Source organism: Phalangium opilio, unplaced genomic scaffold (genome assembly GCF_054372755.1).
Source record: "Phalangium opilio isolate 3A_F unplaced genomic scaffold, DU_Popi_V2 ptg000352l_1, whole genome shotgun sequence".
Taxonomy (NCBI): domain Eukaryota; kingdom Metazoa; phylum Arthropoda; class Arachnida; order Opiliones; family Phalangiidae; genus Phalangium; species Phalangium opilio.
In genome coordinates this window covers 4874258-5006390 of record NW_028324228.1, presented here as the reverse complement: position 1 = coordinate 5006390, position 132133 = coordinate 4874258, and the positions used below count along the sequence as shown (strand labels likewise).

General features: G+C 38.2%; 7 protein-coding genes and 1 long non-coding RNA gene across 17 annotated transcripts; 5 read left to right on the top strand and 3 right to left on the bottom strand.

The window, feature by feature from the left end:
* Positions 1-33589: 33589 nt before the first annotated feature.
* Positions 33590-36034, top strand: LOC149607110 (uncharacterized). The gene is made up of 3 exons (XM_089860426.1): positions 33590-35624; positions 35717-35980; positions 36027-36034. The coding sequence occupies exons 1-3, from the start codon at positions 35315-35317 to the stop codon at positions 36032-36034; spliced, it is 582 nt and encodes a 193-aa protein (XP_089716552.1). The 5' UTR covers positions 33590-35314.
* On the top strand, positions 35880-39674 carry LOC149607109 (uncharacterized). The gene is made up of 7 exons (XM_089860182.1): positions 35880-36867; positions 36931-37072; positions 37131-37446; positions 37502-38229; positions 38284-38796; positions 38856-39137; positions 39195-39674. Exons 1-7 carry the CDS (start codon positions 36043-36045, stop codon positions 39656-39658), a joined length of 3270 nt encoding a protein of 1089 aa, XP_089716308.1. The 5' UTR covers positions 35880-36042; the 3' UTR covers positions 39659-39674.
* A 563-nt stretch (positions 39675-40237) lies between these two features.
* Positions 40238-41545, bottom strand: LOC149607108 (uncharacterized protein F54H12.2-like). The gene has a single exon (XM_089860425.1). The coding sequence runs from the start codon at positions 41543-41545 to the stop codon at positions 40238-40240; it is 1308 nt and encodes a 435-aa protein (XP_089716551.1).
* A 4241-nt stretch (positions 41546-45786) lies between these two features.
* Positions 45787-69842, bottom strand: LOC149607107 (uncharacterized). 10 transcript variants are annotated; one of them, XR_016377077.1, is made up of 11 exons: positions 66460-66645; positions 52885-53040; positions 52787-52843; positions 52269-52347; positions 52039-52164; positions 51308-51946; positions 51116-51236; positions 50722-51053; positions 50472-50640; positions 46568-47870; positions 45787-46489 (listed from the first exon to the last, which is right to left on the bottom strand). XR_016377077.1 is itself a non-coding variant. In XM_089860507.1 (4 exons), the coding sequence occupies exon 4, from the start codon at positions 46486-46488 to the stop codon at positions 45790-45792; it is 699 nt and encodes a 232-aa protein (XP_089716633.1). In that variant the 5' UTR covers position 46489; positions 46568-47870; positions 50472-50640; positions 50728-50860; the 3' UTR covers positions 45787-45789. The 10 variants fall into 10 exon arrangements, 7 of the variants coding, with proteins under 7 accessions (XP_089716633.1, XP_089716632.1, XP_089716635.1 ...); XR_016377078.1 differs by having other exon boundaries at positions 52046-52164; XR_016377076.1 differs by having other exon boundaries at positions 51308-52164.
* A 1347-nt stretch (positions 69843-71189) lies between these two features.
* On the top strand, positions 71190-73302 carry LOC149607106 (uncharacterized). Its single transcript, XR_016377049.1, has 3 exons — positions 71190-71698; positions 71915-72108; positions 72748-73302. It is a non-coding gene; the product is annotated as an uncharacterized LOC149607106 (long non-coding RNA).
* Positions 73303-78505: 5203 nt separating this feature from the next.
* Positions 78506-80395, top strand: LOC149607105 (sterile alpha motif domain-containing protein 3-like). Its single transcript, XM_089860424.1, has 5 exons — positions 78506-78774; positions 78833-78926; positions 79143-79316; positions 79404-79607; positions 80357-80395. Exons 1-5 carry the CDS (start codon positions 78506-78508, stop codon positions 80393-80395), a joined length of 780 nt encoding a protein of 259 aa, XP_089716550.1.
* Positions 80396-85823: 5428 nt separating this feature from the next.
* On the top strand, positions 85824-104968 carry PIG-K (Phosphatidylinositol glycan anchor biosynthesis class K). The gene is made up of 8 exons (XM_089860433.1): positions 85824-86131; positions 86524-86684; positions 90663-90798; positions 96556-96667; positions 97750-97846; positions 99788-99905; positions 102268-102378; positions 104584-104968. The coding sequence occupies exons 1-8, from the start codon at positions 86054-86056 to the stop codon at positions 104821-104823; spliced, it is 1053 nt and encodes a 350-aa protein (XP_089716559.1). The 5' UTR covers positions 85824-86053; the 3' UTR covers positions 104824-104968.
* Positions 104969-112910: 7942 nt separating this feature from the next.
* LOC149607103 (eukaryotic translation initiation factor 3 subunit G-like) lies at positions 112911-123275 on the bottom strand. Its single transcript, XM_089860415.1, has 8 exons — positions 123115-123275; positions 120193-120233; positions 116878-116966; positions 116735-116794; positions 115723-115827; positions 115254-115667; positions 113121-113227; positions 112911-113025 (listed from the first exon to the last, which is right to left on the bottom strand). Exons 1-8 carry the CDS (start codon positions 123126-123128, stop codon positions 113007-113009), a joined length of 849 nt encoding a protein of 282 aa, XP_089716541.1. The 5' UTR covers positions 123129-123275; the 3' UTR covers positions 112911-113006.
* Between the last annotated feature and the right edge of the window lie 8858 nt (positions 123276-132133).

Genomic DNA, 132133 nt, shown 5'->3' with positions numbered 1-132133 from the left:
AAACTTTTTATTACGGGTTGGAGGGAGGGGCTCTATACTGGGCTATGAGTCGGACTGAATTAAACGCTAACCGTTCTCGAATCCTGCTTCTAAAATTAAATCTATCTCTATTGAGGCTTAATAATAAAGCCGACCACAACCAAAGCATGGGCAAAGGCGTATTTCACAACTGACGTTCAAAGCTACCGATGGAAAAACCTAAAAATTAAATGAAAAAAAAATGAATGCCGGTAAGAATGATCACAACTGAAAATAACAGCTAACAGCTAAAACGAACCCGAACGGTAAACACTTGAAGTTGGCTCTCTGCGCTGCTGGTCTGCTACTCCTTTCGTTTATTTTCTATGGCAAAAATACTAACTTTGGGAGGTATTGGGATATTGGGCCATTTGTGTTTTAACTTTTTAAGACTTTTATTGTGTAGGAAAGAAAAAAACGACCCTGTTTAAAGAAACTTTGGACAAAATTTTAATATTTAGTTAAAAGTTGAAATATTTTTATAAAATTTGGACGAAAATATTTAAATAACAAGACTTCCTTTGAGTTTCAAATTGAAGAATGTTCGTGTGCTTTATTGAACTATTTTTTACAAAAAAGACAGTCACTTTCAGTTTCAATTGTTGCTTTTATTGGGCATCCCCTAGTCGTTAAAGGAAGGATGAAGAGGAAAAATAAAATGATTTTTTGATCGATTTTTCTTATTATGAGACCATTATATGCACAGTGAAACATCCAGGAAATACAGTCTCCGAATGATTTTAAAATTCAAATTAGGTTCAGATTTTAAAGATAATTTGAAGTAAGCACCACTGACTAATAGCTTAACGCCCTGCCTTCCTGTTAACAAAATTTCCGTTGCACGCTCTATATCTCGCGCCACGATAGTCACATCGCAAGCAACTTTTATTAAATCTCGCGATAAATTTCATTCGGCATGGAGCGTGCCACGAGAATTTTGTCAATAGGAAGGCAGGGTGTTACGCGATGGGTCGGAGGTCATTATTTCAAATTTTCCGTAAAATCTGAAACTAATTGGAGTTTCAAAACCATTCGGAGATATTTTCTGGATGTTTCACTATGCAGAATGGTGTTATAATTAGTAGAAGAATCGATAAAAAATTATTTGATTTTTCATTTCACCCTCCCATTAAACACATTCTTAATCGTATTCTAAAAGACAGACATAAACTCTAATGAAATTAGGAGGTAAAGCATTATAATATTAAAAATAGAGATGCGCCCTGTTCGCTGGTGTTTTTTCTCCGTATGAGTAACCAGCACACGTCGTGACCGGTATTAATATTAATAACCTGATAGTTATTCTTGACTAACTTAAAACATTGTTTTAGTGTATGGTTTCAGGCTCAGCAGGACAATTGTCCAACTCATACGTCCCGACTCGTTGCAAGATTTTTGGAGAACGAAGGAATTAACGCTTTGGATTGGCCCGACTTGAACCCGATTTAGCGTTTATGTCTGTCATTTAATAAAAGATTAAAAATGTGTTTAAGGGCTACGGGAGGTTAAGTAAAATATTAAGCTACAATTGAAACTGAAAGTGACAGTCTTGTTTGTAATAGATAGTTCAAGAACGCAGACGGTATTTCCTGGATGTTTCACTATGCAAAATGGTCTTATAATTAGAAGAAGAATCGATAAAAAAATCACTTTATTGTCCTCTTCATAGGGGATGTCCAATAAAATATCAAGCAACAATTCAAGCTGAAAGTGAATGTCTTGTTTGTATAAAATAGTTCAATAAAGCACACGAGCATTCTTCAATTTGAAACTCGAAGGAAGTCTTGTTATTTGAAAATTTTCGTCCAAATTTTATAAATATTTTTCAACTTTTAACTAGTTATCAATAATGATATTAATAGTTATCCAAAATTTCTTTAAAAAGGCTAGTTATCTTTCCTACACAATAAAAGTCTTAAAACACAAAATGGCCTAATATCCCAATACCTCCCAAAGTTAGTATTTTTGCCATAGAAAATAAACGAAAGGAGTAGCAGACCAGCAGCGCAGAGAGGCCAACTTCAAGTGTTTACCGTTCGGGTTCGTTTTAGCTGTTAGCTGTTATTTTCAGTTGTGATCATTCTTACCGGCATTCATTTTTTTTATTTAATTTTTAGGTTTTTCCATCGGTAGCTTTGAACGTCAGTTGTGAAATACGCCTTTGCCCATGCTTTGGTTGTGGGCGGCTTTATTATTAAGCCTCAATAGAGATAGATTTAATTTTAGAAGCAGGATTCGAGAACGGTTAGCGTTTAATTCAGTCCGACTCATAGCCCAGTATAGAGCCCCTCCCTCCAACCCGTAATAAAAAGTTTAAAATTTCAGATTAGCTCACTTAAACTAGGTTTTTATGACGTTACTGACGGGATCGGCAAAAAATACGTTATTCCTTTTTACCTTTGTCGTTTTGACACGCCTCTTCTTTCATGCCCCTCCTTTCCGTGGAAGGGGGTCCGGGAATTTGACGCGTTCCTAGATTACTCTATTCTCTATTCCCACTTCTAAAATTAAATCTATCCCTGGTCTCACATTTGCGCTAAACGCGGGAGGCTATAGCCAACCTCAGGCTCCGTTTAGCGAAGCTCAATCGCGTAGCGAACATTCCTAGCATAGAAGCCCTCTCCTCTGAAGTTGTTTCTTATTTGGAATAGTCGAATATGTCTATTTGAAGGGATCTCGTGAAGCGCATACGCCATCATGAATGAGATTTTCTCTTGGCTGCAATGAATCGGGCTGAAGACCTAGACGTAATTAATATGTGTTCTAAATATTATGATATCATGGCCCATAATAACAAAATTTTCAAACCGCGCCTCCTCTTCAAAAGACGCGAGTTTTCTCTTAAAGGGAGTGGGAAGTGGAAAATAAAGTGATTTTTTATTGATTCTTCTACCAGTATGCATAATGAAAAATTCAGGAAATACCTCCCATTGATTTTAATATTCAAATTAGGTTAAGATTTTAAGAATAATTTCAAAAAAGGAACTCCGACCAATCCCGTAACGCCGTGCCTTAATTTTCGTGGCACACTCCATGTCTCGCGCCACAATTGTCACATCGTGCAAATTTTTTCAAGTCTCGCGATAAATTTATTCAACACGGAGCGTGCCAAGAGAAAATTGTTGATAAAAAGGCGGGGCGCTACGCGATTGGTCGGAGATCCCTATTTAAAATTATCCATGAAATTTCAAACTAATTGTCGTTTAAAAATCGTTCGGTGTTATTTTCTGGATGTTTCACGATGCAGATTGGTCTTATAGAAGAATTAATAAAAAATTACTTTATTTTCCACTTCACCATCCCTTTAATGAACGTCTGATTTGTTTCAAAGTATTGCGCCAAAAGACCAATCATATATATATGCATAAAGTGTCATAACATCTAACAAGCATTATTACGACAAAGATTCGATACTCGATTATGAATTATCGCCAATCTAACCAAGTTTGCCAGGTTTTGAATAAAGGCTGATTACTCGTGACCTATTCATCCGAATTGAATTTGGTGAACACTTTTCAAATATGAATCGACCCCAAGGATTCCGAAAATCGCATTTATATCCTCGAGAATCCAATATTTTCAAAGTTGATAATTTTGACATTTCCGGTTTCCGGTATAAGTATGCAAAGGACAACTTTGGAACGGGTAAAATATGAAAGAGAAATGCAAAACTTTTATAACGCACTTTATTCCAGAGCGCTAGCTTGAATAGTTTTTGAAATATAGTAAAATATGTGCGAAAAACGCAACGCGCAAAGACTTTTTTAACAGTCTGTACTGCAAAGTGACTAAAACGCGCCTTTTATGATCCTGCAAAGTATCTGAATCGAGCCTGCAATGATCCTGCAAAGTATCTGAAACGCACCTGCAATTATCCTGCAAAGTATCTGAAACGCACCTGCAATTATCCTACTAAGTATCTGAAACGCACCTGCAATTATCCTACAAAGTGTCTGAAAAGCGCCTGCAATGACCTGCAAAGTACCTGAAACGCGGCTGCAATGACCCTGAAAAGTATCTGAAACGCGCCTGCAATGATCCTACAAAGTATCTCAAATGCACCTGCAATGATCCTACAAACTTAGCTATTTCTGACTGTAACATGCATACAATATAACTGGAAAATACCTGTAATGACTCAGCCACGAACAACTTGATTTCTAACTGGAATTGCTGTCTCAACTCTGTTTTCCAGCTATAAGGTAGCTATTTATGACTCTAGAGTAGCTAAATTTTGTATGTATATTAGCTGTACTGAGTTAGCCAGCGGCAGCTATTTTTTCTGCAAAACTTCTAAAATGTTCTGCAGTGCTCTCTGGAATTCATCTAAATTTTGTCTGAAGTTAAACCTTTTTCAGGTATATTCCAGAATATTCCAGTATATTTGCAATATTTTGCAGATTCTGAATAAGCTACATAAAAGCAAAATTCAGCCATAAATTTTTGTACGGGCACGCTGTGCTTATTTGACCAAAAAATTAAACTTACTATATTTGTCAGTTGGTTTTTTCATAAATTGATAAAGCAAGCAGTGTGGCGTAGTGGTAGCGTGCTGGGCCCATAACCCAGAGGTACGTGAATCGAAATAAGGCATTGCAAATTGAACTGACTATTATTGAATAAGTTAGTTTGATCATCATTTGATGTTTCAAGCAATAATGTCAAGTTTGTCGTACCCAGGATCGAGCGAACATTAAGACTAGTACACCACATCCAGTACCAAGCAGACCATGGGAAACTATAGGAATGGATCTCTTTCATCAAGATCAAAAATCAATGTTGTTATGCGTGAATTACTATTCGAAGTTTATCGAGGTTGATGAATTGCTTACAACAGATGCCAAATCCGTGATAAAAGCATTAAAACCACATTTTGCACGATATGGAACGCCCCAAAGAGTTATTTCGGACAATGGTCCACCATTCAATTCTTCCTAGTTTGCCCTATTTCTTATGCAGTGGGATGTAGAGCACGCCACATCAAGTCCCCACTTTCCACAATCAAACGGCATGGCGGAAAGACGCATAAGAACTTACTGAATAAAGCGAAGCAAGCTGGCGTTGATCCCCATTACGTCCTTCTTGAGTACCGAGTAACGCCTCTTCTGAATCTCCCCGCGCCGTCAGAAATGCTCATGGGTCGTCTGATCCTAACACCAAATGTTACTACAAATAAGCATTTACAACCAAAATATCCAACCAATTTAATATGCGACAACTTGGAGACCCGACGTCATCACATGATCAATAACGAGAAACATCGCGAAGAACATGACTACCAAATTGGGACCCCTGTACGGTATTATGTAGCACCTAGAAGATGGCTACCAGCCAAAATAACAGATCTTGCCGGAGAACCAAATTCTTACATAATTACTACACCGACTGGTGCAATCTAACGCAGAAATAAGTTTCATCTTCGTCCTATGATAGATGACGACAAAGCAAGACTGACAAGTATCAAAGATACTAGGAATAGTCAACATAGTATCGGTAACATCCCGAAAGTACACACTCGATTCACAAGCCTGGAAGACAGACCAGCTTGTGATGTGAGGATTCCGATTAATTATGAACAGAACGAAGAGAATCAGACCCGAAGAAAGCAAACAACACTAGGACGAACCTCTTCAGTTCAACAAATGGAACAACATGATTCGCAACTAGCGCAGTCCCCCAGCCACATAAATATTTTTCAAGAACAGTCCATAAGTAACTCGGGACTAGACCGAACATCTCATGCAGCAGACCCCAAAAGAGGATCGCAACGATACTGTCATGTTCGCATAAAAAAACATTACCTAGCTAGCGTATCTAATTTGACCTATTATTGTTATCTAACCTACTATGACCTACTATGTAGTATATAAGCTATAGCCACAATATCTAATCACGTCAGTATCTCGGTATCATTGTATCCTGTTAGCTATCTTTTGATAATGTAACTCAACGATCATAACTCATGTAATAAAGTATTTTAATCGTATACCAAGTCGGATTATCGTTACTTGTTGGAAACACAACAAAACAAGCCACATCTCATGATTCAACAACCAGTACTTGCTCGAGACCGCGTCGAATTATCACAAAACCAAAACGTTATGTCGAATAAAAAAAGGAAACATGTTACGTAATTAACACTATTTTATTGTTTAGTTTTTTATCTCATTTAGTTTTATATAAATGTATCACCACATGCGGGGACCTTTAGCTTAGATAAGATAAGAGTTTACTTGATACCAAAAATGTGCAAGACCAAAGTCAGTTAACTAGTCGCACTCAATAAAGGAAGTTAATAACAATTCTTCTTTATTCAGTTATTCTGACATAACATTGGTCAACACCCATACTGTCACTTTTATAACCCTATCAGAACTTGGAAGTTGGAACCTAAGATTATTCAACCTCCTTCTTAGTTCAACTGAAACTCTGAGAAGACCCGAAGCTTTTCAATTTTCAAACAAGTCGATACTAGCGCCGCCTGGCTACCAGCGCTGGAAAGCCTTGCATGAAAAATAAAATGTACTGAACATAAGAAAAGAAAACTCGACCGTAGCCAAGGTCTATAATAGAGTTGCCGCTATGGACCATAGCGCGGGTTTTTTTTCCTTGTGTCCAGTACATTTTATTTTTCACGCAATGCTTTCCAGCGCTGGTAGCCAGGTGGCGGTAGAATCAACTTGTCTACTTTTTAGTATAGGGAGCTGCACATCCTATAGAGCGACGAATGTTTCTCACGTGCATCTTTTAACAATGGTCACGCCATCAAAACTTCGGAAAAATTTACTGGTCAACCGTCCGGTGACCCCTTCAGTTTTAAATAAAAATTATGGAACATTTTAAATATTTATTGGACAATGTCCAGTGCCCTGTGCTTATTTACGGCCCTGAGATAGTTTCACTTATCCTGACCTGGGCCGGAAATAAAAACAGCACACTGAACTTTGTCCAAAAAAATTTTTAAATGACCCATAATTTAGAAAATCGCGTCAGGGATTTTCTATTTATACTCAATCCTAACTCTTAACGTTAATCTCTATTACGACGTGAAAAGAATTTTCAGAGTTAGACCCAAGGTTTCGCAACCAAGGGGGTGCACTTTTTTCACAACAAAACTTTACAGCAATTGTCTCTCTCTCTGAGGCACATCTCTCAGTGTAAAGTTTAGTTGACCTTTTTGTATAGGTTTAAAAAAAGTTATTTCTAAACCATGCGCCAGCACGCGCACATTATTTCTTTGAAAGTTTGTTATTTATGAATTTTCCCTTCTATATACAAAGAATCTTCATCAAAAATAGACGAGTTTTCCAAGACTCGAACCTGCAATGTTTTGCCACGAATGCAAACGCGTTATCCATTACGCCACATAACCGTACTTCGTAACAAAAACAAATTATCCAAACATTGTATTTATAGCATTATTTCTTTTATGATGTATAAAAGATTTGTAAAAATAAAAACAGAGCTTGCCAGGACTCGAACCTGCAATCTTCTGCTCCGTAGGCAGACGCGTTATCCTATGCGCCACAAACCCGTTGGAGGCTGAACAAAATGCCATGCAAACAGTGTAATATATGTAACGGTTTTACCATGATTTATAAATTAGATTAAATAAAATAAAATACTTAGGCTTAATTGTTCCTAATAAAACTTCAGAAGTTCAACATTCCATAGTTGCTTGATAATTCAAAAGTGTTCCGAACCTTAACTTCGCAGTAGTTTCGGAGTTATTCGATGGAGTGGACCACCAAAAATCTCATGCTTTTTCTATGGGACGCTAAGCCTAAAATCTGTGAATTATGTCTTTAACATTACGAGAGGGTGTGGGTTCTTATCTAGAAGGGCCTACCGGCCCTCTAGAATTTCACACGTAAATTAATTTATATTATCTTTAAAAAAGCATTAATAGGAGCGAAATTCCTAAGTCTGGGCATGAGTGAATCATATACTAGCTCCCTATAAGTTACTCAGTCACACTGACCTAATTTATCCAGCATTTTCTTCCGAATAGTCGAGAGGAGGGGAGGCGGGTGAAAGTGATAGTAGACGGTAATGGTATTAACGGTTTTGGAGGTTTGACTTCTTTGTGTCACATTCATTCTTTTGCTTATTGAAAAATAATTTTGGTTTCACAACAGGCTTCGTTAAAAATGGGTTGGGCCTTTCTTTAAGTTTTTCTATTAGTTCTTTAGACGCATCATTAAAACGTTTAGTAAGGTTTTCGAGATGACTATTAAGTTGTTGTTTAGCTCTTATTTTAAGCCACATCGTATGATGTACATCTACGATGAGGCTCTGCCCTGTTGTAGTAGTAGGGATGTCACAGTCCTGCCTTTGGCAGTATCAAATATTTCGTTCGTCATTTTTGAACGTCGAGAGAAAATATTTTCCTTTTTAGTTAACGTTATAGTTCACAGATGGAGTTTTAAACTTAATGCAGGGAAGCAATTATTATTTTTAACTTCCTTTCCTCCACGGAGAATCGAACCGCGGACCTTTCACTTGCCAGCCCAGTACTATACAGCCTCGCCTAAAGTCGCTTGTTAAGAAACGGTCTCGAATAAAGCGCTATGCTCGGAGAGAGAGGTTTGTCACAGGCACGGTCCCCTTCTCTCTCCCTCTATCTCTTCAACTAGGAGTCATGATCTTATCCGAGGCCAGGAGATATAACTTCGCGGTTGGAGAGGCAAAAGCATATTAAATAAATTTTTACCGACCAGGCAGAAGTTTTTATCACTGTTTAGGGTAGGGCATCGAGGGGCTATTCACTCTGATTTTATGCACGGTAAATCATTTAAGCATTGTAAAAGATAGCGTTATTCACTCATTAGGGTAGGTATAGAGGGGCTATTCACTCGTACGATGTGGCTACTATTACGAGCCCTTGGGTCGTCTTATTTGATAAAGTTTGGTTCTCTCACCGTAAATAGTTCCTGCCTCTGAATGTTGCCTACGGAATAAAATTTTTTATTCCGTAGGCAACGCTCTGAAGTCTGAATTTAAATGAGTTTCTATCATTTGGGCTTTGCCAAAAAATATCCAAAATTCTGCCATTTTAATGCGAAAAAAATAAAACTTCCTATTTCGCCAACCCTAATCCATTAAAATAATTTCAAAGATAAAATACGGCTCTGAACTGTTCGCAAACAATCACAACATTTCTAAAACGTCGTATGCTTATACTAACTACCTTTCAGTTCAAAGTTTCATTGGTTGATCTCCTTTCCGGTTTTTTACCGGAAATACGTAAGCGCCGGGAGAAGTGTTATTTTCTCTCACTGTAGGTCGCATATAGGTAACCCTTTTTTGGCGGGAAGAAAACGCTGGATACATTAGGCCAGTGTGGCTGAGTAACTTATAGGGAGCTAGTATATGATTCACTCATGGTCTGGGGTAAAATAGGGATTATTCGGCAAGAGTTGAATTTTCGATTAAACATTGATATTTATGGAAACTATTTATCGAATCTCAAATTATAAGCTAAATCTATTCTGCCGACCCACAAGCCAATGTTAATTACAACTTAATTAAGTATAATTAACGTAAAATTAGACCAAAAACCTACATTTTTGGGAGAGAAATTAAAATAACTTTTAATTGATATACAGAATTAAGATCAAAACGAACCTAGAAGTTGGTTTAGCCCCTTTTTTACTATTAAATTAATTTATAATATCTTTAAAAAATATTAATAGGTGCGAAATTCCAAAGTTTGGGGAAAGATATGGATTATTCGGCAAAATATTATGGGGTGACATGAAAAAATATGCCGGGCCTTTGAAGAAGCGCGAAATTCAAAAGTTTGAGGTAAAATAGGGATTGTTCGGCAAAGATCAAAACTGCACTAATAATTGCAATTAATTTTTTTTAATTATTTAATGAATCTTAATCAACACCGCCGAACCTCAATCCAAGGTTTATTCCATCTTATTTACGTGTAATTAACGTGAAATTAACGCAATTTTTTTGGGTATGGATAACTATAAATAAACTATCAAATTAAAATTAAAAATACACTTATCTTTCACCCAGCCGCCATTTTCCTTTTTATTTTTCCTTTCTGTTTTCTTACTGTTCTGATTATACAAAGAGCACGCTCACCTTTTTGGTTAGGGCTTTACAATAGCCAATATTTTCTGGCGCCATATAGACGGAAACCATTGCCTTCACAAGACTACCAAATTTTTCCATGCTGATAAGACCGATAAATATAAGTAGAAGGAGACGTCGCACTGGACGGCACCTCTTTTCTTTAAACAGCTTCATTGCCCATTTTTATTTTTACACACGACATCTAGATGGCGTTTGCAAAAATGTTACTCCATACGGAAAATTTGACGAGGGAAAAGCCACTCTGTAATGAAGTCTTTCTGAGGGTGTACGATGGGAAGCGTATTGCGCCGTATAACGCGGAAATACACTCGGGATTACTTTTTACTGTTTTTATTTCAATATTTGAACGGATTGTAGGCATATCACCCAAATTTACGCCATTTAAACCACCAAAGAGGGAATACCCGGGGAATACGCCAGTGTCTGATCCCTCGAACGGTGTTCGCTTCTTGTTGACGAGGGGAAAGCCACTCTGTAATAAAGTCTTTCTGAGGGTGTACGATGGGAAGCGTATTACGCCAGTGCCTGATCCCTCGAATGTCGTTCGGGGCTCGCGTCGTGCGGGTTTGCCTAGGCACCTCGCTATCACGGCGATTCGATATTATGTGCGTAGATAACCAGATCAGGGGTGTCGGAACCTGGGGTGCTGATCCCCCTCAGAATTTAGGCCAAAAAAGTAGTAAAGTTAATTGTTGTGATTGTTTGTTAACGCAAGTAAAGTAATTTCTTGATAGTTCAAAATCAGATTAACACTTTATTAATATCTTACTGGCTTGGTTAAAACTATAACGCTTGTCGTATTGTACTGTCCTAATTCTCACTCCGAAGTGCCCCTCTTCCTTCTCCCTAACCATCTGATCCCCTATCTTGCCAATCTCGTGTCGCCCTCTCGGGTCAGCCCTAGCAAACAGATTTTGGCGCGTTATACAACTTTATATACTTCAATACCTTCCCCCTAACAATTTTTTTTTAAGTTATAACATTGTCAAATCTGTACCTAATTTATCAAAACTGTCTTTGTACACAAAGACGCGAAAAAGTAAGAGATAAGTGTAGAAAATTAATTGTTTGAAGTAACAGATATTCAAATTTTCATTTTTGAAGACGTGATTATAAAACATCAATTATTTGAAAAAATTTCTTATCTTAGTTTTTTTCACCAAAATTCCTTAAGTAAAATATTTTATCCTTAAACATGTGCATCATTTTGCAAATAGAAAACGTATGCATTTTATTTTCTTTTTAAAATTTAGAGTTAGTTTGAGTATTCGGCCTATAAGGAGAATAAAATGGGCAGAAAATTGTTGATAGCAGACAAAATAAAACAAGCATGAAAACTTAACAAAACGTGTTCGTTTATTTTAAAGATTTCGAGGTTTCAAAAATTGACGTGTTGTATATCTCTCAAAGCTACAGATCCTTTTGACTCTAATAACTACATCACAGTCAAAGGGCGAATGTAATTTTCGGTTCGCAATATTTTCAATTTTGAAATATAAAAATAAATACTAGCTCTATTTTTCAGATATCCGAGTATTTGAACTTCCTCGAAGCAAATGTTTCTCGAAAATAAACAGTAGTATCAAGGTAGTTTCTCTGAAATTTTTGTGAAAAAAACTAAGATAAGAAATTTTTTGAAATAATTGATGTTTTATAATCACGTCTTCAAAAATGAAAATTTGAATATCTGTTACTTCAAACAATTAATTTTCTACACTTATCTCTTACTTTTTCGCGTCTTTGTGTACAAAGACAGTTTTGATAAATATCTGTCACTTCAGTCTTAATATGAATTAAAACTGTTTAGAAACTTGTATTTTTAAACGTATACTGAAAAGCAGGCGCTCCATTTAAGTCTTGTGGTGTTGCGCGTATATTAGTTACCACGTTTGAACTAACAAGGCCCTAACCATCTATTATAGAAGTATTAATCTTGATTGCTTCAACGCCCAGTCCAACTCAAATTGCCTTCCCGTCGTTTTCACGTGCAAAGCACAGTGGATGTAATAATACAAATAGATTCCGAAGACTTAGGCTAAAAAATTATTACGTAGACCTGTGTACAAAATCAATCTATACACCTGTGCACAAACATATTCCGTAGACCTGCGCTGGGTGACCACATTTCCTAAATTTTATAATTTTTCCTATTTTCGGATGTCTTCCTATTAGTTCCTATAATTTCGATAATTTTCCTATATTTTCCGATTTTTTGAAATTGTAGATATTTTGTGCGCTCTCACTTTTGGTTTTGTTATATATCACCAAAGCTATGGAAGCCTCTAAAAATATTTGTCAGGGAAGTCTGTGATGTTTTAAAGTTATAGCATATGTTTCTAAGATTACGTTCCATAAGTATGACACTTCCTATATTTCGAAATGCTAGAGACTTAATGAGAGCTAGTTCGAGAACGACGCGAGAATTGACTACACGCGATTTTCTACTCCATCTTCCTATTTAGTCTGTACTAAGCCTTTGACAGGGCCTCATCAGGCGTCGCTTTACGAGAAGCTATGACGTTTCATTTACGTCACTTCGAGACAAGCTCTCAGTTTCCAGTGACAAATTTATGTAACATATCTTACGAACTTATGGTTATAATTAAACCAAAGCTCCTTTGTAAATCTTGTCTTATTACTTTCAAAGCATTTGCAACCTATAGTTTGCTATTTTTTCAAGAGTAGTTCTCTTGTATTTTCCTGTTTTTTTAATTATACATCTATATCTATATAAATCAAAGTCCTGACCGACTGACAGACTGACTGATAATCATCGCCGAGCCCAAACCGCTGGCCCCAGAAGGCTGAAATCTTGGAGGAACGTTACTCGTAAGTAGTAGGCGCGTACTAAGAAAGATTTTTCCAATCCGCCGCCATCTTCATAAATGGCGCCCAGAAATGTAACAAATCTTCTCTTTGTAAGAAAGTCCGTGAGTTTCAACCGATTTCACAAATATTTAGTACACTGGATTCCTTTAACCTATAGACGGGCTATATGGTCTTTCGGGATCGATTTGTTGCCATCATTTTAAATGGCGGCCAGATATTTAAAAACCTTTTTTTATAGAATGTCTTCGTGTAAAGTAATAAAAAATGTCCCGACGAGCTGATGGGCGACGCCGAGTGCCTTCGCTCCTAGGATGCTACAAAAATATTAGTCGAATCAGTAAAATGTACCCATACTTGATGGAAGTTCTTGCTACACTCAAGCAATGCCGCGGGTAACAGCTAGTCTCCCATAATTTCCTGTAAATCAATTGTAAATTTACTATTTTCCTATAACTATTACAAGGTTATTTGTGGTCACCCTGAGTGCACAAACATATTTCGTAGATAACATAGACTTATGAAAACACATGTCATATAATTGTGTACAAACAGATCCCGTAGACTTGTGCACAAACAGATCCGTTAGAATTGCACAAACAGATCCCTTAGAATTGTGCACAAACAGATCTCTTAGAATTGAACACAAACTGATGTCATAGACTTGCGCACAAAATGATGTCATAGACTTACGCACAAACAGATGTCATAAACTTGTGCAAAAAGAGATGTTATATACCTGTACACAAAAAGATTCCATGGACCTCTGCACAAAAACATTCCATACCCCTATGCTCAAAAATATGCTCAAGAATATCTCGTACACCAGTGCACAAAAATACTGCATATCCATTTGCACAAAAATATCCCGTATCCATTTGCAGAAAAATGTTCTTTAGACCTGTGCACAAACAGATGCAGTGGCCTTTGCAAAGACAGATTCCTTAGACCTCTGCACAAACCGATTCAGTAGGCTTGTGCACAAAAATATTCCGTAGACCTGTGCACAAAAATATTCCGTAGACCTGTGCACAAAAATATTCCGTAGACCTGTGCACAAACAGATACCGTAGACATATGCACAAACAGATTCCGGATACTTGGACACAAACGGAAGTCACAGGGTTGTGCACAAACAGATGTCATAGACTTGCACAAAAAATACATCATAGACTTGCGCAATAAGAGATGTCAAGGATATGTGCACATCAGATTCCACGGACTAGTGCACAAACAGAAGTCTTAGACTTGTTTACAAACAGAAGTCATAGACCTGTTTCCATAAAGATTCCATACCCATTTGCACAAAACAATTTCATACCCATTTGCACGAAACGATTCCATACCCATTTGCACAAAACGATTCTATAGACCTGTGCACAAAAATATTCCATAGACCTGTGCCCAAAGAGATTCCATAAAACTGTGCACAAAACAATATGCCGTAGGCCTGTGCACAAACAGATGCCGTAGACCTGTAAGGAAACAGATTCCGTAAACCTGTGCACAAACAGATGCCGTAGACCTGTAAGGAAACAGATTCCGTAAACCTGTGCACAAACAGATGCCGTAGGCCTGTGTACAAACAGATTCCGGAGATCTGTGCACAGATTCTGTAGCCATGTGCACAAACAAATTGCGTAGACTTGTGGAAGTCACAGGCTTGTGCACAACAGATGTCATAGACATGTTCAAACCAGATTCCATAGTTTTGTGCACAAACAGAAGTCATAGACATGTGCACAAAAAACATTCTATAGACTTGTGCACATCAAGTTTCCATAGACCTGTGCACAAAAGATTTCATGAAGATGTGCACAAAATATTTCATGGAACTGTGCACAAAACATATATGCTTGTGAACATAAAGATTCCATAGACCTGCGCGCTAAAGATTCCATAGACCTGTGTACATAAAGATTTCATACCCATAGCACAAAACTATTCCATAACCATTTGCACAGAAATATTTCCTAGACCTGCGCACAAAACATTTCATAAAACTGTGCTGTGCACGAAAATATTCCATTGACCTAAGCACAAAATATTCTATTGGCTTTTGTATAAACATATGACATAGACCTGTGTACAAAAATATTCCATGGACCTGTGCACAAAAACATGCCTTGGACCTGTTCAGAAACATTCCATACCCCTATATGCTCAAAAATATTCCACACCCATTTGCACAAACATTTTCCGTAGACCCGTGCACAAACAGATGCCGTAGACTAGCGCATAAACAGATTCCATAGATTTGCGCACAAATATATTACGTAGACTCGTGCACAAATAGATTCCACAGACTTGTACACAAACAGAAGTCACACGGTTTTGCACAATCCGATATTATAGACTTGTGCACAAACAGAAGTCATATGCTTGCGTAAAAAACTGATTTCATAGACTTCCTCAAAAAGAGATGTCATCGACATTTGCACAAGATATTCCGTAGACTTGTGTACATAAAGATTCTTCAGACTTGTGCACAAACATATTTTGTAGACCTGTACACACAGATACCATAGACTTGTGCAAAAATAGATGTCAAATATTTGTGCAAAAACACATACCTTAGACTTTTGCACAAACTGATGCCATAGACTTGTGCACAATCATATGTCCTAGACCGGTGTACAAAACATTCTATAGATTTGTGCACAAACATGAGTCATATACCTGTACACAAAAATATTCCACGGACTTCTGCACAAAAACATTCCATATAGCTGTACACAAAAATAATCCATGGACCTCTGCACAAAAACATTCCATATCCCTATGCTCAAAAATGTTCCTTACCCATCTACACAAAAATATTCCGTACACCTGTGCACAAAAATATTCCGTACAATTGTGCATAAAAATATTCCGTACACCAATGCATAAAAATATTTCGTACACTTGTGCACAAATAGAATCACAGGCTTGTGCACAAAGAAATGTCGGAGGCTCGCGCAAATAGAGATGTTATAGGCATGTGCACATCAGATTCCATAGAGTTATGCACAAACATTTTCAATGCCCCTATGCTCAAACAGATTTCAAACCCTTATGCTCAAAAAGATTCCATACCCATTTGCACAAAAATGATACGTAGACCCGTGCTCAAAAATATTCCGTAGACCTTTGCTCAGACAGAAGTCACTCGCGTGTGCACAAACAGATGTCATAGACTTGTGCACAAAGAGATGTTATAGACTTGTTCACACAAGGTGTTATAGACTTGTTCACAAGCAGGTGTTATAGAATTGATCACAAGCAGGTGTTATAGAATTGATCACAAACAGGTGTTATAGACTTGTTCACAAACAGATGATTTAGACTTGTGCACAAACAGATGCTTTAGACCGGTGTACAAAACATTCTATAGATTTGTGCACAAACATGAGTCATATACCTGTACACAAAAATATTCCACGGACTTCTGCACAAAAACATTCCATATACCTGTACACAAAAATAATCCATGGACCTCTGCACAAAAACATTCCATATCCCTATGCTCAAAAATGTTCCTTACCCATTTACACAAAACTATCACGTACACCTGTGCACAAAAATATTCGGTATCCATTTTCACAAAAATATTCCGTACACCTGTGCACAAAAATATTCCAAATCCATTTTCACCATAATATTCCATACACCTATACACAAAAATATTCCGTACACCTGTGCACAAAAATATTCCGTACAATTGGGCATAAAAATATTCCGTACACCAATGCATAAAAATATTTCGTACACTTGTGCACAAATAGAATCACAGGCTTGTGCACAAAGAAATGTCGGAGACTCGCGCAAAAAGAGATGTTATAGACATGTGCACATCAGATTCCATAGAGTTATGCACAAACATTTTCAATGCCCCTATGCTCAAACAGATTTCAAACCCTTATGCTCAAAAAGATTCCATACCCATTTGCACAAAAATGATACGTAGACCCGTGCTCAAAAATATTCCGTAGACCTTTGCTCAGACAGAAGTCACTCGCGTGTGCACAAACAGATGTCATAGTTTTGTGCACAAACTGATGCCATAGACTTGTGCACAATCATATGTCCTAGACCGGTGTACAAAACATTCTATAGATTTGTGCACAAACATGAGTCATATACCTGTACACAAAAATATTCCACGGACTTCTGCACAAAAACATTCCATATACCTGTACACAAAAATAATCCATGGACCTCTGCACAAAAACATTCCATATCCCTATGCTCAAAAATGTTCCTTACCCATTTACACAAAACTATCACGTACACCTGTGCACAAAAATATTCGGTATCCATTTTCACAAAAATATTCCGTACACCTGTGCACAAAAATATTCCAAATCCATTTTCACCATAATATTCCATACACCTATACACAAAAATATTCCGTACACCTGTGCACAAAAATATTCCGTACAATTGTGCATAAAAATATTCCGTACACCAATGCATAAAAATATTTCGTACACTTGTGCACAAATAGAATCACAGGCTTGTGCACAAAGAAATGTCGGAGGCTCGCGCAAAAAGAGATGTTATAGACATGTGCACATCAGATTCCATAGAGTTATGCACAAACATTTTCAATGCCCCTATGCTCAAACAGATTTCAAACCCTTATGCTCAAAAAGATTCCATACCCATTTGCACAAAAATGATACGTAGACCCGTGCTCAAAAATATTCCGTAGACCTTTGCTCAGACAGAAGTCACTCGCGTGTGCACAAACAGATGTCATAGACTTGTGCACAAAGAGATGTTATAGACTTGTTCACACAAGGTGTTATAGACTTGTTCACAAGCAGGTGTTATAGAATTGATCACAAGCAGGTGTTATAGAATTGATCACAAACAGGTGTTATAGACTTGTTCACAAACAGATGATTTAGACTTGTGCACAAACAGATGCTTTAGACCGGTGTACAAAACATTCTATAGATTTGTGCACAAACATGAGTCATATACCTGTACACAAAAATATTCCACGGACTTCTGCACAAAAACATTCCATATACCTGTACACAAAAATAATCCATGGACCTCTGCACAAAAACATTCCATATCCCTATGCTCAAAAATGTTCCATACCCATTTACACAAAACTATCACGTACACCTGTGCACAAAAATATTCGGTATCCATTTTCACAAAAATATTCCGTACACCTGTGCACAAAAATATTCCAAATCCATTTTCACCATAATATTCCATACACCTATACACAAAAATATTCCGTACACCTGTGCACAAAAATATTCCGTACAATTGGGCATAAAAATATTCCGTACACCAATGCATAAAAATATTTCGTACACTTGTGCACAAATAGAATCACAGGCTTGTGCACAAAGAAATGTCGGAGACTCGCGCAAAAAGAGATGTTATAGACATGTGCACATCAGATTCCATAGAGTTATGCACAAACATTTTCAATGCCCCTATGCTTAAACAGATTTCAAACCCTTATGCTCAAAAAGATTCCATACCCATTTGCACAAAAATGATACGTAGACCCGTGCTCAAAAATATTCCGTAGACCTTTGCTCAGACAGAAGTCACTCGCGTGTGCACAAACAGATGTCATAGACTTGTGCACAAACTGATGCCATAGACTTGTGCACAATCATATGTCCTAGACCGGTGTACAAAACATTCTATAGATTTGTGCACAAACATGAGTCATATACCTGTACACAAAAATATTCCACGGACTTCTGCACAAAAACATTCCATATACCTGAACACAAAAATAATCCATGGACCTCTGCACAAAAACATTTCATATCCCTATGCTCAAAAATGTTCCTTACCCATTTACACAAAACTATCACGTACACCTGTGCACAAAAATATTCGGTATCCATTTTCACAAAAATATTCCGTACACCTGTGCACAAAAATATTCCAAATCCATTTTCACCATAATATTCCATACACCTATACACAAAAATATTCCGTACACCTGTGCACAAAAATATTCCGTACAATTGTGCATAAAAATATTCCGTACACCAATGCATAAAAATATTTCGTACACTTGTGCACAAATAGAATCACAGGCTTGTGCACAAAGAAATGTCGGAGGCTCGCGCAAAAAGAGATGTTATAGACATGTGCACATCAGATTCCATAGAGTTATGCACAAACATTTTCAATGCCCCTATGCTCAAACTGATTTCAAACCCTTATGCTCAAAAAGATTCCATACCCATTTGCACAAAAATGATACGTAGACCCGTGCTCAAAAATATTCCGTAGACCTTTGCTCAGACAGAAGTCACTCGCGTGTGCACAAACAGATGTCATAGACTTGTGCACAAACTGATGCCATAGACTTGTGCACAATCATATGTCCTTGACCGGTGTACAAAACATTCTATAGATTTGTGCACAAACATGAGTCATATACCTGTACACAAAAATATTCCACGGACTTCTGCACAAAAACATTCCATATACCTGTACACAAAAATAATCCATGGACCTCTGCACAAAAACATTCCATATCCCTATGCTCAAAAATGTTCCTTACCCATTTACACAAAACTATCACGTACACCTGTGCACAAAAATATTCGGTATCCATTTTCACAAAAATATTCCGTACACCTGTGCAGAAAAATATTCCAAATCCATTTTCACCATAATATTCCATACACCTATACACAAAAATATTCCGTACACCTGTGCACAAAAATATTCCGTACAATTGTGCATAAAAATATTCCGTACACCAATGCAAAAAAATATTTCGTACACTTGTGCACAAATAGAATCACAGGCTTGTGCACAAAGAAATGTCGGAGGCTCGCGCAAAAAGAGATGTTATAGACATGTGCACATCAGATTCCATAGAGTTATGCACAAACATTTTCAATGCCCCTATGCTCAAACAGATTTCAAACCCTTATGCTCAAAAAGATTCCATACCCATTTGCACAAAAATGATACGTAGACCCGTGCTCAAAAATATTCCGTAGACCTTTGCTCAGACAGAAGTCACTCGCGTGTGCACAAACAGATGTCATAGACTTGTGCACAAAGAGATGTTATAGACTTGTTCACACAAGGTGTTATAGACTTGTTCACAAGCAGGTGTTATAGAATTGATCACAAACAGGTGTTATAGACTTGTTCACAAACAGATGATTTAGACTTGTGCACAAACAGATGCTTTAGACTTGTGCACAAACAGATGTTTTAGTCTTGTGCACAAAGAGATGTTTTTGTCTTGTGTACAAACAGATGTTTTAGTCTTGTGTACAAACAGATGTTTTAGACTTGTGCACAAACAGATGTTTTAGGCTTGTGTACAAACAGATTTTTTAGACTTGAGCATAAACAAATGTTATTGACTTGCGCAAAAAGAGATGTCATAGAAATGAGCAAATCAGATTCCATAGACCTGTGCACAAACAGAGGTCGTAGACCTGTGAACAAACAGAAGTCGTAGACCTGTGCACAAACAGAAGTCGTAGACCTGTGCAAATAAAGATTTTTCACTTGGACAAATAAAGATTCTTCAGACTTGTGTGTGCACATAATGATTCTTCAGACTTGTGTGCACATAAAGATTCTTCAGACTTGTGTGCACATAAAGATTCTTCAGACTTGTGTGCACATATTGATTCTTCAGACTTGTGTGCAACTAAAGATTCTTCAGACTGTGTGCACATAATGATTCTTCAGACTTGTGTGCACATAAAGATTCTTCAAACTTGTGTGCACATAAAGATTCTTCAGACTTGTGTGCACATAAGGATTCTTCAAACTTGTGCAAATAAAGATTCTTCAAACTTGTGCACATAAATATACCATAGACCCATGAACAAAAAATTCCATAGACCTGTGCACAGAAGATTCCATACTCCTATACTCAAAAGGATTCCATGCAGATTTGCACAAAAACATTCCGTAGACCTGTGTAAAACAATATTCCATAGGCCTGTGTAAAACAATATTCCAGAGGCCTGTGTAAAACAATATTCCATAGGCCTGTGCACGAAATGATTGCATAGGCCTCTGCACAAAGAGATTTTATACTCCTTTGCACAAAAATATTCTGTAGGTCTGCGCTTAAACAGATTCCGTAGACTTGTACACAAACAGATGTTATAGTTTAGACTCGTGTAAAAATTTAATTACCTATAATTGGTAATTATCTTTAATTGCTTATTTTGTTTAATTATATTTAATTGCTTATTTTGTTTAATTAAGTTTAATCCGTACTTCGCAACTAAATTAGTTGGACGCGCAATAGTTATAATGACAATTAAGCTAGCTAATTGCCCTACCAATTTGATTATCCGCAGTAAAACGACGTAAGTCCTAGAATGACTTTCTTTATTACTTAACCCAAGCAAAAAAGTCTTAAGTTCCACAGTTTAAAGGTAAACCACGTAATTCGGAGCAGGTACTTAAAACTATTAAAAACAATACTTAAACTTTGTTTTTCTTAATGAAACAAAAATTGGCGCCCACTTTAAAAATGGGGCTTTCATTTAAGACCGTTTTCAAATCTATCAAACGTATAGTTATTTTTGTAAGGGTAGTTACAAAATGGGTAAGTTTGGAAAATTTCCCATGTTATTTCTATGGAGATTCTCTAGTTTTTCGCCAAAATCTGTGATTAATTTTATGGAAATGAAAACCACCCTTAGCAACTTTATGCTTTATAAAATAAACTATTAGGTGGATCATCTTGAAATTTTTACCACATACTAAGGGCCCGGATTTTAGTTCAGTAGAAAAATTTCGGAACAATAAACTTAATACGAAAAAAGTTAAAACCAATCCAAAAACCTTCCTTATACATTAAAGCCGTCATCAGGCCTTATCTAAGGGAGCTACCGCTCCCTTAGAATTAACTATTACTTAAAACATATTGTAAAATTGTAACTTGTCATTTAAACATTTCGCTAAAATACGACATTGTCAATACATTACATTAAATTAAAACAGTATTATATGGAACATTTTGAAATTCTTTAGTTCATAGTCCATATCTCTCCGGTGGTCGCTTGATTCGGATTGGCCTGGCAACGCTCTGAGGCTCCCTAGTATCTGATAGTTGTGCACGACTAGGTACATCATTGGCGTTGGACTTCATGGTGATAGGAACTGTAGTGAATTTCTTGGTAACAGGAACTGTAGTGGATTTGTTGTTGTCCGCCAACACTGGATCTATGTTTGGATTTTGGCTTGACATATTGGCTGAGGCGGTTTCCAGCTGGTCAGTGATATGTCTCCGTGGATGTCGAGGGGTAAAAGTCAAATAACTCTCCTTAGATAGTGCAATAGTCTTATGATTTCTCTTATTGATCACGATTGACTCTGGTTGGTATTGTGGGTGTTATATTCAGTAACAAACAACAAATCAAATACAATAGTTCCTATAACCGCCGCTAGAAGACGACACATGCTTAACATGACGTCAGGCTTTTTTGTATGTAAGAAAGTCGGGATTGGGGATTTGGGAGATCGGGACTTCTCGGAGAGACGCCGAGTGTGAAAGTCGATGTACGCATTCCTTAATATTGTTTACCTTTTTATTGTTGATTAAACTTAGTAAATTAGTAGAACCACGTCTCACAATTATTACAAGAACACAACAAAAATGGCGACGGAGATGGGATGTGAATTTCCTATTACGTTTTAAAGTATGACACTTTCAACACGGAAATCCACGCTATAATCGAACCAACACTAGCCAAGGCTTAACCACCCAACAATAGCACAAAGGAAAGAACCATCGCAGGTTTGGAGACAACGTGTATACGCGCAACAAATAGCGAAAAATACCGACCCAGACTATTCACAACCACGTGTATACGCGCAACAAATAGCGAAAAATACCGACCCAACGATATACGAATCACGTTACGAAAATCGATTTCCATCGTCAAGATACTGGCCTGTAGCCCACATGTTACAGCCTTTTGTAATAAACAATTACATTAACTCGACGTCTACACAAGTATTTTTGTGATTCTTCACTCACACACCACCTTCATAACGGGACTAGCACTCACAAACAAACACAATGGCACTGTTTGGTAAGCTAAACATTTTTGATAACAAGACGGAATCATGGTCCCAATATTCGGAACGTTTGAATGCCTATTTCTTGGCCAACGCTATCGTAGAAGCGGAAACGAAACGCGCGATCCTACAGACTGTCCTTAGTCCAGACACTTACACTCTTTTGCGGGATCGAATCCGTCCAGCTACGGTAGATTCCAAGACTTATGCCCAGTTGGTAGATACACTGAACACTCACTTCAACCCTAAGCCGTTACGTTGCATAGCCCGCCTGAGATTCTATCGCCGTAATCGTCAGAATGGGGAAACCGTCGAAGCTTTTATCGCTGCGCTTCAATCTCTTACAGAACACTGCGAATTCACGAATCGCGAAGAAATGATCGTAGATAAGCTCATCTTCGGAATTAACAATGACACAATGCAACAAAAGTTAATTGCCGAAGAAGAAGAAAAGAAGTCGGTTACGCTAGCAAGAGCTACCACCATCCTGACAGCGATGGAAAATGCAAAACGATGTTTGGGTGAAATGAAAACGGAAGATTTGACCAGAGGATCAGCTTCAGAGGTGCATCATGTTAACGGAAAACCTCCGGCACATCAACACAACGGAAAACCTAACAAAGGACGTCATAAACGACCACAGTCGCGTCCACAGAACACTGCCGAGAAACACACTCCGGTAAAACCTAAACCTGATTTCAGTCGGTGTTTACGATGTTCAAATGATGGCCACAAGGGTCCAGCTTGCCCTTTCATTGACGCAACATGTCTCCGGTGTCATCGCAAAGGACACATAGCTAAGGCTTGTTTGAACCCTCCTGATCAGACCACACAACGATCTCATCAGCGGTCCCACTACATCGACAGTAATCCAGGTAATCCAGCGCTAATTCCTAATGACGATTACTCACCCGAAGTCTATCACATCGACGCATCGCCGCTGTCAGCTGCAGTTCCCCAAGCTGCTATACCTACAGTAGCCAACGTCGCGCCAGGCGACGAGGAGGTACCGCCTCCAGAACGCGTCACCTTGGATGTCAATGAGACCAAAATAGAGTTTGAAATCGATAATGGCTCTGGGTTTACGATGATCAATGAAAAAGATTTTGACGCGCTTGGATCAAGAGCTCCTATCACGCCGTTCCCACTGCAGTTGCAGTCTTACACGGGCAACAACATCGAAATAAAGGGCCAATCACTCGTCACCGTCACGTTTCGGGGTCGACAGGCCACGTTACCGTTGTTGATCGTCCACGGCTCAAGACCAAATCTTTGCGGCCGTAAGTGGCTATACTCCACTTTGGACATTCTGCCCTCGTTTCACACTCATAACGATGGCACCGAGGTCGTCAGTACAATTACATCACCGGACGTTCCGGAGCTCACTCAACTCTTGGATAAACACGCAGCTTTATTCACGCCAGGCCTGGGTAAACTAAAAGGGATAAAGGCCAAACTTTACGTCAAGGAGGAGGCCACGCCTAAATTTTGCAAGGCACGCACCATTCCCTACGCCCGCCAGGAAGCCGTGGCGACTGAGTTGCGTCGAATGGAGAGCGAGGGTATTATCACCAAAGTCAACTATTCTGATTACGCATCCCCTATTGTGGTAGTACAAAAACCACAGGGTGGACTACGCATTTGTGCGGACTTCAAAACGACGTTGAACCCGCAATTAAATATCGAAAAGTACCCGTTACCACGCCCTGACGATATTTTTGCGACTTTGGCTGGTTGCCAACTTTTCTCAAAGCTCGATTTAAAGGAGGCATACAATCAGATAGAGCTAGAAGAAGAATCCAAACAGTACACAGTCATTAACACCCCACTGGGCCTATTTAAATTCAATCGACTGCCGTTTGGAGTCGCCTCAGCCTCCGCGATCTTCCAACGCATTATGGAAACCGTACTTTCGGACATCAAACAAGTCACGCCTTTCCAGGACGACACCCTAGTTGGTGGTCGATCCCGCGAGGATCATCTCATCATCCTCGACGCTGTCCTCACGAAATTCATGCAGTATGGTTTGAAGCTGAAGAAAGAAAAATGTACCTTCCTTCAGACAGAGGTAGAGTTCCTGGGCCACCGATTAGACGCTAACGGAATACAGCCCCAAGAAATGAAGATGAAGGCCATTATGAATGCCCGGCACCGCAGAACGTAGAAACCCTGCGTTCCTTCCTTGGTCTTGTGAATTATTATTCACATTTTCTTCCAAATAACGCGACCAAACTCGCGCCTCTGTACGAATTGCTTCAGAAGAACACTCCCTGGCAATGGGAACTTCCGCAACAAACAGCATTTCAGAACGCCAAAGACGCATTCAAGTCTTCAACGTTACTCGTCCATTACGATCCGCAACAGAAAATATCTCTCGCATGCGACGCTTCCCCGGTAGGCATCGGTGCCGTTTTATCACACCATTGGGACGACCAAGAAAGACCTATTGCATTCGCATCAAGAAGCCTCACCCATGCTGAGAGAAACTACTCCCAACTCGATAAAGAAGCGCTCGCAATTATCTTCGGGGTGAAGAAATTTAAAGATTACCTCTACGGCACGCACTTCACGTTATTCAGTGATCATCAACCCTTGATCACGCTTCTGGGAGCCCACAAAGCGGTACCACCAATGGCAGCGGCTCGCTTACAACGCTGGTCGCTAATCCTAGCAGCCTACTCTTACACGCTGAAGTTCCGTAAAGGCTCCGCTAATGCCAATGCTGATGCAATGAGCCGGTTACCGCTTCCCGTCGACTCGACAGCAACACCAGTCCCGGCTGAGTATGTCTTTGTCGTCAACGAAATAACGAACGCGGGTCCTTTAACGGTGCGCCAGCTTGACGAGGCCACGCAACGTGATATCACTTTGCAAACTCTTGGGACATACCTGAGAAATGGATGGCCAGACAAAAACAAACTGCCACAAGGTCTAGAAGCGTTTTACCACAGACGAAACGACCTGTCAAACTTTAACAACATTTACCTGATGAGCAACCGCGTCATCATACCTGATATTCATCGAACCTCAATGTTACAAGAGCTCCACGGCTCACACATGGGCACAGTCAGAATGAAAGCTACCGCACGTTCCAGATTCTGGTGGCCCAATATAGATCGTGACATTGAGCGCATATCTCAGACCTGCCAGGTCTGTAGTGAACATGCTGCGTTGCCACCACGCGAATTCCGGCCATGGCCTCCTACCAACACACCCTGGGGTCGTGTACATGCCGATTTCGCCGGTCCGATAGAAGATAAATATCTCCTAATCTTTGTAGATAGTCATACAAAGTGGCTAGAAGTCTACGTCACCAAGTCACAAACTACCCAAGTTGTCGTGTCACACCTGCGCGAACTCGTAGCTCGTTTTGGCATCATGCCAATTCTCGTCACGGATAACGGGCCATGCTTCGCAAGCATAGAATTCGCTGAATTTACACATCTAAACGGCATTCGCCATATCACCTCCGCTCCATATCACCCTGCATCGAACGGACTCGCGGAAAGGGCAGTGCGGACTGTCAAAGATACCCTCAGGAAGGTGTCTTCCCCTACTACGGACGTCATCGATGTTCTTAATTCCGGATTTGAAAAACACAAATCGGGTTCGCTGGAAATACGTTTGGCACGCATTCTCCTACACTATCGGCGAGCTCCCAATGACTCCGGAAAATCACCGGCAGAGTCCATGTTCGGTAGACAAATTACCTCGCGATTGGATCTTTGTCACCCGAAGGTAGTTACGGCACAACTTGAAGCCGTACATCACCCTAACAAGGGTATATTCGAAGTCAACGACTCCGTCTACGCCTACAACTATGGCAGAGGCGCTAAATGGATAGCTGGCACAGTCACGGGTCACATCGGGCAAATGATGTACGCTATCCAAACCGTTAACGGAACGTTACGCCGTCATCGAAACCAAATCAGAGCACGTCATGACTCCGCGGCACCCACATCACCTCAACCAAACGAGAATGGCTTCCTGCTCTGGGACACGTTCCATCAAACGCCAACAGATCCCGAAGGCGATCATACCTCTAGCGAGCCCATCGCGCCACCGATTCGACCGCTTAATGCACCGCGACCTGTCCCTAAGGAACCTCAGCCACTAAGAGTTAACTATGACGCTGACCCATTAACAACCGTCCCAGACGTTCCACCTACGCAGAGATCCAACACTCGTCCCCAACGTCAAAGGCGTGTGCCAGAACGCTTTCGCGATACTTGAACTCACCGTGTAATGATAACAAGATAGGACAATGACATTTGATTTTACTTTTCTTTAACGTTTGCAATTTCGTTCATGTACCCTGTATTACTTTCATTATTTACCTTGTGATAACATTAGTACAAAACCAAAAAGGGGGATATTGTTATATTCAGTAACAAACAACAAATCAAATACAATAGTTCCTATAACCGCCGCTAGAAGACGACACATGCTTAACATGACGTCAGGCTTTTTTGTATGTAAGAAAGTCGGGATTGGGGATTTGGGAGATCGGGACTTCTCGGAGAGACGCCGAGTGTGAAAGTCGATGTACGCATTCCTTAATATTGTTTACCTTTTTATTGTTGATTAAACTTAGTAAATTAGTAGAACCACGTCTCACAATTATTACAAGAACACAACAGTGGGGAAGTCGTATCCTTCTCTCGTCGTAGTCTAATTTGATTAAAGTGTCTTCTCCAAATTCCTTTAGGTGTGTCAATTTGATACATCATCTCCCCTAGCTTCTTTATAATGGTGCCGTGTATCCATTTCGGTCCTCCTCCATAACTCCTTGTTGTGACTGTGTCGTTGACTTCATATTGTTTTATGGCTATACTTGGGTCATTGATCTCCCGACAATTCTTCGAATTTTCTGATGTTGACGTGAATATGATGGGATTACATACATCTAATTTTGTAAGGATGTTTCTACCAAACATCATTTAGGCCGGTGATTTCCCGGATTTGTTGGGTGTGCGGCGATAATTACTTAATATTTTGCATAAGCATGCCTCTAAGGAACCCTGTTTGTATGTGTTTAGTCCTTTATTGATCACATCCATTTCATGCGATGTGTCTCCCGCGATTTTCTTCAAACTTGTCTTCATAGTGCGTACACTCCTTTCTGCCTGGCCATTAGACGATGGATGATACGGCGCGGTTGTTAAATGATTTATCCCGTTATATCAAAAGTGAATAGGCTACTACGTACAGAAAGTGTAGAAATTGAAGTCTGTAGCGCCTTTTCCTGTGGTTTTAAAGAAAACTCTTGAGCAGACGACGCGTAAAAGATAAAGTCAAACCAGATTGGTGGTATTCGAACTTCCCTCCGTTTAGAGCAGCCAATCGTGCTTCAAAGCAATTCATCACCGAAAGTAGTTCGAGTGAAGAAATGTAAAGCCCCGCCCATTGACATGCGCGATAACCACTGGATGTTGTACTTCCAACAGCAACACGTAGATGGCGAAAAAATCTACTTTTTGGGAGCGAAATTTAAAATGCTAAGTTATAGATCATTGGTGTTGCTATACGTAACGTTAGTTCAAATCATAATGAAAAGGTGAATATTTGTGTTATATGTATATTTCCTACCACGTACACATTATTTATTACTAAACAATAAAGGATTTACATTTATTATTATTAATCCTGACGTTATGAAAAATGGTTTAAATTATTGGTAGACCGAACGATGATGCCTTGATTGGAAAATACCTGCCCTTGCGTCTTTGCGAGTTCATGTCTTCTTTTTTTCAATAAAAGACTAACAGTTTTCAAATAGCTAATTTGTTTGAAGGATCATTTGTCTGCGAACGTTTGCAGTTAATTGCAGGATGAGGAGAGTAGTCTTTGTAAAGAGCGGCTCTTGGAGTCAATTTAGCTCCCACAAACGTAAATAATGACGATAATGACTTGTCTTGTTATGGTCTTAACTTTGCATTAATTTTGCCCAAGCAAAGCAAGTTTAACATACATTCATTCTATTTCATAATTTCGATTACTTACGTTCTTGACCAATTCAATTAACTTCAAGCGTAGCACTTTACAAAAACGTCTCTCCTCATCCTGGAATTAACCTCAATAAATAACAAAAACAATCCTGATTGCAAACGAGCAAGAGATGTTATTAAATCCAAACTTGTTATACATTTCCTCTGTTCATTCTTTTATTCATCTCAGACACAAGAATGCATCAGTTGGTTTTGGGGCTTCAATTGAAGGAACTTCATTTGGGAGTTTCTTTATTATTTCTACCAAAGCAATTCAGAGAAAAATGATAATGCAAACGAAGTGGCTATTAGTAAACTATTAATCTTTCATTGATAGAACAAGACATTATCTTGCAAAAGACGGAAGTGCCGGTATTATCCTTTTAAGGCATCATTGCTTGGTCCACCGATAAATTTAAACATTTTTTCCTAACGTTGGGATTATTTGGGAAATATACATCCATTTCTGTTTCTGCAACTCGGGATTGGACATTTACAACTCATATTTTTTAAGAAATAATAAAATTTAAATCCTAAAGACAACTTATTCCCATAATTATAAAAGAATAATAAAAAACTCATGGACTTAAAAATATTAACTTATATTGTTTAGTAATAAACAATGTGTATGTTGTTTAAAACATGGCGAGAAATATATTTTAAAATCTATATAATACAACGAACATTCATCTTTTTATTAAGATTTGAACTTACATTATCTATAGCAAAAGCAATGTTCTAAAACGAAGCAATTTCAATTTCGCGCTAAAGGATAGATTTTTCCCGCCATCTACTTGTTGCTGTTGGAAGTAAAACATTATGTGGTTACCGCGCATGTCAATGGGCGGGGCTTTACCTTTCCCCACTCGGTCTAATAGTCACGTGTACCAGGAACTATAACTTCAAGAGGTAGGGATACAAAGGTACAAGTGATTCGCCGCCGCGTTACTGTGGTTTTCCGCTTAGGCGGGGACGTTTAAGAGAGCGAGAGAAATAACACGTTTCATAACAACGCGGAAGTTCTTCACTTTCTGTACGTAGTAGCCTATTCACTTTTGGTTATATCTAGTGAAATCTTTGAATTCTTGACTCGAGAAATAAGTTCCATTGTCCGTTACCAATGTCGGCATGATTCCATAACGGGCGATATGTTGTCTTAAGTTTTGAATGACCGCTGCGCTGGATGTAGATTTAGTTACATCGAGTTCCATCCACTTTGTATGAGAATCTACGGTCACGAGGATGTATTTATTTTCTATGGGGCCAGCAAAATCACAATGTACCCTTCTCCATGGTTCATCTGTTGTTGGCCATGGTTTGAACTTTGCTGGTGGCATAGGTGCGTGGTCCTGACATCGGCTACAACTCTTCGCCGCATTTTCCAAGTCTGTATCTATGTTTGGCCACCATACTTTGGACCTGGCAGTAGCCTTCATCGCAGCTATTCCTTGGTGCGTGCTATGCAACTCCATGATTATTTCCTTTCGGTGTTTCGCCGGGATAATAACCCTGTTTCCCATGAGTAGAATTTCGTCAATGTTGGACAGGTTTTCCCTTCTATGGTAGTAACCGTGTATCTCTGCATCCAGTTTTGATTTTTGTGGCCATCCATCTGATAAGTAACTGCGTATTTCTTGGAGAACAGGATCCATTTTGGTAGTATCGGCCAAAGTTTTGATCGATATAGGGGAGTTATCTAAAGATGTAACCAGAAGCACATACTCCGCAGGCAATAGTGTCGCGGATACTGGCTTCACAGGTAATGGAAGTCGACTTAATTTATCAGCGTTCGCATTGTTCAGGCCCTTTTTGTAACGCAATTCGTAGGTGTATGCTGACAGCTGTATAGCCCATCGTTGAAGTCTCGCGGCTGCTAGGGCCGGAATTGTTCTGTTAGCAGCGAGTATATGTATGAGTGGCTGATGATCGGTGTAAAGATAAAATTTCCGTCCATAAATGTAATCTTTAAATTTCATGACTCCAAATATGATGGCTAACGCTTCCCTTTCCAACTGAGAGTAGTTCTTTTCAGCCTTTGTCAGACTCCTGGACGCAAAGGCAATTGGCTTCTCTCCTCCTTTCTCTGCGTGGGATATGACTGCTCCAATACCCCATGGTGACGCATCACATGCAAGATGGACTGCCTTGTTAAGATCGTAGTGGGTTAACATGTTAGAAGCCTTCAAAGCTTGCTTGGCGTCGTAAAATGCTTGTCGTTGTTTATTTCCCCGCGTCCATTTTGTCTTCTTGTGAAATAGGTCATATAGTGGAGCTAACTTCGTTGTAGTGTTAGGAATAAACTTGGCATAATACATAAGTAGCCCAACAAAGGATCGTAGTTGTTCCAGATTTTCAGGTTCTGGAGCTTTCATAATCGCCGTCATTTTAGATGCTTGAGGTTGAATGCCTTCAGCGTTAAACACGTGTCCCAGAAACTCAACGGACTGTTGCATAAATTTACATTTATCTTGACGCAATTTTAGACCTTTTCGTGTAAAGTCTTCATTACTTGATCAATGAGGGATAATAGTTCATCCTGTGTTTTTCCTCCAAGTAGGATGTCGTCCTGAAAAGGTGATACACCCTTTGGTTTCGAAAGATCATTTCTATATGACGCTGGAAAATGGCCGACGCCGACGCAATGCCGAAAGGTAGCCTCTTGTACCGGTATAACCCCATCGTGGTGTTAATTACAGTGACATTCCTAGAATCTTCATGTAAAACTAACTGGTTGTACGCATCTTTTAAATCCAAGCGAGCGAAGTATTTACAGCCAGCGAGGGTTGCAAAAATGTCCTCAGTCTTTGGTAGGGGATGTTTTTCTATGTCCAATGCGGGGTTTACTGTAGTCTTAAAGTCTCCGCATATTCTGATCTTTGCTTTAGTTGTCGCATTAGTTGGTTGACCATTTAAATCTTGCTGTTTTACTACCTGCACGATCGGAGATGCATATTGTGAGTGAGGTACGCTTTCTATTATATCGAGATCTTCTATAGTCTGTCAAACGAAAGAAGAGCCCTGAGAAATTTGTCCAAATTGGTGTCGCCACCATCGACCCCATAGTACTTTATCAACTTGTTTTGTTTTGTCAAAAGTCGTCTGTAATATAGTCTGCTATAAACAGATAGGCTTAATCGCAATAGAACCAATACATTATGCAATATATATTTAATATGTTTATGTTTCATGGTTTTTTACGATCATCGAGTATTAAAGAATATAAACCAAAATTAACGACAAGACACCAGTTTTATCTTTGTTGAACTAGCATTGCAATATATTTTAATGACATAAGTTCTATTGCGATTAAGCCTATCTGTTAATAGCAGACTATATTACAGACGACTATTGACTAAACAAAACAAGTTGATAAAGTACTATGGGGTCGATGGTGGCGACACCAATTCGGACAAATTTCTCAGGGCTCTTCTTTCGTTTGACAGACTATAGACGTTTGATTTCTTCCTCAACTAGGCTTTTCTTGCATATGGAACGGAACGGGCTTTGCAAAATGTGGGCTTATGATCCTTTTTGAGGTAGAGTTGTACTTTTACGTCTTTCAGTTTCCCCAAACCGGGTGCAAAGAGGTCCTTATATTTGTGTAGGATCATCTTCAGATCAGGCTTTGGTGTTGTTGAAATCGTGTTTATCCGTGGCGTTTGCGAACCCCTCTTATCAAACACCGATGGTATAACATCTAGATTGGAATAAAACCATGTTCGGCCACAAAGACTTTCTTGCGTCCCATTAACTATAAGCAATGATAACTGTTCCTCTTTGTCTTGATATTGTACGTGGACTTTGGATTTCCCAATGATGTTTAAGTACTCTCCAGTAACTGAGCGTAGTCTCTTTGAAAATGGTTCGATTCTTGCTTTATTTGGTATGAGATCAAACGTAGTTTTCGAAATTATGGTATGACCTGACCCAGAATCAACTTCAAATGAAAATGTCCTGCCATTGACTTCACATTAGATTATCTCCCTTGGAGGTGTATCATCATCTCCAACTCTGTGGCAGTTGTGATTCTTGCTGTGATCTTGCATTGTCGCTTATACTGGATCTGTATGTATAGCGTTGACGGAATATTCGTCAATATGTACCGAATAGTCCTCATCTGTCGAATCATCATTCATATCAACGTGTTTTACATCAACTCTCGCTCTGTATCTATTATTGTTGTGTCCTCGACCCTTGTCTCCCTTCTGAGTTCTGTGTTTCGGATCTCCCTGACATGCGACCGCTAAATGTCCCGTCATTTGGCATTTGTGACAAGTCGCATGTATAAATGGACACCTTGAATTCTTATGATCCATTCTATTGCATCTTGAACATGATTGTGGATCATTCCTTGCCATATAAGTGCGATTATGTTGTGGGGCTGTCGAGTGTTGATGATATTGTGTCCTCTTGATGAGCTGTCGACTGTTGATGATATTGTGTTTTCTGTTGTCGATTGCGAGGGCTTATGTAATTAACGCTGGCTTGCATCCCATTAGAAAGAGAATGAGCTTTCATCTGTTCCGCATTATGAGGGGCTAATTCAATTTTCTGGACTAGGGCAACGGCATCCTTTAATGTTATGTCGTCCTTTTCTTCTGAAAGTCGATGACGCATATTATCATCGTTTATCCCCAAGACTAACTGATGCATAATCATTTCAAGTAGGGTTCATAAGAGTCTCCCAGCCCAAGCACTGTGGAAGGCAGGGGTGGTGCAAGTGGTGGGTGGTGCAGAGTGGTGCAGAGTGGTGCGGGTGGTGCGGGTGGTGCGAGGGGGGAGCAGATGGCGCCAGTGACGCTGGAACTTTCGAGAAGTTTAATTTTATCGCAAATACTAAGATAAGATAAGGGATAAGAAAAATAAAAAATTGGAATTCAGATCAGTTCAATTCTAGTGTAGTTTAAAAATGAATTTCTTAATGCTGATAAGATAACGGGGATATCTCGGAGAAAAATAAATCAATACAGTAGTGGTATGTTATATACCATAAAATTCAATATAGACAAAGGTTGATAACACTCTATTTGAAATGAAACGCGTTCGCTTCTCAGGGTGCATAGTGCATATAATACCATATGAAGATAAGGTCAATTATAATGCAAGAAATAAACGACTCTTCAATATGTTAATTAGATTAAAATTCGAGCCATTAATTTCCCCCGTATTAATAAAATGGCGAATGAATGAGGGAAATCCCAATGTGTGAAACCTATTGTGGGGGGGGGTAATACCCCGGAAAGAGTGCCACGGGAAAATATTCTCAAACCCAGTTGCAACATGTGGCGCCCCAGAAAACCCATTACTCACCCCCAAGTTAAAGCTACAATGACGTAGAATTGAATGGCCGTATAAATAGTCAGACCAGGCAAAGTAGAAAATCATTCCAACCTCAAGTTCGTAGAAAGGACGAAGAAGGAGACCAACAAGTACCATGTAAGTACTTAACAACACAATTACATTTCATCACCCCGGAATAGTAATAACCCATATGCTCATCCTAGGTTTAAAAACTCAATCGTCGTTGACTTTGAATTCTTGGAAGGTCGATCAACGGTGGGTGGACGAGAGAAAATTGTAAAGGAAGCGGCTGCAACAACGGTCGAACTAACGCCGAGGGTAGCATCATGGTCCTTTGAACCACCATACTCGGATCAGGAACTCTCGCAGGAGGCCAAACAACAAAACCGATGGATTTGCCACAATTTACACGGTCTCCCCTGGAATCACGGAGTTACGTCATATAACAAACTGGAGGCATGTTTATCTCAAGCTGTCCAAGGATACGAAAGGGTGTTTTGTAAAGGCGAAGAAAAGTGTTTTTTTCTCTTAAATATAATTCACCGAGACGTTATTGACTTAAATGGTGTGGGGTGTCCCAAAGCATCCGATATCGACGAGCATGGACCCATGATCACTTGTTTGGTGGGTCATAAGACAATTTTTAAAAATGGGAAATATGTATGTGCCCTATCTAAATGTATACTTTATTCTGAATGGTTGTATAAACACCAAGATGATGTATATTCACAAATAGATTGAAAATAAATAAAAATTCACTTATTGTTGTTTGAAATAAAAATAATTCTAAGATTTGATATAATATTAGTTTTTTGATTAGACACATTCGGGGTTGAAGCGTTCACATGCTAAGTTTAAAAAGTCACGTGGGGTTTGACGTGTAGTGGGAAATACAATCTACGCGCGGAGCTGGTGGGAAAATACCACAAACTCGGCGCCAAGTCAACGAAACCCGGGGAAATCATACAAAGATAAGCCAACTAGAATAAAACGGGGTTACACGAGTGAATAGATCACTCTTCAAGATGTTCCCCTGCGAGAAATGTACAGCTACCTTCAGCTGCAAACGGAGCCTAGACCGACACACTCGTAGTAAACACGGTAATGTGAAATTTAATTGTAACTTCTGCGGTAAAGTATTTACGCGTCGCGATGCGCTGACTCGACACCAACGGCGTTTTAACCACGATGAGCCCGGGGTAAACTTAAACCCCCCGCGGGAAGCGTCACCACAACCCGGACCGTCGCACCGTATTACCCCGCCAAATTCTCCCGTAAAGAGGGCCGCTTCACCCACGTTGGTGGGAATACCGAAAAAGCGTCGATTGGAAAATGGTAAGTTTATATTTAATTTAGATGAAAAATACGACTTGATTCGGAAACCCTACCCTCTTCAGTTGAAAAACTTACATTAAATGTATGTTTAGATCCGGATAACCTACTCTCTCAAGATGACGAAGGACTTAACACCTTTATGGAGAAATGGGAGGATGAACAAAAGGATGAACTCTCGTCTCAAGATGACGCGGGAATAAATGAATTCATGGACAATTGGGAGGTTCAACAAAACGCGGAAAACCCACCTGAACCAGAAATCGAGGAAATTAACGCGCTCGAGGACGCGATTTTTTCAGCTCGACTTACCGCGCCGGAAGGGGTTACAGATCCCGTATTGTTCTTAAATGAACATCGTGATAAACTGGAAACGTACCTCAGAAACAAACTCTCGGAAAAAAGAGGAATAAAATGGTACATGGTGGTGCGTGCGCGATACACGCGGGAACTCGGGAATACGGGTACAGACGTCGAAACTAGTCCATACTTCCGCGGGTTCACACACGCAACGCTAACACCGGAAGTTATTCCCCGACAGCAAGACTTAAGTCGGGAGAAAATAGCTGAAAGTATGAACAATTTCGAATCGATGGGGAGTGGCTGGGTTTTGGACCGTATTCTATACGTCCAAATCAACATCATCCAATATCTACCCCTTGTTGGTGGAACCTATTTTCAATTACCACCCGTAATTGAAAATAAAAAAGCGACAGTGAACGTTAACCCGGAGGACCCACTCGACAACAAGTGTTTCTTGTGGTCAATTTTGGCAAAAATACACCCGGCGATGAATACACCTAGTCGAATCACTCATTATAGACCATATGAGGACGAACTGAACGTGTCCGGCATTACATTCCCCTTCGAGTTGGACTCATATAAACTTAAGACCTTCGAGGAAAAGAATAACCTCTCCATCAATATTTTCGCGTATGAAAAGGGGTATTTCCCACGTTACGTGAGTGAGAAAAAAGTCCCCGAAGCGCGACAAATTGATTTGCTATTGGTTTCAAATGGTGAATCAAAACATTATGTATTGATCCGACACCTTAGTCGCCTTCTAAGCGACTTCACGAAACACAAAGGAACAGTCTATTATTGTCGGTATTGCTTGAAGAGAAGCAACACGGAAGAAGTACACAATAACCATGTGCGAGAGTGTAATGTGCACGATCCACAACGCGTTATCATGCCTCACGATAAACCAGTTTTAAAATTCGAAAACTTTGGATGGAATCAAATGGTAATATACGAGAAACGTTTTATTTTAACGTGGGATATATCATAATATTTTTTACATAAACAGGTTCCATATATCATCGTTGCTGATTTCGAATCTCTTCTACCAAAAGTCTCAACGTGTCTGCCGGACTCGACACTGTCGTCAACTACGACATTAGCGCTACACGTAGCGTGTGGGTTTTCATACGCTATTGTTGGTCCAACTGGTGAGTTCAAAACCGTGAATCACGTGTCCTATTATCTAACATATTTGATTATTCGCAGGAAATCTCGTCAAGCATGAGACGTACAGAGGGGGAGATGGAGCTTTGAAATTTCTGAAAATGCTTTTGGGTGAAGCCGACGATATCGCCGAAATGTTGAAGGAAAATATTCCCATGCAACTTTCTGCGGATGAAGAAATCGCATTCCATACTTCAACGCACTGTTACGTTTGCGAAGAACCATTCATTGGAAAGATGGTCAAAACACGTGACCACGACCACTACACCGGAGTGTATAGGGGGTGCGCATGTCAGAGTTGTAATCTGAAGTTAAAAGCGCCTAAATTCATCCCAGTCGTGATGCATAACTTGAGCAGGTAATTAACCGTAATCTATAATTATAACTGAATGCTAATTACATAACGCCAACAGATACGACGCCCACCTTATCATGCAGCAAATCGCCCTGATAAGAAACAAGAAGATTGACTGTATCGCGTCCAACAGTGAAACGTACATTTCATTCACACTAGGGAATTTACGTTTTGTGGATAGTATTCGGTTCTTACCGGCGTCCCTCGAGACACTTGTTTCGAATGTGTCGAAAGGCGGATCGGCGAAATTCCCATTGTTGAACTCTGTATTCAACCCAGACGAGGTCAAGTTACTTCTTAGGAAGGGTGTTTACCCGTACACCTACATGGATTCGGAGAAGCGCTTTGACGAGAGGCAACTACCACCAATTGAGTGCTTCCATAACGACCTCACTGACGAACCCTTGGCCCAGGAAGATTACGCCCACGCTCAAAACGTGTGGCAATCTTTTAACATACAAAATCTGGGAGGGTATCACGATCTGTACGTGTTGTCCGACACACTCCTTCTAGCCGATGTGTTCCACAATTTCCGCAAAATGTGTATGACATCCTATCGACTCGATCCGGCCCATGCTTATACCCTACCAGGTTTTGCATGGAGCGCCGCCCTGTGTAAAACGAAGGTACGCTTAGACCTTCTTTTGGATGAGGATATGCACCTATTCATCGAAAAGGGTATTAGGGGAGGTGTCTCGATGATAAGTCATCGGTTTGCAGCAGCTAACAACAAATATCTAGAATCACACGACGAATCGAAGCCTAGTAGTTACATCTGCTACCTTGGTAAGAAATTTTAGATTAAAATCAGTGAAACAAACTAATAACTAGCATTCATAGATTGTAACAACTTGTACGGTACTGTCATGTGCGACGCCCTACCGGTGAAGAACTTCCGATGGATTGAACCAACTCCGGACTCTGAAACCGAAATTCTACGTTGTTCCGACACCTCACCAGAAGGTTTCATAGTTGAGGCGGACCTCGAATACCCGGAGGACTTGCACGACGATCATAACTCTTACCCATTGGCACCAGAATCAATGACAATCAAACCCGAGATGCTCTCCGAATATTCAAAGGACCAGATGACCTCGCTCAACATAAAAATCAAGGAATCGCTACCGAAATTAGTCCCCAACCTTTTCAATAAGGAACGATACGTAGTTCACTACCGTAACTTGAAGTATTACGTATCAAAGGGGTTAAAGATCACCAAGATTCATCGGATTTTGAAGTTCGAACAGGGTGCCTGGTTGAAGGAATATATTAACTTCAATACGGAGAAAAGAAAACTAGCAACAGACGATTTCGAAAAAGATCTATATAAATTAATGAACAATGCCGTCTTTGGTACGTAATTAACTTAATTTACAAAATTAAAAAAAATAAAAATGAAAATAATTTTTCAGGTAAAACTATGGAAAACTTGAGAAATCGTCAGGATTTCAAACTAGTTACAACACCAGAGAAGGCGGTTAAAAAGGCCTCATCTCCCGCCTTTGAGAAGTTTACCATCTTTCACAATCAATTGGTCGGTATTCACATGACGAAAAAGAAGTTGATCCTAAACCGCCCCATCTACACGGGGTTCGTTATTCTGGACTTATCAAAACTTCTGATGTACCAATTTCATTACGATGTAATCCAGAGACGATATGGGGAGAGCGCGAAATTACTTTTCACAGATACTGGTAAGTGGTTTTTAAGGTGTTTACTCGATTTTAAACTAATCCATCTTATAATTACAGACAGCCTCACGTACTGCATCGAAACCCCCGACCTATACGCCGATTTCGCCGCCCAAGCGGACATGTACGATTTTTCTGGTTACCCTCGCGATCACCCGCTTTTCAGTGAAGCGAACAAGAAAAAACTCGGAAAATTCAAAGACGAGCTAGATGGTACACCGATCGAAGAGTTTTGTGGTCTAAGACCCAAAATGTACAGTATATTATCTGCAAAGGGCGAGAAGAAGACTTGTAAAGGTGTATGCAAGCGTGTGGTCAAGAAGAATGTTCGACACGAGCAGTACCGCGACTGCTTGTTTAATCGCGAGTTGACTGTAGCTGAAATGACTCGAATCGTGAGCAAAAAACATGTTTTAACAACGGTGAGACAGAATAAACTATGTCTTAACCCTTGCGACGACAAGAGGTTCATTTTAGATGACGGTGTTTCTACACTCGCCCATGGTCATAAAGATACAAAATAAAAAATTTTAAGACAAATTTATTGAGTAATTCTTATACATATATTCCACAATCATGCGATCGTTTACATTTTTGTTTGTAGAGAATCTCTCTATTATTTTATACATTTTAATTCCTCGACATCGATAGATGGAAAAATAGACGCAATATCCACCGCATGTTATACTAGATTCTCCTTGTAATTGACGCGAATTGTACGTCACAGTTAGGCTGTTTCGTTCCACGAAATCGTTAAATTTAAACACATCAGGTGGGTTGCCGTAACTTTCAAAAAATTCAGTGTTCTTTTTCCTCGAAATGTAGATCGTTGTCCAATGTTCTCCGCGACCTCTCGACGTATCGGTATTCACGATGAATAATGAGGGAAACGTTGTAACGGTCTTTGGGAGTTTATCCGCTGGGAATATCCCTCTAAACAGATTCTTGGTGTAGCGATCACGTCTTAATATTCGTTCAAGTTGTTGAGTGTCCATTTTGAACGCGTTTCGCGACGCGCGCGTATTCAAATGTACGTGACTCGCGCGCGCGATTTCAAATATGTACTCGACTCGCGAGCGCGGGCTGGCCCCCTGGCGCGGTTCTTACGAACTTTGGTCGAATAAAACGGCTCTGTTTTTATCAATTTCAATCAGGGATTGAAACTCTGAATAGTAAATCACGCTAACCGTAGACGGCAGTGATTCCCCGAAAATTAATTCCAATCGCACACTCCCATTCTTTATAAGGTTGAAACTTTCACCGGAACTACCGTTGAGATCGGGAGTTAGGTCGAAGACGAATAGAGCGTTTCCATTGGCGAATTCATCTCGCCCGATAAAGTTTCCCTCGTCGATATTCCATTGTCCAGTTTGGAGGAATAGATTAGTATACGATCGCATGTATAGGTTATCCTTGAAGTTTGGGTTCAGCGGCTTATGCGGCACGCTAACCCCGTCAACGTACAAAGCGATTTGAGATACCACATAGTTTTTAAAATTGAAAGGCGACATTTTGTAATCACCCAAAAACGCGTTTTGATCGACAAAGCCAATCACTACTTTATTCGGTAATTGTCCGCTAAATAAATTGTCTTTCACGGCTATTTTATTTCCTTGAGTAATTGGGTATTTCATCGTGGCCATTTCCAGGGTTTTGGCGTGGGATATCATAATCTCGGGTGTTAATCTGACTCTTCTGACGAACATTGACGCGTGCGAGAATACAACCTTACACTTTGTTCCATCCGTGTGTAAACAGAATTCGTTGGGACTTTTGATAAACTTGAAATTAAGGTCGATCAAGTTTGGTATAAAGCGGTTTTGTTGACAAATATCCACGTGTACTATGCCGATTAAATCGATAACACCTTCTTGGGCGAATTTTGCACGCTTCTCGAACCCTTCATTTTCAAAATAATCGTCGAATTTTCCCGATGAATCCTTGTAGAAGAGCGCCCCCGTCAAAAAACTCTCTTTGGCGGGTCCTCCGAAAGTCAACTGCGTTTGAATCATACTCTTGAATGGGTATTGTTGAGGGCACGATGTAACCGATCTATCGCCCAACGACGCGTGGACTTCGCTAAAAAGGCTACTTAGAAATAGATTTTCCGGTCCAATTTTATCAGCGGCCGTTACTACGGTATTTGACGCATCGCGAACTTCGGCCTTGGGTAGTGTTCCGTCGGGTTTTACCACTTTGACTTGTACTTGAATGAGAGTGTTCTTCAAATCGATGTATGTTTCCGAGTTTCCAGTAATGGAGAATATGATTGCCTGATTTTCATTAACGTTGGACGTTGGGTTATACTCTACCCACTGACTCCCTAATATTCCGGTTTGGGTGTACGGTACGTGGAATAAATCCAATTCCGAGCTGATGCTGCTTTGAGAGCTTGGATGCGCCAGAGACATTATGAAAATATATCGGGCTGCAACGGGTACGACCTTCTCTTCTTCCTGGTTCGAACTGAACTGACGATACGCGAAGTCGTACTCTTCCTTTTACGACCGTTTCCGGTTAATCCCGTTACTGTTTCGGCCGCCTTTCTCAACGTTTCCTTGCCCGCTTCGCTTCCTCTTGTTTTTAACGCCTCTTTAAACGATACACCCTCCGTGAGGTCTGTCGCAATTTTTGCACCCGTATTTAAAGCTTTTCGTCCGAGAAATTTCGCACCCCTTTTTAGAATGGGCATGGCAGATCGAAATGCCGAGGCTAATATATTTCCGAGACCGTAACCTCTTTGAACGGCCACACCGCGGTATACCGGAAGTGACCCATGTCCAATTTGATTCAGATAATAGTTTTGATAATCTCCTACGGAGAGGTGTCCCGAGTTATACGGCGACATGTTGCAACCCCGACAAACGTGTGGAAAGTGAGGGGTTTAATAATGTTCATGACGCTTTTATAACAGAGTCCAGGGTCTCCTGGGTCTAAAGTGAAGAGTGACGTGAACTTTCCCTCGTTCGAAATGTACCGGTACGCCCATCTCGCTCATAATATTTATTTCGATGGTTTGAAATTGGTTGTTCGCTATAGGCATATAATGCGGTCTGGAAAACTCCTTCTCGACCGTGTCTCCATCCTTTCCATTTATACTTATAATTCGTAAGAGAGGAACATCAGAGTCTCCGACCGATCGACATTGAATTATATCGGAGTATACGAATATAGAGTGTAACCCGGCATCCATGTCGCAGCTGAATGGCGCGGTCATAGACTTATCCACGGTGACGTCTTCGCCGGGGTTTCTAGTGAAACCTAATATAATGGCGACTTCGTGGGGTTTACGAACTCGGTTTGCTCCCTTTAATTCGACTACAACTCGTCGGTTTGGTTTGTTGTAATGAAACTCAACCCTAGAGTTTATTTTTTGACCATCATCGTCGGTTGACATTATTTCCAATAATTCTTCCGCCGAACCGTAATACCCAGGAGGGATAAATATGGTTATGTCACGCGTCTCTCGATAAGCGTCTACTGCGACACTCTTATACTCCCCTTCTTGGTTCCTGAGGTTTGTTCCGACATCGCCATCGTGAGTTGTATCCTGAATTATGAACGCGCATTCTTGTTTCACGTTATTCCAAGTTCTCGGGTAGCTGATTTCGGCCAGTCCAACTTCGTACAAGGATCCGTCGAGTTTAATGGGTTCCGGTAGATATGTCCGGAACCTACTTATGGTGTTGTTCTTGAAATATTGCGTCGATGAGTCGGAGGGTAGTGTGATGTAGAAACTCATCTTGTTTCGATTTCTTGCACCCAAGAATCAAATTCTGAACTGTATCCACGCCAACGAACTAGCAGTTCTTTGGTACCGTCGGGTTTAGTTCTTTTTCGTAAAACCCTTTCGATTTTAAATTTACAGTTTTCGAGATCCTTGCCAATTTTCTGTATTTCCTCTTTGTAGAAAACACCAGAAATGAGTTCGGAGTTTAGATCCGCGAGCTTATATACTGGAGGATCCCTCGCTATTAGTTCCGTTACTTTGAACAATTCCTCCGTGTAATTGGCTAAATACCCCTTTTCAAATGTCCTTTTATTTTTGCTTATTCTAACTAGGTCGCCCACCTCAAAGGGGTAGGAAGCTGGGGGAGAAAAATCAACACGCCCGTATAGGTTATCCCAAACCTTTTTGGAATTTTCACTCGTGACTTCAACCGGTTTGCATTTAATAGATCTATGATAGTTGTTGTTATACGATTCCAATAAATCCGGTAATACGTCGATGTATCTATACGTATCGTTTTGCGTGAAATATCGGTACATGCGCGCTTTCAAAGTTCGATTAAATCGTTCGACGACGCTAGATTTAACTTCCGAGTGAGTGGCGAAAAACCTAATGCGCTTACGTTTAAATTCTTCTTGTAGTTCTTTGCAAAGAAATTCCTTGCCGTGGTCGGATTGCACAATCTTGGGTTTTCTGCCCGATTCTAAAATAGATCTAAATGCGGCTACCATCGTAGAACCCTTTTTGTCCTTGGTCGCAACTGCGAACGCGAATTTGCTGAATATATCGATACAGCATAATAAATATCGATAACCGTCGTTGTGACGTTTGATGTTTTGCATGTCTGCCAAGTCAATTTGCCACTGTTCGTCTATTCCATACACTATAGTCTTGTTTCTTTTGAATTTGTATCTCGCCGGTTTGTGTAGCGTATACGTATCTTGACGCATTAAAAATTCCCGAACATCGTTCAAGTTGACGTTAATTCCCTTTGAGATAGCGGCGCGATATAGTCCATGCACGCCCCCGTAACTCCCCGGGTCTCTTTCGTTGTAGTAAATCTCTTCAAGTTTATCCATGTCTCGTACTGTTCGTGTTGTTTTGGGCGTACCCATACGCGAAGTCAAATAGTTCAATAATTATAATAATTACTAATATTAACAACGCCGTAATAACTTTGGGTGAATTTAAATATAGGGACGTTAAAACCCCGGTGGGCGCTGAATCATTACACCCTTCCATGATGATGTGTGAATGAATTGTGAAAGAATGTGCACATGGTATATTCGTTTATATCATTCTTTATTACAAAGTAATCCAATTTCCATTACCGAACATAGACTCCGGAGATGGAGGTAAAAAATCAAGTTTATGCACAACACTTGGTGAACTATTTACGCTGTCAATATTCGGTAGGCTATCTATGTTATAATGTTGTACATTTTTAATTAAGGTTTTCGGTACACTTTCACTCGAAAGCAGTTCGTAAAAGTGGTCTATTCCGGTGACAGTGTCTTTCGGTTTATTTCTTAAAGCCCTGACGGATTCGTGTAGCATGTCCACGATATTAGATCCGACGATGGGGTGACCTTTGAATATCAGTTCGCCATTAGCGGTCCAGTCAATCTTGGTGTTATTATGAATCCATTTGTATAAAGCGATTGCCTTTTTGAGGTGCGTATCTGGAATAGCGAGAGCTATTTCCGGATACCAGTCCTTCTTTTTCGGTGCCTTAACCGTTTTCTTCCTCCTCCTTTTGTTAACGGCGCTCGATAATAGATGATTATACAAATTTATCTTTTGCGATTTATTTAATTTTCTATTATTCAAAACGGCATTGGTATCTAGGTGTTCGTCAAGTTCGATTTTGGGTTGCGAATTCAATCGACGATAAACTTCCTCCGGAACGAGAATCATCTTCCTAGCCATTTCTATTAATAGCTCTACTTATGGCAGCACCCGCCGCCGTGCTCGCAAGGGATAAGAGTGGTGCTAACAAAAAAGGGAGAAAACCTCCGTTTTGAGAGAGAATCTTCTTTCGCTTCGCTACTGTTTTCTGTTGAGACAGCTTCCTTAACTTTCGCGTGTATTTCCTCAGTCGCTTCTTCTGATCATCTGATAATTTCACATTCCCGCGTAGGACATTTATACACCCCTCCGCGATGGCTTTGATGGAGTCATTACTGGCATGTTTGATTGCGTGTTTTCTCTGACTCGGATTGCACGTAGTTAAAAACTTTAAAAAATCTCGGTGCGTGTGTATTCTCTTCATTTTGGTACAAAGACGGCAGCTTCTTCTCCCGGTATAACACCCGTTCGCAGCCGATGTTCATCTGACGTGGTTGGTTTTAAATCAACCCATAAATACCCGTAATCTCTAGATATGGCTTGATGGAATGCGTCGATGACGTATTTACTGTTTGTGGGGCATATCTGTTTCGCCAAATGAAATATAGCCGATTTGTCTCGCGGAGATTTGAATATTATCAGATAGTGGGCGTTTAAATTTAATGTTCTTATTTCCTTCCCGGGATAATATAAGTTTTGCATGAGAATGAAGACCGACGTATTTTTATGATGGGATCCACGTATGAACAAATTCGTTACATCCTTGTTATTTGAAATTTCACAAAGCAAGTCATCGAGAATGACAAAGTTCTTGACATTGGGGTCTAATAGATTTACGTTTAATATACCCTCGTGAAATTCAACTGACGGGGTGTGATCCAATACCGAATTAAAAAGTTTCGGTTGATATTCTGTATAACACCATATTATTCTATCTGGTGGCGGGGTAATACATATATCTTTATGCTTAATGAGATTAGCTACAAAGAATGATTTCCCCGACTGTGTCGCCCCGGCGATAAGACCGTTAAAAGGGTGTTGTAGGCTGAAGTCCATTTTAACGAATGACACACATTTTCATATACCATTAGCTTTTATTAACAAATATTCTCTGCTCTTAAAAATAATTTTTGTTATCACACGTTTACAAAATTCATCTTCCAAAAAGGTTTTGTTTTGAAATACTTTATATATTTCAACGTAATCCAAGTTATCCACCGCGGTCTCATAGTTCATGGCCACGCGCATCTCCCAACCATCTAAACAATTGTGTTGTGTCTGGGATGGGTGATCGACACCACACCCGTAACAACATTTTTTTATATTTATACGCAATTGTTCGAGAATGCAGTTTTTAATTAACTCGCGCACGCGTTTTCCCTCGTTGAGGAGCGTAACCACGTCGTTATAGGTTGACATCAACGTCTCGGTGGCGAAGTATCCAACCGCGAAGCCCTTCTTGGTTGGTAGCATCGTGCCGTACATCACACCCGTTCCGGGATACATCACCCTGATGTCCATTATCTTGCGACCCTGGTACGTTCTCAACTCTACACGCTTCGTCTCGGAACCGGTGAAAAACCACGATGTCCCCGGTGCGTCGTTTGCCTCGAAAAAAGCTAATATTTCGGCCTTTCTTTGGTAGAGTTCGTGGAAGTCCGACTCCGCTAGGGTGATCCCCGTAGAACTATCTTGGCACCCCAGTCGTACGTCGAGATCCGGCGTAACCTCGATGCCCTTTTCCGACGATATGGGGAGGAACGTTGTGGCGGACATTCTGTCGAATTCAAAATTGTTAATTTACAATTACAACTAAATTTACAATTACTCTCGGTCTTTAAAATATTTTACTTACATTGTACTTGTCGGTCTCCTGGAACTTGCTGGTCTTCTGGTACTTGTTGGTCTCCTTCTTAGAACTTTGAGGTTGGAATGATTTTCTACTTTGGTTAGTCTGGCTATTTATAGTGCCATTATATTCTACGTCATTGTAGCTTTAACTGTGCATTTTTGGGGGTGAGTAATGGGTTTTCTGGGGCGCCACATGTCGCAATCGGGGGTAAGAATATTTTTCCATGGCGTTGGTTTTCCCCGGGTTTTCCATGACGCCCTTTTCCGGGGTTTTACCCCCACAAGTAAAAATCCATTTTTAAACTACACTAGAATTGAACTGATTTGAATTCCCACTTTTTATTTTTCTTATCCCTTATCTTATCTTAGTATTTGCGATAAAATTAAACTTCTCGAAAGTTCCAGCGTCACTGGCGCCATCTGCTCCCCCCTCGCACCACCCGCACCACTCTGCACCACTCTGCACCACCCGCCACTTGCACCACCCCTGCCTTCCACAGTGCTTGGGCTGGGAGACTCTTATGAACCCTACTATTTCATCATTGTGTTTTCCAAATCCACAATGGATTGATAGATTTTTCAGTTCCGCGACATAATCTGCGATAGATTCTCCGGGGCTTCTATGTCTTCCATTAAATTTTAATCGTTCCACTATCTTAGACGGCTTAGGATTAAAGTGCTGATTAAATAACGTAGATAACGTAGCATATGCTGATGTCATGACTGTTTCCGGATAAACTAGACTATTCAATAACGTAAGTGTCGGTGCTGGCAATACTGATAGTAATACTGCAGGTTTTTCCGCTTCAGTTATTTTATTTATTATGAAATATGCCTCCAGCCGTTGAGAGTATTGTGACCCGGGTTCGACTTCCTGATCAAAAAAATGGTAACTTGCCCATTTTGTGTGTGTTCGTGCAGGTATCCCTGGTTCCGCAATAATGTGACCTGGAATTTGTGAGAGATTCGGATTTTGGGGATCTTCTGTCATTAATAACATTGCTGCGTGGAATGTGGATCCGCCGTATTTGTTGACCAAGGTTTAAGTGTCCCTTGCCGTCGAATTAAATGTATGCACATCTCGCCTCCGTCGCCATTGTTGTGATTGTTTGTTAACGCAAGTAAAGTAATTTCTTGATAGTTCAAAAGCAGATTAACACTTTATTAATATCTTACTGGCTTGGTTAAAACTATAACGCTTGTCGTACTGTACTGTCCTAATTCTCACTCCGAAGTGCCCATCTTCCTTCTCCCTAACCATCTGGTCCCCTATCTTGCCAATCTCGTGTCGCCCTCTCGGGTCAGCCCTAGCAAACAGATTTTGGCGCGTTATACAATTTTATATACTTCATTAATGTAAAATGTTCATAATACTCCTAAAAATTAATAACTTTAAAAATAATCTCAAAAACATAAAAAAGCATAAAATTCCACCCTCTCGACACGTGCTAGGCCTAGGATGAAAAATATTTTTGTTACTGTGATATTATGTAAACTGAACTAGTTTATCTTATGAACTGAATTGATTTGAACTTAGAGAAGCTGCTGTATTAAGCCTTCAGGCAGTTCTCTATTTAATATAAGCTTCTGTATTAAGCAGACTTAGAAATAAGGATAATTTTAACTAGTCCTTGGGACCAGTGACCCCCCCTAGTGTCCTAAATAATAAACTGGTCTCCGGAGTGGTCCCAGCCTTTGTTCTCCTGTAGATTTTCAACAGGGTTGGAAATAAGGTGAATTTGGTTAGTGGTCCTCGGGACCAGTGACCCCTCATGTTGGAATTATTAAACTGGTCCTTGGGACCAGTGACCCTCACATTAATTATTATTTTACCGGTCTCACTATAAGTTAAATTTCTAAACTGGTGCGAATAAAAAGCACGTAAAGACAGTAAAAGTAGCGTATGAAAATTAAAAATAGTTAACTTTTATTTCTTATCATTATTTTTCAACTAGTTGCCACTAAATATCAATCAACATGTCTAATGATATTTGAAGTTCTGAATCCATTTCTGAACTATCCCTATTCCTTATTGCATTTTACATAAATTCGGTGGCAATATCTTTTCTCGCTATCAGTAAGCCAGATCAAAATCCTGTAATGTGACCATACACTACTGCCTAATGCAACCACTGACAACTAGTACTGACTATCGTCTAGGCTGTCGACTACAAGAGACTCATTCTAGAACAGACCCTAGTCAAGATCAATAGTCAATAGACTACAAAACTTTTGTAGGGAAGCTGTAGCCAAGGAGTACTAACTACATAAGAGTAAAATTGGTGGAAAATGTGTTGAGCTTGAAAAATTATAATAAGGAACCCCGAATTATTAAACTGGTCCCACCGTCTATTTTTTCCAAAAACGATAATTAATAAAGTGGTCCCTGGGACCACTGACCCCAGGTTTTGGAATAAATAAACTGGTCCGAGCAATTAATAAACTGGTTTTGGACTTGTAAACCTGTCTTATTTCCAACCCTGATTTTCAATTAATAAAGTGGTCCCGAGGACCAGTAACCCCCACTTTTTGAATTAAAAAACTAGTCCAAGCAATTAATAAACTGGTTTTGGACCAGTGGACGTGTGCTATTTCTAAGTCTGGTATTAAGCCTTCAGGCAGTTCACTGTTTAATCACGATGTGACGCGGTCGTTTAGACTTAACTTATTTTATACTTAAACGGAATAAAGATTATGTTTAATCGAACTTAATTAATAGTGTAATTTCTAACGAAGTAGAAATACAACATGGTGTCAGAATGAAAACTTCCTAACGTCGCGTTGTCGGATTTTTTAGCTCGTGTAAGTTCCAAATAGACTAAGGCTTAGCTCTATACCGCCGTTGTAATCGCGCAAGACTTGTGCTCCAGTGAAGTACCTAGACGTTTCGCGGAGTGCGGCTTTCGATACACTACCTATGGCTACTCCGTCCGCGCAGACATCAATCGCCTTTCAAGTCACTCCACCAAATCCGTTTAATTTCGCGTGCCCTAGCGATTGGCCTGGATGGAAGAGACGATTCGAACGTTTTCGGCGTGCTTCTGTCCTCAGTTCTAAGAATGAAGAGGACCAAATAAATGCACTAATATATCTCATGGGCGACAAAGCTGATGACATCTTTGGCTCGTTTGGACTTTCGGCAGCAACAGCCAAAGACTTCAAAGCGGTTCTTGACAAATTTTAAAAGTCACTTTATCATCCGCCGTAGTGTCATTTACGACCGCGCAAAATTCAACAGTCGATATCAACGTGACGGAGAATCAGCGGATGAATTCATTACATCAGTATATTCATTAGCGGAGCATTGCAATTATGGAAATCTCAAAGATGAGCTGATACGTGATCGAATTGTTGTTGGCATCTCTCACAAAGGTTTATTGGAACGACTTCAAGATGATGAGAATCTCACCTTAGAACAATCAGTACAGAAGGTACGCAGTTTGGAAGACCGACAGAGGGAACAATTGGATCTCCGAGGCCTATCGCAATCTCGAAACGTAGATCGAATAAGAGGTCAAAACCATAGCAACGGTAGAACAAGCCATCAATTAAAACGTGATTCAGTTAAGAACGTTCCGACAGCCAAACCACATACCAAGAAATTTGCCCATGAAGTAGTCAAACCTACAAATGGATGCAGTCGATGTGGAGTATCACAGCCACACCACAGGAGCACATGCCCTGCCAAAAGTGGCAAATGCTATCAGTGCGAACGTATGGGACACTACTCTAAGATGTGTCGAAATAAAAATCTTCACGAATTTGGCATGGAGCCTGTCTTTTTGGGATCAATTTCAACCGAAATGAACCAAGACCTAGAATTGGACGTCTATTCGCTAACCGAGTTGTTTCAAGAACCTACCGAAGACCGAGGTCCATCAACCTCGAGCCATAATGAGGCGGCATACCTGGATTCCTTCGAAAGCGAACCGATAAAGAGGTGGATGGTTGCAGTCGAAGTAAATGATGCCCAAGTACAATTCAAGATCCCTCTGACCTTATACAAATCAACGTTAAATAATGTCCAATTAAGTCCGTCTGATAAACGACTATTCGGTCCTGGTAAAACGAAGCTCACTACGGAAGGAAGACTGAGAGTAACCTTGCGGTACAGAGATACTCAAATTGAAGACTATCTCTACGTAATACACGACTTACAAGTACCTCTCCTGGGACTGGCATCTTGCGAGAACCTCAATTTGGTCAAGAAAATAGCGGAAGTTGAGACGAAACATCTGTCGATCCGGTTAAAGAATTTCCGTCATTGTTCAATGGACTCGGAAAAATAAAAATTCCCTATAAAATCCAGTTAGAACCAGATGCCCGACCATTTGCACTCTCAACGCCACGTAGAGTGCCAATCGCCCTGATGGAAGAAACGAAAGCAGAGCTAAACACGATGGTTACCAAGGGCGTAATTTCAAAAGTAGAAGAACCAACTGAATGGTGTGCCCCGATGGTGATTGTCCTCAAGAGATCGGAAGTTCCAACTACAAGGCACAAGAAGGAGAAATTAACACCTAACCTTCGCATATGTGTTGATTTTACAAACCTGAACAAATACGTCCGTCGAGAGCGCTTCCAAATGCCAGCCGTGGACCATGTTCTGGGACAACTACCGGGCGCAAAAGTTTTTTCAAAACTGGATGCCAACAGCGGATACTGGCATGTGCCTTTGGACAAGGAAACTGCGCTTTTGACAACGTTCATTACGCCGTTCGGGCGATACTTTTTAACCGCCTACCGTTTGGGTTAAGTTCGGCATCAGAACATTTCCAACGGCAGATTAGCACAATTCTGGAAGGAGCACCTGGACAAATCAACTTACAAGACGACATCCTAATTCAAGGCAGAAGTTATGAAACGCACGATGCCAATCTTAGAGCTACCTTGAGTCGCTTGCAAGCCGCCGGAGTTACACTGAATCCTGCTCTATGCCAATTCGCGGTATCAAGAGTAAAATTCGTCGGACACACAATTGACGAACATGGAATTAGCCAGGATGAAGGAAAAGTCAAGGCAATTACTCAAATGCAGATACCTCAAGACATAACTGAGCTGAGAAGATTCCTGGGGATGGCGAATTATTTGGCAAAATTCGTTCCGAAGATGTCAGACGTCGTGCAGCCACTAAACTCTCTTCTCAGCACAAAACACCAATGGTTATGGTCCGAACCGCAAGAGACAGCTTTCGCAGAAATAAAACACATCCTATCGACGAGACCGGTGTTGGCCCTGTTTGACCCAGCGAAGAAAACAATCGTGTCTGCCGACGCTTCCTCATTTGGAATAGGAGCCGTAATACGACAAGAGCAATCGAACAAGGACCTTCGAGTCGTCGCGTATGCTTCAAAAACTCTCAGCCCGGCAGAACAGAAGTACGCTCAAATAGAAAAAGAAGCGTTAGTCATGACTTGGGCATGCGAACGGTTTAAAGAATACGTATTGGGAACCCGAATCTTGATTGAAACTGACCACAAACCTCTTGTCTCGATTATGCAGACCTTATTATTGGACGAACTTTCTCCACGTTTACAACGTTTTCGTATACGCATGATCAGGTATGATTATGAAGTTCAGTACGTACCCGGAAAAGAACTTCTGATCGCCGATACGTTGTCCAGAGGTCCGTTATGAGAAATAGGCGAATCAGAACTACACTGTTAAAAAAAAGGTTCTTCGAGGGTTTTCAATATAACTCTTACGTTCTTGTTGGAACGCTAAAGGTTCCCAGACGTGGATGAAGGTTCACAGTAGAACAGGAAGGTTCTTGGCAGATCGAATCTAGTAAAAGGGTTCTTGTAATAACTTGTGGGGTTTTAATAGATCCTTCACGGTTCGTGCAAGAACATTCGGGTTCGTGCCTGAACCTTCACGGGTCGTGCAAGAACATACGGGTTCTTACTAGATCCTTGATGGTTCTTGAAAGAACATATGGGTTCTTGCGAGAACCTTCACGGTTCGTGCAAGAACATTCGGGTTCTTGCCTGAACCTTCACGGTTCGTGATAGAACATACGGGTTCTTGCGAGAACCTTCACGGTTCGTGATAGAACATACGGGTTCTTGCGAGAACCTTCACGGTTCGTGCAAGAACATTCAGGTTCTTGCCTGAACCTTCACGATTCGTGATAGAACATACGGGTTCTTACGAGAACCTTCACGGTTCGTGCAAGAACATTCGGGTTCTTGCCTGAACCTTCACGGTTCGTGATAGAACATACGGGTTCTTGCTGGATCCTTAAAGGTTCTTGAAAGAACATTTGGGTTCTTGCGAGAACCTTCACGGTTCGTAAAAGAACATTTGGGTTCTTGCGAGAACCTTCACGGTTCGTAAAAGAACGTTCAGGTTCTTGATAGATCCTTGAAAGTTTGTGAAAGAACATTCGGGTTCCTGACGAAACGTCGGGGTTCTTGATAGAAAATTCTGAGTTCGGCGGGGTGTTTGTGAGAACATTTAGCGGAGTGAAGCAACATTCTGGTTCATGAGAGAGAATTCAGGGCTAATGATAAAATGTCCTTGTAATTGAAAAATAATATAGAAATGTCTATTGTTGGAGTTGAGCCATTCAGTTTTCTTAGAACAGTGTATTTTTAACAAGGGATGTAGCCACATCGTTCGCAACTTAATTAGATTATAATTAATAAGGAATGAATAATTCACAAATCTCGGTATATGTGAATAGCCTCAAGACTCAATGGGGACTCGAATATCTAGCCCTGCCTGTCGGAATAAAACAAAAACCGGACCATGGAATGATGACTATATCCATAGAACGGGGAATTTGTTTGTCACTACTGAGATCGTTATAAACACCGTCCTAAGAGACCATTCTAAATTAACATAATTATTTACTAGCTTTTGCTTTGAAAATTCCCCTCAATTTCTGGCAAAATACATGTAGCAACGCATTAAGACTATTCTAAAAATAAAGTCAGTAGTTTTATTATAAAACAAGACGGCCCAAGGGCTCGTAATAGTAGCCATATCGTACGAGTGAATAGCCCCTCTATACCCTACCCTAACGAGTGGATAACCCCTCTATACCTTACCCTAATGAGTGAATAGCGCTATCTTTTTCAATGCTTAAATGATTTATCAAAACTGTCTTTGTACACAAAGACGCGAAAAAGTAAGAGATAAGTGTAGAAAATTAATTGTTTGAAGTAACAGATATTCAAATTTTCATTTTTGAAGACGTGATTATAAAACATCAATTATTTGAAAAAATTTCTTATCTTAGTTTTTTTCACCAAAATTCCTTAAGTAAAATATTTTATCCTTAAACATGTGCATCATTTTGCAAATAGAAAACGTATGCATTTTATTTTCTTTTTAAAATTTAGAGTTAGTTTGAGTATTCGGCCTATAAGGAGAATAAAATGGGCAGAAAATTGTTGATAGCAGACAAAATAAAACAAGCATGAAAACTTAACAAAACGTGTTCGTTTATTTTAAAGATTTCGAGGTTTCAAAAATTGACGTGTTGTATATCTCTCAAAGCTACAGATCCTTTTGACTCTAATAACTACATCACAGTCAAAGGGCGAATGTAATTTTCGGTTCGCAATATTTTCAATTTTGAAATATAAAAATAAATACTAGCTCTATTTTTCAGATATCCGAGTATTTGAACTTCCTCGAAGCAAATGTTTCTCGAAAATAAACAGTAGTATCAAGGTAGTTTCTCTGAAATTTTTGTGAAAAAAACTAAGATAAGAAATTTTTTGAAATAATTGATGTTTTATAATCACGTCTTCAAAAATGAAAATTTGAATATCTGTTACTTCAAACAATTAATTTTCTACACTTATCTCTTACTTTTTCGCGTCTTTGTGTACAAAGACAGTTTTGATAAATATCTGTCACTTCAGTCTTAATATGAATTAAAACTGTTTAGAAACTTGTATTTTAAAACGTATACTGAAAAGCAGGCGCTCCATTTAAGTCTTGTGGTGTTGCGCGTATATTAGTTACCACGTTTGAACTAACAAGGCCCTAACCATCTATTATAGAAGTATTAATCTTGATTGCTTCAACGCCCAGTCCAACTCAAATTGCCTTCCCGTCGTTTTCACGTGCAAAGCACAGTGGATGTAATAATACAAATAGATTCCGAAGACTTAGGCTAAAAAATTATTACGTAGACCTGTGTACAAAATCAATCTATACACCTGTGCACAAACATATTCCGTAGACCTGCGCTGGGTGACCACATTTCCTAAATTTTATAATTTTTCCTATTTTCGGATGTCTTCCTATTAGTTCCTATAATTTCGATAATTTTCCTATATTTTCCGATTTTTTGAAATTGTAGATATTTTGTGCGCTCTCACTTTTGGTTTTGTTATATATCACCAAAGCTATGGAAGCCTCTAAAAATATTTGTCAGGGAAGTCTGTGATGTTTTAAAGTTATAGCATATGTTTCTAAGATTACGTTCCATAAGTATGACACTTCCTATATTTCGAAATGCTAGAGACTTAATGAGAGCTAGTTCGAGAACCACGCGAGAATTGACTACACGCGATTTTCTACTCCATCTTCCTATTTAGTCTGTACTAAGCCTTTGACAGGGCCTCATCAGGCGTCGCTTTACGAGAAGCTATGACGTTTCATTTACGTCACTTCGAGACAAGCTCTCAGTTTCCAGTGACAAATTTATGTAACATATCTTACGAACTTATGGTTATAATTAAACCAAAGCTCCTTTGTAAATCTTGTCTTATTACTTTCAAAGCATTTGCAACCTATAGTTTGCTATTTTTTCAAGAGTAGTTCTCTTGTATTTTCCTGTTTTTTTAATTATACATCTATATCTATATAAATCAAAGTCCTGACCGACTGACAGACTGACTGATAATCATCGCCGAGCCCAAACCGCTGGCCCCAGAAGGCTGAAATCTTGGAGGAACGTTACTCGTAAGTAGTAGGCGCGTACTAAGAAAGATTTTTCCAATCCGCCGCCATCTTCATAAATGGCGCCCAGAAATGTAACAAATCTTCTCTTTGTAAGAAAGTCCGTGAGTTTCAACCGATTTCACAAATATTTAGTACACTGGATTCCTTTAACCTATAGACGGGCTATATGGTCTTTCGGGATCGATTTGTTGCCATCATTTTAAATGGCGGCCAGATATTTAAAAACCTTTTTTTATAGAATGTCTTCGTGTAAAGTAATAAAAAATGTCCCGACGAGCTGATGGGCGACGCCGAGTGCCTTCGCTCCTAGGATGCTACAAAAATATTAGTCGAATCAGTAAAATGTACCCATACTTGATGGAAGTTCTTGCTACACTCAAGCGATGCCGCGGGTAACAGCTAGTCTCCCATAATTTCCTGTAAATCAATTGTAAATTTCCTATTTTCCTATAACTATTACAAGGTTATTTGTGGTCACCCTGAGTGCACAAACATATTTCGTAGATAACATAGACTTATGAAAACACATGTCATATAATTGTGTACAAACAGATCCCGTAGACTTGTGCACAAACAGATCCGTTAGAATTGCACAAACAGATCCCTTAGAATTGTGCACAAACAGATCTCTTAGAATTGAACACAAACTGATGTCATAGACTTGCGCACAAAATGATGTCATAGACTTACGCACAAACAGATGTCATAAACTTGTGCAAAAAGAGATGTTATATACCTGTACACAAAAAGATTCCATGGACCTCTGCACAAAAACATTCCATACCCCTATGCTCAAAAATATGCTCAAGAATATCTCGTACACCAGTGCACAAAAATACTGCATATCCATTTGCACAAAAATATCCCGTATCCATTTGCAGAAAAATGTTCTTTAGACCTGTGCACAAACAGATGCAGTGGCCTTTGCAAAGACAGATTCCTTAGACCTCTGCACAAACCGATTCAGTAGGCTTGTGCACAAAAATATTCCGTAGACCTGTGCACAAAAATATTCCGTAGACCTGTGCACAAAAATATTCCGTAGACCTGTGCACAAACAGATACCGTAGACATATGCACAAACAGATTCCGGATACTTGGACACAAACGGAAGTCACAGGGTTGTGCACAAACAGATGTCATAGACTTGCACAAAAAATACATCATAGACTTGCGCAATAAGAGATGTCAAGGATATGTGCACATCAGATTCCACGGACTAGTGCACAAACAGAAGTCTTAGACTTGTTTACAAACAGAAGTCATAGACCTGTTTCCATAAAGATTCCATACCCATTTGCACAAAACAATTTCATACCCATTTGCACGAAACGATTCCATACCCATTTGCACAAAACGATTCTATAGACCTGTGCACAAAAATATTCCATAGACCTGTGCCCAAAGAGATTCCATAAAACTGTGCACAAAACAATATGCCGTAGGCCTGTGCACAAACAGATGCCGTAGACCTGTAAGGAAACAGATTCCGTAAACCTGTGCACAAACAGATGCCGTAGACCTGTAAGGAAACAGATTCCGTAAACCTGTGCACAAACAGATGCCGTAGGCCTGTGTACAAACAGATTCCGGAGATCTGTGCACAGATTCTGTAGCCATGTGCACAAACAAATTGCGTAGACTTGTGGAAGTCACAGGCTTGTGCACAACAGATGTCATAGACATGTTCAAACCAGATTCCATAGTTTTGTGCACAAACAGAAGTCATAGACATGTGCACAAAAAACATTCTATAGACTTGTGCACATCAAGTTTCCATAGACCTGTGCACAAAAGATTTCATGAAGATGTGCACAAAATATTTCATGGAACTGTGCACAAAACATATATGCTTGTGAACATAAAGATTCCATAGACCTGCGCGCTAAAGATTCCATAGACCTGTGTACATAAAGATTTCATACCCATAGCACAAAACTATTCCATAACCATTTGCACAGAAATATTTCCTAGACCTGCGCACAAAACATTTCATAAAACTGTGCTGTGCACGAAAATATTCCATTGACCTAAGCACAAAATATTCTATTGGCTTTTGTATAAACATATGACATAGACCTGTGTACAAAAATATTCCATGGACCTGTGCACAAAAACATGCCTTGGACCTGTTCAGAAACATTCCATACCCCTATATGCTCAAAAATATTCCACACCCATTTGCACAAACATTTTCCGTAGACCCGTGCACAAACAGATGCCGTAGACTAGCGCATAAACAGATTCCATAGATTTGCGCACAAATATATTACGTAGACTCGTGCACAAATAGATTCCACAGACTTGTACACAAACAGAAGTCACACGGTTTTGCACAATCCGATATTATAGACTTGTGCACAAACAGAAGTCATATGCTTGCGTAAAAAACTGATTTCATAGACTTCCTCAAAAAGAGATGTCATCGACATTTGCACAAGATATTCCGTAGACTTGTGTACATAAAGATTCTTCAGACTTGTGCACAAACATATTTTGTAGACCTGTACACACAGATACCATAGACTTGTGCAAAAATAGATGTCAAATATTTGTGCAAAAACACATACCTTAGACTTTTGCACAAACTGATGCCATAGACTTGTGCACAATCATATGTCCTAGACCGGTGTACAAAACATTCTATAGATTTGTGCACAAACATGAGTCATATACCTGTACACAAAAATATTCCACGGACTTCTGCACAAAAACATTCCATATACCTGTACACAAAAATAATCCATGGACCTCTGCACAAAAACATTCCATATCCCTATGCTCAAAAATGTTCCTTACCCATCTACACAAAAATATTCCGTACACCTGTGCACAAAAATATTCCGTACAATTGTGCATAAAAATATTCCGTACACCAATGCATAAAAATATTTCGTACACTTGTGCACAAATAGAATCACAGGCTTGTGCACAAAGAAATGTCGGAGGCTCGCGCAAAAAGAGATGTTATAGGCATGTGCACATCAGATTCCATAGAGTTATGCACAAACATTTTCAATGCCCCTATGCTCAAACAGATTTCAAACCCTTATGCTCAAAAAGATTCCATACCCATTTGCACAAAAATGATACGTAGACCCGTGCTCAAAAATATTCCGTAGACCTTTGCTCAGACAGAAGTCACTCGCGTGTGCACAAACAGATGTCATAGACTTGTGCACAAAGAGATGTTATAGACTTGTTCACACAAGGTGTTATAGACTTGTTCACAAGCAGGTGTTATAGAATTGATCACAAGCAGGTGTTATAGAATTGATCACAAACAGGTGTTATAGACTTGTTCACAAACAGATGATTTAGACTTGTGCACAAACAGATGCTTTAGACCGGTGTACAAAACATTCTATAGATTTGTGCACAAACATGAGTCATATACCTGTACACAAAAATATTCCACGGACTTCTGCACAAAAACATTCCATATACCTGTACACAAAAATAATCCATGGACCTCTGCACAAAAACATTCCATATCCCTATGCTCAAAAATGTTCCTTACCCATTTACACAAAACTATCACGTACACCTGTGCACAAAAATATTCGGTATCCATTTTCACAAAAATATTCCGTACACCTGTGCACAAAAATATTCCAAATCCATTTTCACCATAATATTCCATACACCTATACACAAAAATATTCCGTACACCTGTGCACAAAAATATTCCGTACAATTGGGCATAAAAATATTCCGTACACCAATGCATAAAAATATTTCGTACACTTGTGCACAAATAGAATCACAGGCTTGTGCACAAAGAAATGTCGGAGACTCGCGCAAAAAGAGATGTTATAGACATGTGCACATCAGATTCCATAGAGTTATGCACAAACATTTTCAATGCCCCTATGCTCAAACAGATTTCAAACCCTTATGCTCAAAAAGATTCCATACCCATTTGCACAAAAATGATACGTAGACCCGTGCTCAAAAATATTCCGTAGACCTTTGCTCAGACAGAAGTCACTCGCGTGTGCACAAACAGATGTCATAGTTTTGTGCACAAACTGATGCCATAGACTTGTGCACAATCATATGTCCTAGACCGGTGTACAAAACATTCTATAGATTTGTGCACAAACATGAGTCATATACCTGTACACAAAAATATTCCACGGACTTCTGCACAAAAACATTCCATATACCTGTACACAAAAATAATCCATGGACCTCTGCACAAAAACATTCCATATCCCTATGCTCAAAAATGTTCCTTACCCATTTACACAAAACTATCACGTACACCTGTGCACAAAAATATTCGGTATCCATTTTCACAAAAATATTCCGTACACCTGTGCACAAAAATATTCCAAATCCATTTTCACCATAATATTCCATACACCTATACACAAAAATATTCCGTACACCTGTGCACAAAAATATTCCGTACAATTGTGCATAAAAATATTCCGTACACCAATGCATAAAAATATTTCGTACACTTGTGCACAAATAGAATGACAGGCTTGTGCACAAAGAAATGTCGGAGGCTCGCGCAAAAAGAGATGTTATAGACATGTGCACATCAGATTCCATAGAGTTATGCACAAACATTTTCAATGCCCCTATGCTCAAACAGATTTCAAACCCTTATGCTCAAAAAGATTCCATACCCATTTGCACAAAAATGATACGTAGACCCGTGCTCAAAAATATTCCGTAGACCTTTGCTCAGACAGAAGTCACTCGCGTGTGCACAAACAGATGTCATAGACTTGTGCACAAAGAGATGTTATAGACTTGTTCACACAAGGTGTTATAGACTTGTTCACAAGCAGGTGTTATAGAATTGATCACAAGCAGGTGTTATAGAATTGATCACAAACAGGTGTTATAGACTTGTTCACAAACAGATGATTTAGACTTGTGCACAAACAGATGCTTTAGACCGGTGTACAAAACATTCTATAGATTTGTGCACAAACATGAGTCATATACCTGTACACAAAAATATTCCACGGACTTCTGCACAAAAACATTCCATATACCTGTACACAAAAATAATCCATGGACCTCTGCACAAAAACATTCCATATCCCTATGCTCAAAAATGTTCCTTACCCATTTACACAAAACTATCACGTACACCTGTGCACAAAAATATTCGGTATCCATTTTCACAAAAATATTCCGTACACCTGTGCACAAAAATATTCCAAATCCATTTTCACCATAATATTCCATACACCTATACACAAAAATATTCCGTACACCTGTGCACAAAAATATTCCGTACAATTGGGCATAAAAATATTCCGTACACCAATGCATAAAAATATTTCGTACACTTGTGCACAAATAGAATCACAGGCTTGTGCACAAAGAAATGTCGGAGACTCGCGCAAAAAGAGATGTTATAGACATGTGCACATCAGATTCCATAGAGTTATGCACAAACATTTTCAATGCCCCTATGCTTAAACAGATTTCAAACCCTTATGCTCAAAAAGATTCCATACCCATTTGCACAAAAATGATACGTAGACCCGTGCTCAAAAATATTCCGTAGACCTTTGCTCAGACAGAAGTCACTCGCGTGTGCACAAACAGATGTCATAGACTTGTGCACAAACTGATGCCATAGACTTGTGCACAATCATATGTCCTAGACCGGTGTACAAAACATTCTATAGATTTGTGCACAAACATGAGTCATATACCTGTACACAAAAATATTCCACGGACTTCTGCACAAAAACATTCCATATACCTGTACACAAAAATAATCCATGGACCTCTGCACAAAAACATTTCATATCCCTATGCTCAAAAATGTTCCTTACCCATTTACACAAAACTATCACGTACACCTGTGCACAAAAATATTCGGTATCCATTTTCACAAAAATATTCCGTACACCTGTGCACAAAAATATTCCAAATCCATTTTCACCATAATATTCCATACACCTATACACAAAAATATTCCGTACACCTGTGCACAAAAATATTCCGTACAATTGTGCATAAAAATATTCCGTACACAATGCATAAAAATATTTCGTACACTTGTGCACAAATAGAATCACAGGCTTGTGCACAAAGAAATGTCGGAGGCTCGCGCAAAAAGAGATGTTATAGACATGTGCACATCAGATTCCATAGAGTTATGCACAAACATTTTCAATGCCCCTATGCTCAAACTGATTTCAAACCCTTATGCTCAAAAAGATTCCATACCCATTTGCACAAAAATGATACGTAGACCCGTGCTCAAAAATATTCCGTAGACCTTTGCTCAGACAGAAGTCACTCGCGTGTGCACAAACAGATGTCATAGACTTGTGCACAAACTGATGCCATAGACTTGTGCACAATCATATGTCCTTGACCGGTGTACAAAACATTCTATAGATTTGTGCACAAACATGAGTCATATACCTGTACACAAAAATATTCCACGGACTTCTGCACAAAAACATTCCATATACCTGTACACAAAAATAATCCATGGACCTCTGCACAAAAACATTCCATATCCCTATGCTCAAAAATGTTCCTTACCCATTTACACAAAACTATCACGTACACCTGTGCACAAAAATATTCGGTATCCATTTTCACAAAAATATTCCGTACACCTGTGCAGAAAAATATTCCAAATCCATTTTCACCATAATATTCCATACACCTATACACAAAAATATTCCGTACACCTGTGCACAAAAATATTCCGTACAATTGTGCATAAAAATATTCCGTACACCAATGCATAAAAATATTTCGTACACTTGTGCACAAATAGAATCACAGGCTTGTGCACAAAGAAATGTCGGAGGCTCGCGCAAAAAGAGATGTTATAGACATGTGCACATCAGATTCCATAGAGTTATGCACAAACATTTTCAATGCCCCTATGCTCAAACAGATTTCAAACCCTTATGCTCAAAAAGATTCCATACCCATTTGCACAAAAATGATACGTAGACCCGTGCTCAAAAATATTCCGTAGACCTTTGCTCAGACAGAAGTCACTCGCGTGTGCACAAACAGATGTCATAGACTTGTGCACAAAGAGATGTTATAGACTTGTTCACACAAGGTGTTATAGACTTGTTCACAAGCAGGTGTTATAGAATTGATCACAAACAGGTGTTATAGACTTGTTCACAAACAGATGATTTAGACTTGTGCACAAACAGATGCTTTAGACTTGTGCACAAACAGATGTTTTAGTCTTGTGCACAAAGAGATGTTTTTGTCTTGTGTACAAACAGATGTTTTAGTCTTGTGTACAAACAGATGTTTTAGACTTGTGCACAAACAGATGTTTTAGGCTTGTGTACAAACAGATTTTTTAGACTTGAGCATAAACAAATGTTATTGACTTGCGCAAAAAGAGATGTCATAGAAATGAGCAAATCAGATTCCATAGACCTGTGCACAAACAGAGGTCGTAGACCTGTGAACAAACAGAAGTCGTAGACCTGTGCACAAACAGAAGTCGTAGACCTGTGCAAATAAAGATTTTTCACTTGGACAAATAAAGATTCTTCAGACTTGTGTGTGCACATAATGATTCTTCAGACTTGTGTGCACATAAAGATTCTTCAGACTTGTGTGCACATAAAGATTCTTCAGACTTGTGTGCACATATTGATTCTTCAGACTTGTGTGCAACTAAAGATTCTTCAGACTGTGTGCACATAATGATTCTTCAGACTTGTGTGCACATAAAGATTCTTCAAACTTGTGTGCACATAAAGATTCTTCAGACTTGTGTGCACATAAGGATTCTTCAAACTTGTGCAAATAAAGATTCTTCAAACTTGTGCACATAAATATACCATAGACCCATGAACAAAAAATTCCATAGACCTGTGCACAGAAGATTCCATACTCCTATACTCAAAAGGATTCCATGCAGATTTGCACAAAAACATTCCGTAGACCTGTGTAAAACAATATTCCATAGGCCTGTGTAAAACAATATTCCAGAGGCCTGTGTAAAACAATATTCCATAGGCCTGTGCACGAAATGATTGCATAGGCCTCTGCACAAAGAGATTTTATACTCCTTTGCACAAAAATATTCTGTAGGTCTGCGCTTAAACAGATTCCGTAGACTTGTACACAAACAGATGTTATAGTTTAGACTCGTGTAAAAATTTAATTACCTATAATTGGTAATTATCTTTAATTGCTTATTTTGTTTAATTATATTTAATTGCTTATTTTGTTTAATTAAGTTTAATCCGTACTTCGCAACTAAATTAGTTGGACGCGCAATAGTTATAATGACAATTAAGCTAGCTAATTGCCCTACCAATTTGATTATCCGCAGTAAAACGACGTAAGTCCTAGAATGACTTTCTTTATTACTTAACCCAAGCAAAAAAGTCTTAAGTTCCACAGTTTAAAGGTAAACCACGTAATTCGGAGCAGGTACTTAAAACTATTAAAAACAATACTTAAACTTTGTTTTTCTTAATGAAACAAAAATTGGCGCCCACTTTAAAAATGGGGCTTTCATTTAAGACCGTTTTCAAATCTATCAAACGTATAGTTATTTTTGTAAGGGTAGTTACAAAATGGGTAAGTTTGGAAAATTTCCCATGTTATTTCTATGGAGATTCTCTAGTTTTTCGCCAAAATCTGTGATTAATTTTATGGAAATGAAAACCACCCTTAGCAACTTTATGCTTTATAAAATAAACTATTAGGTGGATCATCTTGAAATTTTTACCACATACTAAGGGCCCGGATTTTAGTTCAGTAGAAAAATTTCGAAACAATAAACTTAATACGAAAAAAGTTAAAACCAATCCAAAAACCTTCCTTATACATTAAAGCCGTCATCAGGCCTTATCTAAGGGAGCTACCGCTCCCTTAGAATTTACCGTGCATAAAATCAGAGTGAATAGCCCCTCGATTCCCTACTCTAAAGTCTAAACAGTGATTAAATTATAACCGTATAAATTTACTTATGCTGTAATTCTAATATTCCGGCGAATCGAAGAACAGATAGTTTTTAGTGATAATCCCCTCGATGAGTTTACAACATAGACTTATGCCGATGCACACTTATCGCATCTTATAAATTTCTAACAAGGACTTATGCCCAGAAACTTTTGAAAGAGAAAGTTTAGTTATAGTGATTACGCATTTTAGTGATTATCCCCTCGAATTACCTTTAGCAATGCTAAAATGATCAAACGCATAACGCTCATTTAACACTATGTTAGCTCTATCTAAACCCACATTTGAATTAACCGCCAAAACGTTCCAGTCAAACATAACATAGATGACGATAGCTACCGAACGAGAACGAAACACATGAGGATTGAGGTAGGAAACTGGGAAAATCGTTATCTATTTAATTAGCACATACATAAAAAAAATATATAAAAACCCCAAACATACAAATTCATAAGTATCCGACCCCACAGATAAAAATTCAAAAGTTTCCGACCCCACAGATTAAGAGGTACCCCACCCCACATCACCCCGACATTTTAGAGATAAGAATAAATAATAAAAAACTCGAGGTTTCTATCAAGTCTCTATGGTTGAGTGGGTAGAATGTTTGTCTACTACACCAGCGGCCCGGGTTCGAATCCCGGGTCTAACCTGAAAATTTTTTAATTAAAATTAAATCTCTAACCGAGCCCAGTAACCCCTATGGGTGGGTTGTGGTAATATAAAGTTCCTTTTAAGCTAAAATCTGACGATAACGAAGCGACAACCCCGGCCACTACTACTACTACTACTACGGTCGGACGGCTCGGGTCAAACTAAGAGCCTATCGTATACTACGATATGGCTAAAAACGTCTTGGTTTGGACCAAGGCCGAAAAAACAAACGATATGTGTGAGGTTTATCAATTGGCTGAAGTTCAGATATTGCAATTTTTTAGTTATTTTTATCCATTTAATCCTTAATCAATATTAAATTCAATCAACTGATTTTACTGTTAATCGATCTATTCCCTCTAAATTAATTGAAAAAATTACATATCTACGCTTTTTCAAGAACAATTACATTTTCCGAAAACATTTTATCATGAAATTAATTATTTTGAAAGGAGTACGTGTTGAGGGATCAATATTGAATATTTGAAATACTGTGTCTAAAAAGACCAAGCGAACTTTGACATAATTCGAAAGGAAAATGTAAATATTTAGTGGATGCCAAACCAGGGTTGTTGCACGAATTCATACATTTAATTTCGTATATTCGAAATGCTACATTTCTAATGTCGCGACTATGAAAGAAAGGTTGCACTGCATTGCCCTCTTCGTACTTTAGACTTTCTTGGGGGGGGGGGGGTTAAGTTAAGTGTGACCTTCTTCGTTTAACTGGTATTGAATGGAAATGAATATAACAAGCCATTGGTACTGAAACGTATTTCTTTTTATGTAATCTTTACCTTTACCTTTGGTTATATTTATACCGATATCATATTTTTCCAGTGCTACAGATAGCTACCTACTAACAAAAACCACACAGGATAAACGATGTTGCTATGTCTTAAGTATACGGCATTCGTTTATTAACTAGTCTGAACAAAATAAATTTAAATTATCATATTTTTTTTAACATCAGTCTTCTTAGCAACATACCGATTTAAGTTTTTTTTTTTATGCAAACTTGAAAATTTGTCAAGCCAGCAACAATTAAAACTATGTCCGTCAAGGTGCTTACACGAAATCCCTTCAAAATAATTAATTTCATGATAAAATGTTTTCGGAAAATGTAATTGTTCTTGAAAAAGCGTAGATATGTAATTTTTTCAATTAATTTAGAGGGAATAGATCGATTAACAGTAAAATCAGTTGATTGAATTTAATATTGATTAAGGATTAAATGGATAAAAATAACTAAAAAAATTGCAATATCTGAACTTCAGCCAATTGATAAACCTCACACATATCGTTTGTTTTTTTATAATATCTGATACTTCAGTCTTAATGTAATTAAATTTTGAATAATTATGTTTGCTTTACCGTCATACATTTGGGGTTGATCTATTTATAATTGCTTAAAGAAGTACTTAAGTATCGTTAATTACATTTAACTTATATCCAATAACATTGATTTCGATAAGCATATAATGTTGCACTTTATTTATGAAAGAAGCTTAAAAACGACGGTATTTGAAATATGGAAGAAAAATATTTGTTTCGTACACTGTATACTTGTACAGTGGTGTCGAGATCAGACCAACAGCCTCCTTTATGTAAAACCCCCAATACTGCCAACGGGTGATGTCATACTATACAGGGTGTAAATAAATGTTTAGAATTCATGTTTTATTGTATGCAAGTGACAACGAGTGACAAGGTACAAAAAGAATACTGGAGAATGCAACAAAATATTTTAAAGCACTGTCCTACGATTAGTCTTAGAACGTGGGCCTCAAACTACAACCTCTTAACTGTTTGGTAAACACCTCAACGTAAATATTCGACGTTTCTACCATTGTGGTTTAGGCACTCTTCCAGACGACTGTCCATGTCTTGCAATACATTTGCAAGCAGTAAACTCATGACGCATGGTAAGACTAATGGTATTGCCGTGTTACGAAATCCTCGTCCGTTAAGGGTTGATGTAGGGGGGTATGGTAATGCCGGTAATGATGCCCTTGTAAACTGGCACAAACAGTAGAATGGCTTAGTGCAACTTCTAGTTCCACCGCTCTACTATTAGCATGAATTGGCTTCAAAACGTGCTACGATGTCAAAATCTCTATCCTCATTACAGACTATACAGTCTCTTCTACGTTCACGATCTTGCACTACCGAAGTCACGAAGGTGCTCGCCAATGTCGGTAAAGGTGCTTCGCACCGAATGTTGTCGGTGTCGAAACCGTTCGGCATAAAACACTGCCTTTAGTTGAACGTTACTGCGACCTTCACCCAAAATAAACATCCTGTCCAATTTGTCCTGGTTAGAACAGGTTGGCATTTTGCTAGGAAACGAGACTAACTACTGTAATTCTACTACTTAGCTCCTACACTGAAGACCCTGTATATCAAAAGGGACCGGAAGTACCTCAAAGTTGAGTTTTCAAATATTGCCAGATTGAGCAGGTCATGGGATTTAAAGTGATGAAGGTCGCTTTAACGTTCAACAAGTGAGACCGCAGGTATGTTTTTGGTGCTCCAATGTCCTCACCCGATAGGTCCAAACAATTACCATCCTGGTTTTTCGGCTCAGCGTTGCGGTATTGCCGGTTCCATTAGAAATACAAGGTCTGTAGGGTTACAATTGTAACAATACTCCTGTTAAAAAGGCACACATACTGTACCCCAAAAAAACTTAAATTTCGCGCCTTTTCAATAGCTCTCTTTTCAATATGGGAAAAATGATTTTAAATGACAATTTTTTAAGTGTAAGAATTAAACAGGAAAATGGAGGCTGAGTGAAAGATAAGTGTAGTTTTAATTATAATTTGTTAGTTTAATTATAAGGTATCCATGAATTTACCAAAAACATTCGTGTTTTGGGTTAATTTCACATTAATTATACTTGATTAAGTTTAATTTAACGGTTTATCTAGTGTGGATTTAGTTTATAATACAAGTTTCAATGAAATATTAACTTTAATTGCAATTACTCTAAAATATGTATGCGCTTTTGATGTATTTTAATGATGAATTAAATTAATTCGAAAGTGAAATAGGAAACATCTGTGGCTGTGCGAAAAACTTGCGTTGTTTTAATCTTAATTTGAGCGCAGTTCAGGAGAGTCGATTAAGCTTAAAATTGTAATTTATTGGAATTTTTTTCCCTAATTGGAACGTTTTGTGCAGTTTAACATTTTTGCCACAGTCATTATTTTACCCTAAACTTTTGAATTTCGCGCCAATTAATGTACTTTAAACATAGTTGAAATTAACTGAAGTGTGAAATAGAAAACATTAGGATTTACCAACGGCTTGGGTAGTTTTAATCTTAATTAAACAGTTTATTTAAAATTTACTTGAGCTTTTAATCCAAAAAATTAATACTTTTGGTTTAATTTCACGTTAATTATATTTAATTGATTTAAAATTAACGTAGGATTGTGTTTCGGCAGTGTACTTTTAGGTTAACAATGACTTTCAATATATGCTTAACCTTAATTGCAATTTTTAGTGGGTTTTGAATCTTATTTTACCTTAAAGTTTCGAATTTCGCGCCTATTAATGTACTTTAAAGATAATTTAAATTAACTAAGTATGAGATAGAAAACATGGGGCTATACTAACAGCTTGTGCAGTTTTAATCTTAATTAAGTATTTTATTTCAAAGTTACTCGAGTTCTCATCCAAATATGTATATTTCATGTTTAAATTCACGTTAGTTATACTTAATTAAGTGGAAATTAATGAAGGATTGAGGTTTGGCAGTGTTTATTTGGCTTATAAAATGAGTTTCAAATCACCTTAATTGTGGAGTTTTTCATTCTTGCCAACACAATGTGTTAAATTTTTATCATACCACGTGCTAAATTTGCGGTAACATAAAGATCATCTATAACATATGTTAATGAATGATGTGATTCTATAGTTTAGCAACTTTGGCTTCAATAACAGTAATTAAATTAAATACCTAAACAATTCATAGCAATTTAGACAAATAAACAAACGGCAATGTGAAATGTGGAGATAGCGAACAACGTAACCCTCCGTTGCTGACGTGGTTACGTTGGAAAAATCTGCGCTGATGTAAACATGGAAATTATTTGACTAGTTAAATTACATAACGACACTGTCCTCCTGGATTAATCAGCACCACTGTTACTTATATTTATGAATTAACAAAATCCACTGTTGGTAACAAATAGTTAAACTGCGCTAACGTTAACACCACGACTCTGCCAGTCTGCCGTAGGGAAAACATATTAAACTTTCTGTCATCTTACCAGTAGTATTTTGAAGTTTTCGACCTTTTCACAGGGTGAAAAGCACTATCTTTATTTCAACACGTTAATAATTTGAATAGGTATGCCATTTTTTACATCAAATTGGAAGCCCACACACACGTTAAATACATGGAAATTATTTGACTAGTTAAATTACATAACGACACTGTCCTCCTGGATTAATCAGCACCACTGTTACTTATATTTATGAATTAACAAAATCCACTGTTGGTAACAAATAGTTAAACTGCGCTAACGTTAACACCACGACTCTGCCAGTCTGCCGTAGGAAAAACATATTAAACTTTTTGTCATCTTACCAGTAGTATTTTGAAGTTTTCGATCTTTTCACAGGGTGAAAAGCACTATCTTTATTTCAACACGTTAATAATTTGAATAGGTATGCCATTTTTTACATCAAATTGGAAGCCCACACACACGTTAAATACAGCATAAAAAACCTAGGGTTAACCCGGTTAGGCTATGTTTGTAGCATAAAATTGAGCAGACTATATGGAGGATTCCAAAACAAATGAGAGCTGGAAATCAGCCTTTTTAATAATCTTTAAAGAGGAAAGACACTATATGAGAATATAATTACATAGAGTAACTAAGATAGGGTAATGGCAGCCCTCTGCCTTCGACTGTATTAAGCTCTATGGGAAAATAACATGGAGTGCCTTTAGTCTATACAACTTAACCCTTGGCCGTAAAGAACGTCGAAAAACTTACTTCAAAAGATATAGAAACCTCTATTAACTGTAATTATTTACCTGAATTAATTTTTTAGCCGAAAATTCGACCTGATATCAAAGTATTTGTTCTTAAGAGTGTTATAGATAATTTGCAAATCCAATCAAAGGTGTTCAAGCTCGGACAAAATACCAAAGTAATTAATTCTAGTTGCCTTACTGTCGTCTGCTATGAAATTAGGAATTTTCCACATAAAAGCAAACGTTTGAAATATATCAACGTAACTTGTTAGCACCCACAAACCTAGGCCTTTCTAGTTTTCAACGAGAACGAAATGAAGAAATAGGTTTAAGCGCGCTATAAGGTTAGGCTGACTTCTGACCCAAAAGTAATTTTTGACGTACTATCTTAATTAGTTAAATTACAAAAATTAGAATTCATTAATTAAAAATCGAAACAGGTAAGTTTCTCATTTAAGAAATGCTTGTTAATTTAGAAGTATTCCGAAAACTAACTTCGGTATAGTTTTTCCGTATGGCCGGCTTCAATTGCCTTAAAAAACCGAAAATTTTTTAATGCTTTTTCTATGGGACGCTAACCCTAAAAACTGTGAATTTTCATTTAACATTACGGAAGGGTGTCAAGTCATATCTACAAGGGCCTACCGGCTCTGTAGAATAATTGCTTTTGCTTTCAAAATTTCCCTTGATTTTTTAAATTTCGAAATAGAGGAGTGCTATTGAAATTTTGAGTGACAAAAATCGTTTAAGCTGACGAGCTTGAAGATTTTATAGGGAGTAGGACATACCTTAGTACCATAAAGCTCTTCCTTTAAGAAATGAACGATCGGGAAAATAATTTTACCACAGTCTTTCATTCGCCCTTCAATGACGAGCGAAATCTTTGGTACTACGACAGTAATAATACAGGGCAGGTCAAACTAATAGCCTCATCGTTAGATCATCACAAAAGGTGATTCCATTTAAATCCAACAGCTCCGACCGTTACATAGTTAAGCAACTAAATGGTGCACTAATATTCGATGCCATGAAAAGTATTTAAAAACACTTAAAGGGAGGGTGAAAAGCAAAATTAAATGTTTTTTATATCGATCTATCTGAAACATCTAAGAAATCGCTCCGAAAGATTTTAAAATTCAAATTATAGCTTGAATTTTAAATTAATTAGTTTGAGTTTTCATAGATAGTTTGAGATTTGCACCTCCAACCAATCGCATAACGCCCTGCCATTTTCTTAACAACATTCGGACAGCTGAGATCTTGGTAAAAGAAACAAATCTGAGTTCGGGTAATATGTGAACTCCAATAAAAACATCTTGAGCTTGAAACCACAGCACTACAAATTAATTATTATCCTGCGAATCCAATAACCATATTTTCTTACGAAATAGGCATAGCTTCCTTATTATTTAGAACGTTTTTTCAGTGCGACAGTGCTTTGGAAAAACGCTATATTTTATAGTTAACTAAAACTGTTGGCATAAAGCATATAAACTTTATTTGTACAATAAAGCACTACATGATATAAATTATCGCTTGCACCACAGCAGTTTTTTAAGGGAGAAAATTTAAACGGTGGAGATTGTAAACATTGTATTGGCGTAAATAGCCAATAAATTCAGCGTACGTGGTTTTGCGACTATTGTTTTTTTGATAAACTTAATTATGAAAAATAATTAGGCATATAATACTTTTAAAATCCGTTGAAATATAAAAAACGTAGTTTTTATGCTTCTTAAAAATGGATTTCATATTCAATGATAAGAGAGCCAGATCATTTGAAAATAAAAAATGCCAGCAGTCGTAGGTTGTGAAACCTTTCTTTTTATATTCGCAAAGGAGGGATGTTTTCACGCATTTCACACGTGTGCCATTATTGAGTCCAGTGACAGGTAACAGTCAAGTTTTCTCCGCGGCGTCAGAGGTCATTTATTATTCGGGGAATAGGTTATTTTCGCCAGAGTAGAACATTTTTCTCATCCTATCGCCAAAGAGGAAACAGCTACAAGTTTTCTATTTGGACTTCCAAACAAGTAAGTAAAAATTAAATTTTAGTACTAAATGTAGTCGGATAGTGTTTTTCCTTTAAACACAATTAATAATTTTTCTATTGAGTTTTTTAATTAATAATAGTTCTATTTCAGATAAGTATATTTAAATATAATCTACAGTTTGGCAAAGTTATTTGAAGCCAAATAAATAGCTTTTGTAATTTAGTTTTTAACCTTAGGTTACCTACTAATTGATACTAATAAGCCACTCGGATAAAACACTCTTCACCCTTAGATATAGTAAAATTACTGAGAACTGAAAATACTGTATTGACCTCAAATAACTGATGTTTAGGGTATAAACAACATGTAATAAAAACCGTACCTATACTAATGTAGTGACCCTTTCTAAATGTTCATTCTGCGGGCAAGAAAAAAAATAAGTTTAAAGAATTGAAAAAATAAATAAAATTATGGTTAAAGGCAAGATGCAAGCTAAATGGCTTTCTTGAATTTACTAATACTTATATTAGATATGCAAGAATACGTATTCCATTTATCTTGCATGTTGACTTTAGCCTATTATACAGTAAAGGTAATGGCTTATATTGCCATATTGCTTCAGAATTAGCTCATTGTGAATATTTACGCGTAAGTTCTTCCTTTTGTTTATTTAAACAGATTAGACACAATGGAACTACAAAGATATCAATACCGTTGTTCGATATGTGGGACAACCAGAACTATTTTATTAAAGGCTCTCTCTCATATTAGAATTTTGCATTGGCCACAACCAAGATTTCATGTGTCGTGTCCAGCTCCTAAATGTGCTAGTGCTTTAAAAAACTTTCACGCTCTAAAAAACATACATTTAGAAAACACGGCTCGCTTATTAAGATGAACATTGGACAGAACATTGAAAATGATTGTGTAGATAGGGAAGACTATAATCTAACCCCTGAAGTTAACGAAAATGAATTAACCCCTGACGATTTTGATAATGATACAACCGAATTCAACAACAATTCTTTCAAGTCTCGGGGAGAAGAATATATTAAACTTGAACACTGGCTTTGTTTAGTCGACTAGTTTAAAAAATATTTCAATATATCGAGCCGACTACTTGTAAATATATACAATATGTATCGATTTTCTAGCATGAGCGACGAGGATTCTTTTTACAAGTACCATGTAACTTGTGACGAAAATAAAAAATAGTTGAAGTTAAATCATAAACCATTTCCGGAAATGATTTGGTTGAGCAAATGTCACAAATGTTTGCGAAAGACATGAAATTAGTCCAAGTGTATGACGATTCATGGAATGACTGGCTGGATCTGGACGTATCGGGAAGCATTCTTTCCGATAAATCGAAATTACGTATTGTTGTGGCCTCATCAAATGCTACCCTAGTAGCACAAAAGTGACGGCCCAGTTGATGCTGGGCACGTGCTGGCCAGCAGTGTCGGTTCACCACACTTTATAGAGTCGAAATGTCCTACTTGGCCCGCAATACGTCTTAGTGTCCGGGAACGTTAAAGTTAATTAGAGAAAATAGGTATTTTACCAACTCTAAAACGTCTCTTTCCCGTCTCGTACCCTTAAATTTGGGGTCTCTTACCCGCGGCTTTCCCGTCTTATACCCACCACTTTTCCGTCTTCTGCCTGACACCTAGCCGTCTTTTACCTGGCACCTAGCCGCCTTTTACCCGACACCTAGCCGCCTTTTACCCGACACCTAGCCGCCTTTTACCCGACACCTAGCCGCCTTTTACTCGACACCTAGCTGCCTTTTACCGGACACCTAGCCGCCTTTTACCGGACACCTAGCCGCCTTTTACCGGACACCTAGCCGCCTTTTACCGGACACCTAGCCGCCTTTTACCGGACCCCTAGCCGCCTTTTACCGGACCCCTAGCCGCCTTTTACCGGACACCTAGCCGCCTTTTACCCGATACCTTGCCGTATCTTGATGGCCTTCTATCCGTCACTTCTCTGCTAACTATTCATCCCTTTACCGCCAAATTAAAAACAACGAAAGTGATATGATTCCACTTGATTCATACTGCTTCCCTACTAATATTACAGCTTGCGACCAACTCTTTTTTGCTGCCTTTAAAACAGCATGCTATTGGCCTTCAGTAATAATAATATTATTCCTTGTTTACGTAAATGTCTTATAAAGCGAATAGTCTAATATTTTGTTAAAGGTAGCCACGATGCAAATATACGGATTCCCTACAAAGGTGCTGAAATCCCATTTGCCGACAAGTACATGCGCTCAACCATAATTTGACATTTCTTAAATATCCCACACTGACATTAAATTTAAATAAAATAATGGGAACGCAATGGTAGCAACATATCGGATAGATACGACAAAGGCTTTTGTAACATGACAGGAAATATAAAATACGGCGTATATAGAAACAGTTTATTTATAATTATTCTAAAATGATAATAAAAAGTAATAAATGATATTAATTGCTAAGCAAATAAACTTATTGTAGGGCAGCGTTGATTTTATTTTAAATTTGTATTCAAAATCATTACTTTATTAAAACAAGTTGGGAAAACCAAAATATTACCTCTCCGTGTCAAGAGGTCTACTACTACAAACGTATTTACCTAGATATGGAATTATTTCACTTTTTTGAAGTAAAAATTTACGAAATATTGAAGCAGTATTCCAAACATAGCGAATGTACAGTAAAGCAGACGACATTTTACATCCAATAAGCATAAATCTTGGACACATGGAAATCAGTCAATAGGGAAAAGAACAGGAAATGAAGTCTACGCTTCAGCTGTTTACCCTTTATTCTGAAAGGTACATTCACAACTGGTTTGCAGTGTAAACACTATCGTCTCGTCTCACCTCAACAATATTCTTAGTTTGCCAACATGAATGTTAACGTTAAACAGGGAGCACATTATCCAAAGGAGAGTCAGAGATAGAAGAGGGAAGGTACTTTATAACGGCCGGGCACCCTGGCTCTTACGCGCATCTGCCTCGGCGCACAGCCGAGGAGTAAGACGTCACGTGATCCTTTGAGAGGGAAATTCAAAAAGGGTAAACCCGAAAATACGGTTAGAGAGAGGCTAACATTACACACTAGACTCGACTAGAGATCAGCATTCAGCGTGGTTACTGTAGCTTTGTCTACGGTTAATTTACAATTTTTTATAATTTGTAAGCCTAATAATGGTTTCCTATAAGAAATGTTGTTACAAAAACTGTTACAATAATACGAAAAACTGTAGCCCCGATATTATATTCATTTCATTCCGGCATTCCTCAAACATAAAACCATATTTGACCTATGTAAAAGATGGATTATTTCGTACGGTAGAACTGATTTAACCACGGAAAAGATAAAAAGAACACATGTGCGCCCCTTGAACAACAGAGCAGTGTCCCAATGCCTCGAATTATTGCGACAGCTACGGTAATAACAATACTTTATTATAACCATATTTATTATTTTTCTTTGAATATTGAGAGGTTAAAAAATAAAACACTGGAAAGGGTCAGTAGATTAAAAACAAGAAACAAATTTGATAAGTAACGTCGCCGAAGCACTATAGGCACGCACGCGGCACGCACGATTCGCGAAGCGGCTCGAGTATCGGAGTATCGCCGAGACACCGACACCGTAAAACTCAAGCCTCGGCCGTAATAATGTAAACAAACTTCTCTGACTTTTTTCTCTCTCGGTTGCGCCGATTGCGCATGTGCGCCACGCTCCTGGAGAGCCACTGGCACTGGTAACGTTTTTGAAAGGGGGGCTGACGGAGAATTCGGTCTCTCCGACTCTCCTCTATTTTCGTGCTCACTGCGTTAAATAACACCAAAGCTAAATTGTAGCTAGACGCACTAATAGTCAATGCGCACTATAAAGAGAATAATAAGTCTGTAGTTACTAGCCGTTTACCATTAGCCCTTTTACTAACCTTATTATTATTATTATTTAAGAGTGTATTTAACTTTTGGCTCACTCTGAACCGTTGATGTCTGTTCATTTCAGACACGAAAATCAAAGCCAAAAGTTTACTTCACCTCAGGCCTCAATTATTTACTCTTTGTTTCACTAAGCCTATTACGGATGATACTTAATATACCCGCCGGAGTCTAGGTCTTAGTTTTCTTCATGAAATCACTAAACCAAGGATTATTCTATATACAGATGTAGTATAGCTTAAGTAATATATAAACAGCCATTTCAAATAACAATATTAAAATAAATCTTTGGAATATCAAAATGAAACAGAGCTTTAAAGCTACAAAAGTACTAAATGCATCATAATTACGAAAAATACTTCCACATATTCACTTTATATTATGGAAAAAGGGAATATTAAGGTTCTGTATGATTTCTTAACACATCAACACAAGGCTAACTGCTAACGCGACGCACTAGTGTAACAATGGACGGACACACACAGACAAAAACATAGACTGCTTTTTAAATCTTTCCGTATTAATTTTGAGTTGAGAAACAAGATTATCTTTAATATTTAAATAAATATAATTATTTTTAATTATTTTTAATTATTTTTAATTATTTTAATCTTCAATTATTAACATTAATAATAGTTAAATCGTTTAAAATAAAGTTATACCTATTATCTTCTCAAACTTTTCTAATATTGACGTTTAAAGTGAAGGGTACCCCTCTTGCCCGCTTTCTTCAAATTTTGGGGTATATATACGATTCGTTTCCATTATAATAGTAAGGAAAAAGCGCAATTGCGAAAACCTTTGGTGGCCGATCCCACCTTAGGGAGGCTAGACGTTTCTCGTAACCCTAGCTGATCGCCGCGTATATCCTAAAACCAAACGATGATAATGGAGTAGAAGCCAATGATACAGATTGGTGTCTATGTGGAATAGACGGAAGACCAGTGGATGGTGGTGTTAGAAGCCAATGATACAGATTGGTGTCTATGTGGAATAGACGGAAGACCAGTGGATGGTGGTGTTAGAAGCCAATGATACAGATTGGTGTCTATATGGAATAGACGGAAGACCAGTGGATGGTGGTGTTAGAAGCCAGTGTAAGTGCGGACTGGTGTCAATGTGGGATTGACAAAGAATAGAAGATGGTGGTGGTGGAAGCCAGAAAAGTACCAGACTGGTGTTCATATGGGATGGACGAAGACCAAACATGGTGGTGTGAGAACTCAAGTATAGTGTAGCCAACGGAGAGAAATACAATTTTCCAAATTTCTGTGAACTGTCAATGCGGTCCGGAAATTGGGAACACGTTTGCTCCGATACGCAAACTGCGAACGCGGTCACGTGGGTGTAACAACGGACAGACAGACAGACACACACACACACACACACACACAGACAGACAGACAGACAGACAGACACGGCCGTTACAGAACCTCTCCTGGACTACGTCACACGGAGAGGTAAAAAATAGCAGCAGCCAAATAGTCCTTTATTCTCTATTTCATTAAAACTAATGACTTAACACCCAAAACTTATCGTAACCTCAACTTACCTTATTCAATCAAGATATAACAGAATATGTTACTTTTCGGTGTTTGGGAAAAAACGTCTTAGACTGCAAACCTATGAATCAAGTCCGGACCAATTGATTTTTTAACCGAATTAAAAAGTCAGGCACAAGGATTTCGGACGGCTTTTGTCGGCAGACCTAAGAAAACTAAGTCGGTTCATGATACCTTTTGCTTGCATATATGATATCGGTTAACTAGTGCAATTCTCTTTGGCCAACATGAAAACTTAAAGAAATACAATGGTCTGTTATGATAAAAGAAGTCGGCCGACTGTTTTCCTCGTTGGACATTTCGACTCGGCACATGACCCAATATGTACCAGCTCTTGAAATATACTGAAAAACGCTGTCGGCCAACAAGGTACTTTGGCCTCAAATAATTTTCAAAAATTTTATCTCGACTGGTATTGGGACTTCATGTGCTACAGAGGTTATGTTTTATCAAGATATGTTTATTTCAGACTAAAAGGTTAGGTTTTCAGTTAAAGGAGGGCATTTGAAACTTAAGGTCAGTCGGATATATGGTGTATTACTGTTGGCTCAAAGTCAAATTATTCTCGGTTAACGGTCAGGAGACGACAAAAGTGTCGAAACCGACACTGAAACCTAACCAAGTATTCAAATAGTTTTCGATAAATGCGCAACCGTTTTAAATTAAGTAGTGGGGAATATGGTGTTTTAATGTTGGCTAAACCTATAATTTGTAACGCCTACCGGGTAGGAGACCAAAAAACGCCTCAGAAACGACTGCGACACCAAAACGTATTCCGCGGCACGTACCCGGCAATATAAAGGATGTCTTGTGCTACTAGGGTACAAATCGAAATATAATATGGTAAGCCCTATTTTTATCTGATATTTTGACATTCTTTGATTTTTATGTTAAATTATTCCATAATATTACCAGTATGGATACAGGTGACAATTCCAACAAAGAAACTAGTGGTGATCAAGAGTCTGGTGCATCAAATTTGACACCAGACGAACCCGAAAACGATAATTCGAACATTATTGACAGGGAGAGTTCTGATGGAGAGCTCCCAATTAACTATTATATTCCCAAATTCTCAGCTGAAATTGAAAAAATGATTAGGAACAAAGATGTGGCCCTTTTTGGCAGAAAGTACAGAGGCAAAATACTCTCGACAATCTATGAGGATATGCGATCACATGTACTGTACGTAATTTGTAAAAACGTTTCAAAAAGAGTTATTGCTACAATTAATTATGTTTAGGTATCCAACTTCAGAAGAATATAATACAGTTGCGATGAAACTTGTTATAAAATACCCATTTTTGGGTGATCAATTTTCAAAGCAATCAAAATGTGTAAGATCATTATTTTATTCATTATGTGTATTGATATGGGGCTTTGACACACACTGTATGACCTGCATAACTGTAACATTATAATCATTATAATCATTATATATTCTACAAAGGTTTCACTAAACCCTTCAGTAGTTACCTCATAATCACTTCAACCCATGACCTATATAAATATGTTGATAAAAATATAAGGTTTTTAAATTAAATTCAATTTAGGCGAGTTGGGTAGTTTCTCTGAGGCAAAAGTTCAAGCATGAACGTATGCCTTTAACCATCGAGAAAAAGGACATGGAGATGAAGAGAAAATTTAGAGCTGGTAGATCAACTGGCAGGAAAAAATCTGTCGATGAGAAAATGCTACAGAAAGTCACCAAGCAAAGGGAAACACAGGTAATATAAATTTTAAATTTTAATGAAGATGCTAATTAATATTGGAAAATATAAAAAAAATTATTCCGTATGTGTATGTAATTTTAGGTCTTCTTTTACTGTGGAGAAGATTCACACAGTATCAACTCTTACATTGAAATATTGAACAAGGAGTTAGAAAAAAGTAAGCCAGATCAGAATATTATAAATGAAAAAATGAACAAAACGTTCAGCTTCAGGCAAAAGTTTGCCTTTGAACACGATATTCCTATCGTTCTTGAAAAGTTTCCAGCGCTTAAGAAGGAAAACGAGGTATATGGTTTGATTTGTTTGCAGAGCCGTCGACAGGGTCAAATTTTAGGTAGGGCCGCGGTAGGGCACATTTTCGGACGAATGGATCTTATTATCGATGCGTGTGCCAAGATTTTTAACTGAAAAGTCTGGTTCAAGATGATGCATATTAGAAAATAACTTAAAAGTTCCTAATGTGAAGAACACGACGCATCATTTTGCCTCAGATTGTTCAATTAAAATCGTGCTATAAGCCCAAATCGGTTAAATGTTGGAATTTCCCTGTTTAAGTGTTAATAGTGCAGACTATGCAGTTAAAATTAGTGAATTTTCGAAAATTTTTCCCGGTTAAATAATTGAAAGTGACATTTTGAAATAAATTCGGTGATTTTAAATTTGAAACTGGAAAAAGAGTAGCAAATTTTGAGAATTTTAAAACTCTATAGCGTTTTGGCGCATTTGCACATATTGTCAAAGCCATGCGGAGTGATATTCCATTTAAAACCTAGTAGGAAAACATAGTCCAGATAAATGTGACTGTAACTTTTCTTCCATATTTTAGCTAGGGGCGGGGCTAAATAGGGCGTGTGGGAAATGTGGGAAATTTTTCAAATGGAAGTGGGAAATCCACTTTCAAACATTGGCAACACTGGAATCATCTGCTCTACCGTCTACGAAGAGTGTGCCAATTTGACAAAGCTTGGCGGAAAGTTTTTTTATGCCATGACAATAAATTTTTAAATTTCGTTTTAATTATATGGGATTTATAGGCTTATCATAATGTCATGAACGTGGTCTGGTGGGGCTAGGGGTAGGAGCGTTGGTCCAATGAAACTACTGATAGGGCCACAAGCAGTTTCCAAGAATTTTGGAAATATTTCAGATAGGGCCAAACACATTGTAGGGAGGGCCGGGCCCACCCGACCCTCCCCCTGACGACGGCCCATTGTTTGTTTGTGAGGAAATATTCATTTCATTTGGCCTGTTTAGTTGATTGAAGAATTAGCTAGAATTTGTGGAAAGTCAAGTGGTTCTGGAGTGATGCACACATTTTTGAGCCATATAACTCAAATAAAAAGGAAAGTTTTAGATATGACGAAATCTAACCCGAACGCCAAAAAAATTAATAGTTTGTTGGAGAAAAAAAAAGAAGTTTTACTTCAAAGTGAATTTGAAGGTATGGTTCAATAAATTTTAAAATCTGGTCTAAAATAATAATTATATAATATAATGAAAACAGATGGAAGTGGACGCGGCAGTCTTGCTTTTATGCTTACTTTTTTCGGAGAATCCGAAATATTTTTACATTTATGGGGTAAGTTCCTTTTAAGATAGATTGATAGGACGGATCACAAAATATGACACTGGGAACTATTTTTAAGAGAATGGTAGATACCATGCCTATAAAATGGGCTGTCAAACGATATTTAAAAGTGTCTAATCGGTTTTAATTTCATGAACAATTATCTAGAAATTTAACGACAGTGTTTTAAAATTGTACGTAAGGCGAGGAAAATTTATTTCTTTCTTTGTTACCCCTACTAGCAAAAGCGCAACCCCACGCGGTTTTTTTCCCTGCCCATCTTAATAAGTACTACTTCTCAGTAGCCCGCTGTGGCGCCCTAGGTAATGTCAAAGTGGTGTATTACGTATTTTTCACCGTCCACGTCAGCAACGTCATCAAAACGTAGTTTAAGTGAGCCAATAAGATAATTTAAACTTTTCGTTACGTGTTGGAGGGAGGGACTCTATACTGGGCTATGAGTCGGACTGAAGTAAATACTAACCGTTCTCCATTCCTACTTCTAAAATTAAGTCTATCCCTGCCGCAACTATCTTACTGCCTTGTTTCGACAGCCATTTTAAGCCACATCGTATGATGAACATCTACGATGTGGTTCTTAGTCTGACCTGCCCTTTTGTTGTTGTCGATGGTGGGCTGCTTGATATTACAATTATAATATAAGTAAATTTATTGAAGTAACGATTACGGCCAATCATTTTACCATTGTGTAGAGAATTTTAAAAACCAAAGAAAGTTTGTTGCGCTTTCAAGCGCATCGAGAGGCAAATCACTCATTGAGATAGTATTTTAGCATTGTAAAAGATAGCGCATGGAGAGGCTAATCACTCTAATTTTCTGTACTTCTATCAAGTTAGAATTATGGTTAATCATTTTAACACAGTTAATGTGAGCGCATAGAGGGCTCCTCACTCAAATGTTCTGTACACCTGTTTAGTACGGTACGATGTGGCTACTATTACGAGCCCAGCTTTGTTTTTTTGGCGCGGGTAATGGAAAAATCGCATGGATTATATAATGTATAAATATACAAAGGTTTAAATGTGTTTGCATTAGACGACGATGGAACATAATCGGTTTAAAGTGATTTTTCAACATAATTTATTTTTAAATTAGAAAATTATATGGCCGAAAATATTGAAAGAGAATTATAAAGGTAATTTAATTATGAATATTTTAAACTGTGTGCTACATTGTTGGGTAGTTTATCAGCTTTAATTAGAGATTTTCTCTTTTTTTGTTGGAAAATTCCGATAATGAATTGATTACATTACCGTAATTTTTTCGCACGGTTTTACTTTCATAGGGAAAACATTTTAATTGACTTTTATTAGTATTATCGAAGCGTGTTTAAATGGATTTGCGTTATACAATGGTGAATATTAGTTTTAAGAGGTTATTTTTTTCATTTTAACTAAAATTATGTTTAAATCGCGGAAAATGATGAAAGAGAATCATGAAATTAATTTCAACGTTTTAATTCATTTCAAATTTGTGTGCTTAATTATAGGAGGAACGAGTAGAACTATGTTTTATTCAAAATTGATATAATTAATACGTCAATTAGCTTAAATCGGTGTTTTTTGATTTTATCGCCTATTTTTTGATTTTAAATTAATAATATGTAACTTCGTTACATATTATTGCCATCTAGGCTCCAGAGTGACGTGATTTTTGTAAAATGCCGAAGCGTTCATACACTAAATTACCGCCTGTTTTGGACAGACATTTTTCCATTGTATACATAGTTTACAGGCGTGGAGGATTCATACCATTTGCACAAGGAGACCTGGGAACTTAGAGTGTAAAATAGCAGACGATTTTACTCTCTTAGTCGCTTGGTCTCCTGATGTTAATGGTAGGAATCCTCTACGCCTGTGTAAACTATGTATTGTTTTACGGCGCTGGGGTTGCCATCTAGGCTCTAGAGTAGGCAACTGACGTGATTTTTGTAAAATGCCGGAAGTGTCCATACACTAAATTACCGCCCAGACTTAGAAATAGCACACGTCCATTGGTCCAAAACCAGTTTATTAATTGCTTGGACTAGTTTCTTAATTCAAAAAGTGGGGGTTACTGGTCCTCGGGACCAGTTTATTAATTGCAAATCTATAGGAGAACAAAGGCTGGGACCACTCCGGAGACCAGTTTATTATTTAGGACACTAGGGGGGGGTCACTGGTCCCAAGGACTAGTTTAAAAATTATCCTTATTTCTAAGTCTGTTACCGCCTGTTTTGGACAGCCATTTTTCTATCGATTTGTTTTACGGCGACCGATTTGCCATCTAGGATCTAAAGTAGGCAACTGACGTGTTTTTGTAAAATGCCGAAAAAGTCCATACACTATATTACCCAATGAGATAGATAGAGTTCCAATTCAAATTGGCTTACCGCGATACACATTTTTTTTATCAAGCAAGTTTATCAAAACATGACAGCGCCACCTGTGAGCCTCTAGCGGAACTAATTTCAACTTTTACTCGCTTATTTTCAATCAGAAACATCGTTATGATTTTTATTTCATCTATTTATTAGATTAAAAAGGACTAGAGTTTTTATTATTTAACTCGCGTATTTAATTTAACACGTTTAAAAAACTATTTTGACAGCAGACGGTAATAAAAAAGTTCTTCAAGTGATTAATAGGTGGCGCCACCCGTATTTGATAAAGATTCATGCTCGACAAAAAGTGTATCGCGAATCGTCGATCTCGAGATCCCACGTTGTGACTCTAGGTTTATATATATTCTATCTCATTGATATTACCACCTGTTTTGGACAGCCATGTTTTCGTAGCGGGTTATTTTAATGAGATAAATCGTAACGAAGTCATTTAAGTATAATTTGGTAATTTTTGATTATAGGTGTGTAAACGCGTTTGCATTAGAGGATGATGCAACTTAATCGGTATTTAAGGGAATTCTCTACTGAATTGATGTTTAAATTAGAATATTAATACGCCGAGAATGATTAAAGTTAATTGTAAAATTATATTAATAGTCATTGTTGTCAATTTATGTGCTGCGTGGTTCGGTACAACTAGCAAAACAATTTGGTTTATAGAAACAAATTATCTTAAGTAGTTAGTTAGCTTTAATTAGGGTTTTTCTGGAAATTGCCGAAATTTAATTTTTTTTTTGTGTTAAATGGTTGGATAGAACTAGACGTTTTAATTGGGATTGTTTTCTTTCTTTCTTTTGGAAAATGCCGAAAGTGAAGAGACAATTTTACCGCTAAGTTTTAGCAAACGTGTTTAAATGGCACTACGTTAGACAATGGAGGAGTTTAGTGGATTTTAAGTATAGTTTTTCCACTTAAGTGTTGTTTAAATGCCCGAAAATTTTGAAAGAGCATTATAAAATTAATTCAAACTTGTTTATGTCGTTAATTAGATTTAATTTTTTTTTGTTTCGAAAAATGCCGAAATTAAACACACTACGTACTGTACCGCCACTATTTCGCAGGCTTTTTTGTTGAGAGACAGCGTTTTAACTACTTTGATTTGTAATATTTAAAAATGTTGTATCCTCGTCTTCAGTGCAGGGCCGGAAATAAGAAAAATTTCTTATAGGACATGCGTCCAGTGACCCCCCGTTTGACTTGAAAATTTATAGGACATTGTCCACCGGAGTGTGCAAAATAGTGTCGCATCTCCATAGTCAAGCTATCAAAACTTTTAAAATTTATTGGTCAAACTGTCCAGTGACCCCTTAGTTTTTAAAAAAATTATGGGACATTTTAAAATTTTATTGGACAATGTCCAGTGTCCTGTGCTTATTTCCGGCCCTGCTTCAAGTTCAGTGGGCCACTTTAAACTAAGTCTCAAAAAATTTTTAGGTTTGCTCTAACCCCTCGTTTTGCATTTCAGGAGTTGTATATTTGATATTTGGGGCGCATACACTTGTTTAGATTATGTTTGGGATATTTTAGGTTCAGGTTAGGTTAGGTTCAGGTTAGGTTAGGTTAGGTTCAGGTTAGGTTTGGTTAGGTTAGGTTCAGGTTAGGTTAGGTTCAGGTTAGGTTAGGTTAGGTTAGGTTTGGTTAGGTTCAGGTTAGGTTAGGTTAGGTTAGGTTAGCTTAGGTTAGGTTAGGTACAGTTTCTATTAGATTTCTCCTTTTCCAAAATATTGCAATTTTCATTAAAAAAAATTCAAAAAAAGAATTTCAAAATCATTTGCGGTGGAAATTTTTAACGGCATCGTGTTCCTCACCTCATTTACTATCAGAAATGAGTACAAACTCTTAAAAATCCGTGGAGGGGGAATACTACTATTTTACCTATTTTACCGCCTAAGGCGAAAGCCAAGCAGACTTGTAAATAGGGGGTACCAGGGAGCCTGTGACACCCAAGAAAATTCACTTGACACCCTGAAAAAATATTTTTAGGGGGGGTCGGGTACCACCCGGGTACCCTGAAAAATTCGGTGCGATGAGAACTCTCCCCCATAACTACAGACCAAAACAGCTCTCAAAGAAGGGAAAAAATAAATTAACGAATATTTCCCCACAAATCTGTAGCCGGAATGCATCCTTCCCTCCCTCACATTTTGTTTTGGGCTTGCTCCCTTACTCCCTAGTCTCTGTTCCCTTCACTCCCTTTAGGCGAGCGTGACGCAGTTTCTAGGATCAAGAGTACAAGGCTCAGTTGTCCACTAGGGAGCCCCGGGTACCCAAGAAAATTGGGCTTTGGAAGGATCGGGAGCCCTGCGGCTCCCGAAGAAATGATCACTATTTACAAGTCTGAAGCCAAGTCAATCTAGTCATTGCCCACTCGATCACGCGCGTCACGAGGCAAGCTGCGCTATAGCGCGAGCAGCACTGCCGAGCAGCTTGCGTCGTGAGGCGCGTGATCGAGTGGGCTATGATCTAGCCAAAGGGTGTTTGCTAGCAGACGACGCATAGTGGAAAAGTACTATTGTAGAGGTTTTCGGCAGATTCGAAATTGGCGGTAATTTAGTGAATGCCCGTATCTGCAATCAGACGGCAACCCTGATCCAGGGAAAGTTTGGTCCAAAAAGGGAAATTTGAAAAGTTTGAAAGAGTCTCGGAAATTCCATTTTTCCTACCTGGCATCACTGCCGCCAGTGGGCTGTCAACTTGTCAAGGCATAAGAAGTTACTGTTGATACTTGTACCGGCTGTACGTTGAAACTTAACACAAAATATGAAGGAACGATGTCAATGTATAATTGCATTATTATCAGCATTGTTTTTAGCATTGGAATTGGGCAGCGCACATTCGGTATGATTGTCTTTACTTTATTATATACAATATTTGTGTATTGTAAGTCTGAAACTCTGAACAGTCAAAAGACTGCAAACTGGTGGCTGTAGTAGTGGTCGTGGGGGCGGTCATAGATTGGTCAATTTGCCGTTTACTTGCCTTTTCAGAGCTTGTTGTTGTATTGTGGAGCCAAATATATACCTCTTTCGCTCATAATAGGGTAATGGCAGCCCTCTGCCTTCGACTGTATTAAGCTCTATGGGGAAATAACATGGGGTGCCATTAGTCTATTTGAGCCTAAAGTAATGCTGGACAGTGTAATAATCGTGAAAGTTATAAGGTTGGCTCCAGAAAGCATTCCTACCTTACTGTACTGAAGTTTAAGTAAATTGAGTTTCGTAACATTTCAGGATAGTTCGAAAGAAGAGAAAATAGAGGGATTCTTTAAAAGTAGCCACACAAACAACTGGGCAGTACTTGTTTGCGCTTCTCGGTATTGGTTTAACTATCGACATGTGGCCAATGTATTATCTATCTATCGTAGTGTCAAGAGACTTGGTATACCTGACAGGTAAATGAGTTTCATCAGAAGGGGATAATAGAAGAAGGATGACACTCTGTATCCTCTTAATGCTTTAGTTATGTAACGTCATTCTTCCCAGGCTCACCCTTTTAGTTTGTTTTCCCGCTCATCAAACTACAAATGGGCATCGCACCGTAAGGTGAATTCTATAATTGTTTGGCATTAAATCCCCAGCAATCATCCCACAAACCTCGTCTTGACGTGGGACAAAAATGCACAAGCGCATGCGTCTTGCCAAATATTTAACCGCTAATAGAGTAATGATGAGGGAACTATTTTTCGCGAATGTGATTCGTTTTAGTAACCTTGCTCTAAATGTTCCGATGTTGGGAAGAGTGACGTTACACTTACCCCGATTTGTGGTACACTTCTCTCGAAGAGAAGTATTATATACTTCTGGTTTTATTAAAAATATGTCTTTGGAAATGTATTTAAAGTGCTGAACCACTAATTTGCCTTTAGCCGAGACAGTAGAGAACAGGTTGGGTTTTTTTTTGTATCATCCGGAAGCCTCGAGGCTGATACGTAGTGAATTACCGCCAAATTATTGCAGATTACCAGTCTGGGAAATAAGGATATTTTTTATACTGGTCCTTGGGACCAGTGATCCCCTAGGGACCGAAATAATAAACTGGCCTCCGACTGGTCCCAGCCTTTGTTCTCCTATAGATTTGCAATTAATAAACTGGTCCCGAGGACCAGTAAGCCTCACTTCTCGAATTAAAAAACTAGTCCCAGCAATTAATAAACTGGTTTTGGACCAGAGGAAGTGTGCTATTTCCCAGACTGCAGATTACCCCCAACTATAATCATACCCATTATTCCGTATCTAAAACTAGCCTTTAAAAGAAGAATGAAATGGTCAGACAAACGGTTTTTAATTGATTTATATTGATAAAATAACATCGAAATCATTACAGGGATCCAAGAGGTCCTATAATTCCTATAAAATCCTACATTTTTTTTAAACTGTCCTATTGAATCCTTTAATTTTGGCTAAAATCGCCAAAAATGTTATAATTTTAAGCTACCCATCGGTTAAACCATAAGGACATAATCTCTCTAAGGACCCAAGCGCATCTATTAGCAAAATCATCTAGTTCTGCTAGATGTGACGTAGATTTTGTATAGGGGCTCCTTCCGAATTTTTCGTGAAATTCGCGGGAGAGAAAAATAATTTTCAAAATCAGCCACAACAGATATCCTAAGCCGGTCGTGGTCTAGACGCGAGCTCTGAGATAACGCTCTAAAGCGGTTGGGAATCAAACTAAAACAGGCGGGTAGGCGAGAGAGGAAAAACTGAGGGGAAAAATAAGTAAGAGAATTTCCAGAACCCCCCCAGCTCTCTCAGACACAATAGGTAAATTAAATTCGCGCTTAGTAAAAATCACGAAGAGCTGTCGTGAGAAATCTTTGAAGGAGGTAAAAATGTTCAATGCCGGGTTACTCTGCAGCGAATGCGCTCGGCCTCTGTTTAGGCTATAAAATTATTATACCACTTGAGATGAGACGGATGGCTGACCAAATCGGACATACATACATTTCAACCGTAACATAGAAACTTGGGCCCTTAGAGAGATGATGTCCTTATGGTTAAACCAGAACTCGGTCTAAAGAATATCTTAAAATTGGGATGGTTTTCCTAGTATTGTAGCTTAACTAGTTAAAAATAGCTCGGTTTATTATGGTTCTGATAACTGAACGTTCACTATGCACCACCATGGTGAGTTTTGCATGTGGGCAGCAAATAGGGAGTCTATTAGTTATCATTTGCTAGATCAAAAAAGCCAGGAAAAGAGAAATTAATATTTTACTGTCCTATGTAGTCGTATAATCATGGATGAAGGATGCGCGTGAAAAACATTCAACGCTCTACAGGATGTGCAACTCCCTATACTAAAAAGTAGACAAATCGATACTAGCGCCGCCTGGTTACCAGCGCTGGAAACCCTCGCGTGAAAAATAAAAAATACTCGACATAAGAAAAAAAAACACGCTACCGTCGATTTTTTTCCTAGCGTCGTCTGCTAGAAGCAAAACAGTGGGTTTTTTTTTCTTATGTCCAGTATTTTTTATTTTTCCCCACGAGGGTTTCCAGCGCTGGTAGCCAGGCGGCGCTAGTATCGAGTTGTCTACTTTTTAGTATAGGGAGTTGCACATCCTGTTGAGTGGTCGAATGTTTTTCACGCGCATCCTTCATCCATGGTATAATTTAGCCTGGTTGGACGGGGGGGGGGCAAATAGGACTATAACACACTGAAAAGGCATCCCCATATCTCTAGTAGAACCAGAGTTATGAGCCTCGATCCAAAGTCGGGTGTAATGCTATTCCTATGGAGGGTAACTTTGCAGTACTGGTTCTTCAGAAAAAATAAAAATTAATATTTTAGTGTACTATATAATTCTATAATTCTGAAAAACCGTCCTATAAATCCTATAAATATTTTCGAAATTCGGGGGGGGGGCGGGCCCTGTTACGTAAATAAAATATCAAAATCTTTCTGTAAATTTTAGATAATTTTTCAAAGTTTCAAAAGGTAACACGCCAACCTTAATTCTCATTTTTAATAAATTAAAGACTGTATATTTGTAAATACTAATAAATATTTAACAAATGACACGTCACAGGATTTTTTGGTTGATTAAAAGCATGTGCAACGAGATTCTTTTTGTTGTGACTGATGAGTTAAAATACTGGTGGTGGAAACCTTTTAAGTTAAAGGGACTCTGAAATGGCTAGACAAACACGTTTTAATTGATTTAAGGTTGATAAAGCTGAACGATCATTAACAAAAATCACTGGAAAGGCTTCATTTTCAAATTTGATAAACTTTAAGCGTGATTCTTTATAAAACGGTCATTGGAAACTTTAATCAATTAGCAACTGCAAGAATAAAAGCAGGCCCTTTTAATTCAGAGTCACGTGGTGTTGTGGGTGCTATTAAGATACAGTTCCGTATCATCAGAAGTATATAATACTTCTCTTCGAGAGAAGTGTACCACAAAGCAGGGTAATTGTAACGTCACTCTTCCCAACATCGGAACATTTAGAGCAAGGTTACTAAACCGAATCACATGCGCGATAAATAGTTCCCTCATCATTACTCTATTAGCGTTTAAATATTTGGCAAGACGCGCTTCCACATTTTGTCCCACGTCAAGACGAGGTTTGTGGGATGATTGCTGGGGATTTAATGCCAAACAATTATAGAATTCACCTTACGGTGCGATGCCCATTTGTAGTTTGATGAGCGGGAAAACAAACTAAAAGGGTGAGCCTGGGAAGAATGACGTTACATAACTAAAGCATTAAGAGGATACAGAGTGTCATCCTTCTTCTATTATCCCCTTCTGGTTTCATTAATTATTTTGAAGGTATTTTATTTTCTTAAAGGAATAGCGACCTGATTTAAAAATTATCTCAAATCTAAAGAAAACGTTACTTTTTTGAGAGTTTAAACTCTTCTGATTCCAAAAATATGCTTAATAAATATTTAAATATGAGGGAAAACATAGAAAAAACACTTCGAAAACTTGAAATTTGGGGGCAAAAGCAAATTTTCGGAGAAGATTTTTGGCGGGTTTTTCTCCTTGCTACGTCACTCACGGCATCTCGCGGAAAAGCCAAGCGCGCGCGCCGAGACTCCCGAGTATACCAATGCCGCGTGAATCTGAATAAAATAGGCTTAACGCGGCGCTGAGACACTAACAGGCGTCACGTGAGCGACATCTAGAGTAAAAATTTCTCCTTACTACGTCATCAAACGAAACAAAATTTTAACTAGGCCTTTTCCAAACCCAATACTTTGATTGCAATTTTATAAATTGCTACGAAACCAAATAAAAAAGTAAACATATCATAATAAACTAGAACTAGATTTTTCAAGGATTTTTTTCGCATTTTAAGTTTGTGGTTGACGAAAATTATGGCACTAACACTTTAATCAAATTATTATTTCTCAATAGTCACATCATTTTAATGGTTGCTGATGACATGGCTTGTAATGCGAGAAATCCACGTCCAGCGACGATTTATAATAACGCGCATCATCACATTAACGTTTATGGAGATGACGTTGAGGTTGACTACAGAGGGTATGATGTAAGAAATCTTCAAAAAACAAGTTGAATTTCAATTATTTCAGAATCAAGGAAGATTAACAATGGAATCGAAATAAGGCCTTCTCTATGACCATTAAACGCTGATGTACTGCAATGGAGATACGGCTCTTGGTTCTTTTAGTTCAGCGCCTCTAGCGCCACGCTGCAACCAGTGTTGAAACTGGAACCTCTGAGATGATCTAGGTTCTTGCATGTTGATTTTTATGTGGGGAAATATCCAGTTTCATAGAGGAAATATTTTCACCCATTACAGGGTTCGTACGGAACCTGGATAACCTGGATAAGTCAGGGATTTGGAAAATAGGGGAAAAAGTCAGGGATAAGTCAGGGATTTGGAAAATAGGGGAAAAAGTCAGGGATAAGTCAGGGATTTGGAAAATACGGGAAAACGTCAGGGATAAGTCAGGGATTTGGAAAATAGGGGATAAGTCAGGGATTTGGAAAATAGGGGATAAGTCAGGGATTTGGAAAATAGGGGATAAGTCAGGGATTTGGAAAATAGGGGATAAGTCAGGGATTTGGAAAATAGGGGAAAAAGTCAGGGATAAGTCAGGGATTTGGAAAATAGGGGAAAAAGTCAGGGATAAGTCAGGGATTTGGAAAATAGGGGAAAAGGTCAGGGATAAGTCAGGGATTTGGAAAATAGGGGAAAAGGTCAGGGATAAGTCAGGGATTTGGAAAATAGGGGAAAAGGTCAGGGATAAGTCAGGGATTTGGAAAATAGGGGAAAAGGTCAGGGATAAGTCAGGGATTTGGAAAATAGGGGAAAAGGTCAGGGATAAGTCAGGGATTTGGAAAATAGGGGAAAAGGTCAGGGATAAGTCAGGGATTTGGAAAATAGGGGAAAAGTCAGGGATAAGTCAGGGATTTTGAAAATAGGGGAAAAAGTCAGGGATATGTCAGGGATTTGGAAAATAGGGGAAAAAGTCAGGGATTTGGAAAATAGGGGAAAAGGTCAGGGATAAGTCAGGGATTTGGAAAATAGGGGAAAAAGTCAGGGATAAGTCAGGGATTTGGAAAATAGGGGAAAAAGTCAGGGATAAGTCAGGGATTTGGAAAATAGGGGAAAAAGTCAGGGATAAGTCAGGGATTTGGAAAATAGGGGAAAAAGTCAGGGATATGTCAGGGATTTGGAAAATAGGGGAAAAAGTCAGGGATAAGTCAGGGATAGGGGAAAAGGTCAGGGATAAGTCAGGGATTTGGAAAATAGGGGAAAAAGTCAGGGATAAGTCAGGGATTTGGAAAATCGGGGAAAAAGTCAGGGATAAGTCAGGGATTTGGAAAATAGGGGAAAAATTCAGGGATAAGTCAGGGATTTGGAAAATAGGGGAAAAAGTCAGGGATAAGTCAGGGATTTGGAAAATAGGGGAATAAGTCAGGGATTTAAAATGTTTTCCTAAAAAATCAGGGATATGTCAGGGTACGAACCCTGCATTATGTGTACTACATGGCGCTTTTATTACAGTTGCGATAAGGGGGTCTTCCATAAATTGTCATTGATATTTTAGTGGCCAATTGTAAAAATTTTATGAAAGAGAAAGGTTTCACCCTTAAGTTAACGTAAATGTTTTAGGGCTATTTATTTTTTATTGGTTAGATTGTGTGGACAAGAAAATTATGAGATTTTAACATTGTTGTTTTTTTTTAGTGAAAGCTAATTCACAGTTTTATTATACCATAAGAAGAATTTTTTTACTCCTTTTAAATAATACGGAAAATAATAAAACTTCTCTATGCATATAGAGCCAATGGCGGTATTCGATCTCCGTGATTGGACCAGTGTAATAATTTTGTTAGTAATATTTTAATAAAGCTTATTTCCCCGCTTGTAAATGCAGGGTTCGTACGGAACCTGGATAAGTCGGGGACAAGCCATGGATTTAAATTTTTTTTCCTAAAAAGTCAGGGATTTCGTATGGTATATCAAACCATGCTTGGAGCAATGCTAATTATGGGCCAGGTAAAATGGTCAGGGATATTGCTAAAATTTGGTCAGGGTTAACCTGGAAAAGTCAGGGATTTTCGTTGTAAAAATGTCGTACTAACCCTGAAATAGTGCCACTGGTAGTTCATTCTATGCCTTGTAAATAGATGCCTTCATAAATTCAGTGTGTTTAGGAAGAAAAAGCAGAAATAAAGAGCGTTTTTATTTCGCGCGTATGAAGTTTATAAATTTAATTCAATAATTGCTTTAAAATCCCTTTTTAAATATAAGCAATCAATGGTCAAACTTATCTACGATAAAAAGCCTTATTTCGATTCCGTTATTAATCGTCCCACTCAGTACGGAGTCTTCGGATCTTAACGTATTTCATCTCAAGTAATTTTTGCTCACTGGCCGCTGCCTTCAATTTGAATTACTGTAGGTTAGATCAAAAGTTCATAGAAAAACGACAAAGTGTCTAACAGGCATTTTGTCCTGACTTTGCCAGGGCCTGACATAATTTTTGGAGCTCGAGATTTTTTGAAATCATGTAACCCAATCATATTGCTCATTGATGACGTAATAGTTTCGGTAAAATCAAACCTTTGCCTACGAGTGTTCAAACGAACTTTTTGTCTCTCACAGAGTAGCACGATATTCGTAGTAAGTGAATAGGCAAGTGGGGAATGGAAGCGTTTTGGTAGTCTGACCCCTTTCAAAACGGTTGTTTTTGAGTGAACTGCCTGTTAGACACTGTTTTTTTTCCTATATAATTATGTTACATTTGATCCACATGTGAAATTGTTTCGTATATGCTATTTTTTGTGTGAAGTTACCATAAAATGATTCATATTTGGAAGTAACTATCTGAGCTATTTCGTTAGATGTGATACCATCTCTCTCTTCTTCCTTTATATCAGCGATTGCAAGATATATTCTTTGAAACCTTCCCAGATTTCTTTGAGGCGAAGCTTTTAGATTAGGGATGTCAAAACCGCCCGGTTTAACCGAAAACTGGTTTTTCAACTCCGGAGTACCGGTTTTTTAATTCTTCGGTATTTATCGGTTTTTTAAAATGAAAACCTAATCAGTTTTTTTTTTAAATCACAAAATGGAAAGATTTTGTTTTTCGTCACTTGTTGTTTAGCTTTGGTTGGCTGCTGGCAATCTACCACCATGGAGCAATATCAAACGAGACATAGATGCGTATAATGCAATTTTCTCACTCCAAGAGAATTACTCCATCTATAGAGTAATTCTACAATATGCCAATGGAAAACGGCATTAGTAAAGCCTATCGGTACTACCATAAGTCTATTATGTAAGGTCCCCATAAGTATGAGTCCCCAATTAGGTCCTATACTGCCGGCACTGTACTCGTATTAGCATTTTGAAAATTTGGCGGGTACGATAAAAGCGCCATCTATAGTTCCTAGGCTGTTTGCTTATACCACCGGAAGTTAGGATAGGACTTTCAACTTTTTCACCAATTGGGGAATGGCGGCGGGTACCGTTTACATTGCTGTTTAATTGGTAAATTCATGTCACATACTTACATACATATAATAAAAGCGGTCGTTGTTATCTTTACGCGGAGGATTAAGTTAAGTTACAAGATGAAAACAAGCTACACTTTCAGATAACTGTCTGAGGTAATTTATCTGGCAGTTTTTCTTGATTAGACTTTAAATGGCAAGGCTTAACCTCAGATTGAACATCTTTAAAGGCGTTTAGAAGATAATCTAATATTAACACTAGATACTTTTCGTGCAAATTGTTTTCTACTAATATTGAATACATTCTATCTCTTTCTCTGTTAATTAAATGCACTCCTTCATTTAAATATAACTTTAGTTGAGGCAAATACCTCCGAGCTCCGTTCCTGGCCGCCGCCATTTTTAAACCTGCCTACGATTCAATCTTTAAGACTAAGACATGCGCAATACGAACTTCGATTATTTCATTTCCACTTCGTGGTACCTCTAGAATCCGCCAGAGGGCGATGAAATTTCCTTACCTACTACCTTCATTAGGGGCATTTGCTTATGACCTAAATTGTCTTTGTCTCACACTTATGGGGACCCTACATAATAGACTTATGGTACTACCTAATCGGTACTAATATTTGGTCTTTGAGTTTACCTTGGAGTATAGCATTTTTCAACATTTATCTTAAACGGAAGGATAAAAACCGGTTTTTTTGTCCAGTTTTTTGGATCGGTTAAACCGGCCATTTAAATTAATCGGTTAACTGAAAACCGGTTTTTTTCTGGGAAGTTGACGTCCCTATTTTAGAAACCATCATTTGTGGCCGGTCCCCAAGGATTTGGCTCTGCGCCTGAGCCCTGACCTCCACACTTCATAGAAACAAGAATGCCCCCATATTAAAGGGACTGTAAAGTAGGCATCGGCGGGTGGGTAAAAACTTTTTGAAATACGTCACAGGCAACACGTGACAAGATACAAAGAATCCACATGGAGTGGGACTGGACACCTAGTCCTTGTTTTTTGCGAGATTCCAGCGCCAATTCTCTGAAGTGTCAATTTTCGAAATAAAACGAGCTAAGCTTCTTTGAACCACGCCTTTCCTAAGTCACGTGTCTCTGACGTATTTCAAATAATTTTTACCCACCCGCCGATCCCTTCTTTACAGTCCCTTTAACAAGAACGAATTCAGAATACCATGGTATCCTGAATCCGTTCGTGAAATCAAAAATAAATAGGGGAAAGTGTCGGTCTCTCTCCTTCGTCTGTGACATGCATTTGGAGGGGTGAATGCATACTCGCGAAATCTGTTTCATCCCCCTCGCCTATTCACCACGTTCCTTATATAATTTGTGATATTGCGCGTGAAGAAATAGTGCGGTTTTATTTTACAATTTACATTAGCTGATTTTTGACTGAGGCTAACCGTGGCCACTGTAGTTTATCGCCACAATTTAATTTGATGATGTACATGATTGAATTAATTTAGTTTGCTGATATTGATGTTATTTACTAATATTTGAACGTTTTAGCTTATAATGACAACCCAGGGCCTAAGTTTAAGCAAAACTCTAAAGGATTTTAACGACGAGTTTTTTGAATTAAATGATGATTTCAAGAACATCTGCGGCATTTTTAATTTAATTTCGGCGTGCTAACGCTTTAAACAAACTTTAACCTCGTTGAAACTAAAGAAAATAGGACAGAGCGCGGAGGTTGTGACTTTTCCTTGAGATACGCCTATGCCAAATTCTCCCGTTTGGTGGCGTACGAGAGTTATTTTCCGGAAGAATGACATTAACTACAAATTTGATTGGCTGATACCATTTTAAACACCTCGCGTGCTTGAGCGTTTCGAAATGCCTGTCAAGCTAAGGCAAAGCGTTGCCTACGTTAATCAAGGCCTGTGCGCGGTGGCTTCGAAGGGGGGGGGGACTTTTAAGAAACGCGACTTCTTTTCTCCCTATTTGAGCGCGAGAGTTCATTGATAGCTGGACCGAAACGCGCGCGAAAATGAGTATTTAAAATTCTAAGCGCGAGAAAACGAGCAGTTCAAATTCCAAGCGCGAGAAAATGAACATTTCAAATTATTTAGGTCCAGCTATTAGCGCCTCGGGTCCAGCTAATAGCGCCTCAGGTGAGAGAATCTGGCAACTTAAATTGCCAAAATAAAAATAAAAATCGGCGCCGCGCACAGGCCTTGATTAACGTAGGCAACGAGGCAAAGGCAGGAAAATATGGCAGTCCGACACTTTCCCCTATTTATTTTTGGTGATATTAACAAGTTTGGACTATTCGTAACTGAATGAAAATTTGTTTATCTCCAAGGTTACTGTTGAAAACTTCATTCGTGTTTTAACCGGAAGACTCCCACCAAGCACTCCACACTCGAAAAGGTTATTGTCCGATGAGCGCAGCAACATTCTAGTGTATATGACAGGTAAGAAATTTTGCAAAGTTTAACCACGTTTCATGGTTTTTCCATGGATAAAGAATACACGTCGTGAGGAATTTTGTTTTCACGCGCCTACAGGATAGGCAACTCGGCCCTATCTCGGACGACAGCTTATTCTGTATATACTCTGTTCCAGCATCGGTTGTCAGCACGCGCAAACCTAGATCTCTATGTAACCTAGCATTGTTCTTGCTGATAAGAGACGAAAAACTTCAGAATTTTCAGTATTTAAAATATCCGTGTGTTTTTTTTATCTCGAATGCACGGACCTATAGGCTTTAGTTTCAAAACGTGTAGTAGGCTGTAGGCAATTTCACACGTATTTGAGCTAAAAAACTCGCGGATATTTTAAATCCTGAAGATCCTTGAAGTTTTCGTCTTTTGACAGCACATACAAAGCAACGTTACATAGAGACCTAGCTTTGCGCGTGCTGACAACCGATGTTGCAACAGAGTATATACAGAATAGATAGTTTACACACATAGAGGATTCATACCATATACACCAGGAGGCAAGGCTACCTGGAGGACAGAAACCCGTCTGCTTTTTGTCCTCCAAGTAGCCTGGTCTTCTGGTGTAAATAGTATGAATCCTCCATGTGTGCTAACTATCTATAACCTACATAGGGAGTTGCATGGATTAACTAACGCTAGGGATAGTTCGTTCCCCCCAAAAGATAAAGCATGCATGTTCCAAACGCCCCCTAGCAGCAGCTACTATCCCTAACAGGAAGTTACAAGAAAATTGGACCAAATATCACGGGTTCTATGACGTCAAAATTGAAATCCTGCCTAAATTGGGCGCCGCCATTTTTTAAATCCGCAAAAACGATTTATTTTGCCTAGAGATGGCGCTATATCTACATCCGTTTTGGTCCAATAAATTGGGGGAATAAAGAGGGGAATCAAGGAATATTTCGGAACATGTAGTTGGCGATAGAAATACATGGGAGACACGGTTAGTGAACAATCCCTGGGAGTTGCCTATCCTGTAGTGTGAAAAAAAAAATTTCCTCAGGCGCATACTTTTTCCATGGTTCTTCATTTTTAGAACTTTGGTTTTTCAGGACATGGTGGCACTGGGTTTTTGAAATTCCAAGACGCGGAAGAAATTAATAGCATCGAATTAGCTGATGCTTTTGAGCAAATGTGGCAGAAAAGGAGGTAATAATTTAGCTAAGTCATAAGAAAATAATAAATAGCTTCCTATAAGTATGAAACGCGGTACATGTTCATACTACAGCATTTGTAATGCCCCATGGGAGAAGAGCCCGCGCCGCTTACGGTACGGTGTCCGCGAAAAGCACGATGGGCTGGGTAAATATGGCCTCGCCTGTAGAGACACAACAAACCCATTAAACCTACCACGGAGCTGTATTGTAGAAGGAGTAGAGACTCGTAGCTTCTCCTCTACTAAAAAAAGCTAGACCTTATTTGTCCATAAAAAGGGGGTATGAATTTTGACCCTCCCTCCAAACCTAGGCGAGCCAACGTAAACAATAAAGATGGCCGCGAGCTACGAACGTTCAGGAGGGTTAAGCCTCGGTCTTTTGTGTATCGAGTCCGAGTGACGGGAGTTTCTCAAGCGTTTGCAAATCTTATTTAAATTTTTATTTTTACTATTATTTCTATTTATATTAACTATAATATGGAAAATATTCAAAGAATTAAGCCGGGAAAGAAGAAAACGAAGACTTCTTTAAAACACGTGACGTCAGAGATTGTTTACATTGGCTCGGTATTCGCGAAAGTTGTGCGTGGAGCACTAGTACGCTTATGTCTAGGCCCCAGAGGCCTAGTCTCTACTCCTTCTACAATACACATCCGTGGGCCTACCTCGTTGTTGAAATCAAACATTTCAAGCTAGTTTTTGTTTTTCGCGCCATCTGTTAAGTGTTAATTTATTATGATAATTTTGACATCCACTTAATCACTTATAATTATCATATGAATAACTTCAAGACCTTTAACGCGTTAAAAACTAAAGTAAATTCTGTTTACGTGGCTTAAATGGAGTTTCATACTTATAGGGAGGTATATATCATTTTCTTATGGCTACATCTACAAGAGGTTGAATTAAGGTTGGTTGGACCGAAGTACAGAATTTTTTTTTTTGATATGAAAATGTTCTATGGCATTTTGCTGTTAGGGTCGGCGTTTTCAAGTTATGGTTTGCACTGTTTTACCAATGACCCCTTAAATTTAGAAACCAAAAAAAAAAAAAAACAATGCTAATTAAATGATGTTGCTAGGTTTTGAATGGTGCGCGTTTAAAATTAATTTGACTAAAGAATTGGTGAGCACCAATTTTTCAGCAGATTTTACTTAATGCGCGCGTCATTCAAAACCTAGCATTGTCTTTTTTTTTGCTTAATATTAAGGGGTTTATACCTAAAACACTGTTATTCATAACTTGTTAACTTTGGCCCAAGAAGTGAAATGTCATTTTTTTCGACTCAGAATCACGTGTTGTAGGCCTAGTAGTTCTCGTTGTACCACAATTTTTAGAAAACCCTGAATAATGAGTTTGTTAAAGGGAATGAGAAGCTTTCTTTGAAAAACCTCTGATTTATATAACAAACGATAGAATTAATTTCTGTGAATTCAAAAATATCAAGCTTTTAATTCTCCCTCCGATTTCTGGTTATTTGGCAAAATGCATTTGAAAATGCTTTATATGAAATTATTTGAAAGCCTCTTTTTATGAAAGGCTGAAACGTTTCCTGTAGTCTGACGTCACAGATATATTTTTCACGTGAGATGGTGCCACTCTCTGCCAGAGTTTAGACTGGCGAGAAGCTCGAGTCGCGTTTAGGATTCCCGCGCTTTTTCCCCATTACGTCATAGTGATGTCATCAAACGGGCGAACAAGCTCGACAAGACAAAATTATTGATATATCGAAACTGAGTTTTCGTGATTTTTCAATGGATTTTAAAAATAGAAACTTTGGTTCACTTATATTAAAAAGTTGATATTTTGAAAGTAGAGACTTGAAAGTGTAACATAATACCACTTTCGTGGTAAAATATGACATGAAATTGTAAATTCCCATACCCCTTAACTTTGTTCACGCGTCTTTAATTGTATATTTTTCATTTCAATAGATACCATGAGGTGTTTTTCATGATTGATACTTGCCAAGCGGAATCAATGTTCCTTAAATTCTATTCTCCAAACATCCTTTCTGTTGCTAGCAGTAAGGTTGGCGAAGACTCACTTTCGGTAATTGCATTTTTCATAGCATCATGTGGGTTTGTCATCTAGGCTGCGTCCGAATATTACCTAGCCAGCTTAATTCTAAAGCCCTAAAATTTAGCCAATGAAAATCAAGTGATTTGTTATCGATTCTTCTACTTATTATAAGTCCAATCTGCATATTGAAATCTTCAGGAAATGCCTCAGAGTAATTTTAAAATTCAAATTAGTTTGAGATTTTGTGGATAATTATAAATTTGTACCTTTGACCACTCGCGTAATGCCCACCTTCTTGTTAACAAAATTTACGTTTCACGCTATGTTTCGAGCCATTATTGCACATCGCGCAATTTTTATCAGATTTCGTGCTAAATTTCCTTCCACATGAGTTTAGCACCTAAATTATGTTACGATTGATGCCATTTTCAAGTTATCTATGAAATCCCAATCTAATTTGAATGTTATTATCATCCTACGGTATTTTCTGAATGTTTCACTATGCAGATATGTCCTATAATTTGTGGTACGTAGAATCAATAAAAAAAAATATATTTCCCTTTTCACCTTCACTTAAAGCATGGTTTTCACTTGGCGAAAATCACGACTTTTCGTCCGACGTCAAGCGACAACCGAAAAAAAAAAACATAGTAAGGCTAGTTCACACCGGCGATATTTTAGTCGCTGGGGGAGTGGTTCTCATTGGAGACGAAATTTTAAAAACGCTTCAGCCGGCCGAGCGCTATTTTACGCATCTTAAGCCTAAAAATTCAAGCTTGTAGTATTCTATATCTATATAATAATGAACCATGTTATTTTCTTGTCCTTCTTAAAACAAGTTTTTACTTTTGCGCTCTTTAGAGCTAGCGAAAGTATTGTTCCGACCCTTGCTGGCAGGCTGGGCGCCTTTTCTATCCCCATTTCCCCCTTTTTTCGCGTACATGGTCGGATATTTGCAAAGAACTACTCTTTGGCTCTGCAACATCAATATAATTTTTTATTTAAGAAAATATTTTGCGCTTTGGATCCCCACTTTTCTCCTCAGATTATTGACTAAGCAAGCTGAGCCACTAATTCTAGTCACTAGAGGTCGCGCAAAAGTGTAATCTGGCCGGTGCCATCTTGTTAACATATCCATATTTATCTAATAAGAACATAATCAATTTTAGCTAGCGTACGTATTTCACTCATAAAAAATTAAACTAGAAGCATGAAAACCTGCCTAAATTTACCTCTGTTATTTCCATAGAGATCAGAACTCAATGGTTATTTTACACCGAGTGACCAAGGCTTAAAATTGAGCTCGAACTCTGGTAATCTGGACGGAACGTAGCACACTTCCCCTTCCCACTTTTTGAACCTGATTGGTTGAAGTCTTTTTTCGTCGAGCGTTTAGCGAAAAAAAAATAGAACAGTCGCTTTTGGGACTTTTTGGGGCGATTTTCACGGCGAATATAAGAAAATTCGCTCATTTTATTCGCGGGTATCAACTCGCGTGGCGAAAATTGCCTAAATATCGGTCCTGCTAACTGTTGCCTATTTACGCCAAAATTTTATCAACCTAAATTTGGGCCTAAATAGCAACAGCCGTGCGGGGGCGACTATTTAGGCCCAAAATGTTTAATCCTAGGAAAAATTGGGCCTAAATATCAGTCCGAATAACGTTGGGCGGGGAAAAAATTTTGGGCGGGCAATTTTTGGGCCGATATAGAAATGTCCCCGCAGCGACGACTATTTAGGCCCAAAATGTTTAATCCTAGGAAAAATTGGGCCTAAATATCAGTCCGAATAACATTGGGCGCGGAAAAAATTTTAGGCAGGCAATTTTTGGGCCGATATAGAAATGTCCCCGCAGCGACGACTATTTAGGCCCAAATTAATAGCCTGCACAAATCACACTGTTTACGCTTGTTCACGTCGGAGACGCCGCCCACCACAATCCTGGATAATGGCCGCCAAGATTGTGTTGCAGCCACATCATTTTTCTCCATATTATTTAAAGCAAAGCGCGGGTCCAGTAAGTTGACTTACCTTACGAACTAAAGTTTTGGCTTGGCGAAGGCTAGTGGGCGGGATTTATGAGTGCACTTATAAATCCCGCCCAAGAATACTTTCTGCCTTCGCCAAGCCAAAACTGGAGTTCGTAAAGAAAGTCACCTTGTAGGGAATCCACTGGACCCGCGCTTTGCTTTAACAAAGTTTTCGAAGTTTTTTTGTTATAAATAGTTGAAAATACGCTTGTAAAACGCGGGTGAATTTGATAGGCTTATTAAGAGTGCTGCAGGAATCTCGAACTCATTTTTTTTCTGACAAAGATTCGTTAGTGAGATAGTATTATTTTGACTGTCTTTTTTTAAATGAATCTTTAATGATTGAAAATATTTGTTTTTAGCACCATGGAGATCCGACTATTGGCGTTTACGTCATAGACAGGTATACTTACTACGCATTGGAGTTTTTGGAGAAAGTCAAATCAGACGGCGAAGAAACTATAAAGCAATTTGTGAGTAAATGATGAGCTTTAGTTTTATCAAGGCATGAACTGAGATTTATCACGGGAAATAGACTAATAGATAATATTTAACCTATGGCAGTGTGAATAGGGGTTTTTGACTTAAGCTTGCCTTTGCTTTGACATGATTTTTGCAGCACGAGCCATTTTTAAATCAGTTAAGCTAATCAGGTTTTTAAATTATGAGTCAATTATTTCGGTAAAATTAGGCGTCCACCTCTAACCAGTCAAACGAGAAACTAAGGTAGGTGTGTGAGACTTTGTTTCGCGCGTAGTAGCACGATATTTGTAGTAAGTGAATTAGAAAGGGAGCTGGACTTGTTTCGTTAAATTTTGACGCCACTTTAAAACGGGCGTCGCTGAAAGAACTGCTTATTTTGACACTTTGTGATTTCGCTATATACTTTTGCTTTAAATGAACACTATTTGAAGGAAAATCCCCATTGTCCAATAATGTAATCGGTGTTCAATTAATGACCTATAACGTTCTTGCTGGTCTGTTGATTGACGCACATTGAAGGATTTATTTTGTTGTACAGATGGATATTGCTTTGTACTTCCGTTTTCAAGGGTGTCAAACATTAGTACTAGATATGGCCGATACCAGGCTTAACCCGATACCGATCGATACCGGTACAAACATGAACCGATACCGATCGATACCGATATTTACTCACTATGATCCAAAACCCGATACTTCTAGGTTCATCCCTAGAGTAGTAGGCGCGTACTGAGAAAGATTTTCGCTTATTAGTTGTTAGATAAACAGAATTCAGGTACTTTTATATAAATGAGAACTCGTCACGATTGTAATTCATAGAAATGAGATATTATCACCATCATTACGTTACTAAAAGACCTAAAAATGTCATGTAGCGCCATATAACGCATTTTAAACGAGTATCGGTTTAGTATCGGTATCGAACCAACCGATCCGATACTATCGGGAAACCCCGAGTATCGGTGCCGATACCGATATGGTATCGGTACCGGTTCATCCCTAATTAGTACAGTACCTTGCCTAGTCACTTACTACTAATATAGTGCGAAAGTCCCATCTTGTTTCTCTAGTCTCCAGAGCGCCGCCACACTGCTTAACAGATTCTTGTTTGCTCGCTTGGAGTAGCAGATGGGAGTTTACAAAGACGATTACCACTCTTATGAACAATCTGATTATCTTATATGATTTCAAAACGACAGGAGTCAGACCATGGCCAACTTGGCTCACCTTATTTCGCCGGTAGAAGCTTTACCCGAGCCCCATGTTAAAAAGCGACTAACAAGCCCCTAGTTCCAACTTTCGCCGTTAGGTGCGCTACCAACCCAGTTTTCCTCGTAATGCTTTTTCTATGGGAAAAAAATTCGGAACTGGACTCTGTTTTAGAGCATTTTAAATATATTTACCGATTTTTTTCGTGGTCAAATTTTAAATGAGAAGTCAAGTAAAATCTAATTTACATTTTGAGACCAATTTCATAATTTTCCGTCCGTTATTTCCGTAAAAATTAACATTCAAAGTTGGAGTTGTTTTTAAGGCGGAGAAATTAATTTTCTCAGCAAACCAACGCCTTTGTCCAACGGCGCCACTAAATTTTAACTTGGATTTAATACTACTACTACGTATTTAATCCAAGATTTGAATGTAAACTTCCTTCAGACCAAGGCTTAATTCTAGACGGCGCATTTCTCCGCCTTAAAAAGAACTCCAACTTTGAATGTTGATTATTCGTCAAATAACGGACGGAAAATTATGAAAAAGGTCTCAAAATATAAATTAGAACTAACTTGACTTCTCATTTAAAATTCGGCCACGAAACAAATCGGTAAATATATTAAAAATGCTCCAAAACCAAGTCCACTTCCGAATTTCTTTTCCCATAGAAAAACCATTAGGAGGAAAACCAGTGCACCTAACGGCGAAAGTCGGAACTAGGGGCGCTTTTGCTAGTCGTTTTTTAACATGGGTCTCGGGTAAAGCTGGCAGGCCTTCTACCACAGGTAATTTAAGGTGGCCATGGTCAGATGAAGGAAAGCTAAAATGCCTATTAAGCACTTTTTTTTTTCTTTTTAAATATACTTTTGTTATGACACTGTTAAACCGATTTTGGGGTGTGCAAGAGTAGGTAGCGTGCATCAATAAACAGGGGTCGCAGCTTCCTATAAAGCAATAATTTTATATTATTAAAACCTTTTTAGCTGGAAGTATGTCCGAAGCGAGTATGCATATCGACCGTTACATCCAGAACCGATTTATTTCCAAGGAATCCTGAAAATGTTTTGATAACAGATTTTTTTGGTAGTGTTAGAAATGTAGAGGTCACTCGCGAAGTTGCCAATTTAACTGGGAACTCCCGTAACGATTTACCGCTAGTTGATAATTCACTAACAAATGCTATTCCAGTCAAAAAATACTATCCTAGGCTATTTTCAATATAGATTAAGAATTTATCGTCTGCTATTTCATATAACATTTTCATTAAATTAAACGACAATAGTTACCAATGTATACAACCTTAAATTTTTTCTATCACTGTAAATAAAAACCAATAAAATGGCTATTAAAACTAGTCCTTAAAGGGAATGAGAAGCTTCGTTTGAACACCCTCTGATCTATATAACAAACGATAGAATTAATTTCTGTGAATTCAAAAATATCAAGCTTTTAATTCTCCGATTTCTGGTTATTTGGCAAAATGCATTTGAAAATGCTTTATATGAAATTATCTGAAAGCCTCTTTTTATGGAAGGCTAAAACGTTTCCTGTAGTCCGACGTCACAGATATATTTTTCGCGTGAGATGGTGCCACTGTCTACCAGAGTTTAGACTGGCGAGAAGCTCGACGCGCGTATAGTATTCCCGCGCTCTTTCCCAATTACGTCATAGTGATGTCATAAAACGGGCGAACAAGCTCGACAAGGCAAAATTATTGATATATCAAAACTGAGTTTTCGTGATTTTTCAATGGATTTTAAAAATAGAAACTTTGGTTCAATTATATTAAAAACATGATATTTTGAAAGTAGAGACTTGAAAGTGTAACATATAATACCATTTTCGTGCTAAAATATATGAAATTGTAAATGCGCATACCCTTTAATACGTTTCTGGATGGTATCGGACTAAATATTCCCAAGACAAAATCCTCCGGGCATAATCCCTTGTCACAGTGAAAATAAAAAGCCGTAAAGTATACAATATCAAATCTAAAACACTGAAAGCTTTAGCCATCTGGTGGTGTGTGGTTAAGGTTTTGAACAGCGGTGCGAACGATGGTAGGTTCGAATCTCCGAAGGTATGTAAATAGTATTAAAATTTAATTTGACTTATTTCTAATTAATTCTTTTCAAGGGAAAAAATAGGAGGCTCATTCCTATTTTAGAGGCCGTTTTCCTTAGTGGGAAATTTTTTTCTAGGATAGTAGTATTCACTGTACGCGGAAAAGCAAAACCTATGATGGAGAGAATGATACCAGTTTTTGTTGTAAAGTTTCTAATCATAACAGAAGTTGTATACGCAATTAAAATCAAATTTCTCATATCAATTAAACTTAATTTCAAATTGAAATACATATTATAATTTCTGGCCCTTTGTGAGTTTGAAAAAAGTCCTTGATTCGCCAAGGATTGTGTATAAATGCTGTTTTTTAGGGCCTGCGAAGCAAAACTCGTTTTTGTATAATATCTGTCCCTTTTAGGGGATGAAAGTTATTTCGAAAATAAATGAGTTCTGAAATGGCCAAACTAAATCATCCAATTTTTTAAGATTAATGATATGGGATTTCTCTAAATCCGAACTTACAGTTGGAATGGTCGGAAAACACAATACACTGTATAAAAGCACACTATGCTAAATATTCGTTGAAACCGCGTGAAAGTGACTGATAATTATAAAAAGTAGGCCCAAAAGGTTTTAGAAAAATCTTGTGACCTTAATTTGAGAATCAAAATGGTGAAATTTAGCGCGAGATTTGAATTGAAACTTTTAATGAAATCATAATATATATATTATATTATATTATATTATATTATATTATAGGGTATATATAATATTATATATGTATTAAACCTAGAGTTTCAATTCAAATCGGCTTAGGCCTACCGCGAAACACATGGTTTTTATCAAGCACGTTTATCAAAACCTGACTGTGCCATCTATGAGTCTCTAGCGGAACTAATTACAACTTTTATTTAAATATTTGCAATCAGAAACAAAGTTATGATTTTTATTTCATCTATTTATTAGATTAAAAAGGACTAGAGTTTTTATTATTTAACTCTCGTATTTTATTTAACACGTTTAAAAACTATCTTGACTGCTTGCTACGCAGATTATAGCAGCAGACGGTATTAAAAAAAGTTCTTGAAGTGATTATTAGGTGGCGCCACCCGTATTCGAAAAAGATTCATGCTCGACAAAACGGGGGGTATGAAAGAAGAGGCGGGTCATAGCGACAGAGGTAAAAAGGAATTACGTATTTTTCGCCGTCCCCCCCCCAGCAACGTCATTAAAACGTAGTTTAAGTGTGCAAATATGATAATTTAAACTTTTCGTTACGAGTTGGAGGGAGAGGCTCTTTACTGGGCTATGAGTCGGACTGGAGTAAATACTAACCGTTCTCCATTAAATTGTGTAGGGTCGTTAAAGAAATTGCTTTGAATCTGCAGCCACATTGAAAAAATCGCAGCAAGAAATGAGGAATAATGTCCACGCTTTCCAACCGATTCCACTAATATTATAAACACTCGTCTTGTGAGTTTTGCCACCATATTTTAAAATGGCGGTCCGAAAAGTAACAAAGATTTCCCTTCGAACAAAGCAGCTGAAATTTCGCAGGGATACTACTCTTAAGTCGTAGTTGCACATCAAGAAATGTTTGAATGCTCCGTCATCTTGAAAAATGGCAGCGACAAATATAAAACCTATCCTTTCGGAATAACGTCCTCTCGAAATCGTTCGACTAAAATTTAGTTGACGAGTTTATGGGTTTCAGGTTGAACGTGCCGCCATCTTTTAAAATGGCGGTTCAAAAAAGTAACACTAAATCACTAATATTACGCCCCTAGAGATAAATCTATAGGTTTGAGCAGTCGAATAAAAACTTTAGCCTGCAGATCACTAGGTTATGGTTATATACCTATTCACACTTATGGCCGCGCACGAGCAGATGCATGCAATGTTTGGCGGCATGAGTTTTACGCTTAATAATAATAATAATAATAGAAGCTTTTTATTGGATATACCATTAAGGGAAAACCCTTATTTACAATGGCGTCCGATTAATTAATTTAACATAAATAAAAGCAATTTAAAAAATGTGATAAGCATTATTCTATAAAGCTACATAAAAACGACTGATTCAGACCGTATACTCTTTCGATTCAGCGGAGTATTCATGAACGGCAGACTTAAACAATTTTATAGTCTGTATAGATTTGATCGGGTTGGTTAATGCATTCCATATTTTAACCCCTTGTAATTTAGTACTCTTATTTCTGTTACCCGTGGTACAACATTCGGTATAAAAATTTAGACTATCCCCTCGGGTATTTATATCAGATTTTCTAGCAGGGAACCAGTTTACAGGGTTCGTACGAAATTTTTACTTTCAAAATCCCCGACTTTTCCAGGTTATCCCTGACCAAATTTTGGCAATATCCCTGACCATTTTAAGGTGTTTACCAGAGCCCACTTCATCACACCTGTCTCATATTTAGCATTGGTCGAAGCATGGTTTGATATACCAAACGAAATCCCTGACATATCCCTGACTTTTCAGGATTTTTTTTTAAATCCCTGACTTTTGCTCCTATTTTCCATATCCCTGACTTATCCAGGTTTTCCAGGTTCGGTACGAACCCTGGTTTAGGACATATTCTGGTAGTAGGCCGTTTTTTACTTTAAACATGAATATCATTAACGCGTGTAAGTAATATACTTCTGAATTTTTTATGTTAGCAACAGTACTAGCTAGGGTGGCAGAGGAGAATTTTTTAGATTTAGATAAACTACGATGGACGTGTGGGAGAACTTTTGGTAATTTAATATTTAAATAAAATGCCTAGTATTTAAAACCGAGAAAGTACAATTAAAACCATGTTAAGAAATGAAGTGTTTAGGTAAGTTTTAATGGAAACGTAGCATTGATATTAGCATAAGGACATTATCTCTCTCTAAGGGCCCAAGATTCTATGTTACGGTTGAAATGTATGCATGTCCGATTTGGTCAGCCATCCGTCTCATCTCAAGTGGTATAATAATTGTATAGACTAAACAGAGGCCGAGCGTATTCGCTGCAGAGTAACCCGGCATTGAACATTTTTCCCTCCTTCAAAGATTTCTCACGACAGCTCTTCGTGATTTTTACTAAGCGCGAATTTACCTCTTGTGTCTGAGAGAGCTGGGGGGTTCTGGAAATTCTCTTACTTATTTTTCCCCTCAGTCCTTCCTCTATCGACTACCCGCCTGTTTTAGTTTGATTCCCAACCGCTTGGGAGCGTTATCTCAGAGCTCGCGTCTTAGGATATCGGTCGTGGCTGATTTTGAAAATTATTTTTCTCTCCCTCGAATTTCACGAAAAATTTGGAAGGAGCCCCTATACATAATCTACGTCACATCTAGCAGAACTAGATGTTTTTGCTAATAGATGCGCTTGGGCCCTTAGAGAGATGATGTCCTTATGATATTAGTAGGGTAAAACTCACTAAGCCTCGGCGACGGTATGGGATCATCGCTTCATCGCCGATGCCGTGCCGAAAGCGCTACGTATAAAATGCTCGTAAGCCTTGGCGCCCAATTTTGCGTGAAGAATTTCATTAACTACCTCAATCTTACATCTATCAATTGAATTCGATAAAATTTCACCTAGGAAGTTCAAATTTCAATTAATACATTTGCAAGCGGTAATACAACACTGTTTTATGAAAATAAACTCAAACGAGAAACATATAAGGCAAAAGCAAAGGTAACAAAAATACTACTGGCAACAAACATTCTTTCTGCGCATGCTCATCTCTGGAGAATTTTACCCCCTTTTTACCCTCGCTCTACCGGTGAAAAGGTCTATATTAATAAATAATGATAAGGTATTATCCTAATTACTTCAAATACTTATTTTTATATTGTCACGTTCAAATTAGATCTTAATCGCGTAAAATCTGCAAGAATCCTAAACAAAATAAGCTTTCTTCTTTTGTCATCTGCTAATAATAGTTACAAGTTTTCGCGCTTCCTAGAGCCGTATTATGATTGGTCCCATGAAACAAAAATGCGTAGCTCTTTCGATATCCATGGTGTTCTCAACGATCGAGAACTCTAGTATCTAACTCGAACGATACATGTTATATAATATCATTATTCGTTCGAGAAAGATCTCGATCTATACGACTATCTTCGAAATCGTGTTCGATTCGAGATCCACATCATCCAAAATTACACGATAGGCCCCCACTCTTGGTGGCGATGAGAAGCTTAATTATATTCATGACGTGAAGTCGCGCGAAATCCGAATCCCGGGGGGGGGGGGGAGAAAATGATTCACTGATTGGTTGAAATACAAAAGGCGCAAAATATGAAAGATTTTTTTAAACTTCTTGGTTCAGCTTTCAATTCACAATACTTTAGAAAAGCAATATTTGTACAACCAATACCAAAAAGTAGAAAAAAACGACTGAACAGAGAACTTTTTAAAATTCAAGACTAAAAGTAGAGATGGGCCGATGCCATATGGGTATTGGTACCGATATTGGGCTTTAACCTATATATCTGTATCTGTTAAAAACATAGACATTAGAACACTATTAAGAACCTAGACAAACTATTGCGAGGGGGGTCTCGCGACATTCTGTTACGAAACTTTCCATCCCACCCCTTCGCGTGTGTGATAGGGTTTTTGATACGTGGCGCCCCTATCGGCGAGCAAAGGAGCTATTCAATTTGAACAAAAACTAAATACCGTAATGTTTCATCTTGCAAATATTTTAATTCTCTGTTAATAAACATCTCTTTATTTTACAAACACTTTTCCTTCCATTAATTAATACGGAAATTAATAAAAATTAATTAAATATAAAACGTCCCCGTCGGGATTCGAACCCGCGTTGTCTCCCTCCCAAGTACTGACCGAGCTCGAAGCTGCTTAACTTCGAGCACCGCCTCCTATATTAAATCCATGCCCGTTCGCCGTCCCAAAAAAGTTTCTAGAAGTGGATTTTTAATTCGCCAGTCTCTACCGCTAGAGGCGCGATTTTACCGTGACGTAAGAGATTTTGAAAACGACCGTTATTTTCCTCTTTTTGAATTGGTTAATTAATGTCTATGCTAGGTTGGAGATCTTTGATATTTCAGATGAAATAAATAAATAAAAACTGCTAAAAGAATTAAACATGTTCCTATATTAAGTTTTCCATTTCAAATTTTAGTTTACTTTGTTTAATTTTCTTCGCTTAATGCGGGAATTTATTCACTTTAAGTTAAACCACCGTTGTTTAACTGCATTTTTCAAATTCAAGGGTGAAATTGTACACAATTAGTTCAGCGCAGTATATAATAACATTCAATTGTTTATCTTTGTTTTCCTAGATTATCCTGTATTTAGATATAATTTAATAATCAATAATCCTATAATTTAATGATCAATAATCCTATAATTTAATAATCAATAATCCTATAATTTAATAATCAATAATCCTATAATTTAATAATCAATAATCCTATAATTTAATAATCAATAATCCTATAATTTAATAATCAATAATCCTATAATTTAATAATCAATAAGCCTATAATTTAATTATCATTAATCCTGTAATTTAATAATCAATAATCCTATAATTTAATAATCAATAATCCTATAATTTAATAATCAATAATCCAATAATTTAATAATCAATAATCCTATAATTTAATAATCAATAATCCTATAATTTAATAATCAATAATCCTATAATTTAATAATCAATAATCCTATAATTTAATAATCAATAATCCTATAATTTAAAAATCAATAATCCTATAATCACTAATCAATAATTCTAAAATTTTTTTAATCACTTTACTATAATTCATATGATTTTAATATTTAAATCCTATTTCCTCCCCTAATTTGCATCTCAAATTCCAATTTTTCCTATTCAATTTCAAGATTTTCCCCTACTAGGCCTATGTACTGAATTTAATCTTATTTCAAATTAATCATCATGATATGAGAAATATAATCAAATACTCATATCACTTTAGTCAAGGTTGTCCAACTAGTCGAAGAAAATGTATTGTGCGAACACAACCATTATTTCGAATCTCGGATAAATCCCGCCACCTATTGGGATAAAATGGCATTCTATACAACATAAAGTCCCCCCTAAAAATTTCACCGTGCACGGGCTTGGATTAAATATAGGAGGCGGTGCTTCGAGTGTTAACATGGGGTTAGTAATATTTTAGTTTACCTCGCCGCATGTAGATAGCGCTACAAGCAACTCACCCTATCACACACGCGAAGGGGCGCTTCCATTGAACCCGAATCAAAGCTGAAAATTCAACTGTTCCTCTTGTATCTCTATGGTTAAAAATGAACCGATATTTCTACCCGATATTTTTTTTAAAGAAAAATGCTTATGTTGTGAGTAGATGGCGCCATAAGACTTAATATTTAACGAATCACAAGCCTAGAGAATTACAGCGAAGTGAGTAGACGCATAACTGGGGATTCTGTTACTCCAAAGAGAAGTCGCCTGAAACCTGAATACAGTTAGTATTATTTCTTTGGATGACTGATCTTCAAGTTGAACGCGTTTTAACACGAGGAAAGTGTTTTTCTGTGATACGCACACAGTTTAGAAAATTTCCAAAAATATAAGAAATTCTCAATATTGTTTTACATATCTAGTCTACTTCAAATACTTATATTGGCATAAGTTACAAGCTCTGATTTATAATCAAAATAGAGTTACTGTTTTACAACCTAAATTTTAGCATCTATTTTCTTATTGTTATTATTGATAGCGGTTAATTTATCGGTACCGGTTTAATATCGGTTTATTCTATGAATCAGGTAAAATATCGGTATCAGTTAAAACTGGTATCGGCCCATCTCTACTAAAAAGAAAACATTCACCTATTTATACTAAGTTTAATATTAATTAACTATACTCACTGAAATAACTTGAAATTTCATACAAATAAATAAGTTTCTTGTTGTTTTCGTTGATGTTTTAATTACGAACATAACTCTTTTCATCGTCGCTTTAAACTTTTATAGGCCTCGCAGAGGGGCAGTACTACTAGCAGACGAATCATGACAAAGTTACGAAGTTACGATTTCCCCGCAATTCAGATAAAATAAAATATAATTCTATCAAAAAAAAATTTCTATAAAATCATACTACCAAAAAGTCCTATAAAATCAAACTTTCAAATTTAAATTTAAATGAAAAATTACTTTTCCTATAAAAATTTTCAGAATGAGGTGTAATATTATGGGTTATGGTCTGCAGGTCATAAATGAAGAATAAAAATACTACAGTAATCAGTTTCCCTTCAATTTATTATACTTATATATCAATTGACAATGATTCCAATAAAATGTAATCATTCCACAATAATTAGATGATAACTTGCGTGTTTAGGAACTTCCAGATGGTCTAAAAGAAGAGCAAAGTGTTTGTATTACAAAATGGAAAACCTCTATAGCGAAGAAAGTACCGTTTGTTCACGAGTATAAAATAGAAAAACTCACTTAGCCCATTCAACACTTAAAATAAGGTTATCATAACCATATCCATTGACAGCCGCAATAGCATGAGCCGCATCTTCTCGTTTCTGGAAACTGATGAAAGCAAATCCCTAAAGAAAAAGATCTAGTTAACACCAAACTCTTCATAAACAAAAGACACACTAAGGCTGTGCGGGCAATGGTTTCTGGCTATCGAATCGGGTTTGGGTGATAAAAAATTTGCTTGACGAGTATAGGCCCTCGGGGTGAGTACCCGATATTTTTTTCGGGCATTAAGGCGTAATTAGGCTTACCTGAAAAATGGTTGTTGGGTACCATTCGGGTATTAAAAGTTACAAAAATACTTATCGGGTAAAATGATTACAATAGCCATCGGTCAAGTAGATCTCGGGTCTTTCTCAGTTTTTACTTTTGGGCGTCCATCGTAGATGGCGTGCAAAATTAATATTTTTATACGGGATGTTTAGTGTTTACACGTACGACGGTGCAAGACACGCTCTGGGAAACTTGCCTGTTTAACGTTTAGTCACGTGTTTATCTGAGCGTGCAAGACGACACCACTTTTAACGGAATAGGGCATGATAATAAACAGAGATTTGCAAACAAAGAAAGCTTTGGTAGTCTTGTTTAATTATCTTAAATCTGAGCTTCGCAATTAAATTATCTGGGGAAAATCTAAATACCATACACCCAATCCTTGGATCATTCCTATTTACGGGGCGGCCTTTGATAGAGGGAATTTATTTTAGCAGGATAGTAGTAGTTTTTGAGAATCATATACTTCTCCTTGAAGAAAACTTTAATTTGATCCCAGCCTCACAACTGGCCTTGTAACTAATTGTTTAAGCGCTATGCCTGGTTTTGAAATTTGATGGAAGATCAAAAATATGATCAGGAAAGCCAAATTTCATGCTTAAACGATAAGCCTTGTCCCCTTATTTTGCATGTTTATTCTCTACTGGCCTCTCAAGCAGGCTACCACAAAAGCATAGTTCAGAGGCCCGTTTTGAAAATTTCTCTACTGGCCTCTCGAGTAGGCGATAATAAACTCTTCGTTCAGAGGTCTACGATTCCGTTTTGCATGATTATTCTCTAACAGTCTCTCGAGTAGGCCACCACCGATGCTTAGTTGAGAGCCCCGGACATAGAATTTTAAAAACAAGATTCTCATCCCCATCGCTTAAGCCCAACCTAACCTAGCTTAATATACGATTAGTCGGCACAATGTAGCAATTCATACTGTTTTCTCCATCGTAGGTTTTGCTCTTCCGCGTAGGGTGAATAGTACTATTTTTACTACAATCCTACTAAACCATTTCCCACTATGGAAAACGGCCCCTAAAATATTAATGAGCCCAATCCTTTAGTAACAACTAAGATCCTCTTGTGTCCAAAGGGGAATCAAGAATTACTCAAAGGCCCTGGCATTTCCTGCTGAGCCTATGTGAGTGTTAATGTGAAAAGTTAATTCTTATTTGGTTAACCACGTGAAACTTTGAAATCTAAACATTATGAAGTATCAAGAAACTCAACTCACTGAATCTAAGCTCAAATAATCAAGACAGATACATTACTGGGAATGCAAACACCCATATTGCTAGCGAATCATAAAGTTTCAAGTAAATCAACTAGAGTTCACTCTGTGTCAAGAGAGGATGAGGAGAAACTTTCATTACTCTTTCAATAAAAACTTATCCCCAGATATTTTACCCACTAAAATAAAATTCCCTGACTTTGCTGAAATTTTTAAAATTCCATGACTTTTCCCTGACCTTTTTGGCCCATTTTCAAATTCCCTGACTTTGCTGAAATTTTTAAAATTCCATGACTTTTCCCTGACCTTTTTGGCCCATTTTCAAATTCCCTGACTTTGCTGAAATTTTTAAAATTCCATGACTTTTCCCTGACCTTTTTGGCCCATTTTCAAATTCCCTGACTTTGCTGAAATTTTTAAAATTCCATGACTTTTCCCTGACCTTTTTGGCCCATTTTCAAATTCCCTGACTTTGCTGAAATTTTTAAAATTCCATGACTTTTCCCTGACCTTTTTGGCCCATTTTCAAATTCCCTGACTTTTCTAGGTTTTCCCTGACCAGTGGCAAACCGTGTAATTTCCCATCAAAGCTAAAATCTTACTTTAGACTGTCCAGTGACTTTGTCCTTTCCAAGATAGACGCGGTTAATGCTTCCAAATGGTCTGAACAGATCTTGCAAATCAGAATCCCTAACTTCTTCGGACAAATTGGTCACCCTGATAGTCGGTAGCTCTTCGCGGCTCTTGGAGTTGGGCATGGAATCTCCGCGTCGACTGGCTCCGTCTCTCATGCTTGGTGGAACGTATTTGCCAGCTTTCAGCTTGTCATCATTTTGGGGTTGGCTGCCCGATGGAGTAGCCGGTTTGACTTCCTCCTTGACAAGGTCGGGAAGAGCTCCCAGCTTGTCTTTATAAGGACACTGGGTGGTCCAATGGTCATCCTTGCAAATACGACACTTGACAATCTTCTGTCCTTTCAACTTGGCTAAAGGATCCTCCTCCGGTCTTTGCTCTTCCTAAAAGGTATTATAATCACATTCGGACGTTTGAAATGATTTGAATATTCTTTACCTCGCGGTTCGTAAAAAATTGCATGAAAATCTCTTCAGATACTATGGTGTTTGCGGGATTTGGTCCTGGAGGGTCAGTGGAAGCCAAACCAAATTTCTTCCAAGTCTAAAAAAAATACCTAAAGTCAACTAATGCTCGAGCTTTAAAGTAAAAGTTTCAAAACTTGACTAAGTAAGCCTAACTCTTTATAATTTTACTTTATCCATGTTTAAGAAAAACAAAGCAACTAACAAAGCTATATTTTTTATAAAAACTGCAGTAGACTTGTAACCCACACCTCGCGAGTAGCGGAATTTATTCCGCGATTAAAAGCGCGTGCTACGAACTTCTGTGCATTGGGCAAATATAAATAGGGTCTTTAGAGGAAGTAGATATACTAAAGTATTAATACGAAAATACGTTATTATTACATATATATATACATATAGATAAGAGGTTTTTTTTAAAAATTACAGTTTTAATTAGCATATTAAATTTTGAAGATTTGAATTTTTTTATGAAATTAATGGAATTGTTTTATGCTCTTTAAATCAATTAAAAACTGGTTGTCGGTCGAACCGATTAAATCGGTACAAAAAAGCTCGAACCGATTAAATCGGTACATTAACCTCGACCCGATTAAATCGGTACATTAAGCTCGACCCGATTAAATCGGTACATTAAGCTCGACCCGATTAAATCGGTACATTAAGCTCGACCCGATTAAATCGGTACATTAAGCTCGACCCGATTAAATCGGTACATTAAGCTCGACCCGATTAAATCGGTACATTAAGCTCGACCCGATTAAATCGGTACATTAAGCTCGACCCGATTAAATCGGTACATTAAGCTCGACCCGATTAAATCGGTACATTAAGCTCGACCCGATTAAATCGGTACATTAAGCTCGACCCAATTAAATTGGTAAATTAAGATCAAACCAATTGATCAGGAAAATTGTGATATCATTCACTGATACCAATCTCAGATGCGTCTCACCACAAAAAATGCCGGGCTTCTCCTTCCTTACCTTTCTTTGCGCAACAGACTTTGACACTTGTCTCTTTTCGATCTTGTAGTGCAAGACGCACTGAAAATATATTAAGTTTAAAATCATTTTCACTAGCTTCTGATTTCCTTTGTCATTATTCTTTCTACAACATTTATATTTACCTTGATTTTCTTCCCTTCTTCATTAACTTTGTACTCGGTAATGATTTTGGTATTGCCATCTACTTGTTCTTTCAGAGGTGGAAGAGGGGCTACGCGGAATATTTTATTGGTAATATTGCGTTTAAAAGATAAGCTCATTGGAGAGATTTGACACTTTGCTAGCTTTTTGAATGGTCAGACAACCATTTTTCTATTTATATTGACAAATGAAACTTACCAACACCATTACGATAATTTTGTAATAAATTGCCTGAGATGGCATGAAAGTTAAAGGGATACTCTCAATGTTTTCCGACTAGTACAAGTTGAGGGCAGTTTTAGGTAAAAAAATGTGCCTAAAATTATGTGTGCCAAAAGAAAAATCGAATTAAAACGTTTGAAATTAAGAAAAGTACGTTAAGCCTAGATATTTAGAAATTCAAACCAGCCGCGAAATACCGCCAGCGGCGCATAATTGAGAAGACATTTGTATATATTTGCTAAGCTTAGAGGGAAAGTCAGCTCTCACTAATTATTATAAATTTTTATCTCTCCAATTATAAATTTTTATCTCTCTAATTATTAATAAATTTCTATCTCTCTAATTATTAATAAATTTCTATCTCTCTAATTATTAATAAATTTCTATCTCTCTAATTATTAATAAATTTTTATCTCTCTAATTATTAATAAATTTTTATCTCTCTAATTATTAATAAATTTTTATCTTTCTAATTATTATAAATTTTTATCTTTCTAATTATTATAAATTTTTATCTTTCTAATTATTATAAATTTTTATCTTTCTAATTATTATAAATTTTTATCTTTCTAATTATTATAAATTTTTATCTTTCTAATTATTATAAATTTTTATCTTTCTAATTATTATAAATTTTTATCTTTCTAATTATTATAAATTTTTATCTTTCTAATTATTATAAATTTTTATCTTTCTAATTATTATAAATTTTTATCTTTCTAATTATAATAAATTTTTATCTTTCTAATTATTATAAATTTTTATCTTTCTAATTATTATAAATTTTTATCTTTCTAATTATTATAAATTTTTATCTTTCTAATTATTATAAATTTTTATCTTTCTAATTATAATAAATTTTTATCTTTCTAATTATAATAAATTTTTATCTTTCTAATAATAATTATTTTAAATTTTCAATTTTTAATAACTATTATAATAATATATGAATAATATATGCGTTTCCGTTATTTAAATGAACATTTTAGTCTAAATATTTTTATGCATGATCCCTCTGATCTTCCCGCCCTACAAATTGAAATAAATGAAAGATCCCTTGACCTTACTTGCTGAAAGAGCCATCTTTCAAGAATCGCGCGGGGGGGGGGAACCTGCCAGAATTTGAAGACCATGCGCGTGCCTTGATTAACGTAGGCTACGTTTCATTATTGCTTTTGAATTAGACATTGCTAGTCAGCTATTGAAACTTTAAAAATTGTATCAAATTAATGAAAAGTTTTAATAATAATTTTGATGTTAGTAGGCAATATCAATTGATTAAAAAGGTTGTCTGACCATTTCATCCTCCCTATAACAAAAAAACTGACTGGTCCTCTCAATTTGCTGGAACAATGTATTGAAGCGAAAACTAGAACAACCAGCGAAACTTCCTATGATAAATTTAGTTTTTAATAGTTATCCTTAACTATCAGTTCAACCATAAGTTTATAATGCCTCTAAGTACTCATATCGCTTCCACTTCTATGGATATAGTGTTTGTCTGGCTCCCTTTAATGAAACCCTATACTCTCTCCGTATCATTTATCACCTCAACTTTAATACAAAATTGTACTGCCTAAGCCTAGCGTTTCTTTTATCCCTTTTAGAATGTTTCAGGACTGAAACCGCCTCTATCTCACGAGAGAGAGAGAGGGATTTGGGGTTGCTTAAGTAAAATTCGTTCCCCCCCAGTGCCTGCCTATACGAAATGTAAAACTCTCCTTTATTCCACTGGATGATTTTTATTTTCGTCTCGACCGCTTGGTGGCTGCACCACGACAGAAATTTCAAAATTTTCTCTCTTCGGATCTTAGCGCTATACGAGTTCTGACGTCACAGTAGCCTGCAGAAGATGCCCAGTTGTAACCCGTATTTGTGTACTTAGAGGCATTATTGTTATTGTTGAAGGGGGTGACGCGTCGCCGCGTCGAGCACCGATACCAAGGGTATATTGTGCGCCCCGAACTGGTTAGACTGCGAAGAGTCCTGTCGCCTCGATGAATCGGAGAATCCGATTGACCGAGACAGTAGAGAACTGGTGAGGTTCCATAGTATGCATATCGAAATGCTCAAACCTCATGGCCGCGAGATAGTCGCAGCAACACAGGATATGGGAGGAGGTTTCCTCTTCCTCCCGGCAGAACCTACAGAGTGGGTCATCAACGATGCCCAGTAGGTGCAGGTGTCTATTCAGCCGGCAGTGTCCAGTGAGGAGACTGGTAACCAGCCTAATTTTGCTTTTGGTAAGGGCAAGCAGTTCCTTTGCCCTAGTAATAGAAGGACCCGGGACAAACTCCTTGGCTTGTCTCTGCCCATCCATGTCAAGCCAGAGTTGCAGTTGAAGTGCAGACATCCGGCAGTGAATCCTATGGCGAATGATGCCATGGGGGATGGGAACCGCAGGCTCAGGTCCGAAGAACTTCGCCTCAGCCCCCCTTTTGGCATACATATCAGCCCTCTCATTGCCCAGGTATCCGCAGTGCCCTGGCACCCACAGCAATTGAACCTTGTTGCGGGCAGCCAAAGAACTCAGCAGATCCAGGCAGCTGAGCACCAGTCTAGAATCGACAAGGCACTGATTTAGCGCCTTGAGGGCGGCCTGACTATCCGAATAAATCTGAATCGTCCGTCCGCGGTAGTTTTTCTTGTTGCAGAAATCCGCACATAAACAAATGGCCATGATTTCCGCCTGAAAAACGCTGGCAAAGTTGCCAAGGCTCTCGTAAAAACCAAACTTCTTGGTCAAGCAGTAGACCCCGGCACCAACTCCAGAGTCCGTTTTAGAGCCGTCCGTGAACCAGACGGACTCCCCCCCAGTTCCAAGGACTGGGGTGGTCTCCCAAACAGCGCGACTGGGAAAGTGCACGCTGAAGGGCTTGTCGAAGTGGTGTGATATAACAGACTTATCTGAGACCATTATAAACTTATGGTTCAACAAATAGGTTTTCATTGCTCATCTCTACTCCTAAAACTACACAAAAATTTAACCCATAGGGGTGCGTAATAGTTTCCCTTTGAATTTGTATCTGGTTGTTACAAGTGTCGAACCTCAATGTTCTCATAACTGTACATACCTTCCCCCTCTTCCATTTGATCAGCCCAGCTGGGCTTGAAACTAAAATGTAAAAATATTAATTACAACTTCGTATAGCGCAACTGTACATTTCTGAAGCCTCCTCTCTAAAGGCTCTTTCAGATGATCCAAATTTTTTGACTCAGCTTGATGGGTCAACTCGAGTTGAATCAACTAGTTGGATCGTGTGAATAGACGCTGGATGAGTTGAGTCACCAAAAGAGTGGGCTAGGAAAAATTGGATCAGTGATCCAATTTTTGCTGACTCAACTTTTTCATTTCATTTCTACAGCCAATCAAAATGAATTGCAAAAAAAAAGCCTTTTTCGCGGGTTATTTCGTAAGTGCCAAGGTAGGTGGTGAAGGATTTACTTCACTTTTCCCTTCAAAGGTTGGGCAAGTTGATACAACTTTTTGACCCATGGAGCTGAGTCAATAAGTTTTATCGTCTGAAAGAGCCTTTATTTACTCTCTCAAATAAGAGGAAGAGAATGGATTAAAAGGGGTGTACGTGATACCAAAACTTATATTTCAACAAATAACAGGGTTGCCACGGAATTTTCAGAACCAAATTCCCCGACTTTTCCAGGTTTTCCCTGACCTTTTTAGGCCGAAAGTGTAAATGTTTACAGCACGTTGTTAGTGCTTATAATTAAATAAACCCTCTACATTAAGTTTTCCAATGTATTTGTTGCACCAAAATGAATAAGAAACATTTTAACTATAAATAACAGTCTAAGAGATTTTTTTGAAGGCATTTACTTTATAGAAACAATTCTAGACACTTTTAAGGATTGCTCTAGAGTTTTCTGTGTTAAGAGAGGATGCGAGCAGAAATTTTCATTACTCTTTCAATAAAGACTTATCCCCAGAAATTTTACCCAATAAAGACTTACCCCCAGAAATTTTACCCAATAAAGACTTACCCCCAGAAATTTTACCCAATAAAGACTTACCCCCAGAAATTTTACCCAATAAAGACTTACCCCCAGAAATTTTACCCAATAAAGACTTATCCCCAGAAATTTCACCCAATAAAGACTTATCCCCAGAAATTTTACCCAATAAAGACTTATCCCCAGAAATTTTACCCAATAAAGACTTATCCCCAGAAATTTTACCCAATAAAGACTTATCCCCAGAAATTTTACCCAATAAAGACTTATCCCCAGAAATTTTACCCAATAAAGACTTATCCCCAGAAATTTTAGCCACTAAAATAAAATTCCCTGACTTGGCTGAAACTTTTAAAATTCCCTGACTTTTCCAGGATTTCTAGGTACTGTGGAAACCCTGAATAAAGCTCTACTGGGCATGCATTCATTTTTGAGCATTATCAGTACAGCATTTTTCTCGAACCTATCCGCCAAGCAGACTTAGAAATAGCACACGTCCACTGGTCCAAAACCAGTTTATTAATTGCTTGGTCTAGTTTTTTAATTCAAAAAGTGGGGGTTACTGGTCCTTGGGACCAGTTTATTAATTGCAAATCTATAGGAGAACAAAGGCTGGGACCACTCCAGAGACCAGTTTATTATTTAGGACACTAGGGGGGTCACTGGTCCCAAGGACTAGTTTAAAAATTATCCTTATTTCTAAGTCTGCGGCGCCAAGTCGACCATTCCAGGTTAACTACTTTTCAGCAGACAACAGACAGTTCTATAACATTGCCCAATGTACATATCTTTAATAGACACACTCTCAGAAGCCCATAAGATGCCCCTCTTGGGCCATGGTGCTTAATATTGAAGGGTCAATTCCCACAAGCTTCGTAGAACTTTTCATGTAGAAAAATTCGATACTTCCAGACCAAATTTTACCATCTATAGGTGTTTAGCACAACCCATTCGATCACCAAACAAAATCCCTGACTTATCCGTGACATTTTGGGGGAAAATATTGAAATCCCCAAGACCCCCACTTATCTAGGGTCTGTACGAACCCTGCAAGTCATCGCCACTCAGCGCCGGGCTATTTCAATTCGGTGGAAAGGAGTTTTTGAGGCGGTCCCCGCCCAGGCGCCTTATTTTGCGGAAATTTTGACATTTGAGTTCTTCAGCGGCCCATACTGAGTGAGGGTGAAAACTAGCTAGGTTTTAGGCAGGTCCAACTGTAACGTTTCCCACTTCTAATGCTATACTTCTATTCCAACTTTCCTACTAACTTCCACTATCCCAATGGGAATGTGTTGTCCCTAACTGTTTGTTGCTCCGTCAGGGTACTTTTAAATGTGGGAACACCATCTGTCCTCTGGCTTTAATTAAACTAATACATAGGCTTTAGACTCACTCGTGTTAACCTTGATGATAACAGACCAGAACTGACATTTCCATTCGAGTCCACTCAAGCTTTAGAAGATAAGCTCGCTCAGCTAACGTTAAAGTAGCGACAAATTCCCTTACCCAAAGAAAAACTCAAATAGACTGAAGAGAGCTGGTTGAAACTGTTTTTAGGTGGAAGAGCAGGGGCTATTCTTAAATTTTGCCGTTTACATATGCAGAGTCTACGGAGTGAATTCGACATAATGTAAAATAAGGAGCATAAGGTTGTGCGCGGTTGGTAAAATATTCACTTAAAAACAAGTTAAAATCACACGAATGGCTAAAAGTGCGCCTCTTTTTAGGGTAGAAAGAAACTAAAAATAATAATCTTTTGGAAAAGGTAGCAATAAACAAGCTAATTAGCCATAATTTGGAAAGGTATCAATAATTAGGGGTAAAAACATATTCTATTTAGTAAAATTTTGGAAAAGGGGAAATTTATTCAGTTGATAAAACTTGATAATAACAAAAACAGGCGCACATTTAGTCGCTCATAAAATCACGGGTGTCGGACCAAGGCTTAGTAATTTTTTGGTAGGATTGCTGCTGAAATATAATATCAGATCCCAACCTACTCCGTAATAATAAAATAATATACTTACTCCGGCTCTGGCATTTTGTATGTAATTTCCAATCGATTGTGAACTTAAAATTCACCGAAAAGAGGACGTAAATCTACAGCAGATAAGAATTCGCCTAACGAATAGATTTTGGAAATCGTCACGTTGCACTTTGCCATAGAAAACTCGATCACGCAAGAGACAGGGATGCCAGATTGAAAACCTTCAACCCGCCAAAACCAAATTGGAAACAAGCCCAAAAAACCGTCAATCTATACTTCGAAAAGAAGCCCAAAAACTGACTAAGCGAAGAAGCCCAATTGGCGGCTTTCCAGCCCAATATGACATCCCTGGCAAGAGAGAATTTTCCGCGGAATTCTCTCTTATCAAATCAATCCAGCGTGTTCTCCTATAGATTTGCAATTAATAAACTGGTCCCAAGGACCAGTAACCCCCACTTTTTGAATTAAAAAACTAGTCCAAGCAATTAATAAACTGGTTTTGGACCAGTGGACGTGTGCTATTTCTAAGTCTGTTATCAATCCAGCGTGGGCAGTGTTGCCGAACCGCAAACTGCCACATCGGTAGCAGACTTAGAAATAGCACACGTCCACTAGTCCAAAACCAGTTTATTAATTGCTTGGACTAGTTTTTTAATTCAAAAAGGGGGGGTTACTATAGGAGAACAAAGGCTGGGACCACTCCGGAGATTAGTTTATTATTTAGGACACTAGGGGGGTCACTGGTCCCAAGGACTAGTTTAAAAATTATCCTTATTTCTAAGTCTGATCGGTAGATTTCGCTTCTAAAAATCGGTAGACAGAAGACAGACAATATGCCACCATGGAGCAATATTTTTCGAGCCATAGATACAACTAATTCAATTTTAAAAGAAACTTCTCTCTCACTCTAAGGAAATTACTCCATGGAAAACTTCCTTGCCAAGAGTCCTTGACGAAAAAATAGCAAACAAGTCGGCGCGTTGAGACTCAAAAAATGTATTTTTTGGATTAAAAGGAAAGCTAAAAAACCTATCACATCAAAATCGGTAGAAAAATCAGTATAATTTTGAACTATCGTAGAAAATCGGTAGGAAAATCAGTAGGTTCTTGAAATATCCTAGAAATTCGGTAGAAAATCCTACAAATTCGGTAGAAAATCCTAGTTTTCCGTATTTCGGTAGATCAACCTAAATATCGGTAGAAATCCCGATTTGTTTAGTTTAGCAGACGACGCACCCTGGTCAAATGTCATGGACCATTTTATTTATTCCAGGCCTAAAGTCCAGTTTTAAAAAAATTCTCATTTCCCACCCGACAGGTTCACAGATTTACAGCCATAGATCTATGTTTACAGCAGTCTGGAAAATAAGGATATTTTTTAAACTAGTCCTTGGACTAGTGACCGACCCTTGATAGTTTTACTATATCTATGCCAGTGACCCCCTAGGGTCTGAAATAATAAACTGGTTTCAGGACTGGTCCCAGCCTTTGTACTCCTATAGATTTGCAATTAAAAAATCGGTCCCGAGGACCAGTAAGCCCCACTTCTTGAATTCAAAAACTAGTCCAAGCAATTAATAAACTGGTTTTGCTATTTGGGGTAGTGTGCTATTTCCCAGACTGGTTTACAGGTTTATTGATGCCGTATAATTAGATATACACAGGCTAGGAAATAAGACAGGTTTACAGGTCAAAAACCAGTTTATTAATAGCTTGGACCACTTTTTTTATTCAAAACGCGAGGGTCACTGGTCCCAATGACTAGTTTATTAATTCCTACTTTTATTAAAAATTGATAAGGGGACCTCTTTAATTATTTTCATTTTAACATAAATTTCGACTCCAGGAGTCCATTTGTGTATACAACCCTAAGCCGAGAGAGATTTTTTTAGAAGAGAGAACGACCACAAGTCCTGGGACCAGTAGAAAAATAAATTGGGGAAGGGTCACTGGTCCCGGGACCAGTTTCATATTTAAGACATCAGGGGTCACTGGTCCGGAGGACTAGTTTAGAAATAAACCTTATTTCCAAGCCTGGATATACACCCTTTGAAACAGCAGGGCGGCTCCCAAAAGAGCACAGCGTCACCCTTAGCCAACTCGGTCACGCGCTCAACGACACAACTAGGGCTGTGCGAAAAGAACTTTTTAAGGTATTCGTCGAATACCAAATAGCAGTGTTTTTGGGAGCCATCTCTTGGCTCGGAATAGGAAAATGAACAAATAAAGTGATGTTTAAAGATTCAATTTAAATTTCTATAATACTACTCTACCAAATTTCAAATTTATAAATGATGACCGGGACACGGAAAGGTACTCTTTAACACCCGAAAACTTAGTTTTGAACGAACCAATGCTTTATTTTAATCAAAATTAAGATAGTTGTCAATATATCCCTGCTCGCTTTACAGTGTATGAGCTCTTCCATGATGATACCATATTTCAGGGCTGATTTAATAGGTATACTGTAGTGACATGTTACAAGGAAGGTTACTATAGTTAGCTTCGCAGCGACAAGTTACCTAATTAAACCTTTATAAATTATCCTTGTATATGAACTTCTAAAGACTAGGTGGCAGGTTTACAGGTTTAGTGGTACAGTACACCCTTAGTTTAGTCTTGAAGGAGAGAGTAATGGAGTGGAAACCCCCATACCTTAAGCGTTGCCTTTGTACCCCCACCTACGGCACCATAGGCCTCCCATCATCCCCAGCGGTTAGGTAGGGTCGTGCCGGACAAAATTGTAAAGGACGCTCCCTCTATCTCAAAAATAGAAGCTAGTTCTCGTACATATAAAATGGCGCTACGCGGCAGCACTTAGCAATCGCCTACGGAAGGGTAGGGGCGTGCGCGAGGTACACTGGGAGAGATATGGTGCCGCAGGTCGCCCATCATCATTTCCAATCCATCTGACTCCCTTATCCCTGGTTTAGTGGCCCGTGAGTACACCATGAGTATACCCTTCTGAAACGCGAGCAGCTTGCGTCGTGTTGCGCGTGATCGAGTGGACTATGAAGAGGATGAGTTGTGGGCTTTGGCTGGCTTGGGAACAGGGTGGGAAATAAGGGGTACGTTCAGTAATGAAAATCTCAAGGAAATCGCTGTTTTCTTGATGTTTGGTTGAAGGGCTCGAGACATCACAGACTCACAGTACGTAAAAGGTTGTTGAACGGAAAAATGACATTTGGAAGGTAGAGCTGTTTTCGAAAATGGAGTTAGGGAAACGTCTTACTGGTCCTCAAAACGTTACAAAGCGTAAATGGCTCTTTTCAATTATTGACGAGCTCGTACATAAAGAAATTGTTTAAGAAAATTATGTCTATTTGAATGGTAGAAGTAGTTTTGTAAAGAAAACTAATACTGTAGGAATTGCATTATTGGAAATTAATTTTTAAATCCCGTGCCAACTTTTCGTCTGTCAAGTGTTCAACAGTCAAGCCCAACGTCACGCCATCATAAAAACCATATCGATTAGATGGTTTTTTTGATGGGCAAGCGCTGAGCATCATGACGTCAAAACCGGAAACGCGAAAAAGCGTACAGTAGGGAAAATCATAAGCGCTGTCATCAAAGAGGGTTACTGAACGTACCCAAGGTTTTTTTAAAACTGGACACTGGGCCAGTGGCCCCTATAGTGCTTTCTCTTTACGAACCTTGGGTACGTTCAGTAACGAAAATCTCAAGGAAATCGCTGTTTCCTTGATGTTTGGTTGATGGTCTGAAGACGTCACAGTGACGTAAAAGGTTGTTGAACGGAAAAGTGACATTTTGAAGTTAGCGCTGTTTTCGAAACTGGAGTTGGGGGAACGTCCTACTGGCCCTCCAAACGCAGGGCTCGTAGTGATCCTATAATTCCTATAATTCCGGGATGATCCTATAAAATCCTATTTTTTCAAAATTTATCCTATAATTCCTATATTTTCGCCGATTCTAGTTTTTTTACGCTGCACGGTAGCTCTAAGCCTGAAAAAACCAGCGATTGGGCGAAATTCATCTGAAAAATATATTAATATTAAACCAAAAGTAAACGTGTCTCTTTGATTCGTAATTAATGCATTGAATTTGAACGGTTTTGACTTAGTCTCCAGTTGTTTATACTCTATTACTAGATTCCATCTCATTTCTTCTCCCTGCTTTTCTACTCCTTTCGTTTTCGTCGTCTGCTCACTCTGCTGCTAGTCAGTCTATCTATTTCAGTGTGGGAAATAAGGATTTTTTAAAAACTGGACCTGTGGCCAGTAGAGCCTAAAGTATTTTAATTAAAAAACTGGCCACGGTGCCACCTACCACTTTTACCCTCAAAAATCAGGCTTTCGTAATTTAGAGCCAAATTATCTATTCTGGACAATATTTGCTAGGGCGTAGGCTTAGTAGGTTAGTTTTTATAGTTATGGGTATTTAAAAATATTGGAGTCTTAAATTAAGAACTATAAGTCTCTATTGAGTAATGCTAAATTAAAAAATTCGGCCCATAGGGAGGGAGTTGACACTCCATTGTTATCTTCCCATAGACCCTAATACAGTCAAAGGCAGCAGGCTGCCTTTCCCTAGAGACCAGACCCAAACAAGACTACGGAGAGATTATCTTCCCTTTAGCCATGCTTTAGCAGAGTTTAGCTAACTGCAAAAATCACTTCATCTACAGATTCTACACTGTGTAGAGCGTAGACAGACATACGAAAACCACCCATATTCCCACTTCCACATACACATTTCAGGCCAAGCAAGCAAACAGCATAGAAGCAAAGACGAGACAATTTTAGGGATTAACATAGTATTTATTTAATGATCCAAAATCTGGGGGGGGGAGGAAACTTTGAATTAATTAAGTGGCCACCAGGGCCAGTAGACCCCTAAGCGTTTAATTTTTAAACTGGCCCAGGTAATTTTTAAACTGGCTATTGGCCTGTGAAAGTGCCTTATTTCCCACACTGATCTATTTTTAGCGTAGCGTCGGCATAGCTGAGCGCCAAGGATAAAGCTCAGCTCAGCTCACGTTTCTTTATAAAGAGGGACCCCTAACTCAGCTCGGGCTCACGACATTTTCACTTTCTAAAGAGATCTCAGCTCGGGCTCAAATTTGATATCTTAAATAACGGGTCTCAGTTCAGGCTCGGGCTGATCGCTTTAAAAAGTTAGAGCTCACGTCGGTCTCGGCTCCTAAAACTCATTGTGGATTCAGCTCAGTCACATTTTTCCTCTCTTATTACTTTTTTTATTAGACTAGCTTTCGCATCTTGTGTTCTTATCATTGAGTTGAGAAAAGTACTACTAGAGTGGCCTTTGCGTTAAACTGCCTATTGGGGAAACAGGGGACAACTTTTGAAGCAATGGGACGGACGGACAGGCACCAAGTTTATCAAACGTTGGTGTCGCCATCTCGAAAACGAACTTTGAATTTCCGCCTTTTACATGTATTCTTGAAATTAGTCAAATTTCCCGCCTTTTCTTTTAGTTCCCTTTTTTGCACCACGATGGCACTACAAGCGCGTGATAGAGTTAATTTCGGTCTACATCCTTGCGGATGAAAGGCCACTCTAGTAGTAATTTTCTCAACTCAATGGTTCTTATATTAACTACTTATTCAAAAAATTTGACAAAATTTTTCTTGATCGAAAGAGTACCAAGTACTACTAGAAGAAAATTGTTTAAATATCTCAATATGCAAAGATTCTGTTTGATACACGTATAAAAGTTATTAAAATTTATTTTTCAGATGAGTTTGCCAAAACATCAAAGTTTGACCAAACTTTGGTCTAATTTTGATGTTTTTGCCTAATATTAAGGGTAACTTATCTTAAAATACGATCCTATTAAATCCTATAATTTTGAGATTTTGATCCTATAAAATCCTATAATTTTAAGCTTTTGATCCTATAATTCCTATAATTTTTTATTGTTAAATCGGTACGAGCCCTGCAAACGTTACTAACCGCAAATGGCTCTTTTCAATAATAACGAGCTCGTAAATAATGAAATTGTTTAAGAAAATTATGCCTATTTGAATTGTAGAAGTAGTTTTGTAAAGAAAACTAATACAATTACTGTAGGAAAAGCATTATTGGAATTTAATTTTAAAAATCCTGCGCCAACTTTTCGTCTGTCAAGTGTTCAAAAGTCAAGCGCTAAGTCACGCCATCAAAAAAACCATATCGATTAGATGGTTCTTTTGATGAGCAAGCGCTGAGCATCATGACGTCAAAACCGGAAACACGAAAAAGCGTACAGTGGGGAAAATTTGGCATCGCTTAGTAAGCGCTGTCATCAAAGAGGGTTACTGAACGTACCCCCCCCCCCTGGTCTGGAATAAATAAACTGGTCCATGACCATTAACCAGGGCGCGTCGTCTGCTAAACTAAAGAAGTGGAAAATTAAAATAATGTCTGGACTCTGGCTACCTTTTAATTTTATTAGTGGTCAAGTGGACCACTGACCCCACCCCCCTCGGATTTAATTTTTAAACTGGTCCAGGCAATTTTTAAACTGGTCATTTGCCTGTGCCACCGCCTTAAATCCCACGCTGCTTGGGAAATAAGGCGATGTCACAGGGCAAATGACCAGCAGCGTTGCCTGACCTACTATAATTATAGTACAATGCGATAATTTTAAGAGTTTTTTCGAAGCGTACGATAATTTTGACGCTGTGCTAAGGCGTACGATAATTGTACTATAATTTCGAATTTAGCGGGAAATTGAACTAATCTGGGCACAAAAGTCTCGCTAGGTGTAGAAAAAGGCGAGATAGGAGGCAGCAGAAGTAAATAATAAAGTACTTCTGGAGGCAGTGAATCGTGTTGATCCCACTTAAGGCCAAATGCAGGATGTGAGAAACGCTTGGAGACGTTATTTACCAAACTCCTTCAGGACCCTTGTACTGATTTTAGTATAAATACAAGGTGAATCACAACACCCGCATTGGTTTTACCGCTATTTTGGAGGCGCTCAGAGCGTTCGATAATTTTTTGGCTTTGTTACTATAATTTGGTAATATTTATCGGGCAACTCTGATGACCAGTTTAAAAATTGAATCGTAGGGGGGTTAGTGGTCCACGGGACCAGGAAAAAATTCGAGGTTAACCAGAGTCCAAACATTACCTCAAATATTTTAATTATCCACATCAGTCTGGGAAATAGCACACTTCCTCTGGTCCAAAACCAGTTTATTAATAGATAAGACTAGTTTTTTAATTCAAAATGTGGGGGTTACTAGTCCTGGGGACCAGTTTATTAATTGCAAATCTATAGGAGAACAAAGGCTGGGACCAGTCCTGACACCAGTTTATTATTTAGGACACTAGGGGGTCACTCACTGGTCCCAAGGACTAGTTTAAAAATCATGCTCATTTCCCAGCCTGATCCACATATTTAGTTTAGCAGACGACGTGCCCTGGTCAATGGTTGGTTATGGACCGCCGTCAATTTAGCAGAACAGAATCCCAACAGAATCAGCAGAATCAACAGAATAAAAAAAATCTTAGTCGAAAATTCTGCCGTACTCACGACGGAAAAATTGCTTCAGACCTATGAAACTATAAAAAAAAATTCTCCAATATCATCCCTACAAAAGGAGAAAAACCTGATTACCTCGGCCCCCTAACATGCAATTTTTTTGAAAGTAACCCTCAATATTCTACTCAACATAATGAAACAAATGAGCCATGCCTCATCTCTGGAAAATGCCTGGTTCACGATTTAATTTCTCATTTAAATTATGACAAAGGGGGAGAAAAACTTGATTATCTCGGCCCCCTAACATACAATTTTCATGAAAATATTCCTAAATATTCTACTCAATAACACGAATCGAATGAGCCATGCCTCATCTCTGGAAAATGTCTGGTTCAGGATTTAATTACTTAATTAATTTATCACAAAGGGGGTAAAAACCCGATTATCTCGGCCCCCTAACATGGAATCCTATTGAAAATTTCACCAAATATTCCCTTTATTACAAAGAATCAAATGAGCCCGGTCTCGTTGTTGGAAAATGTCTGGTTCAGGATTTAATTACTTAATTAAATTATCACAAAGGGGGAGAAAAACCCGATTATCTCGGCCCCCTAACATGGAATCCTATTGAAAATTTCAACAAATATTCCCTTTATTACAAAGAATCAAATGAGCCCGGTCTCGATGTTGGAAAATGTCTGGTTCTTGATTTAATTTTTCAAATAAATTACCACAAAGGGGGAGAAAAACCCAATTATCTCGGCCCCCTAACATACAATTTTCATGAAAATATTCCTAAATATTCTACTCAATAACACAAATCGAATGAGCCATGCCTCATCTCTGGAAAATGTCTGATTCTTGATTTAATTACTTAATTAAATTATCACAAAGGGGGAGAAAAACCCGATTATCTCGGCCCCCTAACATGGAATCCTATTGAAAATTTCAACAAATATTCCCTTTATTACAAAGAATCAAATGAGCCCGGTCTCGATGTTGGAAAATGTCTGGTTCTTGATTTAATTTTTCAATTAAATTACCACAAAGGGGGAGAAAAACTTGATTATCTCGGCCCCCTAACATACAATTTTCATGAAAATATTCCTAAATATTCTACTCAATAACACTAATCGAATGAGCCATGCCTCATCTCTGGAAAATGTCTGGTTCTTGATTTAATTACTTAATTAAATTATCACAAAGGGGGAGATAAACTTGATTATCTCGGCCCCCTAACATACGATTTTCATGAAAATATTCCTAAATATTCTACTCAATAACACGAATCGAATGAGCCATGCCTCATCTCTGGAAAATGTCTGATTCTTGATTTAATTACTTAATTAAATTATCACAAAGGAGGAGAAAAACCCGATTATCTCGGCCCCCTAAAATGGAATCCTATTGAAAATTTCAGCAAATATTCCCTTTATTACAAAGAATCAAATGAGCCCGGTCTCGATGTTGGAAAATGTCTGGTTCTTGATTTAATTTTTCAATTAAATTACCACAAAGGGGGAGAAAAACTTGATTATCTCGGCCCCCTAACATACAATTTTCATGAAAATATTCCTAAATATTCTACTCAATAACACGAATCGAATGAG

Coding starts and splice junctions, on each gene's coding strand:
- LOC149607110 (XM_089860426.1), top strand. CDS start 35,315: ATGTTCCCCTGCGAGAAATGTACAGCTACCTTCAGCTGCAAACGGAGC. Junction 35,625..35,716: donor AAAGCGTCGATTGGAAAATG/GTAAGTTTATAT, acceptor ATGTATGTTTAG/ATCCGGATAACCTACTCTCT.
- LOC149607109 (XM_089860182.1), top strand. CDS start 36,043: ATGGTGGTGCGTGCGCGATACACGCGGGAACTCGGGAATACGGGTACA. Junction 37,073..37,130: donor CGCTATTGTTGGTCCAACTG/GTGAGTTCAAAA, acceptor GATTATTCGCAG/GAAATCTCGTCAAGCATGAG. Junction 37,447..37,501: donor GTGATGCATAACTTGAGCAG/GTAATTAACCGT, acceptor TAACGCCAACAG/ATACGACGCCCACCTTATCA.
- LOC149607108 (XM_089860425.1), bottom strand. CDS start 41,545: ATGTCTCTGGCGCATCCAAGCTCTCAAAGCAGCATCAGCTCGGAATTG.
- LOC149607107 (XM_089860509.1), bottom strand. CDS start 46,488: ATGTCCGCCACAACGTTCCTCCCCATATCGTCGGAAAAGGGCATCGAG.
- LOC149607105 (XM_089860424.1), top strand. CDS start 78,506: ATGGATACAGGTGACAATTCCAACAAAGAAACTAGTGGTGATCAAGAG. Junction 78,775..78,832: donor GATATGCGATCACATGTACT/GTACGTAATTTG, acceptor AATTATGTTTAG/GTATCCAACTTCAGAAGAAT. Junction 78,927..79,142: donor TTTCAAAGCAATCAAAATGT/GTAAGATCATTA, acceptor AATTCAATTTAG/GCGAGTTGGGTAGTTTCTCT.
- PIG-K (XM_089860433.1), top strand. CDS start 86,054: ATGAAGGAACGATGTCAATGTATAATTGCATTATTATCAGCATTGTTT. Junction 97,847..99,787: donor CAAATGTGGCAGAAAAGGAG/GTAATAATTTAG, acceptor TCATTTCAATAG/ATACCATGAGGTGTTTTTCA. Junction 102,379..104,583: donor AAGAAACTATAAAGCAATTT/GTGAGTAAATGA, acceptor AAACCTTTTTAG/CTGGAAGTATGTCCGAAGCG.
- LOC149607103 (XM_089860415.1), bottom strand. Junction 115,828..116,734: donor AGTCTGTTGCGCAAAGAAAG/GTAAGGAAGGAG, acceptor TATTTTTTTTAG/ACTTGGAAGAAATTTGGTTT. Junction 115,668..115,722: donor AATTTTTTACGAACCGCGAG/GTAAAGAATATT, acceptor AATACCTTTTAG/GAAGAGCAAAGACCGGAGGA.